This window comes from Paramisgurnus dabryanus, chromosome 7, assembly GCF_030506205.2.
Source record: "Paramisgurnus dabryanus chromosome 7, PD_genome_1.1, whole genome shotgun sequence".
Lineage (NCBI taxonomy): Eukaryota > Metazoa > Chordata > Actinopteri > Cypriniformes > Cobitidae > Paramisgurnus > Paramisgurnus dabryanus.
Genome location: NC_133343.1, coordinates 34,219,381 through 34,363,559, shown reverse-complemented (window position 1 = coordinate 34,363,559; position 144,179 = coordinate 34,219,381). Strand labels below are relative to the sequence as shown.

General features: G+C 36.5%; 8 protein-coding genes across 12 annotated transcripts; 4 read left to right on the top strand and 4 right to left on the bottom strand.

The window, feature by feature from the left end:
- Nucleotides 1–2,181: 2,181 nt before the first annotated feature.
- On the top strand, nucleotides 2,182–15,176 carry LOC135770041 (potassium voltage-gated channel subfamily A member 10). The gene is made up of 2 exons (XM_065279666.2): nucleotides 2,182–2,483; nucleotides 8,820–15,176. Exon 2 carries the CDS (start codon nucleotides 9,004–9,006, stop codon nucleotides 10,672–10,674), a length of 1,671 nt encoding a protein of 556 aa, XP_065135738.1. The 5' UTR covers nucleotides 2,182–2,483; nucleotides 8,820–9,003; the 3' UTR covers nucleotides 10,675–15,176.
- Nucleotides 15,177–21,222: 6,046 nt separating this feature from the next.
- On the top strand, nucleotides 21,223–26,215 carry LOC135770040 (uncharacterized). 2 transcript variants are annotated; one of them, XM_065279665.2, is made up of 5 exons: nucleotides 21,223–21,440; nucleotides 21,857–23,033; nucleotides 23,115–23,252; nucleotides 24,267–24,349; nucleotides 24,971–26,215. In XM_065279665.2, the coding sequence occupies exons 2-5, from the start codon at nucleotides 21,866–21,868 to the stop codon at nucleotides 25,304–25,306; spliced, it is 1,725 nt and encodes a 574-aa protein (XP_065135737.2). In that variant the 5' UTR covers nucleotides 21,223–21,440; nucleotides 21,857–21,865; the 3' UTR covers nucleotides 25,307–26,215. The 2 variants fall into 2 exon arrangements, with proteins under 2 accessions (XP_065135737.2, XP_065135736.2); XM_065279664.2 differs by having other exon boundaries at nucleotides 21,224–21,398.
- Nucleotides 26,216–28,912: 2,697 nt separating this feature from the next.
- Nucleotides 28,913–30,994, bottom strand: rplp2 (ribosomal protein, large P2). The gene is made up of 5 exons (XM_065279662.2): nucleotides 30,870–30,994; nucleotides 30,023–30,146; nucleotides 29,656–29,704; nucleotides 29,474–29,572; nucleotides 28,913–29,037 (listed from the first exon to the last, which is right to left on the bottom strand). The coding sequence occupies exons 2-5, from the start codon at nucleotides 30,143–30,145 to the stop codon at nucleotides 28,961–28,963; spliced, it is 348 nt and encodes a 115-aa protein (XP_065135734.1). The 5' UTR covers nucleotide 30,146; nucleotides 30,870–30,994; the 3' UTR covers nucleotides 28,913–28,960.
- A 7,237-nt stretch (nucleotides 30,995–38,231) lies between these two features.
- On the bottom strand, nucleotides 38,232–39,595 carry rps26l (ribosomal protein S26, like). The gene is made up of 4 exons (XM_065279661.2): nucleotides 39,522–39,595; nucleotides 38,899–39,076; nucleotides 38,488–38,618; nucleotides 38,232–38,329 (listed from the first exon to the last, which is right to left on the bottom strand). Exons 1-4 carry the CDS (start codon nucleotides 39,522–39,524, stop codon nucleotides 38,294–38,296), a joined length of 348 nt encoding a protein of 115 aa, XP_065135733.1. The 5' UTR covers nucleotides 39,525–39,595; the 3' UTR covers nucleotides 38,232–38,293.
- A 952-nt stretch (nucleotides 39,596–40,547) lies between these two features.
- ppp4r1l (protein phosphatase 4, regulatory subunit 1-like) lies at nucleotides 40,548–58,302 on the bottom strand. Of its 3 annotated transcripts, none has more exons than XM_065279658.2 (20): nucleotides 58,100–58,302; nucleotides 57,273–57,317; nucleotides 56,077–56,206; nucleotides 55,560–55,666; nucleotides 55,333–55,475; nucleotides 54,685–54,831; nucleotides 52,752–52,859; nucleotides 51,714–51,779; nucleotides 49,486–49,644; nucleotides 49,029–49,153; nucleotides 48,003–48,481; nucleotides 47,708–47,925; nucleotides 47,429–47,575; nucleotides 46,783–46,968; nucleotides 44,906–45,067; nucleotides 44,398–44,498; nucleotides 44,172–44,292; nucleotides 43,162–43,296; nucleotides 42,910–43,051; nucleotides 40,548–42,818 (listed from the first exon to the last, which is right to left on the bottom strand). In XM_065279658.2, exons 1-20 carry the CDS (start codon nucleotides 58,104–58,106, stop codon nucleotides 42,673–42,675), a joined length of 2,874 nt encoding a protein of 957 aa, XP_065135730.2. In that variant the 5' UTR covers nucleotides 58,107–58,302; the 3' UTR covers nucleotides 40,548–42,672. The 3 variants fall into 3 exon arrangements, with proteins under 3 accessions (XP_065135730.2, XP_065135729.2, XP_065135731.2); XM_065279657.2 differs by having other exon boundaries at nucleotides 47,429–47,581; nucleotides 58,100–58,301; XM_065279659.2 differs by having other exon boundaries at nucleotides 47,429–47,512; nucleotides 58,100–58,301.
- Nucleotides 58,303–58,314: 12 nt separating this feature from the next.
- On the top strand, nucleotides 58,315–73,624 carry rab22a (RAB22A, member RAS oncogene family). Its single transcript, XM_065279660.2, has 7 exons — nucleotides 58,315–58,648; nucleotides 59,956–60,035; nucleotides 61,531–61,612; nucleotides 65,449–65,520; nucleotides 68,909–69,015; nucleotides 70,081–70,190; nucleotides 70,765–73,624. The coding sequence occupies exons 1-7, from the start codon at nucleotides 58,613–58,615 to the stop codon at nucleotides 70,866–70,868; spliced, it is 591 nt and encodes a 196-aa protein (XP_065135732.1). The 5' UTR covers nucleotides 58,315–58,612; the 3' UTR covers nucleotides 70,869–73,624.
- A 3,444-nt stretch (nucleotides 73,625–77,068) lies between these two features.
- vapb (VAMP (vesicle-associated membrane protein)-associated protein B and C) lies at nucleotides 77,069–102,344 on the top strand. 2 transcript variants are annotated; one of them, XM_065279656.2, is made up of 6 exons: nucleotides 77,069–77,335; nucleotides 87,612–87,764; nucleotides 94,618–94,721; nucleotides 97,957–98,037; nucleotides 99,610–99,786; nucleotides 100,156–102,344. In XM_065279656.2, exons 1-6 carry the CDS (start codon nucleotides 77,278–77,280, stop codon nucleotides 100,312–100,314), a joined length of 732 nt encoding a protein of 243 aa, XP_065135728.2. In that variant the 5' UTR covers nucleotides 77,069–77,277; the 3' UTR covers nucleotides 100,315–102,344. The 2 variants fall into 2 exon arrangements, with proteins under 2 accessions (XP_065135728.2, XP_065135727.2); XM_065279655.2 differs by having other exon boundaries at nucleotides 77,071–77,335; nucleotides 100,153–102,344.
- Nucleotides 102,345–108,684: 6,340 nt separating this feature from the next.
- apcdd1l (adenomatosis polyposis coli down-regulated 1-like) lies at nucleotides 108,685–124,795 on the bottom strand. Its single transcript, XM_065279654.2, has 4 exons — nucleotides 124,445–124,795; nucleotides 112,852–113,035; nucleotides 110,199–110,721; nucleotides 108,685–110,070 (listed from the first exon to the last, which is right to left on the bottom strand). Exons 1-4 carry the CDS (start codon nucleotides 124,515–124,517, stop codon nucleotides 109,303–109,305), a joined length of 1,548 nt encoding a protein of 515 aa, XP_065135726.2. The 5' UTR covers nucleotides 124,518–124,795; the 3' UTR covers nucleotides 108,685–109,302.
- Between the last annotated feature and the right edge of the window lie 19,384 nt (nucleotides 124,796–144,179).

The following is a 144,179-nucleotide window of genomic DNA, read 5'->3' as shown; positions in this document are numbered from 1 at the left end:
GCATTTTGGAGTATTGCATAAAAAACACTGGATGGAAATGGCACGATGCGCATAAATTCATTTTGCATAAAAACGTATGCGCTCAATTGAGTCCGATACATTTCTTATCCGATAAGAAAACATGCGCATGGACTACGATGTAAACACTTTAACTGAATAAATTCCTAGATGAGCATTAAAAAGACTTTCCACATTGTAACCGAGGGGCAACCTTACGATCTCTCTGATGAAGCCAATACAGAAGTGATTTAAACTGCAATGCATCGACTGCCCACTAGAGGCTGGCTCCAAAAGGGAGTCGATTCCCATAGACCCCCCAAGTTAAAGTGCCCATCTTTTGTGCAGAAATAATGTTTATAGCCTGGTATAAAAAAAATGAGTGATACGCGGTGACGCACAGCCAAGATGGCGACGGCATGCACCGCGGCTCAAAAAATGATCTTCAGAAACCTATGGGTGACGTCACGGACACTACGTCCATATTTTTTTACAGTCTATGACTGTAACTGGACTAACCAGCTTACAGATCTCATTGGATTGGATCTCATAGGAAAAAGAGGCTATAATTTGCACAATCTCACCAAAATTGGACAGTTGAAGACTGGAAAAATGTTGCCTGGTCTGATGAGTCTCGATTTCTGTTGGGACATTCAGATGGTAGAGTCAGAATTTGGTGTAAACAGAATGAGAACATGGATCCATCATGCCTTGTTACCACTGTGCAGGCTGGTGGTGGTGTAATGGTGTGGGGATGTTTTCTTGGCACACTTTAGGCCCCTTAGTGCCAATTGGGCATCTTTTAAATGCCACGGCCTACCTGAGCATTGTTTCTGACCATGTCCACCCCTTTATGACCACCATGTGCCCATCCTCTGACGGCTACTTCCAGCAGGATAATGCACCATGTCACAAAGCTCAAATCATTTCAAATTGGTTTCTTGAACATGACAATAAGTTCACTGTACTAAAATGGCCTCCACAGTCACCAGATCTCAACCCAATAGAGCATCTTAGGGATGTGGTGGAAGGGGAGCTTAGTTCCCTGCAAAATGCTATCCAATCAATATGGGCCAACATTTCTAAAGAATACTTTTAGCACCTTGTTGAATCAATGCTACGTAGAATTAAGGCAGTTCTGGAGGCGAAAGGGGGTCAAACACAGTATTAGTATGGTGTTCCTAATAATCCTTTAGGTGAGTGTATATCAGTACCATTGTTTTGTCTCAAAATGCACACCTGTATTGTTTTTAGTAAGATACGTTTATAAAAAAAACTACTTAAATGCCCTAATATAGCTAAGGCCTAGTCCTGGATTAATCTAAACCCTGTCTGGGAAACCACCTCTAAAAAATGTAAATCAAATTAACATTTACATTCACATTTATGCATTTTGCAGACTCTTTTATCCAAAGCAACTTACAGTGCATTACAAGGTAAACATTTCTCTTATTAGTATGTGTGTTCACAAGGTTCGAACCCATTACCTTTTGCACTAACAAACGTATTGCTCTACCACCGAGTTGTACAGGAACAAATTAAATAAAAATGTCAGTCACAACAGCAGCTTAATTAAAGCTAATTGATTTGAGCGGGTCAGCTCATGGGGTCTGCCATACTGAGATCACGTGAATCCTACTCAGTTTATCTTAGTAAGTAACCACCTTGTTATTAAACTTAACAGACCAGCTACAAATAGCCAAGCACATTTATTTTACAGCATCATCATCCAAAAAGTAATGCTTTTGCATCATGCTGAACCAATGCCACTAAACGCCGGTGGAAGTCCCCAGATGACTTTAATATTGTCCAGCATAAACAAAAAATTACAAAGCGCACCTTTCAGCAGTCTATTCAAATAATGATGATTTTAGCAAATCTAGCAAAGTCTTCCAGGTTTTCTATGCATATAGATACATACTATACATAGCCTACTATAAATAATACTAGTATCATGAAAGTATGCTATTTTAAACATACCTTTGTTGTATGTTTTTCACATGGGACATGTGTTTGTATGTGTTCGAGTTTGAGTAATTGCGAGTCTGGGAGCGTGCGTGTGTGTGTGCTTGCGCTCTGGAGATGTTTGCTTACTCTGCAGGAGCTCCGTTCCCAGCGTCCTTTACTCAGCACAGCTCTCCTCGCAGAGCCTCAGAGCTCCCGCCGGCTCCAGTACCGTGGGGTTCCTCTCCGATACCCCAACACCTGAGGAGACAGACAGAAAGTGAGCGACACACGCACGGAACGGAGAACCTGGTGTAAAGTTTAAAACCGAGCCAGATGCAAAAGGTAAGGTGTGCGTGTACGATCATGCATGTGCGTCTCCCTGATGGCAGCCGCGGGTCTCAAGTTACTCAGGAGGCATAAGATTACTGAAAGAGAGGTTTAGACAGAACACAAGGGTGTGCAGAAATCTGGTTGTAACAGACTGAGAGAACAGAAGAGAGGGAAGACAGCGGATCATCCGGCCCCTGAATTTCTTCACGGTGGGTATTTCTTTAAGTTTGTTCTTGGCTATGTGTGTTTATAGATATGCAAGAGAGTGTGATGTCTTTTGAGCAATGTAATTGTGGTTCACTTGGATTAAATTAATTCACTGAATGTGGATTTAGTGCTCACATAAGTTTGAGATGATAAAACAAGGTGTTGTGTGTCATATAATGACTTAAATAAAAAAATAGTAAGCAACTTCTTGTTTTATATTATATTTTTGTTTCTTATTTTGAAAAGATTTTAAAATGTTTGTTGTAAAATTTGATATTAGATTTGTGCACAAAGACATAAAGACGGTGTGTGGAATGAAAACCTGTTTTTATCCCAAATGGGGTGGTTTCCCGGACAGGGATTAGACTAGTCCTAAAAATGTAAGAGCTGTTCAAACTGAAAACAACTTGAACTGACATGTCTTAAAATACATCACTGCCCTTTGTTTTGCCTCAAATGCACACAAGTTTTTAGTAAGGCATGTTTGTTAAAACTAGTTATATTTCCTAATTAAACTAAGGTCTAGTCCTGGCTTAAGTTAATCCCTGTCCGGGAAACCACCTCCATATGTTTATAATTTCTGATATTAATGTATCAATTCAATTGAATTCAATGTTAGCCCTACTTATGTAGCACTTTTCACAATTTTGCATTGTATCAAAAGCAGTTTTACAGTAAATGCCTGTGCTAGAAAATCTTTTAATTATCTTTTTGCGATTATCTATAACCTCTATGTCCTAAAAAACTTTTTTATTTAAAAGAGAAAACTTTTCAAAAGTACCTTTTTATACATTTTTGACAACATTAGATCTTTGTGCTGCCAGGTGATATTGGTCCGTGTTTAAGATTTTCCAAAAATTACAGAAAAAAGACAAAATATTGTCAATATTTTTATGATTTGAAGAGTCTCGTGATGGAGGAAGCTTGCAATGGTACGGATTTACAAAACCAAATAATGCATTGTTTTGCCTCATGTGCAGTCCATTGCATACAGATACGTCCTATAAAATGTCCCTTTACATGTTCGGTAAGGTCGGTGACTAGCCCCGGAGGTGTTTAATGTAATACGATGGGTTTCTAACCGTGACGCACCCAGGGAAACTTTCACACACGCTGGTGATCGATCTTTTAGACACGCGCCGCACGCACACACACAGCTGAAGGATACAGATGTCATCTCTGTCCGTGGTGCATTTTCACTTCTTCAGCAAAATTCCCAGATTTAGCCCTGCAGGATAGGCACAGAAGCTACAGTCACTTCTAACCTTTGTTCAAGCTGCCCTCTCTACACAACAGAAAATGTGGATCTCATATAAAAATTTAATCCTAGTGCTTTGCAGATGATAAAGATGGCTCTATATAAATATATACTGCATGTGCATTAAATATATAACTGCACTGTCAGCTATTGATATACCGAAATATGGAACTGAATACTAAAACGGACTAAAATGTTGATGGCCTTTGTGCAAATACACTATCAGAAAAAATGTCAAAGATGGTCCCAAGCTGTCACTAAGGCAGTACCCTTTAAAAAGGTCCAATTATGTGTATACATGGTACCAATATATACCTTTGAGGTACTAATATGTAACTTTTGATGTATTAAGAAGCACTCTTTGGTATCATTACACTATAAAAAAGTAACAAAAATGTTTTTTTTTACTTAACAAGTTAATCAATTTCAACTTGTTTTTATAAGTTATGTCAACTTATCACAAGTCAAAACTTAAAATAGTAGGTTGATGTACTACTGAGGTACTATATGGCCTCTTTAGGTACAACAGTGTAATTTTTTTAAAAGGGTACCGCCCCATTGACAGCTAGCGCTCATTTTCTGACATTTTTTTCTGACAGTGTCAACATTATCATGCAAGTCCAATACTTTATTGCACCAAGAGATTATCTTTCTGTGCACCTAGAGGGTCATTGCAGTAACAGTTGAATAATGTAAGAAATAAATAAACATGAAGTGCAATAAATAAATCATTAAAAAGCATCATGCTTGTGATAACATTAACAAGTAGCATTTAAAAATCTGTAAAATACAACATTATTGGCTGAGTTAAGTATACAAAGTAATGAGAGGCAGTTTAACAAAAATATAAAAAAAAAATGGCAAACGCTGAAACAAGTAGGGAGACGTTATTATAAATTGCAAAAAATGACTTTCTTAGTTAGAATTTGTGTCACAAATATCTAAAAATTCTCAAGTCAAGATGCATTTTCTTGATGAGCAAAATAACCTAAGAAAATAAAATATAAAATTGAAGTGAATTTGTGTATTAAACAAGCAAAAAAAATCTGCCAATGGGGTAAGCAAAAAAATCTTGAACTTTTTTCTTAAACAATTAATTCAAGAAAAATTCTTACCCGATTGGAAGATGTTTTTGCTTGATTTATCCACAAATGCGCTTAAATTTGATACATTTTGTCTAAAAATTAGACCTATTTTCTTAAGCCATATTGCTCATTAAGAAAAAACATCTTGATTTAAGAATTTTTTTTATATTTGTACTGAAAACAAGTAAGAAAGTCATTTTTTGCAGTGTTTGTGGATGAATCAGTTTTTGGTAACAAAGTTGAATATATAACAATAACTCAGGATGATACTGACATCACATCATGTTGCGATTAATATTGTAAATATTTAAATCTCTACTCCTCCACTTTTTATTTTTTATTATTAGTGACCATTTCTTTGGCATTTTTGAATTTATATAGTCTGTTTTGTTTAAAAAAATACACCAAATACTAGCATTAGACACATGCACGTATCCTTACTTTGTATTTTTGTCTTGTTTTTAGTACAAATATCTAAAAAGTCTTAAATCAAGATGCATGATACAGGAAATAAGTAGTTTTAGACAAAAAAAATCTAATTTAAGTAAATTTTTGCTTAAAACAAGAAACAAATCTGCCAATGGGGTAAGAAATTTTTCCATGATTTAAAAAAGTTAAGATTTTTTTCTTACCCCATTGGCAGATTTTTTTTTTTGCTTGTTTTAAGCACAAATTTGATATTTTTGTCTAAAAACTAGACTTATTTTCTTAGATGATTTTGCTAATGAAGAAAATACCTCTTGAGTTAGGAATATTTAGATATTTGTACAAGACCAAAACATTATTTAAGAAAATCAATTTTGCAGTGTAGCATGGTATAAACATGGTGCATTTTGGCCAAAGCTCTGAAAAAAATGTGGTGCCATGAAACGGGCGCTCGTGTAACCCACCCATCAAGCAATACTCCTCTGACCATGGAAAAGATAGGCCCTGCTGTATATTAATAGGGTCAATGGAATATAACACAGAGCGAAGGTGAGAGGTGTGCGTTACCTTCCAGTGTAGCCGTGCAAGTTGTCATTGAGCCAAAGGCTTTTCTCTTTGGCGGCTGTGGGTTCTGTGGTGTCAAGTGGGCTGCTGTTTAAGTCCTCTGTTCAGGTTATGGTTACCTGTCTGCATTCAACTCTCTGGAAAATAGAAGGCTGTAGATAAGAGGTCTGAACTCGACCTTTGACCCCGCACCTTTGACTTTGGCTGGGTTAAACCCAGAGAGAAGCCTGAGAAGAAGATTGCTTTAGGGCTTTGGCATTCTGAGTGTGTATTAAATGATGTTATGGGTTACATTTGCATTACTTTTATCCAAAGTGACATACAAAGTATACATTATTATCCGTATGTGTGTTCTCTGGGATCAAACCCACAACCTCCTGCGCTGGTAATGCTCTATCACTGAGCTATACTGCAAAAAATGATTTTCAAAAACAAAATCGTAGTATTTTTTTCTTGTTTTCAATAAAAATATCTAAAAATTCTTAAATTAAGATGCTTTTTCTTGAGGAGCAAAACGACCGAAGAATTTTTCTTGAATTTAGTGTTTAAGAAAAATGTTCAAGATTTTTTTCTCACCCCATTGGCAGATTTTTTTTGCATGTTTTATGCACAAAATCACTTAAATGTAATATTTTTGGACTAAAAACTAGGCTTATTTTCTTTGGTCGTTTTGCTCATCAAGAAAAAGCATCTTGATTTAAGAATTTTTAGATATTTTAACTGAAAACAAGACAAAAATACTAAGAATCTTTTTCTTGAAATTCATTTTTTGCAGTGCATCTAGTAATTAACATCATGTGACAGATTAAAGGTGCAGTGTGTAACTTTTAGAAGGATCTCTTGACAGAAATGCAATATAATATACAAAACTATATTATTAGTGGTGTATAAAGACCTTACATAATGAACGGTTTTGTTTTTATTAGCCTAGAATGAGCCATTTTTTTCTACATACACCACGAGTCTCCTTACGTGGAAATCGCCATCATGTTTCTACAGTAGCCCTAAACGGACAAACAGATCGCTCTACAGATTGCGTTTCATCACTATGTAGTCTCAGATGATGACATGTTTGTCCTGTAGCGGCTACCATAGCTTCTTAACGCGTTTCGAAAGTGATGGGCTGTGGACTGAGCCGTTGGTTGCAATTCACAATCTCACCGCTAGATGTAGCTAAAATTTACACACAGCACCTTTAATATAAACTTAATAGAGCTTATAAACCTTGAACATTTCTTTATCACATTATTTTGTTAGTTAAAACATTAGTTTTTGTTTCTAAAAATCTTAGAAGATAAGGCAGTTTCCCAGACAGGGGTTATCATAATGGATTTTAAGCCGTCTTAAGTTTTTTATCTTGCACTGACTTACCTTTATCTATATATCAGTGCCATTGTTTTGTCTCAAGACACACCAGTAATATTTTTTGTTAGGTATGTTTGTAAAAACTACTTAAAGGCGACATATCATGACAATCTGACGTTTTCCATGTTTAAGTCTTATAATTGGGTCCCCAGTGCTTCCATCAACCTAGAAAATGTGGAAAAAGATCAACCCAGTGACTTAGTCTTGAAAAACCATTCTCTGCAAGCATGTGAAAAAATAGGTTATTAAAATTTGGCTCCCCTTGTGATGTCAGAAGGGGATCTTATAATAATAATACCGTCCCTTAATCTGCACCATCCAACCATGGCACTGCCATTTAGTGCAGAGAGAAAGAGAGAAAAAATAATTTACAGGACAATTGAGTTTCAATTTCAACAAACCACCATTATGGTGATCAGTGTTTGCATCAGCTCATTTACATTTAAAAGGACACCCAAAACGGCAAATTTTTGCTCACACCTAAAGTGGCAATTTTAACATATTATAATAAATTATCTGTGGGGTATTTTGAGCTAAAACTTTACATATGTACTCTGGGGACACCAAAGATTTATTTGACATCTTAAAAAAATCTTGTGAAATGTCACCTTTAAATTTACTAATATAACTAAGGCCTAGTCCTGGATTAATCTAAAACCTGTCTGGGAAAACGCCCCAAAATTTTCTAACTTTCTTCCAAAAGTGAAATAAAACAAGCCTTCTATTCAAAGTTTGGACAAAATAACGAAAGCATGTGTGTTTGTAACTAAAAATTTGTGTGCGCTTGCATTTTCGTCTGAAGCTGTCTAAGACTTCCTTTGTTGAGAAATGATACTATTAAATCCATATGCTACGCAGCAATGCATGAACATCTTTACTGCTGTTTCAAACTCTTGTACTACTCTGCACTACAGTAGATGTGGATTAAAGTGTGTGTGTGTGTGTGTGCGAGATGTCCACCAGTGAGAGATGATGATAAAGTACAGCTATCACGAGCACACTTGGCAGCAAACACAAAGGACAAGAATATTTGTTCAGTTTTGATGCATTATTAATGTTTGCTTAGGCACATACAAGTTTTCAAGGAGAAACTATAGGGCAATCTGTTAATACTAACAAATACCCTTAAGCTGTAATATGTACTCTTTAATTGACTCTTAACTCTCCAAGGACTGCAGTTGTGGCTATGAGGTAAATTAAGATTTCAATGTGTGGCGTGCACCTGTGCACTGTACCTGTACTTGGAACATAAAATGACGAATTTACAGAGACAAAACATGGTAACCACAAGTTTAAGCTCCAGAATAGTATCTGTATGACATTGTATGACCTTACAAGACTTAAAATATACGGTAAAATGTAGCCATGTACTTTTAATGCAGTTAAATCATCATTGCCCTACACTAAAAACTGTGGTCAAACAGCTATATTATGACATTTCTAAACATTTAAATAAATAATTATAAAAATTTTGAGTGAATTATTGTTAAGACCTAACTATAAAATGTCTCTATTTGTTTGCTTGCTTACTGTGTTGTTGTCCAGTTTATATTACTTTAATTGTTGCCTTGCCTGACTAAGGTGCAACCTTACCTTCCATGCAGTAACAACTGTTTTGTTCTCTTTGTCTTTATCTTCAGATCAGGTGACAGCATCTTGGGACTCAGCATTCTGCTGCCGAACAAACCAGGGTAAGCCAGCATCTTTCTTCGCACTCTATAGTGCACGGTGGGCTGGCAGGCAGGCCTGTGCTTTTGGCCGCCCGTCAGGCATTTCATCCTGGGTTAGAAGCTTGAACTCAGCTCCAGGGAGGGGAGGGAGGCCATGGAGGTTCCACTTGTCAACTTTGAAAACCTGGACGACATTGGAATCAACTTGGGAGACCCGAGCGATTCGGGATATCCGACTTCACCCACCTCGGATACCCCGGAACCCAACCAGGGAACACATTCCCCTACACACTCACCCCAAAGAGGAAGACATACGAGGCACACGCCAAAGTCCCCGCCAATGCTCAGCAAGAAAGGAACGTCGAGCTGCAACAGTCTGATTTCCAACTGGAAGGTTTTAATGGGAAGCGAGGGAAGTCCAAACGAGGTTCTCTTGGGAAAGGTAGCAAAGGATTGTTGTGATGATTATTTCGCAGAAAAGGAGAAATTTGAGGAGGGCGAACAAAAAGTGGTCATTAACGTCTCGGGAATGATGTACGAGACTACAATGAAAACTCTAAATCAGTTTCCGGATACGCTGCTCGGGGACCCCATGTTACGGATTCATTATTTCGACCCCATGAGAAATGAATATTTCTTCGATCGTAACCGTCCCAGCTTCGATGGAATCCTGTATTTCTATCAGTCCGGAGGTAAGATCCGAAGGCCGGCGAATGTGCCATTGGATGTTTTTGCAGATGAGATAGTGTTTTACCGACTGGGACATGAAGTTATGGAACAGTTCAGGCAGGATGAAGGTTTCATCAAAGACCCCGAACCTCAACTACCGACCAGTGAGATTCATCGTCAATTCTGGCTCCTCTTCGAGTACCCAGAGAGCTCCAGTGCTGCCAGATCAGTGGCTCTAGTGTCTGTTTTTGTCATCACTATATCCATTTGTATCTTCTGCCTGGAGACACTCCCAGAATTTCGAGACGAACGGGAATACCTACCTGCGATCGTCAACCTAACCCGTGACGCTAATGGTACACTCCTCTCCCCTACAACTTCTCCAAAGGCCCACATCTCTGCCTTTAGTGACCCCTTCTTTTTGGTAGAGACTATCTGTATCATCTGGTTCTGCTTTGAGCTCGGAGTGCGCTTTGTGGTGTGTCCCAGCAAAAGTGAGTTTTTCGGTAACATCATGAATGTAATTGACATTGTGTCTATCATGCCCTACTTCATTACCGTCATAACGGAACTGATGGCCAACCATCAAGATCCCAGCGCCAACCAGAACATGTCTCTGGCCACTCTACGCGTCATTCGTTTAGTGAGGGTTTTCAGGATCTTTAAGCTTTCCCGACATTCCAAGGGGCTCCAGATTCTCGGCCAAACCCTAAAGGCCAGCATGAGGGAGCTGGGTTTGCTTATTTTTTTCCTCTTTATTGGCGTCATCCTCTTCTCCAGTGCCATTTACTTTGCTGAGGTTGACGAACCCGATACCCAGTTTGTGAGCATCCCAGAGGGATTCTGGTGGGCTGTGGTTACCATGACGACAGTCGGCTACGGCGATATGTGCCCTATCACGTTAGGGGGTAAGATGGTTGGGATCCTCTGTGCCATCGCCGGAGTGCTGACCATTGCACTTCCTGTTCCCGTCATCGTCTCCAACTTCAATTACTTCTACCATCGGGAAACGGAGCAGGCGGAGAAACAAGTGATGGATGCCGCAGCTGAAGCCGCAGCGAACCAGAAAAGTGGATCTGAGGAAAAATTTGAAAGCAGTTATTCACTGGACAAGAGCAATGGGAATTGGCAGACAGGGAAAAATGGCATTCCTTAAGGATTGTTATACTTAGCATGACTAGCAATAATGAGACTGTACAACGATGCACTTAGAGACTTGCAGTTTATGGTTTGACAATTTATTTGATTTTAAATACAAACCTGATGCTATACATACTCCAACGGTATCTATGCAGAAAGTGCCGTTTCACGGTACAACCTCAAACTGAAAGCTGTTTTAGCCAAAGGCTGCTAAAAACATCTTAGTAACACCTCAAAAGCACTACTTTAACCGACTACACGGAGTCAAAAAATGTGCGAGTATCCCTTTAAGGCCTGGCAGTAATACAGACTGAAATATACTTAAATAAAAAAGCTGCTTATCATTTCTGAGGCAAACGGCTGCATTTGACTGAGGTCAAATCAAGCATTTAATTTATTGCGATTAAGTGCCTGTGTTGCCAAGTCCCTCACATTAATGCAGAGGAATCACGATTCTGCACTCCAAGCGTCCACCCAGCACCATCTTTTGCTGATGTTGCCGTTCCTGTAGAGTTTTGCACTGACATCACCTTTTGTCTTTCCAGCTTGTGAGAGAAAAGCTTATGCCAAACTGTCAATGTCACCGAGCGACTCGTCTAACAGCTTTAGTTATCACACATTATCAGGCCTGTTTGGATTTTAACTACATCGTCTTAAGCATGCAAGTATGGATGACCCACAGTGCTTTGCAGCGTCCCCTTGATGTTTCACGTTTGTTCACTGCTGTTTCTGTTCTGAACAACATGACGCATAGTGAAAGAGACATTTATCAACACATAGAGAAAGCTTACGCTATATTTCCTTAGATATAGATTTTCTTTGCAACCAAAGTAGATTTGTTTTAAGGTAGCTTGGCAACTTCATTTTCTTATGCAACTTCGTATACTTTCTCTCATTTGACCGATGTACAGACATATCAAACACTTGTATACGAAAGCACTCATGTTAGAGATTATGATAGACTTATAAAGTTATAAATTGCATCCAGCAGAATACACAGCACTTACATGTATGTTATAAACTAAAAGGCTCTACCGGCCTAGATGCACATAGATAGGTGTGGCTGGAAAACGCACAAACGTTTTGAAGTTATGCACGAATTCGTCAAATAATACTTGTCGGTCAAATTGAGCACAGAAAAACTTGAATTTAAGTTGTTGTTGTTTTTATTGGTGGAGGCAATAAGTTTTATTTGGGAGATTGTATCAATTAAGTGATGACTTGACAAGCCATTAAAGCAGAAAGCATGGTTGCACAATGCATGTACAGTATAAGGAAACCATTAACGGTCAACTTATGGACTGTATCATCAAATTTTCTGTGAGCTTTAACAACATAATAAAAAAACTAGGATAATTCAAGCAATAGCAGCAATATTTAAAATAATATAACTACAAGATTTTCTTTTTGCAGGCACACAAATGAGCTCACATCTGTTTATGTTCATGATTGCTTTCATTTCTTTTTAATGCCATGCCAGTTTCTATGGCTATGTTCATAGCGAGAGTCGGATTTAATTATAAAGAATGAAACTACATTTTTTTTCCTAAAAAACGGTAAAACTACAGTAAAATTTGGATTTACTTGGTAAAAGACTTTTTTAAGTATCTGTAAATGATTGTTATAGAAAAATGGGTTTATATATAGATTACCTTCCATAACAGGACAACTTCTCTTTTTGGAGAAAGAATTAAATTATTTATTTTTTTGTGATTTCTCCATGTCTAAATGTTATATTTCCATTATGACATTTATGTTGAGAGATTATTCCCTGCTTTATTTGCATAAAATACAGTATATTGCACATATGAATGTTTTTTTGTTGTTGTAAAATGCAAAGTTATAAAAAAAGAGATGAAATATGTTTCCAAAGCAAATTGTAAATTGATTGTAGCATTTCAGCCCTGACTAAAGCAAAGCAATACAGCACTTTTCAGGGAAGCTGGAATAAGTTTTCCAATAAGCTTGAATGATCAATTATGCCAGCAGGTAACATTGCATTTTTTAGACAACAAATGCATAATTGCAAAATGCTTCCTATTTAAAAGTATGTTTTAAAGTATGCATGAAAATACTAACATTTATGAATCTGACAAAATGATCTTGACTTGAAGTAGAAATATTTAAAGATGTCCTCCATTGTGTCAATGGAAATTCTTAAGTATATTCCCTTATGCATGTGTATTTTATATTATAGTATAGTAAAATATCAATGTTAGAATATGAGAAAGTCATTGGGAAATATTCATAAGAGTTCGATTTCGATTTTATAAAATTGTCCCACCAACAAAGGTGATAATGCCAGTGTTATGATGAGCGAGGTCATGATGGCATTTAGCATCTCACGAATGTATGCTATGGCTGTATGATATATTTTGATTGTTTAAGCACTATATTTTATTCATGATTTTCTGAGTGCCTTTTATTAAATATATATTCCATTTATTGGCTCCATCTTAATGTGTTTTGACAAGAGCTCATAAACACACATTGGATTGTGTGTTACTTCATACAAAAGTAAAAAATGTCCTGAAATATATTATTTAAGCAACCTGTCGAGTTTTTCAGGGACGGAGACTAAACAGTGCGAGATCCTACAATAAGAGCACATGAATTTTTTAGTTCATTTTGTTTGTGTATGTCTGCATGCATTAATGTTTCAGGGATCACGGTCTGAACAGAGTTTTGTTGTGCGTGCGTGTGAATAGACACAAAGGTCACCCACACTGAAATCTACATTCAGCTTTGATTTATTGTTTATTTTGTCCAGAAATTTGTGTCTGTATGTCTTTGAATTTCCACTTGTAAGCATTGCTTCTCATAAGATACACGCCATGCTATTTCATGTTTTGTGAAAGGGGACATATTATGCCCATTTTTACAAGATAAAATATAAGTTTCAGGTGTGCCAAGAATGTGTCTGAAGTTTTAGCTCAAGATACCCCACTGATCATTTGTTATAGCATGTCCAAAATGCCCCTATTTGGGTGGGAGGAAAAAAGTGTGTACCTTTAAATGCAAATGAGTTACACCTCATCACTTCCTTACCAACAGACAGTGACACTTTTGGTTTAAATTAGACCTGATTCCTGTGAATACAGTCTGAGACAAAAGTTATTAGCACTAACAAACACATTTAATAAAGCTTTTGGGAAAAAATAACCAGTCAGTGGCCGTGGGCGGAGCTTTGTTTTTGTGACATCACATTAAGAAAATAATCAAAACAGCATGTCTAATGAGACTGCTTTGGTTTAATGGGGAATAAAATAAAAAGGGGAAGGTAGATTTTTTCATTGTATGGTTGTTGTGGACACATAGGTGATTCTCACGAAATCCAGATTTAGAAGGTATCCAGCATCAGATTTTTTTTTTAAAAGCCCTTGAAGCCAATTTTTTTTGCACATATAAGATTAAGGTCTGAACTTACTATAAACATTATTTTTAGAGGATTTAAAAAATATTTCCTATAGAATAATTTACCTTTTTAGATTATCATATCAAAAATTATCATTACCGCAACATGATATTACATTAAATATATGCATTTACAAACTCATGTTTCGGTAATGAGAACTAAAAAGTTGTCTAGGTACTATGACCAACAAAATTTCTACTTTTATCTGGAGAGAAAAAATAAGAACTGCTTACCTGGTAGCCATCTTGAGTGTCACAGTCAATTATGTCCCTTCCAACTATTTTTTTTTTTAAATGTTAGTTCCTTGAGGGCTGTAACAATGATTGAAAATTGTTGTGGAGGATGAGAAAATTTTTCTTGGACACATTTATATTCCTTATTATTGTCTCTGCATTTACCAATGATCACCAAATACCACATGTTTCTTTACTGTAAATGTTTATAGTGTAACATGCACTGAAGCTTTTTATTTTTTAGATTTTTTAATTATAAATATTTCCATGTCAAAGAACCCAAATCCGGTCATGGACACATTGCGGTATTGAAAATTTTCCCTTTAAATGTGGAAAAAACAACAAAATTGGTTTGTATGATATCATTTGAAATCATGTGCAAAATAGTTTATGAAGAGATGTTTGTAACGGTATGCTTCTTATTTTAATACTCTTACTTTGCATTTACTTTTTTATCAAAATGTTTCACAACACCTCATAAGTCTAATTTCGTGAGAATCGCCCATTTATGTCCAAACACCTTGTAAAAGTGGATTTTCCATAATATGTGCCCTTTAAAAGATAAATAATAGTTGAGAAGGTATAGAGAACATTGATTTTAAAGTTTACGGTAGTAAACGGTAGTTTTTTTTCTTTTTTGGGGTGTTTTGAATGTGTACATTTACTATTAGCATTCACCTAACACTGCGGCCGGCAGTCCATTAAAGTTTAAGTTTTAAGTGTTTTGGTTTGCATCCATGGCAGCTTTATAAGACAGCCTTTTTTAATGTTATATATCAAAACTTCTACATTAAAAACAAAAAAGCTGCTGTGTTTTTTGTAAAGAAACTGTATTTTTGTTTGCATCTAATACAATGCACTTTCATTTAACCAGCTGTTGGTTTATACTAGATCATTGGTTTTATACAGAGATGACTGATTTTAGTAATTTGACAGGTAGTCATACAAAGCAACCTTGTCTGGAGGCGAGAGTCCGGCTGAGACAATAAAATATTGAGCAGTGAGACTGCAAAGTAACCCAATACTGAACTATGTATATAGTATGCAAGAGAACCGTTAGTTTTGCGGTTATGTAAGAGGAATAGTTGGTATTGTATGACTGTCATTTGAGTGGTGTCATTTCTAAAGTATAATATTTCAATATTCGATTGTAATAAAATGTACTGTATATCTTTATTTTTAAAGTATGAACATGAACTGTATGAACAGGCCATGAGAAATCTTACGGTAAACTACTGTTAAGGTCGGAAATAACTAAGTGAAAATAAACTCATCCCCATACTTTGTAAAGCGACTCATGTATGAAATTGTAAACAGCGCTATACTAATAAAATGTAAATTGATGAAAACGCCAACGCTCGAAATGTTACACTGGTCACTTCGCAGGTGCCTAAAAGTGTCCTTAAATTTAATTTGCTTTTATCTCTCGAACCTGACACCGTGCTGATAACCCTAGTTACGGCCAATTAGGAGATTGGGGAAAGAAAAATCACCCGGAGGAGGCGGCAATCACCTTACTACCCTGGAGATACCCTCTCTCATATATACTTAACTGGTCAGGTGCACAGTGAGGTCAGACAGGATATGGAAAGAGAGAGAGATGTGGTTATCAACAATTAATGACCAGCCATTTTGTTCTAGTCTTGCACTGTTTAGACTGCACACATCTCTCTCCGTCTGCGGCTGGAACACATTCCTAGCAAGTTAAGGCTCGCTGCGACTGATTACATCTACAACAGGCAGAAAGTGAAAGAAACTGACCCCTATAACCCGAGCGTTGTTCGCTTTGTACTTTCACGCAATCCTGATTACTAAGGTAACTTTAGTATGCAGACCAGAAGATATTTAAGGTGATTGGAGTTCTAATCAAAGAAAGGTGACACCTGGTAATGTGGGATAACTGGCAACTTGTGGAATGAGTCTCCAGCGTTTACTCAGTAAATTGAAATTCATATGAAGTAATAAACTACTTCAAAACATACATATTAAGGAGTTTTTCATTTGCATTTTAAGGGTTGTTTCCATGCTGCGCATTGACCTACAAAATATTGTAAACAGATGACAAATGTCTCTGTAGCTCAACTAGAGCATCTCACAAGGTTATCCAACAACAAATGTTTGTCTTAAATGCACTCTCACGTTGAATAAAACTGTTAAATATAAATGTATGCATGTGCACTTTTTGTGAAATTTGTGAAAAAGTGGTGTTTTGGAGCTGACTGAATCAAAGACATGTTATTTTATTGCATTAGGTAATCTGTCAAAGTCACACTCCTCCATGTTGCTTGTGCCATTGTTGGTAGCTCGGACAGTATGTGTACCTATTCATGTCACGGACTGTGCTACTGTGATTCATGTGTATGTTTGGGAAGTCTTATGTGTCAAATATAAAAAAAAATGACTCAAAAACATGCAGGGTATTTTAGCAAGTAGAATGTAAATTTTATTTCAGCGGGCGGATAAAGTAATACCAAAGATACTGAATGTTAACAAGATGCATCACTGGTATTGATATGAATGGGGGAGATCGGAATGGTCAATATTCTGAGATAGGGACTTTGCGAATTTTTGTGGTAAAACCATAACACATTTACCATTGTCTGATAATCGGAACCATAGTTTAACATGATATTTGTACAAAAACTACACTCAAAAGGAAGTATACTTTTAGTGTAACAAATCGCTTAATTGTTTCCTAATCTTTGTACAGTAAGGGTACATTCACACGGGGCGTAAGCGTTAACGCTTAACGGAAGGCTTGTCTGAAGCATGGCCAACAGCCAATCACAGGGGCCGCAACACATGCTCCGGTCTTCCATAAACGTAATTGGCTGGCTCTGCCTAGGTTATTTGCATAAGGCAATCTGATTGGCTGACGCTCACGTTGCAACTTGAAAAGTTGAGAAATGTTCAACTTCTGCCACGAGTAACAGCAGTGAAGCAGCTCTGACGGATCCACAATTCAGTTCGCCAACGCTTGACATCACCCATTAAAAGTGAATGGGAAGCGTCAACGCTTATGCCACGTGTGAAGGCACCGTAACCCAGATAGCAAAAAATATCCGCAGGACTTCTGTTTGCTGCCAGCCCTAAGCTGTCGGCTATAGGTGCGTCCGGCTGGCGGGGATGAAACGTTTGCCGCCGAATACGTCACTCCCCTTTCTTGCGATTTGCCGCCGGCTGACCGACTGCTTAATTTATGTTAAAGCGGCTGCGGCCGCCGTCAGACCTGTTTGCGATTACGCCCTTATGACGCTTACTGCCTCCAGAGCACCGCCGGTGGTCCGCCGACTCATTGCTAACTGGGAAGTGGCTTTGGATAATAGTGTGTCGGCTAAATGCCTTAATGTAAAACAATGGTTACTTTTCATAAGGGAAGTCACTACAAAGTTGGGGCTGTGCAAATTTGTTGAATTTATATATTTACTTATCTCAGGTAGACATTTATATAAATTGACATTTTTAGGCATATAGAAATAGGCAGAAATAGGCATTTAGGCATAAAGAGATGGTTTGATTTGCAGCTTAATTCTGATCTGCAGTGGTGTTATGTTTATACAGCCATAGAAATATTAAGAGACCATTTTTAAGGCCTCTTTCGGTTTTTCTAGATTTACAGTACTATATTTATAAGTATGTGTTTAAAAAAAATATATTTTTGTTTCATTGTGTCAACTACCAACCACATTTCTGCCAAACTCTTTAAAAATTATGTTTTTATTTGCATTTAATTAATGAAAATTGAAATGTCGAAAACATGGTCAAAATAACAAAAAAGATGCAATCTTCAAAACTGCAGAGAAAACAAGTTCAAATTTATTCCTTAACAACAAAAAAAAACTAATGTTTTTACCTGTGTTTTAGGAAAAGTTCAAAAGTTATTTTGGGGGGGGGGGCCTGATTTTTTGTTACATTTAAGGTCTTGCCATGCCCTCAGTCTTTTAAATTTGTTGTTGCGTTGACTTTATGTCACTCTCGAGCTTTGCTGTTGTTGACATTCAACAGACATTGGACTGAAATGGTCACAATACATCTAGAAATGATGATAAAAGTCAAAGTTGGAGTGTTCTCTTATTTTTCCCGCTGCTGTATTTACTATTTTTAGAAAGAGAAGTTAAGCCGCGACATTACTTTGGAACGCGAAAATTGATTTGAACGCGATCAGATGTGGGCGTTAAATATAACTTTTCAGTAGGATTTGAACACAATATATGGTCAATGCAGTCTAAAAGATTCCTTTAAAACACCACAGGCGTGTCAATAAGCACGGGGTTATTTTTAATACAAAAGACCTTCACAAAGTTTACTTACCTCAGCTGCTGCGGGAATCACGCGATGTGCGCGTGCGCAGTTCGATTGGCACAAATAAAGTGTATTTTTGAAAAGTTACATTTCACATGTTGTTTATTGTCTTTTTAATATTCACAAATTTACCATGCGTCAATTGTTGTAAGAATTATGTCAGTTTTTAATTTTTAAAATGTCCTACCTGTGGTAGATAGATAGATAGATAGATAGATAGATAGATAGATAGATAGATAGATAGATAGATAGATAGATAGATAGATAGATAGATAGATAGATAGATAGATAGATAGATAGATAGATAGATAGATATTGTGTAATATTATGTTGTTGTAGGCTAGTGTTAATAGTAGTAGTGGTGGTGGTGGTAGGCTATTTCTCTATGCTTTAGGCTATTTATATTATGCTTTATAAGATCTGCAACCTTCATTGTCTTTTCCCGTCATCTCAGTTAGGTGTAAAAACAACTAAAGAATGTTTCCTTATAAGGGATTTCCCCTGTTGCGAATTCAGGCCTGTCTCTCCAATTCTCCATTACACAGCTTTGTTACGCCCTGTTCATTCATTATTTAGCTGATGTTTTGGTCTCACTCAATAATTTAAAATGGTCACAGGACGATCATAGTTAGAGGACAGTTCATAGTAAAATAACTAAAAAATATAAACACACTTTTCATTTGAAACGATGACAGCAATGATCTGCAGTGTGACTTAAAGACTTTTAAAACAGTTCAAACAGTTATTCTTAATCACAGGAACTACTGATGAAACAAAAACAGTACATCATCTGGTTTTGAAAAATATGTTGTTACTATAACAGGAAGGTTTGCACAATTAGGCATCTTCAGCCATTTGTATTCTTAGAGACAATATAGCAAAAACATTAATCATCTGGCCGAGAACATAAAGGTTAGCATCTAGCCAGCTGTGCATTGTAAGGAGATGCTTCTCCTCTGTATTTTGCCATATGTCCTTACTGATACCTCCAAATCATACATTTATGTAATATGAAGGATTGCATTAATAAGCATTTCTATTAATGATGTTGCTAGGTGTATACTAGCATGTTTTTCATATACAGAGATAAAAAGTCATAAATTAAATTTGAATCATCATATTAAAAGGTGAAAGGTAAACCTCATATCTAAAATAGGTTACTTCCTTATACATGGTTTGTACTGAGCAATGCTTATTTCCTATAAACCACGCAATGTTTATGACTGAGACTTTCATAAATACAAAGCCCAGAAATAAAACGTCAGGGAACACACCTGAGGATTCCTCATGTCTTCCATATAATATGTGTCATAAGTAATGTTGGACACACTCAGTGATATCAAGATCAAGTCAAACACTTACCTTACAGGAATGTGTCAGTAAAGGCATGCTGAGTCCTCACATTATATCCTTAAGATGACCTCTAGTGGCCATAACCTTGCATTGTTAGGCTTTAGCCAAAAATACTTATACTGTCATTATATATTCATATTTGAGTCATTATAAAGTGTAAATCTTTAGATCCAGCAGATACAGAAAACTTTACGAGATACCACTTAATATACTGTACATAAACACAATACAGGTCAATGCACTTATGGTTCGAAAGCATGATGTGCTATAATTACACAACTTTCCTTTCATGGCTCTATAATATCAGGTTACCATTTTAAAAGTATGAGATCCTAAAGTCCTTTTTAGGTGAAATGCATGTCACATTTGATGTTCAGTCAACATAAAGAGGACAATGCCAGCAAACTGGTTTGACTATACATGGTAACTCTTATTCTTTAAGTGCACAAACAACACATGATGTGAGGTAATGAAGCAAATCTACAAATGAATGACCAAATAAAGTCTTGACCAAGTGATGTGGGTACATTGATTTTTGTTTTAAAATACACTATAAGCAGATGCAATAGGCTTTATGCCCAGCTGCACTTCTTGTTTCCTGTCTGCCATTATTGGACAAACTACTGAGGTCAGGCACACCTAGATTAATCAGTTTGTCCAATAATGACAGACAGGAAACAATGAGCTGGCTGAATCAGGAAGTAGTGCAGCTGGGCATAAATCCTACTGAGCTTGCATTGAAAGCATTCCTTTCCCAAAATGACATGCTGTGTCACCTGTTTTCTTAAACCATATATCATTCATGGTTTTTTCTTGATTTCATTTTCACAGTGTGCCAGACTTTCACAGACTTATGCAAGATTTCACCAGGTTAGATGTTACTGGAAAGCACAGGGAGGGTTCAGGAATGTTTTAACCTTCATACACAGCTACTATTACCTGCTTTACAAGATCATTTACAGTAGCCTAACTGCCTGCATGTGACTGATCTCTAAATGAGGCAATCCTTGTGTCATTCTAAATTGCTGAATCTAATATTAAACGTTCAGTTCAGGTTAACTGAAGGCATGAAGTGAAAAAAAATTAATGTAAAACCTGAATCAGTACTTGGGAGATAGTATATGTTTATTCATAACGATCTTAATAACAGTTTAATAAAGTCGTTATTATTTCAAAACTAAGTTAAATCATGCTCCGTAAGCATTAGGTAAAAGTCATTTGTTAAATTGTGTATATTTCCTTATTCTGTACGTCAACCAGAGCTGTCGAAACTGTAAACATCACGTGACTTCACGTCTACCTGAATGACGTAACACGGTCTACCTGGATTTCGCCGTGGGCGTCTTGCCGCTAAGAAACCTTAAATGGGCTGATCGTAAACATTTGCTGTCGTTCACTACTGTACATAAGACGGACATTAAAGAGGGCGAGAATTCAGTAAGACAACATACATTGTTTATATTCACACGTTTCATTTGGGTTAGTAACTTACTGTATATCGTAATCTATATCACAACGTGTTTTCGGTAGTTAAATGTACGCGTACGGTTTTCATAATTGTTTAACCATTGCATTTAAATTCAGCAGTTATACGTTTAATGTGTTGTTATTTAATGCAACTTAATTTGCTATGTTAACTATAATATTTGTAGTTAAACTAAAACTGTAGCATACTATAGTATTTTCTGTATTAAATTCCTGTAGTGTTTTTGAACCTTACTATGGTAAACATTGAAGAATACTACTGCAGTTTATCTAGGTAATAGGCTACTACAGAATGCAATAGTACATAGTCTACTTTTACTATAATAACACTATGGTTTTGCACCAGTCATAAACAAACCCTTATCGCTTAACCATTTATCCAAATATTGATCTATGTTTGTTTTTTACAGTACGACAGTATGGCATCCATTTCATCCGAACAAAACACACAGCCTAGTCCTCAGCTGCTGTTCGTAGGAGAAAAAGATAGTAAGCGGCTTTTGGAAGTGTTTGTCAAACGAAGCCTAAGCCTAAATGAAGGATCGCCTAGGATACGTGAGCACCGGTCCAACAAATTGGTCACCATAGCAGAGAAGCAGAAGAGAGATCGCAAACATTCAAGTGATACGTCCCTCAACCTGACTTCACAAATCTCAGATGCAGAAGAGGATTTCAGAGAGGAGCTCTTCACCCAAACCGAATCAGAAAGAAAGGTCGATACGCCGTCCGAGAAAACGTTCATAAAGTGGAAAATTAAAGGAAGTGTGCGTCGCAAGAACGGCTCTGATGCGTCTCTAAAGTCCAATAGCAAACCTAAAAAATGGTTTCAACGAGAAAAAGGCAAGGAAGACGATGGACCAAACCATGAGGCTTCACCTTTTCAAACCCATGCGGTTGGAGATGGTCATTCAAAGACGGCAAACAAACTGGAGTCTTCTACCGAGGAAAGGAAGATCGATGGCTCTGATGCGTCTCAGAAGTTCAACAGCAAATCTAAGAAATGGTTTCTGCGAGAAAAAGGCAGTGAAGATGATAGACACAACCATGAGGCTTCACCTTTTCAAACATATGGGGTTGGAGATGGTCATTCAAAGACGTCAAACAAACTGGAGTCTTCTACTGAGGAAAGGAAGATCGATGGCTCTGACACGTCTCAAAAGTTCAACAGCAAACCTAAAAAATGGTTTCTGCGAGAAAAAGGCACTGAAGATGATAGACACAACCATGAGGCTTCACCTTTCCAAACATATGGGGTTGGAGATGGTCATTCAAAGACGTCAAACAAACTGGAGTCTTCTACAGAGGAAAGGAAAAGCAAAGAGAGCAAGAAGCAAAAGAAGCCCACAGTATGGAAGAGTATCTTGAATTGGTTTTCCAAAGGAAACCAGGAAAAGGAACAAGAAGTTCAAACGGCCGTAGAATCGCCCCCTTCTTCTGCACCCCCATCACCACAGATTTCATGTTTGCCTTTATATGAGAAAGGTGATATCGGTATGCGCCGCTCCAAAAGTATGAAAAAGAGACAATCTCGGGGTTCAATGAAATGGAGGCGAAGTGGAGATATGTCAAATTTGGAAAATGGAAAAGGTGCATTTCATTTTCTACTTGACTTCATTTTCAGATTTGTGTTAATTGATAGAATGATCTAATGAAGTTTCACTTTCACAGTTATTGAAATGGTGGAGCCAAACAACTGTTACTATGAGAAAGTATCGGCGGAACTGGAGAAAATCGTGCATGAAGTAAAAGACAGCCCAGCTGATGGGAACGCTGCTTTTCAACCTACGGGCCAGAATGGTGTAAAAGGTGAGTGTTTTTTTTATAATGGACTTTAATTTGAATGATGCAAAGAGGAGTCACTTGAGTTCAAAACCTCAGGTAAACAAGGAATCCCGAAAACACGCAATGTAGTCATAATACTTTTTTATAGTATGGGAATAGTTTACTATAAAGAAACCTGTGACCTTGCCTTTGAAATCCAGGCTTATGTCTCATTAGTGATAAGATTAAAGGAATCATATTTGATTTTACTCATTGATTTCAATCTTTGACTTACTCAGTCAATATTAAAGACATCAAGGTTATGTTTTCACTGAATGTTCTTTATGTCGGATGATTTTATGTAAATTACAAAAAAATGACTTTAGATGGGTTTCACAGGCAGGGTCACAATTTTTAAAGGGACACTCCACTTTTTTTTTTTTTTTTTTTAATAGCTTCACTATAGTCAAATATATGATTTTTATCATTTTGGAATCCATTAAGCTGATCTCTGGGTCTGGCGGTACAACTTTTAGCATAGCTTAGCATAATCCATTGAATCTGATTAGACCATTAGCATTTCACTAATAAAATAACCAAAGAGTGATATTACGCAGTGCCTGAAAATAGTCCCCTGGTATTGAGAGTAACCAAGGGGACTATTTTCGGGCACTGCGTGAGAAAATATTTCCTAGTCATATCGGCCTAGACAATCGCAACTTTTAATTTTTAAATAGGAAAAATATCTAAACTCTTTAGTTATTTATTAGCACAATGCTAATGGTCTAATCAGATTCAATGGATCAGCTGAATGGATTCCAAAACTGTAAAAATCTAATATTTAATTTAATGAAGCTGGAAAATGAGCATTTTTATTAAAAAAAAAAAAAAAAAGGGTGTTGTGTCTCTTTAATAGATATTTATGGGTGAACTTTTTCCCGGACATTAGTTTTAGGTTTTTCATAGGTAAATATTAGCCAGTGCATGTTTTGTGATCAATATCTTTAACCAAGAAATATTTTGCAGAATAGTTCCTAATTTTTGTCATATTTCTGCTAGCTCCTTGTTTAAGAGACTATGAGGATGTTATCTCGAGGATCACAGAACTGATAAAACAGGAAGGCGACTTCATAGATGACAAGGTGGGTGTCTGACGTGTCTTCTTAAATCACTTGCATCAAAGAAATGCTTTCGGATTTGCAGTTAAATGCGATGAAATTGAAAGCATGCAAGTGGAGCATTCCATTTAAACCTAGTTCAACCCTCACACATTTAAAAAAAAACTACTTGAAAATATTAGAAGCACATTCTTCTATGGATGTTTCATGTCAAAGTTACCAAATTTTGGGTTTCTGCACAGTTGCAATGCTTTCTGGAAATGCAACGAGGTATTTTATAAATTAAAATATGAAAAACTAAATACGAAAATGTCTAGGCAGGGCTAGTCAAAGACTAAAATACTTGTTTGAGCTGCATGCCTTAATTTAAAAACATCTTGCACTGACATATCTTAACGTATATCAGTGCATTGTTTTGTCTCAAGATCCAAAATTTTCATCAAATAAACTCAACGTGGATAATAATCTGGTTTGAGACTTTAAAGTTCTGACCGGACATCCTGTGGCCCTGTCAATTAATTCCAACCAGAGTTTCAGTAAAAAGGTTTTTTTTTGTCCTAATATAACTAAAGACTAGTCCTGGATTAATCTTAACCTTGTCTGGGAAACCGCCCCCTAATGTTTTTTCATCTCCTGTTCCCTCAGATTAAAGACAACACCGTTGTGAGTTCATTTCTGGAAGGCTTCTCCTACAGATCTTTCCAGCAAATGGCTGACCAGTATGTCCAGTCTGAAGTTCCAGATAAGGAAACCAAACGGCCCGTCGTTGCTCCAGAACTGGTGAAGTTTGCCTTCACCCTGGACTTCACAGCCAGGGTGGCAAATCTCCATCACCTATCTACGGGCCAAATCATGGGCTTCGGAAACCAGTATCTCCAAGATCGCTTTACACATATGAGTGAGAGTCATCCACATCTCAATGACACTAGAACAGATGGACTTAAATCAGAGAACCTTGACCAAGATTATCCGAGCATATGAAGTGCTTTCCTATTGGCGTGACTTGGCACTTTGAAACAGCAACACTGGGATAATGTGAACTTTTAAGCCTTATATCACCAACGTTTCAGACATGATAATGGAACTGAAAAAACAAGCATAGCTTTAAGTTGTGTAATAATTGTGTAATAACACATATATTATGTGAATGCACATTAGACTTTTTTAATGTGTCATAGACGCTGCATCCGAAATCGCCTACTTCCTATCAAGACGTATGTTCACTTTCGTAGTTTTTGATAAACAGTAGGCACAAAGTACCCGGATGACCTACTACTTCCGGCTAGATTTTTAAGTGTGCATTCGATGGACACCATGAGGCCACACGAGCCTCCCATTGAAAAAGTAAATATATAATAAAAATACCGGAAATCTATGAACGCCGCGAGAGGTGATTTAGGTAGCAAGAAATGTATTTCTCCTAGTACTTGTTAAGCAACGCATACATAATTTATGGTGGTGGGTGGTTGTTCTGATTACATCGTAGGTCAAAGGGCATGCGGGGTCACATGACAATGAAAACATGGCGGATGCAATACGTCCGAAATGTATTCATACTACACCCACACATACTATATAAAGTATACTGTTTTAACGATAAAGCAGTTCTTCATCTAATTCAGTGCATACTACCAAAGTACATGATTTCAGATGCAGCGAGAGTTTTATTACTAAATAGTGCGGTCTGATGCTGCAGAAAATGTTGGAAAGAACGTGTTTGAGAGTTTAAATAAAAAACTATTTCTGAAAAAGCCGCTAACAAGAGCTAGCAATCTTCTAAATGCATATTTGAAATGAAAGGTTCGCTATCAATAAGAAAACACCCTTTAAATTTGCAATATAAAGTTTTGTAACTTTTAAAATATATTTTTTAGATATGTAACTGTGTATGCTGGCATATGCAAAATATGTTCATAAAGAATAATTATGTAATTACTAATAAAATATTTTTTTATAAAGTGTTGTGTATTGACTTTATTTAAATGTGATTTTTTTATACTAGATAATGCTCAATGTAATGCACAACCAAGCATAAATGAATTTATTATGTAAATATTCTTATTCAGTCTTCCTCTTGTACATCCACATACACCTTCAGAAAAGAAGGTAAAAAATGTGTCACTGGTACCTTTAAAAAGATCCTAATATGTACTATTTTGGTACAGATGTGCCTTTGAGGTACCAATGTGTACCTCTTAGGTACAAACGTGTACTTTTTTGAAAAGGTACCGTTGTGTGAATAAACTTGTGTATGGATTAACCGGTTCTCGCCATGAATATAGCCATAGATGCTGGAATGGCGTAAAGAATAAATAAATAAAGAAAAGATACCGCCCGAGTGACAACTTTTGTACCTTCTTGAGATTTTCATCTCTTTTTGCATCCGTTGCATCTCTGAGTTTAATAAAAAAAAAACTTTCCCCAAAGTTGAGCTAGAGCGAGAAGATGGTGGCTTGGCATCTGCAGTGTCATCTGGGCATCTTTTTCCACACAAACCAGATGGCTGGAAGCAGAGTACCGATCATTTTCCAGCCCAGTGATGTGAGATCTGCTCTTTCTGGTTCTTTGAAGTGGCAACACAGCCTAACAGAAAATGTAAAGCAGGAGAGAGGAGAAGAAGAAGAGAGGAAGGACATATAATGGGGAGCAAAAAAGATTGCAGAAATCGAGCAAACGTGGAGACTAAAGATGGAAACTTTATTAGCAGGAATCTGAAAAATGTAAGGCTGTTAATGTATTAAGATCTTAGTTCACCCAAAAATGAAAATTCTGCAACTACTTTAGTAAATTTAAATCCCATGGCAAGTCTTCAAACCCATGATGATACTCTTGGTAATTCAGAATTTCTTTTTAAACTCCTTAAAATCACTACCTTGACCCCATCTTTGTGTTTCCTCTTTTCCATTGACGTACTGTATTCGCTTCATATTCAAATCCTCATCCAAATTCATCTGACTGATGTCATTGCAGCTACTGAATATTTATTGAATTTTAAATTTCACATTACAAGATTTAAAACTTATTTTCTCCTCTTTAGGATGAAAAATTTATATGGAATATAATAATAATATTTTTGTGGAAACCCAGCTAAAGACATTTTTTGTGATTTGTTGTTTTCTAAAATATCCTACGTAAAAATAATTCTTTAAAAATATAACCTTGATATCTTTAATAGTGATAGGTCATGTCAAAGTAAAAATCAATGATTGAAATCTTACTTTGATGGGCTAATCTCAAAATTAGATGAGAATGAAACTTCAGTCTGGATTTCACAGACAGGGTCGTATTTTTCTTTTTTACAAAATGTTTTCCAAATTAATCTGTGGTTAAGTTAACATTACCTTAATGAGTTTTCATGTGCAAAATGTTATATTATTAACAAAACAGTTATTCATCATTCAGCTCCAGGACAAACCAATACGGGCTTCATTTAAAAGCAGCTTTGCTGCGGACAAAAGGGAAAGCCTCAGCTCATTTTAGAAAGCATTTGTCCAGCATGCATTGTTTCTATATGATATTTTGCCACCTGGATCTAATTTTAGACATTTTGAGACAAGTGATTGATGACTGCAATAACACTGGACTTTTCTCCAGTGCATGCTCCAAGATTTTCACTACACACACACACACACACAGTGATATTCAAACCTTTTCCAAGCAACATATTTTACACATTTTATACAAATGTCAAACTTGTAATGAAAAAGTTTTTACCTATAATTATATCTCAGATGTCCATATTTGTTTGTTAAAATACCTACACAGTCTTTTAGAGCATTTTTTACAAATTACTTTTAAGTGCAGATTTCAGAATTGTAACATCCATAACGTTGCATCTTCCTCATAATTTTGCATGCAAAATAAAAAAATGAATTAAGTCTTCTTCATTTGTTGGGTGTTTTTGCATTTTATGTCACAGAACTCCTACAAAGTACATTGTCTCCTACAAACTTTGTTGTGTCCTTCATTTGTCACATCCATATCATATATATTTAAAATAGATACATGAGTATAGACTTATATTTATCTGATGTCTGGACACTATCATCAGGGGTGTAGGAAAAATAAACAGATGGTTCAATTTATCTGTAATTATATTTCAAGTTTGATGGCAAATGTTACATCCATAACGCCTAATTAAAGAAAGGTCTCTTACCTCAAACAGCTTAACTTTTTGTTGTAAAATGACAAATAAGTTGAAAAGAGTTTAAGTTACAAACAAGTAAATGGAAATTAAAGTTTTAGTGTTAGCTAAATGTATTGGTAACACTTTACAATAAGGTTGTATTAGCAAACATACGAAAATGCATTAACATAATATAGTTTTTCAACATGTATTAATTCTTGTTCATGTTAGTTAATGGCGATACAATTATTCATGATGAATTAATAAATTTGTATGTATTAGTAATTGAAAAATTTAACAAACTAAGATTAATAAATGCTGTAGAAGTATTGTTCATTGTTAGTTCATATTAACTAATGCATTAACTAATTGTTAACAAATTCAACCTTATTACCTCTTACCAACGTATTCAACACATCTGCAACTGCTTTTACGGATAAAAAAAAAGTAGGCACAAAATCTTAACACAAAATGTTTTCCTTTTTTATTGTCAGAAGTAAAAAGTAAGATTAATCAAAGAGGCCAAAGCCCATGTCTTCATCAGACTCCTCAGATTCTTCTTTCTTCTCTTCCTTTTTCTCTTCCGCTGAAAGGCAAAGCAAACATGCAAATGTGAACTTACAAATGTAATCACAAAGCTCCCATGTGAGTTTCGACCTGACACGCACAGTAAGAGAGTAGGAACTGCTACTGTCCAATAAGATTGAGGGAGGCAGGAATGTTGCTATCAGACAAGAGCCATTACAAACCCATCACAAAGTTCAAGGTTGAGCTATAACAGACAGACAACCTAGTGCAATGTGGACTGTAAACAGTGTTAAAAGCAACGTGACAATGTGTGAATTTTCCCCAGCATTTACTTGAATCTGAGTCATCGATGGAATCATACTTTCTGGCATCAAACACTTCCTTGAAAATTCTAGTTTACACCCATATGAGTCTCAAATATAATTACTAGCATGCTTTTATACAGCACACAAAAAAAAAATATTCAAATCTTGGTACATGAGCAAACTACTCACCTGCAGGTGCTTCCCCAGCAGGAGCGGCCCCACCACCAGCAGCTGCGGCAGAGACCGCCACTGCACCACCTGCTGGCACGGAGGCTAACTTAGAGAGGCCTGTAAAAAAAAAACAAATTAGCTCACAATTTCAACAGTATGTACAAAACAACCTTAAAACTATACACACAGCGCAACCTTACCGGCATTCATGACTTCATTGATGTCCTTGCCATTCAGCTCACTGATGACCTATAAAGCAATAACAAAAAACGCATGAGACATATATTGACTCAATTTAGAAATCGAAAATGCTGACTAAGACAAATAAAACAAGGGCAACAGAGAGCAGCTTGGATAAAAATAGCAGTGCAACCTTAAAGTGTACCTTTAATAAAGGAATATATACCCAAGAGATTTTTGTATTCAAGATGTATTATGTCACACACATGCATATCAATGAGCTCAATTCTCAACTGCAATATTTCACAGACTTTATAGAACAGAAAAGTCTTGAATCTTTCAATGAATCACTGTTGGGTTAACTCTTTTAAGAATACAAGAGCCCACCTTGTTAAGACGTTCATCATCGGCCTCAATTCCAACACTCCCAAGGATGTTTTTAATGTCTTTGGCGGATGGGTTGTTGTTGCCACCCAGAACAGCCAACAGGTAAGCGGCCACGTAACGCATTCTATGGGAGAAATTACACACACTTGTTTACACCTGCTTAAATGTCTGCATTACTATTTTTCTAGTTTATTTTCATAAAAAAAAAGAGTCAATTTCAAACAAATTCAAACACTTTCAAGTGGATCAGGTGTAAAACCTAATAAAAAGAGCCTAAAAATAAACGAATACAGAGATTAACAGTGAGCTAGTGGACAAGTCATAGTTGCTTATTGAAGCATCTTATTTTTGGAAACATGGTATTGCATTACAAACACACGAACATTTGTTTAAAAATACTATCAGATTAAAGTCGGTAAATAACTAAACATACTGTCACTTAATAAAAAAGTGTGTTTTAAATTAGCTTGACATGTTACAAAACGATTTCCTTTATGAAGGTCTACAAAACGTGCCCTGCATGCTTCATATAGGCATCAAAGAAATTTGTCTACAAAGCGGATTTCAAATAGCCAAAACATTTTCTGCCATTCACATAGCTCTTTATTTAAATCTTTAAGGTGTTATTTTCTATTCTCCTACGTTTTACATTATTTTCTGGACCTCGCTGATACAAAATGGAGCGTAGCTATAGCATTACCTAGCTAGCGACAGTTTTCGTGTTTATAAAGCAGAAAATACAGTTATATTTAACCAGACTGTGCATTAAAAACATTGTAAGGGTTTAAGTTTATAAATATATCATCGTGAAAATATCAAAATTAACTATATCTAATAAATAACATACTTTAAGTCTGCGAAAGACACGAAACGTCGGTCACGCTGCAATTTCCGGAAACGAGAGAACGAACGGAAGCAAATAGCCGAAGGACGTAGCAGTACTCGACAATCTGATTGGCTGCACGGAGCGTCCTGTCAAAATAACAGGCGTTGATTGGATGATGTGTTGTTTGATAAATGGCGCAGCTGAAGCGCTGTCATTTTCTGACAGCCATGAACTTTAGAAGCACTTGAAATGTCAGCTAGCTTTTTCATATTATTTCTTTACTTTTCAGTTGTATTCACATGGAAAAAACCTCCATAGATAGATGTGAATGTTTGTTTATTGATGATTTTATTGATGATGATTTTATTTATTTAAGTGTCATGCACACTCATAAGTGCCCAGCCCACATGGGCTTATATGATGTTTAAATATTTTATTGCCAGACTATTCAATGTATATATTGTATAATTAGTTCATTTCGTTGCTATAGGTAGTTAGGTACGTTAATTGTTCAACTTTTCTACTTTTCATTTAAATGTTTCAATAAAAACATTCAAATATTTAAAACAATTACGCAAGGTACAAGGTATAATACACAAACAAGTTTTTAATAATAATAATAGTCTTTAATAATAATAATTTTCTGCAGACCTCAAAGCGCTTTACATATGAATTAGGGAATCTCCTCAACCACCACCAATGAGCAGCATCCACCTGGATGATACGACGGCAGCCATATTGCGCCAGAACACCCACCACACCTGAAAGGTCCATCCACCTGGGACAGTTGTAGTCTAGAGGTTAGAGAGTTTTGGGCTTTTAACCCGAGAGTTGCCGGTTCGAGTCCCTCGGCCAGTGAGTTGTGGTGATCTTAAGCAAGGCACCTTGGCTTAATTGCTCCCTGGATTCTGGGGTAGCTGCCCACTGCTGTGTGTGTGTGTGTACCTGGTAATTATCACGTTGTGGGGACCAATTGAACAAATTTCTAAAAAAATTAATTAGATGTACGTGCCTCCTATTGTGTGACTATTGTATGACTTAAAATAATGGAGCTTTTACTCCAGGTAAAGAAAGAGTTCATAGGTACCTTAATGGGGGGGCCCTAGAGGTTCTGGATTATAGTACACTCAAAATTACATGGTTAATAATTTATGAAGAACATAACAGGTTTAGAAAGCATTTCCTAAATATATATTTAACTCTATAGGGGGCATACAGTTTTGTAACCTGAGAGGGAGTAAACTGCAACCATTTTTGGGTTAACAATCCCTTTAAGAATATTAATAACCTTGTAATTCCAACTGGCACACATTACAAACACAATGTGAGAATAATTTATGCTTACATCATAGCACAAATATGAAAATTGTGTGCATGTTTTGTTGCAATAAATTCTGATGGATATTTGTTGTCATACACTGAATTATGAATATTATAAGAAATACCTTTTTCAGTATGCAGCAATGTTTTTTGGTCTTCCTTATCTGTTAATATACTGGGATAAAACATGGAAAATACTGAACAAGTTTTGTGTCAGCAATAAAATTAAGGATGTGTCTTACAAAGTGTGAGAGAGATCATTTGGAAAGTAATGAATATATAGTTGTTAACTGTATTAGGAAAGCAAAATGGGCCCTTTGTAAACCAAATCGATTACATTTTATGAATGATTTCAAGTTATACTACTTCAAAAAGTTTAAAAAACAAAAAATATTTTAAAAGTACTCCATTTGTAATTTTTTTCGCTTTCTTCTCTGGTAGTCTATGTGACTAACACCTCTTGTTTATGTGGCAGTGAGCAAAATGTTTTTTATATTTGATGTCAATATCCAATAAAAAAAAATAGTTTGTGATTTTGTAAGAATGTACACATCGATTACCCACAGAAGACCTTAAACGACCTATTGGAACCATGTGGATTACTTCTGTGAATGTTGTATGCACTTTTTTGGGGGGGGGGGTTAAAGTTGTTCCCTGATCCCAGTTTTCTATCATTATAAGCTTGGCCAAGCAAGGGCATTTACTAAAAGAACTCCAAACGTGTTAATCTGAAAGAAACTGGCATGTATCTCTGATTGCTTAAGGGCGAGTAAATCATGGGGTAATTTTGTTATCTGGTTTAAGGGAAGGACTAGTTCACCCAAAAATGAAAATTGTCATTTACTCACTCCATGTTGTTACAAAAATGTTCAAGTTTTTGTTCTGATGAAAAATACCTCCCGGACAAATTTATACAGGTTTGTAACATGATAGCGAGTAAATTATGATCTTCATTTTTGGGTGAACTAACACTTTAAGAATTCCAGATAGAAGGCACGCACAAAAATAATCATGCACAATCCTTGTTTTTTATTTGCAGTGGAGTTACATACAATTTTAAATGGATCAAAATCCCATTGTGCTCACAATCAACCCATTACAACATTGACATTTGGTCCATTTTGTTGAATTGCAGCAAAGGAGATGTCAATTGCAACATCCCCGCTTCGCTTTCAACTGGTCCAGAACCCAAGCGCACTTGAAGGAAATCTTGCCATCTTAAGAAAAACACGACAAACTGTATAGGCTACTGCTAAATATAAAAATGTAATAAAAAAAGGATTTAAAATTCATCCAAACCTGGGATGCAGCCTTCTCATACTTCTCAAGTGTTCTGGGAACAACGCCTCCGCCACATTTGTAGACGAGGTGGGTTGTGGATTTGCCACTGTCTACGTGTCCAATGATGATCAAGTTCTGAAACCTCTGTGTAGGCATATTAAAAGTCGTTTAGTGTCAGTATCTTACACACAAACAAAGATTGTATTACACGTTCCCTGTACGGTATGAAACGATAATGACGTTAATAGTGATGGTGGCCACTTAAGTAGGCCTACCAATCATGATGATTGAGTCCTGGTGTGATCAATAATGAAGGCCACGCCCATAATGATCACGAATCCACTACTACACGTTCCATTTACTAACATGTTTTTCTTTCAAAATTACATAGATGTTAACCTAATGAAATTTTTTGCCAGAGCACACTTAACTCACCTGCTTCTGACGTATAATCCCAATTTGCACACATTACAAACACATTCTGAGAATAAATTATGCTTTCATCATAACACAAATATGAAATTGGTGTTCTGTTGAAATAAATTCTGATGGGTATTTGTTGTCGTAGACTGAATTTCTTGAAAATTCTAACCATGACAGTTTGTAATTGTTCTTGATGCAATTCCAAAGCGTGTTGTTTTTCTTCAAAAAAAATTATAGTTTATTGCAAATTAATATGGATGACTTTGTGGTAATGTTAATATTTTGAAACAAAAGTGTAGCAATAATATTATAAGAAATACCCTTTGTTTTGTTTCTTTTCCTGCAGCAAGGTTTTTTGGTCTTCCTTATCTGGTAAAATATATATACACACTGGGATAAAACATGGAAAATACTGAACAAGTTTTGTGACGGCAATACAATTTAGGAGGTGTCTTACAAAGTTATACATAGAATTTATCCTGTTAAACAGGTTTTGGAAAGATTTAAGCTTTACATTTCATATGCTTGTGAATTTTGTGGACAGTAAATAAATGTTTGCATCAGTTTTATCATTCTATCTACAAGACTTTTTTGGAAAGATGTTCAAAGTAAAATTGGGTTTTGTGTTAGAAATTGGTGTATTTGGTGTGATTTTGTTTTGAGAGAGATTTGGAAAGTAATGAACAATATATTTAAGGAAAGTATGCTACTACACACGCCACAAAATGGGCCCTTTGTAAACAAAATCTTTCACATTTTATGAATGATTTTAAGTTATACTGCATTCCTTCAGAAAAGTAAAAACCACAAAAACTAACATTTTAAAAGTAATAATTTTGACATTTTATTCACTTTCTTCTCTGTTAGCCTATGTGAACAATATACTTATTGTTCATGTGGCATTGAGCAAAAGGTTTTGTCGATATCCAATTAAAAAAAAAAAAAAAGTTTAAAATGTGGATAGTTTTACTAAATCAAATCGATTACCCACAGAAGACCTTCAACCCATTGGAATTTAAATCAAGTTTAAATTTATACAGGTTTGTAACATGCATGTAAATTACAAGCTTCATTTTTGGGTGAACTATCACTTTAAGAATTCCAGATAGAAGGCACGCACAAAAATCACCATGCACAATCCTTGTTTTTTATTATTTGCAGTGGAGTAACATACAAATTTTAAATGGATCTACATCCACACCAAAAATCCCATTGTGCTCACAATCAACCCATTACAACATTGAAATTTGGTCCATTTTGTTGGATTGCAGCAAGGAGATGTCCATTGTAAGCCATGTTCTCACCGCTTTCAATTGGTCCAGAACCCAAGCGTACTTGAAGGAAATCTTGCAATCTTAAGAAAAAAACATGACAAACTGTATAGGCTAAACAAATGTAATAAAAAAATGAAAAGGATTTAAATTCATCCAAACCTGGGATGCAGTCTTCTCATACTTCTCAAGTGATCTGGGAACAACGCCTCCGCCACATTGGTAGATGAGGTGAGTTGTAGACTTGCCACTGTCCACGTGTCCAATAATAACCAAGTTCTGAAAACTCTGTTTGGGCATATTGTCAGTCGTTTAGTTGCAGTATTTCCACACAAACAAAGATTATATTACACACTCGTTCCCTGTACGGTTTGAAACGATAATGACGTTAATAGTGATGGTGGCCACTTAAGTATCGATCATGATGATTGAGTCCTGGTGTGATCAATAATGAGTGCGCGCCATGCGGATGGAGTAATAATGACAACCACGCCCATAATAAACGCGAATCCATTATAACCATTACACGTACATTAACATTTACTAACATATTTTTCTGCCAAAATAACACAGATAATATTTTTTTAACCAGAGTCGTACAATTGCCTTCTTTTGACGTAAATAACCTTGTAATCCCAATTTGCACACATTACAAACACATTCTGAGAATAATTTAGGCTTACATCATAGCACATATATTGGTGTGCAAGTTTTGTTGCAATTGTTACAAGTTTCATTCAACAAAAGGGAGTGAATATTTGTTCACATTGAGCATCCTTTAAAAAAGAACAAATAAAGTCCCAGAGAAAACCACATGACAAGAGGAAACCAATAATAGATATTCAAACTTTTATTAACATTAATGAAAGGTCACAAACATGAATCACACACATAAACAAAGATTAAACAGATTTTTAAACATGATTAACTCAGTAGTTAAGTTATAGGACAGCTTGGATACCATGGAATTAGATTCAGTCCCACTTATCCTGATGATGAATCATTGAAGTTCATATGGCCCATCACAAAACTGGTATCCAGGTGGTGTTGTGGTGGGATGTAAACTTCACACCATTTCTACAGTTCTATTAGCTGTTCATCTTTCTCTTGCGTAAAGAGGTATGAAACGGATTCCAGGATGAATTCCAAGATTTTCCTCCAGCTGGTCACATACCAAATCTTATACAGGAATTCTCCAAACATAACCAATAGGAAGACAACAAGCAAGCCCATGAAGATTCGATCAATGTGGTGCAGCACCTTCTCTTTAAATGTACGCTGGTCCCATGGCACTGCTGCCCGAGCGTCACTGTAACGGCCAAAATGAAGGAGGGCATCTTCTTCGCTGTTTATCTCCTGAAGTCCATCATCTTCTGCCATTGTTCTTCTTTAAAAGTCAAATCCTTTAAAAACTTGCTGATAATGCAACTCTGGGCATGAATAAAGCTCTCAAGAATAAAGCGTAAAGTAATTGAACTTGAAAGGTTTTCAGTCTGTTTATTGAAATAAAATAAGAAAGTTGTATTTGAATCTAGTTAGTTATTATTCTTGGCATGGCTGGTTTGTCTCTGACTGAACAGAATAGATTGGGATTATTCAGAACTTGCACCTCACTAAGTAGATCACTGAGACTTAGTGACACTCAGCAGATTTTTAAAATCCTCTATATAAGTAGCAGATGGCAAGCACATAGAAAGGTACTAGTTCGGATCAGACAAAACTGCAATTAAACATCTATTGATTTATTTTAAGTCTTTTTGCAAAATAATTTATGTTAAAAGTAACGGTGGTAGTTTATGCAGAAATAAAAAGTTCATTTTATGACTAGAAATGTATTTATCTCCATCATTAATATTTTATGATACACAAATAAACATATTTATAAGCAGTAAAACTAGTTTAAGTTTTCATTATCTTTATACATCATAGTTTCATAAATGATTACATATTGATGAAAAACTAAGAGGCATTTTAAAGGGGACATATGAAAATCTGACTTTTTCCATGTTTAAGTGCTATAATTGGGTCCCCATTGCTTCTATCGACCTAGGAAACATAAAAAAGATCAACCCAGTAACTTAGTTTTGGTAAACCAATCTCTGCAAGCATGTGAAAACCTAGGTAATTGAAAACTGGCTCCCCTTGTGATGTCAAAAAAGGCGATTTTTATGATAATACCACCCATTAACATGCACTATCCAACCACAGCACTGCCATTTAGTGCAGAGAGAAAGAAAAAAATAATTGACAGCAGAACTAAGTTTTAATTTTAACAAACCACCATTATAGAGACAAGTGGTAAATATTTCATCCGTTCAATTGCATTTAAAAGGGACAAACCCAAAACACATTTTTGCGTACAGTGGAAATTTTAACATGTTATAATAAATTATCTATATGGTATTTTGAGATAAAACTTCACATATTTTCTGGGGACACCACATATTTATTTCATATCTTTAAAAAAAAATAATATCCCCTTTAATAGGGATGCACCGATACCGGTATCGGCCTTGATACCACATTTTCTAAAGTACTCGTACTCGTTAAAAGTCCCCCGACACCTGGAATCGATACCACGGTCTGAGAAATGTCTATGTTTGAGCGGCGTGTAAGGGGTTAATGCCTCTTGTGTTTTCCAAAGAGGCAGAGTTTACAACAAACTGGAAAACTAGTTCTTTGTTTTTTTGTTAAATTATATGACTAAAGCTGTTACCTGTCAATTTAAATCATGTTTTTTATTAAGTACTCGGTATCAGCAAGTACTGAAATGCAAGTACTCGTATTCCAAAAAAGTGGTATCGGTGCATCCCTACCCTTTAATGACAGGTTTTTAGTATGACAAAATATTCAGTAAAATGCATCTGTCCTAGATAACAATAGTAGAAATATTCAGTGGCTTTCAGTAGGCAACACTTTAATGTGCCCACCAAAATATGCTACCATATCCTAGTTTCCAACTTTGATGATTAATTTAGTTTGATTAATCTTTCCCAAAGTAATACTCCTAAAGCACAGTGCCTAAATATATCAAATGTAACAACCTCATACAGCTTTATCTTGGAAAAAACAAACACAGTAAACGATATCAGATTTTTTCTGATTTTATTTTCATGCATAAAATGCACAGGATGTCATAGGTGATTTGCTTCACATGGGCTTTGGAGGAGCTCTGGGAGCAGCACCCTGCAGAAAGAAACAACACAGTTAAATTTATATAACTAAATAAAAAAACAAAAGAGATCATTGTGTATTACTGTAGCTTTATTGGCAGAGCATTGCGTTATCAGCAGATAGGTCACAATAAAACATATACACTGCCATATGCATAAATCTGTACTTACGCTAGGCCTGAAGCGGGGAGGTGGTGTCCGGTCCTTACGAGCCTCCCTGGATCTGTTTCTCACCACCTTACTGTGGATGGCACAGCTTACACAGTAATGCAGCTTCACGTACAGCTTGGGCAATACGTATGCTACACACAAAGAAACAAAAGCGTTTTAGTTTTCAAGCTAAAATAAGAACCTCACAAGTATACTTTACATAAAAACTTGATCAGCATTAAAAAGATCAAGGTTATATTTTAACAGAATTTCCTATCCATGATGTAGGATGACTCCATGTAACAAGTTAATCACAAAAAGTGACTTATGCCGGGTTTTCACAGAATGGGACACGTATTCTTCCTAAACTTGTACAATTGGTAGTATTGAGTATTTGAAAACAATGCAATGCTTGTCATGGCAGTCACTTACAGTCAAACACACTGGCTTCAGAGATGTCTCTCACGGCCGCAGCCTCCACGATGTTCCTGATGACAAACTTCTTGATGGCTTTGTCCTTAGGAACGCATCGGGCACAGTTCGTGCAGCGGATGGGCTGGACATGTCCACGACCCTTCTTAGCACGTCCGTTGTTCCTTCTCTTCTTAGTCTGACATTAAATAAAAATCGGATAAGTTGTGTGCATACCACAATTCAATAAGCAGAACAGAGTAAAGACCAGAAGAAACTGTGGTCTTTTCATCGGGGGATTTAACTCGGGTTTAGCGCTAAGCACCAAAGTGTCTATTTATGCATTATCAAAAATGGTATGTAAACCAACCAAGGAATTAAAGGGAATTTTGTTGTTTTAATAATGAATGCGTGGCCTGCCAGTACCGCGTGCTTCTAAGTTACAGTAGCAAGCACATGCTTGGTTGCTAGCCGCACTAATTTCACACTTTTAACAGTGCAACGGTGCGAGAAAGTACCATATATTTGGGCAATTTGATGCCTAACTAATTCATTATTGTGGTCACGCGTTGACCTGACAACATAAAGACAATTTCACATAATAAAATACATTTTCAGATCATTCGCGATCGCTCGACACTCACCATCTTGAACGAGAGGCAGGAAAGAGGACCGGAAAAGGCGAACCGGAAGTAAAAAGCCTTCCTCCGCTAGAAAAAATAAATAATAAAAGTTCATATAGTCATTTCGTAAGTTATAGACTTTTTCGTGATTCGCTGAAATATATAAACATTTTCTGGAGATATGTTATGTACATGAATGTATTACACATGGGTAAGAAAGTTTATCTGTAATAAGGACATTACTTTTTCGCGGAAGGGTACGCATTAGTACGCGTAGACCTTCGGTCACAGAGATGATGTCAAATGTATCATGTATTAACATTTACAGTCATGAATGGGTAATTATTATGACCTACATTTCTATAACAACTTATCAAACATAAAAGTTAAAAATAAATAAATATATATGAATAGTACCCTTAGAACACTCTGGAATTTACAAGTAGCCAATAAGAGGCCGTTGTAAGCAATACGTCATAAGCGGTCGCAATTTTCGATGCAAAATAATAGATATTTTATACGTAAATGCAGATTATAAGTATAAACAATGTTTATTGAAATATTTTTATTTTCAATGGAAATGATTAAAATCCATGTATATCTTTTGTTTTCTGGTAGGATAGTTGTGTAAAAAATATTTTAAATTACAATTCTTTAAATTAATAATTAATAATTAAATTAATTAGCAACTTACTGACATACCTTACTATTTATAATTATATAATAATTTAATACTATGGCAGCAGAATTTCTTTCCATTTTATCTTATGCATCTTTTATCAATGTTAACATGCAGCCTTTAAATTAAGAAACTGTATATTACATGTAAAATAATGTGCTAAAAATAGGTACTATTGAGCATTGCATCATTTTAATTTTTTAATTGTAATAAAAAATTGTAACTAATGTCTACATCTTTAGAAATAATTATCGATATGACAGTTAACATTACATAAAATATTGCAATTGGTGTTGAACGTCAGCAAAATTATTAAGGCCAAAAATATTTTGCTGTGGAGCTTGAAGTGAAAAAAAAAAACTTTCAAATATCACAAATTGTAAATATCTGTATTAGCAAGACTGTAGAAAAGGGTATATTGAGGACGAAAGCTTTTAAATAAATTGAAATTGGACAAACAAATTACAATTTATATTATTTTAATTAATGAATTCTAAAAATAACAAACACATAAAATGTATTTAAGAGATACACAGAAAATTACAAAGTTTGTAACCTGAACAGGTTAGGATATAAAATCTTTGAGCATGATACATTAAAAAAGGAGAAATACAAACTCTTGCATCTTAATATTGTAACATTACAAGGAAATCTAGTGGATCAGCACATATGCAGACAGATGAAGTGGTTAATGACAGTAATGTCAGTGCCTCATTTAATCACATAGATCAGGGAAGATGTATTGGGCAAAGTTCATTGGCTTGCATCTAAAAACAAAAAAAATATAATCTACTATAAACATGGTCCATAAGGAAAAATTAAAAACACACAGGCGCATGCAGACACACAAGAACAACCGGAAAGTGACTTCCCCGTTATACGATTCCAAATCAAATATCTACAGGAGAGAATAAAGACTGGCCGTGACTCCTGTAGATATTATTATTAACATCTTATCAATTTAGTGCCAGCAATCACATCCTATAATCCACATCAAACAAAAACAATATTTTTTAACACTTACTGTGAGTAAAAGCACTAAATCCGAGCACCGTTTGGTCGAGATAACTGCTTAATCGAAAAGAAAAAGTCAGATTTTAAAGTAAAAATGGTAAAAAGCTTGCAGTTTTTTCTCAATCGAACCCTTAAAGTAAAGTGCTCTTGGCAAAGTTTGCGCTTATGTGCTGATGTGGGATCAGTTCCCTCTATTTAAATCTAAATCATAAAAGCAAACATACCAACTACCAATCAGCAGCTAGAGTTTAACAATGTCAAGAGCAGCACAACCATGCTTTATAAAAATGGTCCATCGTACTAACTTCACGTGTTTGACAGCTTATTTAGTTTAAAGCAAAATCTATTTTGCAAGATTCATGTGCTTTGACTAACTACTAGTGCAAATCCAACTAAACAGTGTGCTTGGTTCAGTGTTTCTCTGCAGACAACCGGCCAGCGCCCTCTGCAGGTCAGTTAAACTCACAACCAAATGAACATTTAAGTATAATTTTAAATGGACAATGTTTGATGTCCAGATTAAAAATTTTAAAGCACTGGTTCATCCTCTAAAATACTGGCCCTTAAATAGCGAGGTATAAAACTGCTCTCCACCAATCAGGGAAGACGAGATGGTTAGGTATGACAGGTTCACACACACAAGACACACACAGATAAAACATACGTTAAAGTTGATTTTAAAGTCGTCTGGTGTCCAACATAAAAAAGACTGAGCGGGGTTTTTTAAAATGATGATTCCTCCAATAATTCGAGTGAATCGTGAGTAAACAGAAGGATGATAAATGCAGCAAATGTTCCTGCAGCATTACTTGGGCACGGCTCGATACAGTCATTGCGGCTTTAAAAAAAAATCTGTCAGGTCTCCCTGAGTTAGTTGCACTTCATCGTGTAAGTCTGCTTATGTTTTCTTAGTCCTCGAAAAAATCCACAAGAAAAAGAAATGAAGAAAAATCTCACAAATGTACAGTTAGCTTTGGAGGGGCAGCTGAAAAGTTTTATGTCGAAAAGGATCCAAGGTTAAGATGCTTGATGTTTGTCTCGTCTCTCAAAATACTCGTGCTGCCGTAAGGTGCAAATTGAAATCTTGCCCAGTTCAGAGAGGAGTCAGAGGTGAGATGGTTATTGTGTTAACAGATGTCTGTGTGTGTGCGATAGATGCAAGGTTGTCTAAATGAGCTTCATTTATAAAACATGCAAACATTGCACTTTAGTTGCATTATTGTTTATATCTGATTGGCAGTGTTGTTCACATTTCAATCTAAGAAGAAACATCTTGCATTTGCAAAAAGTTTGATAAGTTTTATAAAAGAGGCCCATCATTTTGTGTATAAATGAGAATATGCATATATTCTATGGGATGAGTTTGCGAGTGTGTGCGTAGGTCAGTCAGTGATTCCTATTTTCAAACACTTGTCAGTGAGAACATCTTTAGTGTTGTTGTTGCTGGTGCTCGTTCATGTGTGCGGACAGCACAAGGTGCTAAATGAGCGCTGCCGTGTCCAGGACGTTCCTGCTGGGATCTAGGGTGGCGAAGAAGCGTACGTCGCGGTCTTTGTCCATCCTCAGTTCAGACAGAGCCTCCTCGAGCTCATCGGAGTATGCACTGCCTGGGTCCTTGAAGTACGCTGACAAACAAAGTTACACTTAATTTAAGTCTGTATTTATTGGAAAACTCCAACCAGCAGTATTTTTTTTTAAAGATGTCTGTACACTTACGTTTTTCCAACACGCTTTGTCTTAATGCCTTGGCCACCAGCACGCGTACATTGGGCACAGGATCTGACGAGAGGCTGAGCAGACTGGGCAGAAGGTGCTGTGCAAACTGGTCCATGGGCATACAGTCCTCCTCCACTACCGCCTTCACAAAAACATAGGAAGGCTTTACAAACGTTGCCAATTATTTTTTTTAAGGTTATTCAAAAGTTTGTGGAAGTCCACTTGGGTTATGTATGTGAAATTAAAATGCACCTGACAGATGAATGCAAACGCCTGGCGTCCAACCCACTTGGGAGAGTGGCAGAATCTCATAACGAGCTCATTGATGAAATTAAAACCCAGGTCATGAGCTCCACAGGAATACAGCTTCTGCAAGATTTCCACCACCTGAACAAACAGATGCAGATGGTTTCTTGATAAGCAGATATTGAAACATTATGGACTTGTTTAACACCTGGACAATGCTAAATACAGGATCCAGCATAACCCAAGGTGACGTAATTTCTAATAAAATCATATACAGTGGTTTGAATCCCCTGGAAAACTTTGTAATGGCTACTCAAACATCCTCTTAAGTCCGGAGTATAGTCTGTTTTTTTACATGTACGAAAACGTGACTTGTACGTGTATTTAGACGTTCAACGCAAGTGCATTGTGACAAAATGCAATGCATCTCCTGGGCTACATACAGGGTTCCCCCACCTTATTTAACATTAAATTCAAGGACGTTTTAAGGACTTTCCAGGTGCAAATCCCCCTCAAATTCAAGGACTAAATGTGGGGACACATTTCGAGTAAGAGCAAGGTCACATACCTTTTAAGATACATTGTTAAAGGGAACTCGCGCTGCGTCACTGTGGTGACACTTTGGGGACGCCTCAAGGGGTAAGTGCGTCTGAATGTGTATATCAAATTCAACCAATGGTGAGACTTAACAACAAAGACAGGGTGACGCGGGTGCCAGGAAGTATATCGCTATCTGAAATATTGCCAAAGATGGCGTTACAGGGACGCAGGAAGTATGGCAAGGGAGACGCAGCGTCTCGTTCCCTTCTCAGGGAACAACAGTTACATACGTAACAACACACCAATAATACCTCACATGTGACTTTTGTCAGTGTTAAAATACTACTTTTAAAAAACACATACTGTGGCCGAGAGAGATGCTAATACCAGGTGTGAACAGCTTCTAATCTGAGGACAGAAACAAATGGAGCCGCTAGAGGTACAAAGCAAGACGCCTAAAAACAGAAATGACTCACCAGCTTATACGAGATCCACCGCACTTCAGATACTTTGTCAGAGCAGAGATTAAAAGCGATCTGTCTGAGGTAGTCATAGATGTCGCTGTGGTTGTACAACTCAATGATCAGGATGAGCTGTCTGAATGCACAGACAAACACGCATATGAATACCAGAGGAGCCAGTTTACGCTCAAAGCTTTGTGTGCAAAAATGCTTTAAAAATTAAACTATGTTTAATACGTACTCTGCTAGCTCATAGCGAAATCTCCAGTTTCGACTGTTATCAGTCACCATGAACTCCTGGAGTTGATACAGATATTCCCGACGCTTCTCGGTATGGAGCAGCTGTAAAAGGATGCAAAAAGATCAAGCTGTTAATCACAGAGGGATATTCATCTTTTGATATAAAAAAAATAGATAAAGACAGACAGATTAAGTGTATATTGAGAACAGTAAAGATAAAAATGAATTACTTGCTTTTAAAACATTGGAACTTGATGCACAAGATACATGGTACATTTAAAAAGTTCTGTTATAAAGCTTGATTTACTCTACACTGACCCAGGAATATCAAGTGGCCAGATACAGATCTCCATTTCCCAAGAGTCTCTGAGCTTAAAATCTCTTAAAAATATATAAAAGGATCCTCTATTGATACACGGGAAAATTACATAAATATATTTAATTTTCTGTTGAACGTTGAAGATCCCCATATGCTCAGCTTTGCACAGGAAAATTCACATCATTTTTACCTTCAGGAAGTCATACAGGTGTTTGAGGACTCCTATCCGCACCTCGTCCAGATCCTTGAGGAAGCCATTAAATATAGGCACCAGGTCAGCAGCTGTCAGCTGATCCCCCAAAATCACAGCCAACTCATGGATGGAGAATGCGAGCGTCCGACGCACCTTCCACTGTCAACACATTCAATAAATGTAAGATTAAATATAATTCAAATTAATTAAAGGAGTATTCCTTTAAAGGCGGGGTGCATGATTTTTGTAAAAACATTTTGGAAAAGGAGTCGGGCCGAGTACCAAAACACACTTGTAGCCAATCAGCAGTAAGGGGCGTGTCTACTAACCGATATCGTTGCCTGGGTTGCATAGGGTAGCCCCACACATATCTCACGGCAAATTGTGTTACTGTGGGTTCACACCAGATGCGTTAGAGGCGTAAAATTTGTGTCTACCGCACATAGTTGGATGCTTGAACATTTTGAGTGAAATTCTAGTCATCGAGACATTCATGTGGAAATTTGCGTCATGGTAGGGGCTTCTGCGACTCACTTCCTGTAATCACGTCACTACTAGAGCAAGCCAAATTCAAATTTTTCAACTCGCACATTTCCTGTGGCAACACTCAATTCACGTAAATGAGGTGGAATCGCATCTACCGCCGTGGTAAGCACCTCATTCGCGCTTTACGCCTCTATCGTGGCTGGTGTGAACGCAAAATTATAGTCACAAAATTTTTGATTAATTTATTTGTGCTATTGACATGATTTTCTGCTGTTTTTCGTGCCCCTGGAGCACAAATGTCTTTTTCGTGGCACACAGCACGAATTTCTAAACAGAGTTTTTCATGCCTGTGGCACGACTTTCTGTATAGTGTCATTTTTTCCCTATTTTTAAATCATTGTCGCTTGGGTTAGATTTGGGGTTTGCATTATAATGTAATTTCATGCACATGTTTTTCGTCCGCTTTTAAAACTTTTCTCGCCTAGAATTGGGGTTAGAGTTAGGATGTTGCAGAAAGTGATTCTAACCCTAACCCCAAGTGACAATGGTAAAAAAAATAAGAAAAACATTGAGAAAACAAAATATTAATTTACACGATACAGAAAATCAAAAACTTCTAGAAATTCTTGCTGTGTGCCACGAAAAAGACATTTGTGCTCCAGGGGCATGAAAAACAGCGGAAATTCGTGTCAATAGCACAAATACAATAATCAAAAATTTTGTGACTAAAACACGAATTTCCGTAAGATTGGGATGGTGTTGGGCGGGTCTATCAAAAGAAGGTCCAGATTCTATTGGGCTAGGGGCATGTTTGTTTAGGTGATTTCAAATGTCAACATTGCCTTTCAGAGATCACGCATCCTGCCTTTAACTCTTTCCCCGCCATTGACGAGTTATCTCGTCAATTTGCAATACCGCTATTATCCACCAGGTGGCACACCTCCTCAACTTATTAAACCTGGAAGTATCACCCTAGGGCAAACAGCTGTATGGCCGTCTAAGTTTTGAGGATCGCTCTGCATCTGATCTCTATCTAAAATCCTTCACAAAAATGGAATTCTCTCAGCTTTTTGCTCAAAATTTGGCGTTTTTGAATAAACCTACCCATATTTGAGAGGTGATAAAAAGAGAACTGATGAAGGTAGGATGAAACTTTTTGTTGAAAGCAGAGGGTCTGTTCTTTCATTTAATATATTGTATGTTTATATACGAGCATTTTCTGGGAGGCATTAAACTTTTGTGAAAATAAAAAAATGCTGGCAGGGAAAGAGTTAAATGCCCTCAAGGCAGTGAAATCATTCATTTTCAGCTAATAATCAGTAATGCTAAAGGTGCCGTGATGAATATTATCTAGTTTTAAATATGAATTTATCTGGAGGAGGCTTCACCTGTACATCTGTAGCGAGTGTCTCATACGTGTCTTTCAGACAGTGCCAGTTTTGTCTGCCCAGCGTCAATGCAACACCTGGCAGACTGAAAGCACAGTGTTTGGCGATCTCAGTGTCCACGGTCTGTGCCCGAGCCGGGTCCGTCATGGACAGGTACTGATCTAATAACTGCTGTGGGACGACATTCTGAGATGGTGAAGGACAGAAAGAACGAAGGTTAAAAGACAGCAAGACATCATATAATCATGTAACTTTTTTTGTAATAAACTAAGGCTGCATAACAATTAATCACAATTAATCTATAGCAGAATAAAAGTTTGTTTACATCATGTGTGTATGTATATATATATAGATTTTTAAATAATTATACATGCATGTGTGATACGCATATATATATATATATATATATATATATATATATATATATATATATATATATATATATATATATATATATATATATATATATATATATATATATATATATATATATATATACACACTATACACAGTTCACACACACATATATGATGTAAACAAAACAAAAACTTTTATTCTGCTATAGATTAATCACGATTAATCGTTATGCATCCCTATAATAAACTGTATCGGTTTACTCATATTGTATATGAGAATGGTGCATTACCTGAACTTTAGACTTCTCTTCTTCAGACGTTTTTGTCATGTATGAGTCTTTATCTTCCTCCACATTTTCTATGAGGTCTGACTCCTGTTGAATGATATCTGAGCTGTATAGTTGTGCCAAGCATAAACTCACGTTTCTTTCTTTAAGCTGTTTCTGTGGCAAATGGTTCAATTGTTGAAGGTGCTATCACTTTAATTTGGATTTATTTTGTGTCATGTCATAGTGTCTAATGGCAAAAATTCATTACATTCAGTTAAAGCTAAAGACAAATTTTCTTACCTCACTGCTGGGTTCAGAATCATCTACCAGTACGGGTGAAGTCAAGGGCGAGTCTGAAATCTCTGCATTTGTCAACGAGAGCTCGCTCATGGCGCTGAGCTCATCAGACGTCGGAGAGTCTGCAGAACCGTTACTGTCCGATGAAGAATCGTCGCCATCTTCTGTCTGACTCTCTAACTGAGCCGCTTTTAGCGCAGCGGACAACACCTTCACTTGAGCTGCAATGGAGAAATGTTTTAATGCTTTCAAATAAAGCTTGAGCACACAGTACACCTGTTACTAATGCTCCATTTACCTTGTACATCAGGATCAGCTATGTGAGGCTGAAGGCAGTCCAAAACCTTCTGGATCTGTGAGCTGGCGGACGTGCCTTGAGCATCTAAACTAGGTGGCTTTTCCGTCTCCTCACCTTCTGTCTCCCTCAGTGGCTCTTCCTCCATCACCACATCTTCATCCTCCTTATCGTTTCTCTCATCACCTTGCAGAAGCTGGAGGTCTTGGGTGATGTCAGGCAGTGGGGATCTCCAGTAGTTGAAGGAGTTGTACATTGCACACTCATCTATCTGCTGGTTTGTGTGCTGTGTAGCGCTCTCTTCTCTGGGATTGGTGGATGAATGACTTGTGGGATTTTGTTGGACCTTTGGAGGTTGTGATGGTGGAGCGTTTGTTTCTAAGGTGGGTTGTGGCTGAGCTAAATGTGGCTGAATGAGATGTTTTGTGGGACTCCCACTTGAGGCGTTGCAAGAGTTGCTGGTATTTACTTTTTGCTGGTGGCTAGAAGATAAGAGACAGTTTGATGAGACTTAAAAATGGGAAAATTTGTTGAATATAGTTTCAATACAATGCAATGTGCAACCATACTAATTTACTAGTGATGCACCGATGTATCGGCCGCCGATATTTATCGGCCGATATTTGATGAATTTGAAACCATCGGCAATAGCACGAGAAAGGCCGATACCGATTGTTTATTAATTAACTGCATGAAGAAATCCATTATATGTAAAAAAAAAAATAAGTTAATGTCGTTAATAAAATAAATGCTGAATAGCAATAACCACCTTTGAAGGTTGTCATGCTGTCTTATTATATTTGTTTTAGCTTAATTTGTGCCTCTCTTATTATGTTGGTCAGTTGAATGTTAATTAGATCCAATCCGTGTTCAGGTAAAAATAATTTGATGCAGAAATAGACTAGCTAATAGACCAACTGTATAGTATTGTATACAAGTGTTTAATATCGGTATCGGCATCGGCCAGAAGTTGTCTGTTTAAATCGGTATCGGCCCAAAAAATCCTATCGGTGCATCCCTATAATTTACCTTCCCAAGGAGATCTTGGATATATCACAAAGGGTTCCGTCCTCACAAAAGTGCAGTCCTGTGATTGAAGGATTGGCGAATGTGGAGATGAAACGACCTAGGGACTGGAACGCAGCCTGCCTTACCTGTGCAATAAAACAATAGAAAATCAACAGGTGCACCCTGAACCTGTCTGTGAAAACCAGGCTAATGTCTCATAATCTAATAATGAGATGCTTATGAGCATCAAAGCCATGGCTGCCCAAACATTTGTTTTTAATCTTTGACATGGCCTTACTCAGTCAATCTTAAAGATATCAAAGTTATACTTTACATTACATAGGATGATATGTTAATTGCTCATTCTGAAGTCAATTTTTTACCACTGACCTGTATATTTGTCTAAATTGTGTTTTAAGAAACCAATTGCTAGTGCTAGTTGCATATCTATGTTGAATTGTGTGTATCGTGTTCTTACCCAGCGTGATTGATCACTGATGAGATTGATGAACAAGGGGGACAGTTTAGTGCGTCGCACCTCTGGAGACGTGCAATTTGAAACGACCATAAAGCACTCAGCGCAGGCTTTCCGAATACCCCACAAACTGTCTGAGCACAGGTCGAAAAATTTAGGCATCTGTATTGAGGAGGAAAAAAGTAGAATTTCAGCCAATCTCATACACGTGGATCTGGTTTCACAGAAAAGGCTTAGCAAAAGCTAGCACTGGGCCTTAGTTAAATTAAGATGTTTAAAGGAAAACACCACCGTTTTTCATTATTTTACTATGTTCTTACCTTAACTTAGACGAATTAATACATATCTATCTTTTTTCAATGCGCACACTTAATCTTTGTACAGTGCGTCATAGGGATGCTAAACAATTAATCGCGATTAATCATTAGCAGAATAAAAGTTTTTGTTTACATCACCTATTTGTGTAAACTGTGTACTATATGTGTACTATGTATATATATATATATGAACACATTCATGTATAATTTTAAGAAAAAAAATGTATATATAAAATATTTATATTTATATATAATATAAATTATACATAAATATACAAATGTATATACACATGTAAACATTTCTAAAACATATACATGCATGTGTGTACATTTATTTATACAAAGTTATTATACACAGTTCACACACATATATGATGTAAACAAAAACTTTTATTCTGCTAACAATTAATCACGATTAATCGTTAAGCATCCCTTAATGTGTTAGCATTTAGCCTAGCCCCATTCATTCCTTGGGATCCAAAGAGGGATGAATTTAGAAGCCACCAAACACTTCCCTTTTTTCTCTATTTAAAGACTTTTACATGAGTAGTTACACGAGTAAGTATGGTGGCACAAAACAAAACGTGGCGATTTTTTAAGCAGATAAAATATTGTATGGCGGAAGAGCACTTAGTTTGCAGCACTTCAACCTTGGGCGCAGTAATATTGATGGAAGTTTGAATGAGAGGAGTAGTAGTCAGACTCATTAGTGATGATGTTACTGAGCGGCGAGGTCGAAGTACAAAACTAACGGTACATTCAAACCAGGCGAAAGCGTTAACACTTCTCATTTACTTTTAATGGGTGACGTCATGCATTGCCAAATTGAATTGTGGATCCATCAACGTCGCCTCACTGCCATTGCTCGTGGCAGAAGTTGAACATTTCTCAACTTTTTAGATTGCCTTATGCAAATAACCTAGTGCGAGCCTGCCAATTACGTTTATGCAAGACTGGAGCATGTTTTGCGGCAATATAGTTCTCATTTTTATCTGCTTAAAAAAAATCTCCATGTTTAATTTGGGCAACTAAACTAACTTGTGTAACTACTCATGTCTTAAAATAGGGAAAACATGGAAGTGTTTGGTGGTTTCTAAATGCATCCCTGTTTGGATCCTAAGGAATGAATGGGGCTAGGCTAAATGCTAACACATTCACGACGCGCTGTACAAAGATTAAGTGCACGCATTGAAAAAAAAGATAGGTATGTAATTTGTCTAAGTTGAGGTAAGAACATAGTAAAATATTGAAAAACTGTGGTGTTTTCCTTTAAGATTTTCCTTAATTTGGCTGCTCAGTCTTTTAGGGCTCACCAACGCATTAGACTGCATCTAGTACATAAAATAATAAGCAGGTTCTTATGTAGCATAGTTCTTCAGGAGTGATGTTGTCGTATAAACCTTCTACATTCTTAACTTAAAGTTCATTCTCACAGACAGAACTTTATATATGATAACAAAAGGCCTACAAACAATAGAAACCTGTTAGGACCTCCTACAGGATATTGGTCTATCCCGAGGAATGGTGTTTCTTTGTTATTCACACTTATCAGTTTCTATAGGCCATCTGTATGTGGCATTTGGTTCACACCTTCACTGCAGACACATACTGTATTGTTGATTACATCAGGGCACAGTCGCAACGTAACACATCAGACATTGATTACGCATATAAAGAAATACACACAAAGCATCTTTTATAAACATGCATTACAAAAGACATTTCTGGTGTGTATCTTGAAACAAATCAATGGCACTGGCAAATAAGATCTGTCAGTGCAAGTTATTTTCAGTACAACTCAAATTAAATTTACTATTGAAATTTGTTTCATTAAATATAATGGGCAAATGTGTCCAATAAATTTAAACAGTAGCTCTTGAATTAAAAAACCATAAGCAGGGTAATGGTTCTCACCAGTAGTTTCTCTGTGGCTTCCTGGCCAACAGTAGAACAGAACTCGCCAAAGTTTGCGGCACAGACCTGGTGCACAGATAAAAAGTACAACAGAGGGTTAACATTTACAGGTCTCATGTTGTGTTGCAAACAGGGCGTGTTGCAACTTGTGAACTATTGCTTCTCGTGAACGCTGCTTCTTGTGAAAACTGCCAAAGCAGATTAACATTCTTAGCAACTTTTTTTATAACAACCCAGCAAGCAATAGCTGTCATTTCACAGTCTAGTTTAACTATAGACCCGTTGCAGTCTGGCTATGAGTAACCCACTTCCAGCCAAAATAAACTTGCATTTGGTAATATGTCATTTTACATGCCATCATGTAAGCAAAGTCAACAGTGATTATTACTACAAGGCGTTTGGTTTTATTTACTTTTCGGCTATGGTTACACGTCTAATACATTTTTAGACAGCCCAAATTTTCTCTTGTTTTATCCTAGACCTCTGTGCTGTTTTTGAACGGCTATTAGACATCTAAGCAAGCCTAAAGGGGACATATAATGAACATCTGACTTCTTTCATGTTTAAATGCTATGATTGGGTCCCCAGAGCTTCTATTAACCTAGAAAATGTGAAAAAGAACAACCCAGTAACTTATTTTTTCTGCAAGCGTGTGAAAAAATAGGTAATTGAAATTTAGCTCCCCTTGTGATGTCAGAAGGGGATCTTATTATAATAATACCGCCCCTTAATCTGCACCATCCAACCACAGCACTGCCATTTAGTGCAGATATCAGCTCATATGCATTTAAAAGGATACACCCCACAAAATTTTTATGACAAAACAGTGACACTGAAAACTAAATGTTTTGTGTAATATTTATCTATGCAATGGCATTTAAACATAACTGAAGACTCAAAATACCTTTTAGAACCACTAAACATTAAGCAATAGTCATCCGTTTGTGACTGCTTGGACCAAGACATCAATTCTCTAGTACGGTGTTTAAAGAGAACATATTTTGAACAATGCATCCTGAACAATGAACGTATTGTTACCTTGCGGACTTGAAACAGTCTGGTGTCACTGCATAGCTCACAGAACCGCAGCAACAGAAGTTGTTCCACCGTTTCTTTAGTCAACATAGTCACCAACTTGCACATGATCTACAATAAAGTAGACAGTTATCAATCCAGAGATCAAAACCAGTGAAACTCTGCAAACCCTACAAATGAAGAGTTTGGTTCCAAAACGCGATAAACGCCATGTAAAAAAAACCGAGTTACCGCCAAAAACAGTATTGTATTAGGTCAGTATTAAAAAGTCAATCCAATATCCAAAATCCGCCGAATGCAATAAATCCGCTCCACAAATTACGCGCACCATTCCACGCATTGTAAACAACAATGGCGGCGCGTTGAATACACACATAATCCTAGTTTTCCTCATCTACTTTGTACTTCGTGATCAACAAACAAACAAAAACAAAATAATACTTTAATAGCATTGATAAACCTGTGGTGGTTTTCTGTGACTGGAAAGAAACGTAAGCCATCAACATCTAATAATTTACGTGAGAGGCACCCGGGAGCTGGAAAAATGCCTGTCATGCTAACACATTGACCCCAAGGGATCTTATGAAAAACTTTCCATTATTTTACACGAAGTCAACGAAAATCGAGCAGGACCAAAACATTTTACAGCTGATCGCTGTCAAAAAGGTTCAGCGATGACGCCCCAAGGATGACAGCAGCAATGACAGTGTTCTTAATTTGACAAAGTAAGTGTTTTTTTTTTATCAGTGTATACCACTAGTCAACTTAATGAATATAACATGGCAAAGATGAATGCACATTTAGGGGCTGTTTACACTTGGTATTAAGATGTGTTTTCATCGATCGGATCACAAGTGGATGAGAGACACACATTACGTTTACACCTGGTATTTAAATCCATCTCTTTTGTCCACTTTTGTCCTGAATACTGTGAGGGGGTGGTCTGTGAGACGGTGGGCGAGTCTCTCTGCTGTCATTCAAACGCGAGCGGGAGTAATTATGAGTTTATATGGATGCAAACTAATATTATGTCGGAGTCCACTGCTTGTTTAGCAAGTAAACATGCTGCACAGAGTGTTGTACGTGTTTATGTTAGAGATTTCTCTGAATTTTCAGCGCATTTGATGAAATAGGATCGCGCAACTTTCACGCTTTCAAAACGAAACTACGGAGAACACCCGCAGTAGTTTTATCAATGAAAGGCTAAAATAAGCGCTGTTCACCGTATGTTCACGCCAGAAGTCAAAAAAAGACGTAAAATTTGTGTTAAATACCTCAGATTAGATAAATGGGCGGAGAGAAGGTGGTCGCGTGTGGCTGTTCAAACACATTCAACCACATTGCTTTCCGCAACTCCAAAGCGATCCGATCGAAAGTAGTTTCGACTACCTCTGGATGTGGTTAAAAGTGGACACGTTCAAAACGTTTTGAACACCGTTTACACCTGGCATTAACGTCGTCCACTTGTGATCCGATCGATGAAAACGCAGGTTAATGCCAAGTGTAAACAGCCTCTTATATATTGATTCAATAGATTTAGAGCATTTTGAAAAAAAAAAACGTGTCATGGATTTATTGCATTTTGTGGAAAAAATTATCAGTTTTTATAATAAATCTTTGAGAATCTAATTATAGATTAACATTTTTAATGTTTTTATAACCTAAAAATGCTATGTGAATGTTTGTAACAGAAAATAGTGTTTTACATCTTGTCACTTTCTTGGTATAGAAAACAAGTTTTTACCCAAATTATTCAAAATGGATTTATTGCGTTTTGGAACCAAACTCTTCAAACTTAAGCACTCTTATAAATACAAATGCATATTGTCTGCAATGTGCATTTTCAGGCACTGTTGTGTGCATTTTCACAACAAACATGGTTACCTTCAAATGCATGTATTCAAAAGCGTATTGTCTTTCACACAAATCCACTCACCGCTACAGCCTCGATCTTGTAGTCGTCATCACTGCTGGGTTCTGTGAGCTCCAGTAGCACAGGGCAAACCCGTCCCTCCATATCGGCCTTACTCATCAGACCCTGTTCAAGCAGGACCAGCAGAGCAGCCTGGCTTGTCTTTCGCACCTTATGTTGGGGAAAAAAGCGACAGTCAAATATTGTTTTTATGATCTGTTGGTATGGTTGCACAAAGAGGAATTATCCATTTTTAAAGTATGAATTAGTTTATAAATAAAATGAGGCATAATCTACTTATTGTCACATCAATCTCAGAAGGTTACAATAAAAGATGATGGTTCATCAAGCACAATGCATGTTTTCACCTCCCACATATACAACACAAGCACATAAGTTTTATCGGTTACTCTAAAGGTTAATTTATTGTATGCAGGAGAGAGAATGATTGACAGCACAAGACAACCGTATTCCCCTCCAATATAATTGTGCATGTAGTTTTATGATCAAATTAATCTTTACATTTAAGTTAAAATTGTTGTATAAATCATTTAAACATGCTTTTGTGGTTTGGGCAAACAATGCATTTAATGCAAAATTACTAAAAGTCACAGACAGACGTCAATAACATGCATTTTTTGGGTACACTATCCCTTTACATTGAAATGTTACCTGGTTATTAGGATCTGTCAGATAACGGACCACAATGGGTACTAGATACCGTGAGAAGGCTTCGGGAAAATTGGGCCGGTTTTCGTGGAGGAACATGGCAATGTTTGGTACCTGTTCCATCAATTCAGCTCTCACTGGTGGTTCTGTAACATAACCATAAATATACATTGTAAAACATGCATATGAACCACACAGACATGTGCTAAATACAGAAAAAGTCTTCACACCTCCATCCTCAGACATTCTGGCAACCGTTTCCATGATGCTGATGAAGTCATTTTCATTTTCCCCGAATTCCCTGAGAACATCTAGCAATCCTCGCGCCACAGCTTGCCTGAAATAAAAATATTTATACACAGGATCATATTAGATCGGACGACTTGCTCCTTTACAACATTTAACCACAAACCTTTGCAAAAAAATTCATATCACTTTCTAAATAGCTCAATAAATACTTTGAAGTACACAGACCAGAAACCAAGTACTTCTACAATGACAAGTTTGGCTCCTTTCTGGTCTTCCTGATCCAGCAGCGAGAAACCAAGTCATATCAGATTCTTCAAGCCCCTAAATTTTTAAATTATGTTCCACCATCTTGCCATAAAAGTGAAATATTTTCGGTATCAAATCTCGCTTATTTTCTGGAGATTCACGCATAACGGAAATTTAAACTATGAAAACACTGACCATTGCAAGACGCATTAGTCACACACATATACTTAAACCTTCACATTCATGTCTCACCTGTTGAAGGCATTTTCACTGAATGCATATTTCTCTAGTCGACCCAAAGGGGTAAGGTTATCCTGGCCTGCGTCCAGGAACGCTGTAATCCGAATCCCTTCGCATTCTGAACCGTAGTCATCGAATCCAACTGCGAGACAAATTAATAGAGACATTTAATGACGAGGTATAATTTAATGTTAAGTCTTTTAGTACAGCCCCATGGTGGTATTAAATCCAAGTTCTTCACATTCAAACCAGGAATCCCTCTAAATGATGGAGTAGTATAGTGTAACCATACACAATTAGATCATCAGTTTACAGACTAATCCATTTATAAAAAAAAGTCTGCTTTAACATTCTCCAATCTAAACACTTTTAAAGCTAATAGCATGGAATATCGATCCAGGTGTAATGTTATTGCACCGGCTCTATGATACAGCAAGAGCAGGGTTTCCATTACACGTGGTTTGGTTCTGTCATCAAAGACTATATTTCAAGTATATCATGTACCACAGCCAGCTTGAGGGAACAGACACACATACTATAGCTTAAAGGAGTAGTCCACTTTAAAGATGGGGTCCATTGACTTTTTATAGTAGGAAAAAAATACTATGGTAAGTCAATGGGCCCCATCTATAAAGTAACTCCTTTAAAGGGATAGCTCACCCAAAAATAAAAATTATGTCATTATTTACTCACCTCAAGTTGTTGCAAATATAAAATACATTTCTTTGTTTTGCTGAACACAAATGAGGATATTTTGAAAAGATTCAGGGAAGTCAATGGGGCCCCAGATCATTATTTGAAAATATCTTTATTTGTGTTAAGCAAAACAAAAAAATTTATACAGGTTTGAAACAATTTGAGGGTAAGTAAATAATGACAGAATTTTCATTTTTGGGTGAACTGTCCCTTTAAAATTTAGGATAAATAATTTTTTTGTGCGGATAAATTACTGTCACAAAGTGTCCCTCCATATTAAAAAATGAACCATGGTATTATTGGAGTACAATAAAGGAAAAAAATCCAAAACAAATAGTTGCTGTAGTTGGTTACCACAAATTAACTATGGTTTTGCTGTAGTAACCATAGTTCAAATCCATGGTTAATTTGTGGTAACCAACTATGGCAACTGTTTGTTTTGGATTTTTTTTTGAGAGGGCCAATTTACCTAAATGTACTTCTAAATTTGTGATGTTTTTTGTTATACTTACAGTCGTCCAAATCATCATGGCCATCTTCAAAATATAAAGCCATACCTGGGGAAGCATGAGGATAAAAATAAAATATATGATTGACAACTGTGTCCACAGCATGTTTCAAACCATGCTGCTGTCAGATATAAGTTAAGCTTTGTCTTAAAACCAATAGTATTACAAACCAATGGGATCATTTTGAGGACCTAAAATGAAAACGAGTCTATAATACCCAACATAATGATCATTATACTACAACACTGACTTTTTGACAGATGGCTGTGGCGTATGTCCTGCTAATATAGCGCACTAAATTATGGTGACTAAGTTACTGTCAAGTCACTCTTGCTAGGCAAAGTCAAGCCTCTGAAACGACGTTTACCAAAACCTCATTGTGTAAACACAATGACACTCACATTAAATATATATTTTAAATACTGACCAGCCCAGCAAACGCGTTATCCGGTGTAGTTAGCAGGAATCAACAGTAAACCGGCTGGCTAACAAACTAACTGACTGTCATTGCCCTGTCAACTCAACCATGACATCTTTACAATTTTGGTTAGATTTAGCAAATAAATGATATTGTAGATTATGTATTCTGACACATTTAGTCCAGAAATAGCCGTTTATAACAACACTTCTGTCATTTATCACCATATGTCCTGCTAGCTCTACTAACTCGCAACTAGTGTTGATACACTTACAATTTCACCCACTCGTGACCTTTGTTCTACAATACATCATAAATGTTAACATGCTAAAACAAACTCGTGTGCGACAATGAAGCCGACTGACTTTAAACCGCTTTGAAGCTTTAAATAAACGCATTTTAAGCACGTTACCTGCCATCTTGATTTAGAGCGAGGCTGTCACTCCACTTCCTCAAAAGATTTCCTGCCGTTATTTAAACCCCCGCATCCGTATGTCGACTAAACATTAACAAACACAAATAAACTTGTTAAAAGTAATCAATATATCGCGTAAATGACTCGCGATGAACCGAATCGCTCAACCGAACGGTCGGCGACCAAAAAAGAAGACAATGTCGATCACGTGACTCGTCAGCCGGAGTTCAAGATGGCGACGGGCGAGCAGCTCGCGTCGCGACTAATCGATCACTAATTTAACATCTAAACCATTTAACTGTCTTAAAAAATAACTCTAGTTGTGTTACTTTATCACACAACCGCGTTATATTGCGCGTTTCGCTAAAGAGCAATTATTTGATACTATTGTGTGGATACACGATCCGTGTTTGTGTTTTTTTAAGCTTACGTCAAATAGAAATTGTTGTCGATCGGGTTTATGAACGTAACTGGAATGTTCGGCAAGTTTTTATTAGTTTGGAGGTGAACATGTCTCTAAGAGAGTTGAAAGTATGCCTGCTTGGGGTAAGATAACCGTTCACTTTTTATTAGTTGACTTGAGGGCGGTGGATTGCATTTTTTGTGCGTGTTGTCTTTTGATCGCTTTTTATACTTGATCATTAATGTGTAATCGCAAGTTATGACTTGCAAAAAAGTGCTCGGTGGTTTTACCTGTTGTGCAAGCTTTGGTCATCACTGAGGTACTATGGTAATATTTAAGAGCTGGTGACGTCATTGACCCAATTCAAGTGGGGATGTGAAATGCCTTGGGTTGTGTTACTCTTTCACGCTAGCATGCATTTCACACCTTGATGTTTTTAGACTCAGCCTGCTTTTAACAGCAATATTTTTAAACCCACCCACATGAAAAAAAATAATGTGATATACTTTAGTATTTCCTTTAGTATGCAGTAGTAAAGTATAGTAATAATTACTACAATTTGTTAAAGTATACTCTGTAACATTCAGCAGTATTATGGTATTAGCTACAGTATATACTGTAATTTTTACTATGTTAAAGGGATAGTTCACCCCGAAATGAAATGTCTGTCATCGTTTTCTCATCCTCGTGTTATTCTAAATCTGTATTAATTTCTTTTTTCTGATGAACACAAAATAAGATATTTTAATAAACAATGGGCACACAGCCGATTGTAACCATTGACTCCCATAGTAGGAAAAACAAATCATTGGAATTTAATGGGTACTAACCATCATTTATCAAAATATTGACATAATCATTTATCACAATACTTCCATAATATTTGTTTTCCTACTATGGAAGTCAATGGTTACAGCAGCTGTATGCTAACCATTATTTATCTAAATATCTTCTTTTGTGTTTATCAAAAAAAAAAAAAAACTCCTACAAGTTTAGGACAACATGAGAGTGAGTAAATGATAGAATTTTCATTTTTGGGTGAACTATCCCTTTAAGGTTAAAAAACACTTGTTTCTAGGAATTTTACTAAGGCTGCTATAGAAATTACTTAAGGATACTAAAATACTTTTTCTTTCGGTTATTGAAAACTTATTTAGATTATCTTCCTCATTTTTCTCAGAGCTGACATGAGCTAATGCAACAGCTAGTATCTAAATTAATGAAAGTTGGTAATCACATGATGTGTACTTGTTAATTAATTTCAATTTGAAAACAGATCAGATTAGGCTTAGTCAATATATACAAAAGATGATATACAAAAACAATTTTCATACATTTAACTAATACTTATCCACAAGATGTGGACAAATATGTATTGTTGCAATATATAAATATGAGTTGATCTAAAATGCTGTGTGTATTGTCTACAAATTTCCATCTTGTTTTATAGGAAACGGGGGTTGGAAAGTCAAGTATCGTGTGGAGGTTTGTGGAGGATAGTTTTGACCCTAACATTAATCCCACGATTGGGTAAGATCATTGCGAAACACGCTTTCAGTGTTTTTTTACTGTAATGTAGGGCTACCTAATGATTAGTCACGACTATTTGTTTGCAGAATAAAAGTTTTTGTTTACATAATTATTATACACAGTACATCAACAGATATTATGTATATATAAATACAAACACATGTATGTATAATTTTAAGGAAAAAATATATTGATATAATAAATAATTATATTTATAAATGATATGTAAATACAAATGTTTATACACATGCAAATATTTCTTAAATATATACATGCATGTGTGTGCATTTATATATACATAATTATTATACTCATTACACACACATTTTTAATATGTAAGCAAAAACTTTTATTCTGCAAACGATTAATCGTGACTAATCGTTAGGCAGCTCTACTGTAATGTCGTTTTTGCCATATTCTAAAGTGTACATTTTGAAAACTGGCACACTGCAAACACCACAAGTCTTGGCTTGGAAGCAGTTTCAAGCAAATAAAATTTGATATTTATTATATTGAAAAGGAGTATGTGTTGGAAGGCGCTGTTTTAAAGAAAACAACCTGCTGGGTTATTTGTTTTAATGATGTAATAATAATATCTTTCTTTATATGTACTTTTAACATCATTCTAGCTAAATCTATAGATCGTTGTGGGCGCAATCCAAACAGCAATATTTAAAAAAATTTCCATTAGAGTTTGATATGTTACTTGGCATATTGTTTAATCGTCTGAGTCTAAATTTGATAGCGTTTTCTTTTCAGTAAGCCTTTAGGTAATTCAATATACCAAGTGGATTGTTAAATGCAGGATACGCTTTACACTTATGTAGTGTGTGACTGATTTTAAGTGTGACCTCATGTAGTTGAATTACACGAATCAAAATTGAATAGGATTGAGTGTTGATATAGGACAGCGCTGGGATACTTTACAGTTTTAAATTACTCCCCAACAGTAAACTAAAGCAATATCACACGAGGAACACACAGACGTACAGTCATAATAACACACTTAGTGGTCGACCGATATGGGGTTTTTATTGGTTGAGGCAGATAATCCATTTGTAATCACACATGTATTTTATTCATTAGATAAAAGATATTAATTGATCAATAAAAATGTATGCTGTTTTTGCTCATCTGTCTCTATGTAAAAAAAAATTGTGAGATACAATGTTCAGTTTTGTTTAGATAGGGTTACTGCTGGGCTGCAAATCTGACACCTCACGATACTGTTTGAATAAGATTGCATGTCGGTGTTGTTATGCGTATTATGCGTAACAGCGTAATATCACAATAATTGGTCGTTTTACCATCTGGCTTTACATATGAGTGGCTTTTCTTCAGGAAAAATTAATTTTAGGAGCAGAAAGATTTACTGGCCGAACGTAAAAGGTTTATCAGACGATACCTCAAATAAAGGCCAATGTATAGGCATCAACATAAGATACTTGCATGTGTTTTAAAATGATTTTGACTTGTCATATGGTTTTGTTTTCAGAGCATCGTTTATGACCAAGACTGTGCAGTACCAAAATGAGCTTCACAAATACCTCATTTGGGACACAGCAGGACAAGAAAGGGTAAATACAACAAAAACTACAAACACATGTGCAAGTACCTTATTTCTAATATGTTTATATTCCAACAGAGGGCAGTATTGCAGTGCTTATTTCACTTGTTGATTTGTGTGTATGAATATATCTTTACACACCAGAAGAGATAAAATGTATATATTTCACATATCAAAAATGCTCATAAGTGGCATTTGAAGTTAAGTCAAATTGTGGCAGATATTTATCGCTACTTACAATTTGACAGCAGTCTTGTGCTTATTTGCAATCTGATCTCCTCTCATGTTTGTCTACGATGTTATGTGATGCTAAATGTTGAATGCCAAGCGGCCCACACAAGCTGCTAGAAAAACAGAATCATTCCAATGTTATTCCAGTGTTAAGGAATTTCTTCTTAAAGACAGATCCAAAAATCTGAGACCACACTGAAATTATGAAACTTTGTTTATTTAAACCTTAAAATAAAAAAATAATATAATACAAAGAACATTTTGGTGATACCGTATTTCATTATTACAGACCACAATCAGGCAATGTTGTGTCTTTGTCCAGCTGCACTACATTTTGCAAAAGGTCAGATTTCACACAGAAAATATTTACAAAGTATGCTGAGATTGTACAAATAATGAGTTTTTGACATCATAAATAATATAAAGAATTCATGTATGCAATTTACACTGCTTTTAGAAAAACCCAAAAATAAAAAGCATATTTTTTAACCATAACAAGCGTATGGGGACCGCGCAATGGTGAAGCCCTTGATTTCTGGCCTGCCTCTCCTCATCTCCTCATCTGGTAGTGTTTAATGCTTTGATATTTTCCCAGTGGTGAGGATGGTGCGAGTTCATCATCATCATCATCGCATTGGTAGAAGGGGTCATGTCTGCTTTGCTTTGCCCCAGAGGCTGATGGGATGAAACGCTAGGCCTTGTCAGAGATAAAAGTTATAGAAGGGAAACTGAAGCCAGAACCTCTTTGTCTCTTTCTCTCTCTCTCTTTCTCTGTCTCTCTTTCTCTCTCTGTCTCCTATTGTTATGTCAGACAGTTTTATTCACAGATTCGTGTACCCTGGCAGAAGCTGTAGCTGGCTTTTCTAATGCTGTCAGACTACTGATTGAATAATTATCTGGCACATTGCTTTTCAGAACAACACTGGAGAGATTGTGAATGGCTTTGCGCCATGTCTTTAGTTTGTGGGTGTTTTTTAATACGAATGGGATGAGATATAAATCAACCGGTTATCTAGATTTTTTCTTTAGCATTTCTTATGTTTATAATAAAAAAACCTATTCAGAAGAGTAGACTTACATTTGTGGTGAAAACTATGATAGTTTGAAATCAAATTATTACGCATTTTTTAAAAGATTGGTTCGTAAACGTGACCCTAAACCTATAAGTAAGGAATAACTGTTGAATTATTAAAAAATAATGCACACCCAAGACGGTAATGCGACACGACGATCATATAATGATTTATACCACATGGTTGTTGAATGCTTTATTCTGATCGGTTAAAAAATGTTAAACGGGTGTTGATTATTTTTCTGTAAAACGCACGCCTAACTTGTTAAATGACTTAAAATAACCATGCACGCAAATAAGAGCAAGTCTGTGGTAACAATGGTATAAGCAGAATAATTGACTCCAGTCCGTTGAATTGTTTAAAAATAATGCACACCTTCGGTGTAAAAGCATTGCCGCCTTGGGGTGTGCATTTTTTCCAAATAATTCAACAGCCTGTCTTAATTTATTCCCCACATATTTGACAGGTTAGGTGTGCATTTTACAGAAATAACATCCATTGATTATGAACCAATCACAGGGTTCCCAGGGGTCCCAGAAATCCTTGAAAGTTTGTGAATCTGGGGAAAAAAATTCAAGGCCCTGGAAGGTTTTGAAAATATATAGATACAGGTCATTGAAAGTGCTTGAATCTAAGTTTTCTGGAAAAAAATCCATATTATTCCCTGTGTAGTGTACTGTAGGATAATATCATAAAAATTCTAGACTTATACTTCATACCAAAATTTGCATAGTTGTGTTTGACAAATGAAAACGTCTCGGGTTACGTAACTGTTGTTCCTTGAGAAGGGAACGAGACGCTGCGTCTCCCTTGCCATACTTCCTGCATCCCTGTAATGCCGTCTTTGGCAATATTTCAGATAGCGATATACTTCCTGGCTCTCGCGTCACCTTGTCTTTGTCGTTCAGCCTCACTATTGGTTGAATTTGATATACACATTCAGACGCACTTACCCCTGGAGGCGTCCCCAAAGTGTCACCGCAGTGACGCAGCGTGAGTTCCCTTGAAAGGGAACTGTAACAATGTATCTTTAAAGGCAACACGATGTAACCTTGCTTTCACTTGATATGTGTCCCCACATTTAGTCCTTGAATTTGAGAGTATTGGACCTGGAAAGTCCTTGAAAGGTCCTTGAATTTTAAGTTAACTAAGGTGTGGGAACTCTGCAATCAGAATTAAGCATTCAACACCTCCACTGTATAAATCATTATATAGGGTTCAATGTACTAGTTATGCAACCCACATACTAGTCAGTTTTAAAAATGTGTGGTCTTGGACATTACCGTATCTGCAACTAAGTCGAAACATTTCCTCTTCCTTTTTGTAATGATTTCAAGGGCCAAAATCAGCTACAAAGTGTGTCCGTCAAGGGGATTTATTTATTTTATTGGCAACAAGGAGATCTTTTCTGGCTCTCTTTTTTGGCTGTAGCCGGTATATAAATTCGAATCCAATTCAAATTCAGATTTTTTTAAAATAAAATAATATACTTTGAATTGTTTAAAGAGATTAATTGTTATTCGTATATGTTATCTTAGCTGAGCCCATGTATTACTGGTGCATTGATCACAGCTAACTTTGGCTTAAATTAAATGAATTTATGTTATTGCAACATTGCTACAAATTCTACATTCTTAAAACACGTTTATAATTGGGTTTTGTGCATTGAACGAAGATTTTTCATTAAATATTCTGTTAATAAGCACAAATAAGCATTAAATTTACTGTGCAAACATTCACAGCTCTTGGCACTCATTTAAAACCGCAGTCATTTGTAAACCTGTAAGATCCCAATCATGTGCCAAAACTTACAAATTAATTTTTTTTAATAGCATCTATTTGAGTTTGAGGGTTATAGTGACGCGCATCGGCTAATTGCAGTATTATTTTTCAGACCTAAACTTCAGAAATTAAGTTCTTCTCGAAAAACAAGGTTTCTTCTCATGTTTTCTTACTTGGTCTCTTTTCTACCATCTCTCTCTAAATCACTCTCTCTCTCTACTGCACTTTTACCCTCTTTTTGCTCCCCCCAGTGTAATGGCATACTCGATCCAGCTTGTTTTTATTAATCTGCGTCTTATTTTTTTATTTCTGATGACCGGCTGTTGAAAAACCCAAATATGCTATTTCATAATGATTAAAACACTAACTCGGTCTGACACATCATGCTCATCTTTCCTCTGATGGGTCCCACATGTGTTGATGTGCCTTTTCTACAGCTCCTAACTCAAGCCCCTTTGGCACGACTTTCCGAAACACAAGTTCTCCTTTAGGCTTTAACGGTGACTCCGAGTTCTGTGTGAAATCTGTAAGGAACACACTGGAATAACACGCGTTTGTTTGTTTTTGGGTTGTCCGTTTAATTGGTGCGAAACTCAAAAGGGGACCTCTGCCAAAATGTACAAATTCTTTCAAAGTTGTGATAATAAGCACATGTAAGTTGAGATCGGTCGCCAGGATGTTATCAGTGATGATGGGGTCTTGCACCTTTTGTAAATACTGGTGTAACTTTTCTTTCCTTTCATGTGCACGCTCCATCCAGTTTCGCGCCCTTGCTCCTATGTACTACAGAGGCTCTGCGGCAGCGATCATAGTGTATGACATCACTAAAGAGGTACTGAAATGTCTCTTCATTTTTACAACACAAATCTTACTACTGTTAAAGTTATTAAGGATAGTTCATCCCACAATGAATTCTGTCATCATCTACTCACTCTCAAGTCACTCGAAACTTTTTTGTGCGTGTGTGTAAGGAACACAAAATGAGTTATGGGCTGAAAGCATGAATTGCAATGAGTCGTCACTTAATTTTCGGTACACACAAAGCCATTAGAAGTAGTTTTCTGGTCTGCGTCTACTGTGCAGTTTTTTTCTGGTTACATTCACTGATCATCAAAAAATATCTATATTACTTGACTTGTATGACTGAAATTTAAGTTCATATAAACTAACTGTGAGCGTACGATACATAATTGACACCAAATGCCACAGGGTTTTGAATCAAAATGTTTAATCATGTGAAACCGTGCAATAAGATTTGAGTCATTCCAAGATGTTCAGTGCGTAATGATGTACATTTTTGTTTGTGCTTGTATGGATAAAAGCCAGGATCACACTACAGGATTTTCGGCCTGATTTTCCCCTCTTGAGAATCCCGAGAGAAAATCGAAAATCTGTTCCAATGTTCGGGTTCAGATTATCATGTAACGTGACGTTTACAAATCAAATTTTACACCTCCTGATCTGCTCACAAGCAAATCGGAGACCACCCCATCATATCAAACATGATTGATATTGTAATTTTAAATCAGTTTTTACGTCAATTCTTTTGCAATAGCCAATGAGCGATAGGGTGAACGACAAATATTTTGAAACAGCAACCAAATAAACAAGCTGCTGTACGCATCTGGTAGTCAGTGGAGAAGGAGAAACAGCTTACAGAAGTGTGGAGGCAAGACAGCTGCACTGTAAAAAGTTTTTTCTCACTTTAAATGAAAATTTTAGGTTGAAAAAACTTAAATGTTTTAGGTGTTTTAAGTTTTTTCCTCATAAAATGTCTAATTAAAGGTGCCAAAGAATGCATTGAAATAATATGTTAAATTGTTCTCTGATATCTACATAGAAGGTATGTGACTTTATTAAGTGCAAAAATGATCCAGAAACGTCCAATATTACCTTATTTGAAAAGGTCATGAATAATAATGTTGAGCTCTGCTCTCATTGGCTGTTGCACAGAACCGTTTAGTTCAGTAGCTCTGTGACTAAATGTTTGAGCCTGTATCGGACCAAAATACAGATTTTGAGGAATAATCAATTATTCGTAGATTGGAGATGAACGTTCCTGTGTGTTTTTTTTTTACATGGACCTGCAAAACGCAACTTTAACGTCAATAGTAGAACTAGGCAGCCTAAACATTAGCATATAGCATTAACTAGCATATAGTGTTAGCTTGGCAGTCATAACTTTGTTTTAGCATTGTAACAACATTGTAATTAATTTAATGTGAAATTTAATATTGGGGCGTACATTACGATTTTAATGTCACAGTCGGTGCACAAGGTTTTCATTAACTCTTTCCCCGCCAGCGTTTTTAAAAAAAAAAGTTGCCAGTCAGCACCAACATTTTTCATGTTTTTCTCAAAAGTTTAATGGCTTTCCGAAAATGTTCTTCTTTAAATATTTAAACATACAATATATCAAATGAAAGAACAGACCCTTTGCTTTCAAACAAAAAAACCTTTCATTTTTATCACCTCTCAAATATGGGTAGGTTCCAGTTCAAAAACACAAAATTTTGAGCAAAAAGCTGAGATAAATTTTTGTGAAGGACTTTTGTTAGAGATCAAATCCAGAGTGATCTTTAAAACACACACAGAGTTCTTTCTCTTTCATGTGAGGCGTTACTTCCGGGGTTGTAAACGTTGCGATAATTGCGGTATTGCAGAAAGCCGGAAATTCTCGTCATTGGCAAGGAAGCGTTTTCTCTTAATTGACGAGATCACTCGTCAATGAGTTAAAAGGAGGAAACATTATGTTTGAAGCTCACAATATGTCATTACCATGTACAGAAATAGTATTACTCATCTATGCCTAGGTAAATACAGTTTTACATTCTAAGGCACCTTTAAAGGATTATTCCATTTTCTTAAAAAAAATCCAGATAATTTACTCACCACCATGTCATCCAAAATGTTGATGTCTGTCTTTGTTCAGTCGAGAAGAAATTATGTTTTTTGAGGAAAACATTCCAGGATTTTTCACATTTAAATGGACTTTAATGGACCCCAACACTTAACAGTTTTAATGCAGTTTAAAATTGCAGTTTCAAAGGACTCTAAACGATCTCAAACGAGCCATAAGGGTCTTATCTAGCGAAACGATTGTCTTTTTTGGCAAGACAAAAAAATGCACTTTTAAACCACAACTTCTCGTCTTCCTCTGGTTGTGTGATGCGCCAGCACGACCTCACATTATACATCAACACGTCAAGAGGTCACGGATGACGTATGCAAAACTACGCCCCAGTGTTTACAAGTGTGTTGAAAGAGGACCGTTCAGACGTTGTTGTATGTGGAATGATACTAATTAATGTCTTTGTGTCAGTTTATTGTTTAAAATGGTCTGCAAAAGTGAGTTTCATATATGTAACACGTGACCTTTCCACTTCATTACGCAATTACGTGAGGTCGCGCTAACGCGTCACATGACCGGAGGAAGACGAGAAGTTGTGGTTTAAAAGTGCTTATTTTTTATTTTTCTTGCCAAAAATATTTCGCTAGATAAAACCCTTATGCCTCGTTTGGGATCATTTAGAGTCCTTTGAAACTGCCATTTTTAAACTGCATTAAAACTGTTAAGTGTTGGGGTCCATTAAAATTAGAAAAATTCTGGAATGTTTTCCTCAAAAAACATAATTTCTTCTAGACTGAAGAAAGAAAGACATCAACATTTTGGATGACATGGTGGTGAGTAAATTATCTAGATTTTTTTTTTTTTAAAGAAAATTGACTAATCCTTTAAATTAAAATTTTAAGTTGAAAAAGCTTAAATGTTTTTGGTGTTACTGGAACGATAATCTTAATAATATCCTGTAGTGTGTGATGCACCATGCTACTCAAATCTTGTAGTGTGAGCATGTTAAAGATTTAAGAGATGTCTAGATTCTCTTAATGTGTGCATGCTGCAACCAGATTTCATAATAATTAATAAAAAATCTGCAGTGTCAGCCTGGCCTTAGAAGGTATAAAATATAATTTTTAAGCACGTTTTGTAGCCACTGATCACCATTCACTTTCAGTGTTTAAAAATAATATAAGTTGGAGATTGCATGTATTAAAATACCTAATCTCAATACATATATATTTAATGTATGTAACATGAGGGTGAATAGATTATGACAGTTTTTTAATTTTTCAACTATAAAGTCTCATCATATTCCCAAGCAGTTGATGCACCAACCTTTGACATTTTAAGCTTGAATATCTCTTTCTCTCACACACAGGAATCATTTCAGACTTTAAAGAACTGGGTGAAGGAACTTCGCCAGCACGGACCACCCAACATAGTGGTTGCCATTGCTGGCAACAAATGCGATCTCTCAGATGCCAGGTGAATTTCATCGTCTACCCCACAAAAGACACCACATCCCGTCATATCCATTCAGATTGAAGGGATGCGCCCACAGTGGCTGTCAACTCAATTTGACGACGGCAAAAGAAGCACACGCACACCGTGTTACCATTTGCACGACTTGTGTGAAAAATCCACCCTGTCTGCAATTTATCTTTCCAGTTGAAATTGCTTCATTCTTCCCACAGGTCCAATGATACGTCTTGGTTCACCATTGCTTTTTTTGGCAGCACAAGTCGGCTGTCAATGCGGTGGTAATTTACATCTCAAGACTGTAAAGACCAAGACGTTGAATCTGAGGAATAGCGATTGTGCCGCAAGCATTCGGGCAATAAATATCTGGGAAAATTCTTTCGATTGTTCAGTCGGGCACAGGAGGCTTAAAAACTGATGCCAATCTCGGTGTTTCACCGCCATCATTTATAAGTTGATGTTCCCTAGATACTGCTTGAGATTCCAATTGTCAAAATAACTGTGATGTTTTGTCCCTTTATTCGTCCACGAGGAAGAATTGTATGTCAAACAGGGCTGTGCTTGAAAGTGTATTAGCAGCTGGGTGTCCTGTTATATAAAAATCCCAACAACCACCCAGAAAACCACATAAGGATTCACTAAAATCTACTCGGCGTACTGTATAGCAATACTCTTAAAGCCACTCAAAACATCTTTGCGTCATAGCAATGCAGCCAAACACTATTTGTATTTTCTTTAAAAAGCATGAAATCTAGTTTTCAAAATGAAGAAAAGCTTACAGGCTAGGTGGTTCATCCAAATGAAAACTGATATGTTGTCAATGTGACCGGGCCGATAGGTGTAGCACAGGTGCAATCCGATCATCACCTGTGATCAGGTGACAGGTGCAACAGCTTGCACACAATAGTTTACCGTTTGTGTGGCATACACCGCCATCACAAAAAGATAGACGAGTTTAAAAATGCTCATGTAGTCTCACACATTAAAATCAAAATATAATGCAAACATGCCAGAATGGTTTTAAATGCTTCATGTTTATTCATTTTGCACTGCTTTATTTCATGTTTCCAGAGAGGTGACAGAGAAAGACGCCAAGGACTACGCTGACTCTATTCATGCCATATTTGTTGAAACCAGTGCCAAAAATTCCATTAACATCAATGAGATCTTTATTCAGATAAGTGAGTCAATTCTTCACTAGTAGTTATTGTTCATTTCGAGACTTGAAAAATCTAGCCTTGCCGATAACTCAACACAGAAGTTTTATTTGACCTGACTGTGCTTGATTTTATTTTGTCTGTCCTTGATTGAGCTTTTAAAAAGCATAGTTGTAATAAATGCTGTACGTTGCATTATTAAAGTCCTAATGAAATGCATGATCTATAATTGATTCTGACGGTGGTGAGAATGGTGCTTAGGTGGATATTTGTTCCCACCACTTGGACCCAAGACACTGGATGGGTTTCACGATGTGTATCTTTTACTATGGGCTTTGGCTCTTACCCCTTTCAGACACGGGCATTCCTGCGGGAGCCTGAAACCATGCTTATGACTTTTGTACAAGCTGCAATCAGGCTTTACATTTTACAGACATGTTTCTAATTGCCGCCACATGTTTAAAGCGTGGATGTAAAAAATGATACGCTGACTGATCAAATAAATGTGTAATTATTCCCTGTGCACCTTATAGAAAATGTGTAATTCAATTAAAATAATTACAATAATTGGTGCATTTATTTTATTTTTTCATTCCAGGTCAAAGGATCCCGGTTATAGAAGGCGAAGGTCCTTCTGCGGTCAAGGGCTTCAAACTAAGACGCCAACCAGCAGAGTCGACCAGAGAGCGCTTTTGTTGCTGACGTGGTCGTAAACGATCCGGCCAAACCTTCATCGACCCCTCATTTTCCATTATTAACAAAGAAAGTAGCAAAGGATGAATGTGATGTCATGGAGGAAGTTACGTAATGTCCCTTTGAAGCCAACAAAAGAAGTTTGGTTAGGATATGCAGTTAGATTTATTCTCCCAGATGCAGAGAAGGAAAAGGCCTTCCTACACTTGTTGAACCTTATCTTATTCCTCTGCCCTGTTCAGATGTCCCAAGGGACCAATTTCGGTTGTAGATCGCTGCCCAGAATGAGATGGCAACAAAAACACCTGCTGAACGGATCAGATACTGTGCTGTCTTGCTTTCGCGCTCTCTCTATCTCTTGTTCTTGTGCAAATATTCTGAAATGTGTGTCCTGCAAAGCCACTGTCTGCCGATCTGCATATTTACATTTTTAGCATTTTGTCCAAATGTAAGCATTCTTGTCTTCATATTTTTGCACTTCATCAGTAATATATTGTATTTTTATACATATATAAAATTGGTGACTCTCACAAAACCTGGTCACTTTCAAATACCCCAAAATCAAAGAAAAAGTGTTCTTTAGTTACAATATTACTATAATTTACCTTCATTTGGTGTCCTCTTTAAAAGTGGAAAAAATGAAGATTAGTGTTAATACTCAAATACATATGATAAATATGCATTAGCAGGAAAGCCTAAAATGACTAATCATAAATGAAATGTGTAAATATTAGGCATATTTAAAGTTAAACATAACAGTTTAACCTCAAGCCCTATTTCTTAGTAAAGGATTGGTGGGACAGGTGTGAAGTCACTTAACATTTATATTTATATACTAACTTGTTTCCACGTCATTATAACAAAAGTGACAATTTTACTTCAGTTTTAGATGCCATATTACAGCCTGTTACTGGACTATGTAGTTGGAAAAGACTTTTATGTTTGCACTTAAATGCATTACATTGGCTCACCATTGTTACTGTTTGAATTGCATATATTAAGGTCATTAAAGGGACATTCCATTTTTTTTTAAAGTTTGCTCATTTTCCAGCTCCCCTAGAGTTATACATTTGATTCTTACCTTTTTGATATTATGCACTGCCCGAAAATAGTCCCCTGCTATTGAAAGTAACCAAGGGCACTATTTTTTAGGGCAATGCGTAATATCACCACAATTCATTTCAGATTCAATGAATTGTGCTAAGCTATGCTAAAAGTGCTAGCGCCAGACCCGGAGATCAACTAAATGGATTCCAAAATGGTAAAAACCAAATGCTTAACTCTAGGGGAGCTGGAAAATTAGCATATTTTCAAAAAAAGGTGGAATGTCCCTTTAACCTCCCCAGACCTGGATGTCCACAAATGTGGACATTAAATTTTTTTGATGTTTGCACCATAATACTTAATTCTGTGTAGCTGGACCAAAAACCAAAACCAGAGTCTTAGGAGGTTAAGTTCAACACTAGCACTTCGTGAAAGTTGCCCAAACTTCATGAACGTTGAAACGTAGAGGTTTCAAAGTGTTAGATATGATAACTTTTCCAACTGCTTGCATGTTTTCTGCTTCAGTAGTTTAAGGGAGTTGAATGCCAGACATTTGGTAACACATTTTCTACGTCTGAATGTTTCTGAGATTACCGTTTAACCATTTGTGGTAGTTGGCAACAGGTCCGTTCAGATCCCTTGCCATTCCAATATATGACATTTTTACTGGATCATGTGATTTTGCAATGTCTTGCCAAATGGCCTAATGATCTCATAAACTTTTTACGCCAAATAAGTTTTGGCCATCACATCCACCACGATTTAATATCTGATCAAGGGAAACTGGAAACTAGGAAAACAAGACTCTGAACCTCCATATTTTCCCTTTAAACTTAGAGTAGTTATGCTATTCCAAATATTCTGCTTTTTACTGACCCCAAAATGACTCTTTACTGGCTAAACTAAAGTACACTAACCTCAAGTTTTTAACCTGAATGTTTATTTTAGTCCTCTAATTTTGTTGAAGGGGGGGGGCTTATTTGAATTGCTCATTTATAAAGCATTATTCACAAATGTTAACTTATGTTGGTAGAAATGTTAATTGAAAACATTTACGAAGTTTGTTGCAATTTGTCTGCTGCATAACCACAATGATGAAGTTTAAAATGTGCAATGTACAGTACTCAATGTAAAATGTACTACATAACACGTCAAACCACCTCTTTATTGTGTGGATTCTTACGTTTATTGCATTACATGACATGTTGTTTTGGCATAAAGAAGTGGGAGCGTGTGGTTCGCAAGCATGTCAAAATAGAGTTTCATTTATCCTATAAAACTATATGCAGTGTTGCCAATGATTTTTAGGATTCACAAGTGCAATAACAATAGAAATTTTCCCTGAAAAATGTTCCCCCCGCATTTTTTTAAATGAATTTTTATCTTTTCAATATTTTCATTTGGTTCTTGTTAAATAAAAAGAATGAAACTTGCAGTACTTGGCGGGGGGAGTGCACTTTTAAACATTGCTTTGTAGTTTTGATCTTTTTGAAATAGCTTGCTTTGCAACTTTATATTCCAAAGCAGTCTTTATTAATGTTTATACAGAAAACCGCATAATTGCCAATGGATTGTCCACTTACTCATACCTGTGCTTAGTTTTTCACTCCTAAACGTCACCTTTTAATGTGCTTTATGTTGTGTAAAACTATCTTGAGAAGGAAAACAGTCCAACTAATGTCACGTTTTTATTATACTTATTAAAGGACCTTTACAACACATGGAAATGCATTAGACTAGATGTCTAATTCAGTGTATGTCTCGTACAAAGCCTGTGATCCACACTAATGCCACATGGCCAGGTTCTCGAATTGTTGGCCAGCTGAAAAGCACTTGCAGAGTTTTTCTGTCCTCTTGCGTGGGAGCACAGGTTTTGCTTTTGAGCGAAACTACATGCTACACTTAAGCTGGACAGTATGCTGTCTGGTTTTGGTTTATGTGGTCTTTAGATTGAAGAACAATGCCAACAGTCTTGGGCTGGCCCTAAGGAAGTTGTGAAATGTACTTGTAGATACCACACATTGTGTAAATTAAATAATATGTAGTCTTTCAGACCTTTCTGACAAACAATATACACAAAAGTAGTATATTACTTTTATAAGTATAATTTAACCTGATCATTTAATTTTTTGTTGTTTACCATTTAGCTTTTCTCTTTCGTTATTTTGTCATGCAATGAAGGCTTGAAAGTAGCCATTTGTGAATGTGCAAAATGGAAATGTCTTTATTAATAATAAAATTATGCAAAATCCATTTTTATTTGTCATTAATGAAATTGAATGGATACATTGAGCGGCTTCAATCATTCTTATTTGAAACAAGAAGCTGCGGATAATTACAATCAAAGGGTGTAAGTGCTTCGAGTGAAGAGGGTCTGAGAGTCTATTAACAGCAGGAGTCGTTCCTGCTGTACTGGCCAGTGGGCTATATATATAAATATGACACTTGTGGTATGTGAGTATCTTTGGCAGGAGTCAAGTAAAACCGTCACCCATGAGCTTGTGTTCAACTGTAAAATAACCCATCTAAACAAAACTGCTGGTAGTGTGATAATGCAGTTCATGTTTGTTGCTCAATTAATTAATGGTGAGCAATCAATCTTAATACATATTAGATCAGTTTATTTGATTAGTGCATTCTAGAAAACAGGTACCAAAGAGTCTATATGTGTACCATTGGTAGCAAATGTATACATCTGTAACGGTTACATATTAGGACCTTTTCAAAGGGTACTGCTCCAGTGACAGCATTGAAAAAAGTAAAAAGTTAAATAAACTTCAGTTTTAGCATTTTTTATATCATAAATCCTTTCGACACGTGTGCAGCAGGCACCTATTTTGACATGACGCATGATGCACATGGGTTCACATGACGCACTGGACATACATTTTGGCATATGACAATCCAAACACATATTTTGTATTCCCACCTTTTGGAAGAGAAGTTGCCACCCGCCACTGCGGAAAGTAAAGGCTTTGCCATTGATTATTGAGAAAGAGAATAAATAATTTTGTGACATTTTGTCAAAAAGTAAATAAAAGAAAAAATTGCTTATATGTTTCATTAAAATCTCTATCACAATGTATTACAGTCTTTGCCCACTTTCTTGTGCCATTTCTGCAGAAGATGCCGTTTATTTGTAAAAAAAATTATATATAATATATGTACCCTTTCCTAAAGGATTATTAGGAACACCTGTTCAATTTCTCATTAATGCAATTATTTAATCAACCAATCACATGGCAGTTGCTTCAATGCATTTAGGGGTTTGGTCCTGGTCAAGACAATCTCCTGAACTCCAAACTGAATGTCAGAATGGGAAAGAAACGTGATTTAAGCAATTTTGAGCATGGCATGGTTGTTGGTGCCAGACAGGCCGGTCTGAGTATTTCACAATCTGCTCATTTTCACGCACAACCATTTCTAAGCTACAACAGCAGAAGACCCCACCAGGTACCACTCATCTCCACTACAAATAGGAAAAAGATTGTGCAGGCTGCTGCTGGTGGTGTAATAGTGTGGGGGATGTTTTCTTGGCACACTTTAGGCCCCTTAGTGCCAATTGGGCATTGCTTAAATGCCACGGCCTACCTGAGCATTGTTTCTGACCATGTCCATCCCTTTATGAGCACCATGTACCCATCCTCTGATGGCTACTTCCAGCAGGATAGTGCACCATGTCACAAAGCTCGAATCATTTAAAATTGGTTTCTTGAACATGACAATGAAATCACTTTACTAAAATGGCCCCCACAGTCACCAGATCTCAACCCAATGGAGCATCTTTGGGATGTACTGGAACGGGAGCTTCGTGCCCTGGATGTGCATCCCACAAATCTCCATTAATGGCAAGATGCTATCCTATCAATATAGGCCAATGTTTCTAAAGAATGCTTTCAGCACCTTGTTGAATCAATGCCACATAGAATTAAGGCAGTTCTGAAGGCGAAAGGGGGTCAAACACAAAATTAGTAATTTTCAGTAGTTCCTAATAATCCTTTAGGTGAGTGTATAATCGTAATGGTCTGAAAAATAGGCTTTATTTTTCTTAGTCAAAATATTATTAATATTATAATTAGATTTTTGGGGTGAAACACACACTATCAGACAAATTATCAGAAAAAATGGTCCAGAAATGGTTCCAAGTTGTCGGCAGTACCCTTTTTAAAAAGGTCCACCCATTTATGTATAGATTTATGTATACATTATGTTATAATATGTAGTGCATTTGAGGTATTAATATATGGTCTTTATGGGCAAAGGTGTACGTTTTGAAAGGGTACCACCCCACTAACTCTGTTAGTTATAAAGATGGTCTCTAAGGGGTGGTTTCCCGAACAGGGATTAGCTTAAGCCAGAACTAGGCCTGAACTGAACATGCCTTAACCCATTTGCGCCTGATGCATGCGCGAAAACATTACATCTACCACCCGTGCGTGCAGCATCAGGCGCAAAAAACATTACTTGTGTGCATTTTGAGGCAAAACAAAGGGCACTGCTGTATTTAAGATATGTCAGTGCAAGTTGTTTTCAGTTTGGACAGCTCTTACATTTATTTTAGTCTTGGACTATTCTAATCCCTGCCCAGGGGCTCAGCTATAATAAACATTATTCTATATTTATATTTTGTTGTAATAGCTGTTGCAATAGCAAATGTTTGTGGTGTATTACCTTTCATTAGCTGCTAATTAATACAATACAAAGCAGAGAATCATGCCAGCACCTGTCAGGTCACATGCCTAGGTTGCATATTACTGTAGCTTACACTCTTAAAAAATACGGTGCTTCAGAAGAACCTTGCATTTCTTTCATCCAGAAATAACCTAAAAGCTTCACAGAGAGGTATTTTGCTTTGCTATTTTTAAACCAATATTAGCATTATTATGACAATATAAATTTCTACTTTAAAATTACCCAATTTTACTTTGGTCCTCACTACAGAATGCATGGTCTACTGCAGGGGCAGTGACGTCACGGATCTCTCTTTTCTCTCTCTCGCTAGGTGTGTTCGACTTCGTGCAACGCTGCGAAGACTAATGCCCGTATGATATCAGAGTATCGCGAGAGCGACTCTAGAGTAGAGCTTTAAAATAGCTCTCGCGGTACCTGACGTCATTGTCAGGTAGATGTGCGCAGCGTCGCATGAAGTCGAACACACCTCTCTCTCCCCTTCTCTGACACAGTCTCTTCCTGCTGCATCACAACAGTCGGGTGGATCGGGTAACGCCGTGGCTATTTCCACCGCCTCGTGGAGTTTTTATTTCAATAAATGTAACAGAATTCCTCCGCGACAGCTTCAGCCCTCGAGCCCGTTGCCGTCAGCCCGAGCGGACGTCCGCGTCAGCAGCACTTCGCGTTTAAAGCACGGTGGGAAATGGCGAGGCCGGAGCAGGTCCTGCTTTTGGAACCGCAGCACGAGCTGAGATTTCGAGGTGAGTGAGTGACACGGTCACGGTCGAACGGCTGTGACATCGAGCGAACGAAGGAATCGGGTTTTTGTTGCCGTAGTGGAAGCGGGAGGTGACATGGCGTTTATTACGAGGCCTCGGTCCTCATAATGACCATTTAAGTGGGATACTTCAATAAACCTCTCGTTTAAATGTCATGAAATGCCCTTCGCGCGAAAGAACAGGGTGGAAAAATCGGTCGCCATAGAGATCTGCACAAGAATTAGCGAGAGAATGACTGACTAGCAGGATAGCTCGAGCTAACCTGGTTTAGGCCTTTACGTGCAGGCTGCGCTTGATGGGCTGGTCAACATTAATTCGGTTTGTATTTAGCATTTCATACTTGGTACTTCATACTTGGTTTTTAGTCAGGAACACTACTGGTGGTTTTTATGTAATACTGTAGGTTACAAGCAGCACGGTTGTTGACACTTGAATGATTAGTTAGTTCACCCATAAACAACCATTCATTCACCCTAAGGTCGTTTCAGACCCATTTGACTGTGTTGTCCTGTATAATGAAAGCGAATTGGGACTGAGACTGTCAATGTCTGGTTGTGGGAAGTTAGTGACATGGTTGACAGGTTTACAGTTTAATTTGACCTTAGCCCCTATAACTAACAATTGTGGATCCTCTTCGAAGGATGATTTATGGCTGATATTTCAGAAACATCCATATGTCCAAGTCATAGTAAAAGGGCTGACAAGTTTACAGTTTGATTTGACATGACTAGCCGCCCCTATAACTACATAACTCGCTACTGATATTTCTAGAAACATCCAGCTGTCAATTATCCGTTGTTTACTAATCGTGATAACGGGGTTGATAGGTTTACAGTTTATTTGACATGACTAGCTCATATAACTATAGGAGATATCAGTTCTGATATTTCCACAAACATCCACTTGTCAGTTTTCAGTTCTTTACTAAACCAAACCTTGGTAACAGAGTTGACCGATTAAATCAAGTAATTTAATACAGTTTTTGCAAGGTTTTACTTCAGGTTAAGATTCAAGGTATAGTAGATAGATAGATAGATAGATAGATAGATAGATAGATAGATAGATAGATAGATAGAGATATAGATAGTTATTTTTTGCCAATAAAAATAGAAAAAAGGGTGTAAAAAGTTGCAGTCCTGAAAACAACATAATCAAAATTGGGGATGCATAACTATTAATCGCCATAAATTTATTGAAGAATAAAAGTTTTTGTTTACATCGTATATGTGTGTGAACTGTGAGTGATAATTATAAATATGCACGCATGCATAATTTTAAGAAAAAAAAAATATTTTTAGGGGTGGGAAAAGATTAATCGTGATTAATCGCATACAAAATAAAAGGTTTTTTTTGCATAATATATGTGTGTGTACTGTGTGTAATTATTGTGTATATTTAACCACACACCTACATATATAAATAAAAAAAATCTGACACGATATATAATTTTTTAAAAATATATATAGAATATATACAAATATAAATAAATATATATACATATGTAAATGTTTTTAAATACATACATGAATGTGTGTGTATTTATATGTGCTTAATTAAACACAGCACACACTCATATATTATGCCAAAATCACTTTAATTTTGTATGCGATTAATCGCGATTAATCTTTTCCCATAATACACATGTAAACATTTCTTATATATAGATGCACATGTGTGTGTGTGTGTGTGTGTGTGTGTATGTTTATCTATACAAAGTTATTATACATAGTTGACAAACATATATATGATGTAAACAAAAACTTTTATTCTGCAATAGATTAATCGCGATTAATCGTTATGAATCCCTAAAATAAGTCTTTTATTTGTAATTTTTACTATTGGTGTTTATGATTAAGCAAACGAAGTAGGTGTTCATAAATATAGGACGTAGGGCTGCACGATAAATCGCATGTGTTTGTCAAGCGCATCTCGTCAGTAATGCCGGTTCCTTGATTAGTAGTAAATCACCATCAGCTGTTTTCAGATGGAGCAGCTTTAACTGCACAGAGCCGTAGTTTACTGACAATCGGGGCAATTTCGCATTAATTATCGCGGACGCATCGCCTGCGATATGTATGCGATATGGCCCAGCTTGTCAGGGAACTACGGCTCAGTGCAGTTAATGTCCCGCCATCTGAAAGCAGGTGTTGGCGATTTAATACTAATCAAGGAACCGGCATTACTGACGTGATGCGCGTGGTATCGCATGCGATTAATCGTGCAGCCCTAATAGGACGCTTCTTTTGTGTAATGCTTGTTTATGGCCACACCAGCAGCGTGTTAAAGGACATTTAAACATGCATTTGGCTCTAGGAGGTTTTTTTTTGGTGCCAAATGACACTGAATGCCTTTTGGTATTCCTACTGTATAGTCAAAATACTTGCCTGTATTGGAGGACTGGGCTACTTTGGTTAGTGTGAACCATGTCAGCATACCATCTCTCACTTACAAAGTTGTAGACACTAATGAGAGTTTTATTTAGCACTTGTAATACTATTCCTAAGCCAGGGTCCTTGATGCTTGAAGTCTTTTGTGTCGACTGTAGAGACAATCACAACAGTTGTAGACTGCAGCAGCAGCTGTGTTTTTGATGCAAGTCCTTTTCATTTACCCCATAGAGAAATTGAATTAAAGTAATGTATAGGCCAATACATGTGATGATAATATACTGGATGCTTCTATAGGGATCACATATAATGCAATTTCAACTTTTAACCTTTTGAAAGATAAAGTTCAATAGCCATATCGCAACCTTCTTATCTTATCACTACCTATAATGTTTAGTCCTTTCTTCTTGATAGTTTTCCCACTAACTTCCTCATTTCAAAGTTTGTAATGTGATTCATATCAAACCTGGTTACTCTTTGTTGTCTGTTATTAATTGTATTGGCTTTTGTCTATGGTTCACAGTCTATGGTTCATTGTTCATTTAGCAAACCAAGATGTGTTTTAATAAAAGCTTTTTTATTGGACAGGCCAGGGCTTGATATGTGGACACCAGCACACTGTGATGGGACATTAGATATACTTTTGGCTCTAAGGGCGCACTCACATTATCCCAACCAAACCAAACCATGCCTGGGCGCGATTGCCACCCCTCCCTACTCCCCCAGGTGCACGCACTCACACTGTACTTCTTATTGATCCGAGTCCGGGCGCGCTTTCGTCATTAAGATGCGATTGTTTTGAAAAAGCAGGAAGTAAAGCGCTCTCTTAACACTGGAACCCACCGTAATGATAAGTCTGTGTTTTTTTATTCGGAGTCGTTTGGTACGCGATTACAGACAGCCCTCTCACATGTCATCATATTGCTTAGTTCATCTGTCACGTGCGCAGCTCGGACATTCACGTAACCCCGCTGCGCGCATCAAAAGGTTTTTACGGAGGCAGATGAAGGTGAGTGGTCGCGCAACTGACGTCTTCACCTTTTGAATCGCGCTCAGGCGCGATTGCGCTCACACCACAGCCTTCCGCGCCTGAGCCCAAGTGAACCGCGCTCCGGCCCACCTCTGCAACCCGGCCGCGGCGCGATTAAACAATCCGCGCCCGGGCGCGGAACGAAGCGATCACACTAGTCAAACAAACCAGGCTTTGGGGGTCAAACGCGCCCGAGCGCGGTTTGGTTTGGATAATGTGAGTGCGCCCTAAACGTTATATTCTTTGCCAAATAACACTGGGTTTCTTTCAGTTCTCCTAATGTATTTAAGCTATTTTGTGGTCAAATTAATTGCTTGTAACGTATAAAAAGCCTGTCTTATGTTACAAGCTATATGTAACTAAAAATGTTTTGCAGAATTTATGCTCTCCAGGACTTATATATATACAACCCATACCTTTTCAACTCTGTACTATGATACTTTTTTGAAAAAGTCAGACCATAGTGACAACCGTATGTCTAGCCCTGTCCTGACTTACTAAAAGCTATGGATGAACCGAATGTACTGCAACCAAAATTGTTCAGACGAAAATAGCAAAACAGACCAAATACATTTTACCGAAGGTACAAAAGCCCAAAAATGTTTCCTGCTATGTTAAAAAAATTGTTAAATGATATGAAATAAATAAAGTAAAAGCACATTCTGAAAATGAAACTTATGCAGTGGTGAAAAATTGGCAAAGTAATTGGGAAAATAAAAAACATGTTCAGCCTCAGATGAGTGTTTTATTATTTTCGACTTCAACCAAGAATTTTTCTTTTTGGTGCATCCATATCAATAGCTAAACTTTTTTTGGCGTTAATATAGTTATATATGTGCAATATATCATGAAATGATCTTTTGCATTTGTTTATTGCCTGTTTTTCTTGTTGCCTGTTTTTCTTGTTCGGTAAAATCTTGAGCAATGCTATTTTGTGCCATAGCCTAACTGTTTAAAGGTGCCGCAGAATGTAAAATTGTTTTTACCATGTACAGAGCTCTTATTATCTATGTCACCCTACCATCTATGTCTTGGTAATGACATATTGTGAGCCTCAAACACTATTGTTTCCTCCTCCTTATGTAAACCTTTCGCATGCAAAAGTCCACTAACAAAAGGCCAATCTTACCGTAACACCAACTGTGATATTACAGTTGTGTGTAACATTAAATTACACATTAAATTTAGTACAATGTTGTTACAATAATACGGGATTTAACTTCATGTCATTAGAATTTTTCGCTTGTTGTATATTTTCAACTTGGACAAAGACGCATTTGAGCCGAATAGCGCGTGTTTTTGCAGCAAACGCGTCACCCATATTCCATCATTCGCATCGCCCTGCGCGAGGATGCGTCTGATTGTGCATTTGCATTGACTTTGTATGTAATCTACTCGCACAAATCGTTGAACTCGCGTTTGGTGTTTATGCCCGATTAGGCTGAAGTTCTACTATTGACATTAACTTAAAGTAACGTTTTGTAGATCCACACTGAAAAAAACACAAATAAACTTTTCACTAATGAACAATCTCCTAACAATTGTTTGTTCTTCAGAAATCTGTATCTTCGTCTGATACAGGCTCAAACATTTAAGGTCTTTTTGCTTTGAGAGCTACCAGCTACTGATTGACATAAGCCGTGCTGTGAAACAGCCAATCAGAGCAGGTCTCTCAACGTTATTATTCATGACCCTTCCAAATAAAGCAATAACAGCACTTGTCAATATAGAGAGAAATCCGGGGGTTGTAAATGGACATGTAAAACTGTTTCTGGATAATTTTGGCACTTAATAAAGTTAAGTACCTTCTATGTAGATATGAGAGAAAATTTTTAAATACTGTATCAATGCATTCTTTGGCACCTTTAAACAAATGTATCATTGTCGAAGAAGTGTGTCTTTGTTGTGCAGGTGTTGCATTGTAGATGCTGTGGCTACATACTTTGAAAGAAAAAGTAAAAAGCAAAACTATCGGTATAATTTTAAGTAATTGAATATCGTATCTAGTGATGCACCGATGTATCGGCCGCCGTTATTTATCGGCCGATTTTTGATGAATTTGAAACCATCGGCATATCGGCAATAGCACGAGAAAGGCCGATACTGATTGTTTATTAATTAACTGCATATAGAAATCCATTATATGTAAAAAATGAGTTATTGTTGTTAATAAAATAAATGCTAAATAGTAAAAACCACCTTTGAAGGTTGTCATGTTGTCTTATTATATTTGTTTTAGCTTAATTTGTGTCTCTCTTATTATGTTGGTCAGTTGAATGTTAATTAGATCCAATCCATGTTCAGTAAAAATAATTTGATGCAGAAATAAACCAGCTAATAGACCAACTGTATACTATTGTACACGAGTGTTTAATATCGGTATTGGCATCGGTATCGGCCAGAAGTTGTCTGTTTAAATCGGTATCGGCCCAAAAAAATCCTATCGGTGCATCCCTAATCGTATCTGCACAGAAATTTTGCAATGGTGCATCCCTATCTAGTAAAATACACTTTTCTAAAATTGGCCTAATTCAGAGATCCAGTGCATTGTTGCTTGACATTTACCTTGTTTCGCTTTAATATTTATAAGCAAGGCTTTCGTTTCACTACGGCATTTGTACTATTGCCCATAAATCCAGGTTTAGCTATTGGAACAAAACCCTAACTATGTCTATATTCTGTTCAGACGAAGCTTAATGTTACACAAGAATAATCAAATATAGAAAACATTTGAAACAGTAATGTCCAATTTTCTACATCTAATGTCCGAAAGCAGTTAGTGCTACTGCACAATGGATGATTGTATCTCACTAATGGAGCTGCTTTCTGCTACCAAGACTTAGCCAACATCCACAAACTCCGATTGAATTGTGAATTAAATTTAAACCTTTAATCATCATTATGTTTATACAATCCAGATCCATGTTGTGCATTACACCAGATCCAGGTGCATCACGTGCAGTCTGTTTTATAATAATATAACAAAGCTAAAGAGATCTGGAATCCACTGCATGGTTGTTGGAAGTAGTCCAAAGCCCGGTATGAGCTTATATTTTATGAATGAGGTACTACACATTTTTTAGTACTGGGATTGGCTGTGTTTTTAGATTGTAAAATTTTACGTTCAGCTCATAAAGAGGGATTATGAGCAAGATGCGGTGCTCCTTATTAAGGTTACATCATTTCTTTTAAGCATTTATGCAATTGACCTGTCCTACTGAATCCGACTGTCATGCCACGCCTCAAACTCCGCCCACACAATGCAATTCAATGATACTTCCCTAATGCTTTCTGGTAACATTAACCCGACCGCCCCGGCCATGCCATTTCATAGTTAAAACGTCTGTAGCCGAGGCTAGTCTGAGGCATTCAGGAAGTAAGACTAGCCAATAATAGGTGCATATTTTTCAACAATTATATGTGATGATCACATATGGGAAGTATAAAAGGCTTTTTGATCCCTCTGTGATCCGAACGGTTGTAATGAGGTAAAGCTGTCAAAATACGGCGACGTCTCCTTGATCTACGTGGAAAAATTACATAAGTGCTCATTGGTTCAGACCTTGGACAACTGAATTATTATAATGATCACGAAACATTCCTGTAATAAATATGTTTTAGGACTATAAAACAGGGTGTAAATGAAAGACAGATGTTGAAATACATAGCTGGAAAGACATCTGCACGCATGGATGCCAAGTGTCTCTCCGTACAGATGAGAATTGCATTACTGCAGACGGATTCGTCGGGTATTTCCGAGCTGGTCGGAGGGCACGCATCATATTTTCATTGTACTAGTACCATTTTTGGCAATATGTACAGTGTTTTACATCTGCAAAATATTCTCGAACGTTCCTTGACATTAATCTTAAACTGTGACATCGATTTAAATGTATGCATATCTAAGCATTACAGTATATTAGGGATGCTCCGATCAGGATTTTTGCAGCCGATACCGATCACTGATTTGTAATCTTCGTGATCGGCCGATTCCGATACCGATTTTTTTTAAAGCTGATATGCCAGCTCTTTGATGACTAACTGTTACAATCTTTCTAAATAAAATAATAACACGGATGTTGCCTTTGTTATATTACTTGCAGTAATTAGGTATATTATTGTTTTAATAGAGACTCAAATAAATAAGCACAACAAATATTTATTCTGCAAAGAGAAATTTAATATGGCTTTACAAAGGCTTATGTCTCCTAAAATTACTGAAAATAAAACACTTCACAGACTTTACTGTATTAATTAAATATACACGCATTCGTATGAAGTATAAAAAATCTTTAGTCAAGAGCAGAGAGTGATTTTATTGAGAGATGAATTAGGTTACTGCAGCTTTAAGACGTGAGAGAGAGATCGCTCTGTTCACGTGCACTGATGACAGGCTGCTGTGTGTGGGCGGCGGCTGAACGCAGACAAGCAGCTGTGAGGAAAATAAAAGTTTAAACGCTCAAAACTTTAAGACGCATGCAAATAAGAAACTTTTGGCATGAGGATGCAATTGTCCGTGATAGATATGTGTTGTATACGCTGTTTGATGGGGATGTGAAGACGCCTCGCGCTGTTTACCGGAGCGCGTCCTCATACGCATATCTCTGTAAAGGCAAAGAGAGACATACAAATCTGCACGCTGCACATGAGCAACAGGTTGTAAAAATGCTCGCGCTACGTAAAAAATGTCTTTAATTGCAACCGCATTCAGGATCCTTTTGATGACAAAAGTAAACAGAAAGATCGGTTTATGAGATCGGCAGATTTAGCGAGCACCGATCGAGTCATTTAATGCCATTATCGGCCGATACCGATCGGCGGTCGATCGATCGGAGCATCCCTACAGTATATGCCTGTATTTGTTTTGTTTTTTATGTCCTTAGTTTAAATCAGTGATTGTTGCTACATAATAAAAATAATACTGAAAAAAGAATATCTTTGTGCATGACACATGGTTTGCAATAACGTCGATCACCTTTTATTGCATCAGTTGCTCTGTGCACTTATGTCAGTTGCGTAGGAAGTCCTTTTTACCACTATGGTCAATTATTGGCCCTCTTTATCTCTCTGTCAGGGGCTTAAAGGGCTTTCGTTCTGCGTCTTTACTTCCGCAACGTAAGCGACATAATGGCTCAAACAACATAAGGCTTACGATGCGTTTCATGTGTCGCACCCTCTCAATAATTGAACCAGTTTAATAGCATGAACCCTGATGAGGTGTTGCATACTTGATGCCCATCACAAAAGCTGAGATGTTTAAGACAGCACAAAAACGTAATGTGGTTGATGTTTTAAGTTAAGTTAACATGGTATAAAATCGACCTTGTTGATGTTTCTGGACTTTATTGTCAGTACAAGTGATTGTAAAGAAAAAAATAGTTTGTCTTTGTAGTAAATTGAGTAATTTCAGATAGACTAAATAGACTAAAATTTCATCAGCACTATTTAGTTGATACTGCGTATATGAAATATAAAAGGCACAAAACACCTTTCGAACTTTCGTTGTGTCTGTTTGACCTTGGATCACTTCAACACGAATCTAAATAATGTACCATTCAAAACCTTTAATATATAGCGTTGAACCATATGTTACCCATTTACTCTGATAAAATCAGTTTACCCACAGCTAACTCCCGTGTTTTTTTCTTGGACTTCAAGCTTTATAGTGTTGCTCAAACATATGTGTAGTATTATACAATTGGTTTGTTTCTTTTTACAGAGAAAACATGTTTCCAACTGTTACAACACATCAGTGTTTTGATCTTCAGCTTATTGATTGGAAATGTTGAGCACTGATTCAAAGTCAACGCTCGTGTGAGATACTTCAGATTTTGATGGGGAAAAATAATGTAGAGATTGCGTTTTGAATAGTAGACGTTCCCTCCTAAAGCACTAACCGACGCGATCGTGATCGTCTAAAATGCCAATGATATTAATTTTTTGTAAACAATCACATGTGAATACTATGGTAATTTATCGCCCCTACCGACGTCTTGTTCTCCTATCGCTCGATAATAAGTCGATATAGTCGTTATCACGATACTTATTGGTTGAAACTAAAGTGGCCTTGGTGACATCATCAGAAAAGTTGTAATATCATGCACCAATTAATAAATCAAATTTTACCAGAAACGTGCATTAGGAAAGTATATAGTAGACATCCTATCCTTAAATCCATGTAGGGACAAAAAAACGTCACTTTATGTGCTGCAATTCCAGGTTTCCATCTCTTTTGTCTGTTGTCCTGGTCTTCCTGATGTCTCCGTATTGTTATCAGATCCACATGCTCCGTTCATCACCACAAACGTTTTAATTGTCTGATGGTGTGACACAGAGCGATTAGCATCGGCCTGTGGCAGAACAAACTTGGATTATTCCGTCTTCCTGAAAACATCCATTATTCCTGTTGGAGCGTTTAATGAATGTCATGCTTGAGAGACCGCTCTGTGTTTTTTGGATCGTGATGCATCACTCTTTTTGTAATGTGCCACTGATTTGATTTGTGTCGACTCATTTAGTCTAGGTGGTGTGAAATTGGTTTAAAGACCGTAAACTAGTCTGCATTCTGTAATTGCTTATGATCAGTGTGGGTTGTTTTTGCCTATTAGGATCATTTTGATTTTACGGATGTTCTCATCTTTTTGCATAGATTGTGAAGTAGAGTTGGGGTGCATTGCTTTATTATTAAAAACATCTGCTGAAGAGAGGACTACATTGAGGAAAGCATCAATGTTACTTTTACACATCTTTAGGGATGGCGGTTTAATAAAGTCTAGAAAATCAAGCTGTGATTGTTGTTTACCTGAATCTCATGTCAACGTCTCTTTCCCTTTCTCTATAGGTCCATTTACAGATGTGGTGACCACCACCCTCAAGCTTGCTAATCCCACTGAAAGAAATGTGTGCTTTAAAGTGAAGACGACTGCACCGCGCCGATACTGCGTGCGGCCAAACAGCGGAGTGATTGATGCTGGAACTTCGATCAATGTCTCGGGTAACTCGCCTCATTTGTCTTTTTGAAGTTCTTGCATTTTTTATTTATTTATGCCTCACATGTATCAATACCAGGGCTAAAATGAATATTCAGTTATAGGACAGTTCAGATTTGAGAGTTGATCTCTGTTTGTCTTTTATTGTTTTATGTCAAATTACCATTTTGATAAATGGTTTATAAAGAACAGACAGATCTTATAGATAAGGGCTTTAAGCCCGGATACACTGCACGATTATTGGCTGTCCCAGACGAAAGATTGCCATCGTGAAACAATAGTCGTGATTTCTGTGATCGTGGCTCTTCATCGGTGATCCTATGTCGTACAATGAGAGAGGTTCAAAGACGGCCGTTTTCCCGGTCTTGCGTCCAAAGATAGCCTACGATAGTTTTCTGACAGTGTCAGAAATTCAGCATGATCAACGCACAGTGTGTTTGCTGCTACGACCTGCGCGCCAGTATTTGTTTACCACGAGCGCATGCTGGTGACGTTGCGCAACGTGTGACGCTGCCGCCGAAGCTTCCGTGTCATCATCGTACAGTCTACATGCCTCTCGTACCCGAGTTTAAACGAGCCATGTCGCACAGTGTGATAAGGGAATGATCTTATAGGAGGGCAAAAATCGTGCAGTGTATTCCGGGCTTTAAAGGGATAGTTCACCCAAAAGTGAAAATAATGTCATTATCTTCGGAACACAGTTTAAAATGTTTTATATTTAGTCCGAGAGCTTGTTCATTGACCATTCATTGAAAATCTACGTACGGTACGCTGTCCATGTCCAGAAAGGTAATAAAAACATAAAAGTAGTCCATTTGACATCAGTGGGTCAGTTAGAATGTGTTGAAGCATCAAAAATACATTTTGGTCCAAAAATAACAAAAATTACGACTTTATTCAGCATAGTCTTCTCTTCTACATCTATTGTGAAGTGCATGCGCACCAGATAACACGTCAGCCGCGTCATACGTCATCCGCATGCGTTACTGCAGTCACGTGACTTTTGTCTCGCGCATGCGCTTCACAACAGACGCGGAAGAGAAGACAATGCTGAATAAAGTCGTAATTTTTGTTATTTTTGGACCATTTTTTCGATGCTTCAACACATTCTAACTGACCCACTGATGTCACCTGGACTACTTTAATTATGTTTTATTACCTTTATGGACATAGACAGTGTACCGTACGTAGATTTTCAATGAAGGGTCACTAAGCTCTCAAACTAAATATTAAACATCTTAAACTGTGTTCCGATGATGAACGGAGGTCTTACGAGTTTGGAATGACATGAGGGTCATTAATGACATTATTTTCATTTTTGGGTGAACTATCCTTTTAAATCCCAAATACAAGACTAATTTACGTTTATGCATGTAGCAGACGTTTTTATCTGAAGCGATTTGTGATTTATTTTTTATTAGTATGTGTATTTACCACTGATCTATATAAATGACTGGATTGCGCATGACGTCACACTTGTGAAGCCACCGCGCCGCCATGTTGGTATACCCAAACGTTCTATTAAATCAATGGACGTTATCAGATTTTAATGATAAAACATCACTTTACTCGTCTTCGTTTTTATATGTGAACTTACCCTGTACATTATTACAACACAAACGTCCAAAGCATGTAAATAGTTATTTACTGAAAGTTGTACATTTTGCGTTTTAATCAGTTATTATACATTCATCTTTATTACAGTATCAGATCAGCAGACAGACCGCAGCATATTTAGTATTAATGACAATAAACGTGCTCATTCTGAAATCTATATAAATAATCATGCTTTGTACCGTATGTGCATGCAATAATTTGCTAGTTTTAAATGATGTTATCTAAACTTACAAGTTACCTAAACTTATTTAGAGAAATAACGCTGACCGTCACAGTGTAGCTGAATGTCAAAAAAAACTTTATTTATACCCGTGTCATTAACAAATGCAACAGACACACTCACCTTAACGGTTTTTTATAAATCCATTATCCTGCCCGATTAAAACATAAACATTGCAAATAACACCAGAATTAACAAATAATTAACGTACACATATCCTAAAAATTAACCTTGTGTAACTGATACGCTGTAAAGGGGGTAAATTTTGATCATGATTTTGAATGGAAGTCAATGACGCTCTCTGCCGGTTGGGTATACCAAGATGGCGGCTCGAACTCTGCGCTGGCTTCACGTCACGCAGTTACGTCAAGCGTTCTATGCGCAATCCAGTCATTTATATAGATCAGTGGTATTTACTGAGAATCAAAACTATAACCTTTTGCTAATGCAGGTGTCTTTCAGCTGAGCTGCAGGACTCATTTGTTAATCTGCCCCAAATCTTTACCTTTGGTTAAACCAGAAGTTTACTACCAAATAGCAATGTTGTATGGTGTTTACACACTTTGAGGAATTACAAATTTATCACTTATGGGAAGTTCTTGCGAACTGGAACAAGAGAAAGTATTTTTTGTAGTTTTATTTACACCAGGGACGTTCATGTAGGATGGAAGCTTTTACGTAGCCTCAAGATATTTTTATAGCAACAGTTGTTGGTCTCTTAGACCTCTGAGAGTTTCCTTAATAACTCTGCTATTTTGAAATCTCAAAGCTTCTTGGAATCCCAATGACGTTCGTAAATTGCGGTCATTATTTCGTGTTTAGTCCAATATTTAGAGATTTTTCTCCATGGTGAATAGCCTGGTGCTTGTCAATATGCACAATAGCTTTCACTCACTCTGCTTTTTAGTATTTAAAATGAATGACAGGCCTGTTTTTTTTTTGGAATTTTGGTCCCTGGTGTCTTTGTTGATGTGGATACACCACGGATTTTACTTAATGGGGTTTTGACGTTCATCCAGACCTATGAGGCAATGTCCATGTTTCCACCCATCTCGCACATCACTGCGGTTCAGAGTTGTGAAGTTGTCTGTATACAATTCAAAAGCAACAACTTACAGCTGGGTATGTTCTGGCTTAAGGTCTCTCTGCTCTGTCATCTCTAACAAAAACAGTAATTCCGGTAATGCACTTACCATGGACGTCTATGGTGCAATCACTCCAAAGTGAGTTAAAAGCAGAAATGTAAAGCTTGTATCTGTGCTAAAGCACTAGCATGAATTATTCAGCAGGAAATGTTTATTATTAGTAGCGCTTTGTAGTTTACGAGTCCCTGACCCGGAGTATTCAAATTTAATGCATAACTAATCTTTTGGCCTACAGAAATTAATACTTGAAAATGTCCTACTTTTTGAGGATAGGTGTGCTATTAGTTTTCTTTTGTATTAGTAAATCGCCATCACCTGCTTTCAGATGGAGCGCCATTTACTACACAGAGCCATAGTTCAACAAGAAACTAGGCAAAATCGCATAGATTATCGGAGTCAATTTTCCTTGATTATGAATGCGATTTTGCCTAACTTCTCTGTGTAATATGGATCTGTATAGTAAATGCCGCTCCATCTGAAAGCAGGTGATGCAATTTACTACTGATCATGGAACCGGCTTTATTGATGAAACACGCAAGAGAATCGTAGCCGTTTTTTTTTGCACAGCCCTACCACTGCAGTAACTTATCGTCAAACTAGCGTGGTTTCAGCAACCAGCCACCTCAGCTTCACCGATGTCCCGCCTCTTTACCCATTTTCGGAATGATGCGTGATGACGCGTTGCCAAGATGGCGATGACAGGCTCCGCCAACTATTGGTTTAAAAAAATCTTCTTTACAAACGTATGGGTGATGTCACAGACACTACGTCCATATTTTTTACAGTCTATGGACAATGCAATCCATCTCGTGGGCTATATACTACATTTTTCTGTATGCACATGTGCAACCTACGCATACAAAGTCTACCGAGTTAGTGCACTTTCAGTGTGTGCGAACTACTCTAATGATGAAATTTAACGTCACACGCACTGTACGCAGACACTTGCGTAAGCGTAAATATTAGGGGAGTAACGATACATCAATATGGATCGATACATCGATTTTATTTCTTAACCATCCGATGCATCAATGCCAGACGTAAAAAAACGATTTGAGGTACCTTTATTTTAACACTTCCTCGATGTAACGTCCATCTTTGCATTTCCGCCGAAGCTTGCATTTTTGTTTTTCATCTGCTAGCGTCAGCAAGTGCGGTGCACGTACAGTGTGTAATGAAATGTATGGTGCATGCACTGTACGCAGACCCTTGCGTATGTGTAAATATGGGACAATACTACTTGCTTTAGGGTGTGCTCTTAAATACTCAGTGTGGTGCTGGTATGTTTTACACCGGCAAGCATCCCTTATTCACACACACAGTTCTCTAGACTCTTCATTTGTGATGGGACTACTTTTCCAGACCAACAGGGTGAACTTGGTTGGGTGGAATTTGCTCCTTGTAAACAGTGGTTTACGAATAGTTGCATTACGTAACCATAATATTTTCACTGCTTCCGATGTTCTTGCCTAATTGTGTACGTTTTCACAAACTGAGGATGTGGAAATGATTTTCTGATTTTTTTAACAGAATTCCAGAATATTTCTTTAACTGCTGGTCACATCGAGACTCCACTAAAATCCAAGATTAATACGGTATTATTATGGTTTACTGTTATTATCATGTCATGATAATATCATATTGCGACTTGATTTTACTTTTAACTCGACCCTGACTCTGAACATTTGCTTTGGAACTCGGCAGGTCAAGTACGTGTTTCCAAACCACGGGGGCTGTCTGGATTTCCTCACATTTTTTCCCTCTATTTAGGCTTGTAGATTTTGGCCAAAAAGGTTTTTGAGGTCACATTTTGTAATTAATGAAGTTGTTAACAGGGTTATCTCCAGGGGATCCGGTTAATTATGCAGAGGAATTTTTTTGTAGTTTTGTCTACTGTCAGGTGTTGCATTTTGGTTTAAGACAACGCTGAAGATGTGACCACACAGACTCGCTGTGATTAAAACGGCTCTCTTTTAATGTGTACATAATAAAAAATACAAGAACAGACGAGGAACAGCCTGTGCAAATAGCTCGTAAAATCTGTGCAAAAGAAAGAGGTCGTGCCAAACGCGGTTGCTTTCGAATGTCTGAAGACATTCAGTATGACCATAATAATCCTCCACACAGTTTTTTTATTTATCAAGATACATTATAAAAGAGAGCTTTGCGATTCAATTTCAATTCATCTGCTACAATATCAAATCAAATTATATAATATCTATTATATTTAGGACTGTCAAAAGATTAAACACGATTAATTGTGTGTGTGTGTGTGCGTGCGTGCGTGCGTGCGTGCGTGCGTGCGTGCGTGCGTGCAATTAATCGCGATTAATCTTTTGACAGTCCTATATATAATTTAATATATATATATATATATATATATATATATAAATAAAAATATAATTTTTTTTAATAAGATTTTGATATTCTATATTATATATAGATAATAAAATATATTATATCTAAAATAAATAAAAAAATCTATATTATATATAGATAATAAAAAATACATAAAACATTTTTCTTAATATATATATACAAAATAATTACATACAATAAACACACAAATATATTATGCAAATATATGCAACTTTTATTTGTATGCGATTAATTGCGATTAATCTTTTGACAGCCCTAATTATATTATCTTGATCTGTCTTTATTTAGTAATTTTTCATCGCAAATATTGGTATGTATGATTAAAAGTGACAAATTTGTTTAGTTGTTATGCGTATTTTCGTAAGCACATAATTAATTTGATGAAACTTGAAAAAAGTGATCAAATATACTAGACTTCCTCTCCCCTAAGTTCAAGGTTTTGTGCCAAAAATATTTGCACAGTACACGTCACTTGTCACATATTACCGGTAGGAATTGCACAAATAAAGGCTTGTCTGAAAAATCCTCCTCTTAGCTGCACAAACGGATACTCCTTACTGATAGTGAAATACCTTTCATTCAAATCATTGAAAAGTAGTTGGAACTGACAAAACAGGACATTCCCAATCTACTCCTGCCGTCTGTTTTTAGTTTAAAACACTGAAGCTGCTTGATTGCCGTGATGGCGCCCAAAACACGAGCGAAGTTTTAACTCGCCGCACACCTTCGGCCACATCTGAGAAAACCTTCTCAGCCTTTGAAATTAAATGATCATTTGTTTTTAATGAAACTTAGCAGCAGTTTTCCAAAATCACGCACACGTTCAGGCCTGATGTCAAAAAGGCTCCTTGAATCAGAATTTTGTGTCTTATAAAAGGGCGACGGGAGGTGAAATCACCCATCAATACTGATTTTCACTTTTGGGCCTCGTGCGGCAGACATAAGAAAGTCATCATTGTAAATCATGGTAACAGCTCGAAATTAGCTTTTGCTCATTGGAATGACATCAAATAACATGGCCTTCTTTGGATAGAGATGATGGGGTTGCAGACCTGAACTTCCTCGCACAACTAACACCTGGTTTGAGTTACAGGCTGAATGTGTTATTATCATGAAAAATGTTGTTTGGAAACTGTGAGAAAAAATTACCCTTGTGGGGTCATTGACATTTTATCAGCAACAACGTTTGCAGTGGGATTACACGAAATAAATGGATAAATCTCTTTGTTTAACGTAGTAATGTAAAGTAATTTCTTTCTATGAAAGATTAATGCTGTTATTCCAAGCATGTCATCACATTAGGACTTTAGTGAACACTTATTTTTTCCCCTATTATTTAACAATAAAAAAAATCGTATATTGGAACCGTGGCTTGGCGCAAAGTTTGAACCTGACTCGCAAAATTTTCTGTTTTCTTTTCACTGTCCTGACAATAAAAAGTCTAACAGATTGCTATGCATGTACGATTGATGTTATCCTATTTGTTTGTGTTTACAGTGATGTTGCAGCCGTTCGATTATGATCCGAACGAGAAAAGCAAACACAAGTTCATGGTTCAGTCTTTGCTGGCCCCGCCCGATATGACCGACACGGAGGGAGTGGTGAGTAATGTAAATTTTATTTAGTACTGTAATTCTTACCGTACCACCTGGTTGGATGTTTATACTTTAGTGCTCAGTGCAGATGTTTTGTTAACACTTTCTATTACGAGCTAACCAAAAGAGGGGGAGACATAGGCGAAAACATTGCATACAGATCCTGTTACCGTGTTTTAAAGTGTAACAATTCCCATTTAACATTGTGAGAGATGGCGTAAGTGATAATATTATGACAACCTCCAGCACCGAGCAAGTAGGTATGAAACAAATGCTGTGGGTTTGAAGTAATATAAACAAATGTCAGATAACCCCAGCGGCGTTCGACAGGGCCAAGAGCAAGATTCAAATCTCTCGCTCGCAACTCTGTGCTACAGATCTGCTCAGATTTCTGAACGGAGTGTGAATGTAATGATAAATAGGTTATGAAAATGTCAGAAAGTGGAAGGGAAAAGAAAATACAGAGCAGAGATTTAGCCATTTATTCACTGTCAAAAGCCATCTACAAAACACGATATTAGATGATCAACCTCGTTTTCTACTGTTTACATAGGCAGCTAACTTCTAAGGCTGCTTGCTATCTGATATGAGACGATAGATGTTTTAAGATTTCATGAGGTTGCTCATTAGCTTGTTAATAAGTTACCTGCTTGAAAAAACAAATATCACACACCCAAATGTTAGGGTACAGTTCTTTTTTTTACTTGAATGGGACTTTTCACTTTTAATAGGCCTAGTTTTAATACTCAATTTACTTCTGTAAACGGCAATTTGCGTCAATCCTGGCCATTATTATCAATGAAAATTTGTCGCAGTGCATTTTCAGATTGTCTCGTCTATAAAGGATAAGGGTGTCACGATTTCGATTTTAAATCGAAATCGATTGAAATTAAGTCACACCCTTGAACTTCGAAATAAAAAATGGGATCGTCGATCCTGCCACGCCCCCATGTCACGTCCGGTCGCCTTGCCAAGCGGGGGAAAAAAACCTCAGAGATTTATATTTTAAACACGAGGGATGTATTGCTACAACTCCTTCCTTGAAATGCATATCATAAACAGGATTACTACCTAGTGATCTGACTTCGGACAGAGCGCAGCTCTCTGCACGTGCACGAGAGTGAGAGAGGCGCCAAGATGCAGCGGGTTATATTTTAAACAAAAGGGATAGTTTGCCATAGCTCGAATGAAACGCATAAAACTGAACAAATACGTAATGATTACTACTTTAGTTTATGTTTAGACTTCGAACAGATGCGAGAGCGCATGCACGTGAGACAGAGAGAAGCGCAGCTGCTTATGACGCGCTGGATTTATTTCAGATGTAAGGAGTCCAAGACGCGCGCATTAAAGCAACACTATGTAGTTTCCGTGTAAAAATGACTTAACAGCTCCCCATGTGGTTGAAAAGCGCAACAGTGCCTGGTATCAGACACTCTTCTGAAGGCAGGGGGAGGGGCAGGGCTGTGTGCTCTACCCTCCACCGCCACTTTCAGAGTGTGCTTGTAGCAGCTAGGAGGTTGCTCAGGTTGCAGCAACAGTACAATTTGTCCAGTTAAAAGTTGTTCTATCACTGAAATAATTTTAGAGAAATTATTTAAAGGTAAAAAAACTACATAGTGTTGCTTTAAGTCCATGTGCGTGCAAGAAGGAATCCTACAAGCTTTCTTGCGTAAAGTGAAGCCCACAAAACCCCCATGCGAGGAAAAGCACGTTATGTGCATGTTAATGTGAAACTATAATAATAATAATAATAAATAAAGCATTTTTATATTTTTAAAAAAGGGAAAAAAAACATCAAGAATCAAATCGAATCGTGACCTTAGAATCGAAAATTTAATCGAATCGAGGATTTGGAGAATCGTGACACCCATAATAAAGGATGTATCTTATAATAATAAAAAGTTTCGATTTTTATATAAAACTATAAGTTGCTAAATTTGCTGCAGTGCCTCGGTTTTAAAGGGTTAGTTTACCCCAAAACACCCTCATGTTGTTCTAAACCTGTATGAGTTTTTTTATTCTGTTGAACACAAAAGACGACATTTTACTAAATGATGGTAACACTGTTGCCAGTACCCACTGATTTCCATAGTATTTGTTTTTCCTACTATGGAAGTTCAACAGACGAAATTGAAGAGTTTGGTTCCAAAATGCATCAATCCATTTTGACTAATTTCTCTAAAAACGTGTTTTCTACAAGATGAAGACCAATATTTCCTGTTACAAAATTTCACATAGCATCTTTAGGTTATAATAACATTAAAAAAAATACATAATTTGATTTTCAAAGATTTATTATAAAAATTGATTATTTTTTTGGAAAAATGCAATAAATCCACGGCAAGTTTTTTTTTTATCAAAATGCTATAAATCTATTGAATTGATATATAAATGTGCATTCATCTTTGCCTTGTTATATTAATTTAGTTGACTAGTGTTAGAAAAATGATTAAAAAAAACATTAATGGCATTAATCAAAACACTTACTTTGTCATATGAAGAACACTGTCATTGCACTGTTATACTTGGGATATCATCGCTGAACTTTTTTGACAGCGATCAGCTGTAAAACGTTTTGGTCTTGCTTGATTTTCGTTGACTTTGCGTAAAATAATTGAAAGTTTTTCATAAGATCGCCTGGGGTCAATGTGTTAGCATGACAGAAGTTTGATGCTGTCGTGTGAGAACAAGCAACCACCAGCATATTTTTTTCCTCCCGAGTGCTTCTCACAAAAGTTATTCGATTTCAATGCTTTACATTTTTTTCCCCACAGAAAACCACCACAAGTTCATCAATGCCATCAAAATTACTAGTTAGTTTTTTTTAGATGAGGAAAACTAGGATTTCGTGATCTTCAGAGTGCCGCCATCCAATGCGTGTAATGGTGTGCTTTGATTGGTTAAGCAGATTTATTGCGTCTGCAGAGAAGGAGGAGTGCCGTTTGTCACAGTTTGTAAAAAAGGGAGAAAAGATGACAGAATAACATGGCGGATATCGGATTTCACGTAAAATAAAGAATAGATTTTTTTTATGCTGACCTGATACAATAGTGATTTTGGCGGTAACTAATTTTTTTAATGGCTCTTCAAATACTCATACAGGTATTAACGTGAGGGTGGGTAAATGATCACAGAAATTTCATTTTTGGATGAACTTTCCCTTTAAATTGTAGTTCAAATCTTTTTGTGTAAACTTGTGTAAGATGTGAAATTTGTATATATTCTTCTCTTACTCCAGTGGAAAGAAGCCAAGCCTGAAGATCTGATGGACTCCAAGCTGAGATGTGTCTTTGACATGCCCACTGAAAATGAGAAAACGGTAAGTGGATGTGTTTCCTCTGTTATTTGTCGTGTTGTCTTTAAGCGAGAGTTTTACACCTGTCAGATTGCCTCATACCTTTAACAGTGATGTGAGTCATGAGTACCTTTTATAACAGCGTTTAAGATGTATTCATTTTTATTTACATCTGCTGAATAAATCAGCTTTCCATTGAATTTGTTAGGATATGACAATATTTGGCTGAGAACTATTTAAAAATCTGGAATCTGAGGGTGCAAAAAAAAAATGATATTAAGAAAAATCCCCTTTAAGATGTCCAAATGAAGTCATAAGCAACTGCATCCACTCACAAAAATATATATTTTTTTATATATTTATGGCAGAAAAATTACAAAACATCTTCATGGAACATGATCTTTACTTAAAGGAATATTCAATTTTCTTAAAAGAAAAATCCAGATAATTTACTCACCACCATTTCATCCAAAATGTTGTTGTCTTTCTTTGTTCAGTCGAGAAGAAATTATGTTTTTTGAGGAAAACATTCCAGGATTTTTCTCATTTTAATGGACTTTAAAAGACACCAACAATTAACACTTAACTCAACACTAAACATTTTTTTTCAACAGAGTTTCAAAGAACTATAAACGATCCCAAATGAGGCATAAGGGTCTTATCTAGCGAAACGATTGTCATTTTTGACTAGAAAAATAACAAATATACACTTTTAAAGCACAACTTCTCGTCTAGATCCGGTCCAGGGCGACCTAACGTAAATGCGTAGTGACGTAGGGAGGTCACGTGTTACATATATAAAATGCACATTTGCAGACCATTGTAAACAATAAACTGACACAAAGACATTAATTTAGTATCAGTTGACATAAAACAACGTAGGAACGGTCCTCTTGTAAACACTGGGGCGGAGTTTCGCGTTCGTCCTCTGTGACCTCTTGATGTCATGACATATTGCGTAGGGTCACGCTGACGCATCACGACTGAACGAGAAGTTGTGCTTTAAAAGTGTATATTTGTTATTTTTATTGTCAAAAATGACAATCGTTTTGCTAGATAAGACCCTTACGCCTCATTTGGGATCGTTTAGAGTCCTTTGAAACTCTGTTGAAAAAAACTGTTAAGTGTTGAGTTAAGTGTTAATTGTTGGTGTCTATTAAAGTCCATTAAAATGAGAAAAATCCTGCAATGTTTTCCTCAAAAAACATAATTTCTTCTCGACTGAACAAAGAAAGACAACAACATTTTGAATGACATGGTGGTGAGTAAATTATCTGGATTTTTCTTTTAAGAAAATGGAATATTCCTTTAATGATTTTAGGCATAAAAGAAAAATCGATAATTTTGAACCTTCCAATGTTTTTTTTTTTTTTTTTTTTACTTTTGCTGCAAACTACTTTTTTGGTCCAGGGTTTTGTGGTCCAGGGTCACATATGTGAAAAGCTCTCTAAAATGTCACATGCAGCGCTGCTTAAAAACACTCCCAAATTGACCGAAAAACGAGATTTTCAATCTTATAGTTATTTTCATAAATGATGTCTTATTCTTAATTCATTTCAATTTATATGTACTTGTCTGTATTATGTGTGGTGGCAGCATGACATGGACAGCAATAAGATCGCCTCCAGTCTTTCTAAATCTGAATCGTCTACGTTGTCTATGAAGTCTATGGCCTCTAGTTTGGATGATGGAGAGGTGAAGAAGATCATGGAGGAGTGCAAAAGGCTTCAGATGGAGGTTCAGCGACTACGAGAGGAGAACAAACAGATTAGGGTAAGTGTGTGTTAGTTTTGTGGTTTACCAATATGTTGTTGGTCACTTCTTATATGGTAGCTATTTAGTACTTGCACAAATGTGATAAACCCGTAACGGTCTACTTATTATGTTTGTAACCCTCGCTATATTAAACAAACCAGAAGCAGCCCTTGATCTTGTTTTAATCAATAGCGGCCTCAGGGCGGTAACCATATTTGGAGACCGAATCAAAGATAACTCGCCTTTACTCATCTAAGCAGATGAACCTACAGCTGGGACGCATTATGGCTCCAGTAGAAAATCAAATTGTGTTTATTATCATAGATAGAAGTGTGTTTATTAAAAAGGGCACAGGGTCAAAAGTGATTTTTCTCCCACCCCCAGCAGGAAGACGACGGCCTGCGGATGAGGAAGAGCACAATAATGCCCTCTCAGCACTCTTCCCCGGCCGTCCGAGTCAAAGAGGAGGGGCTCAGCAGCAGGATCATCGCTCTCATCGTGCTGTTTTTCGTGGTGGGCGTCATCGTAGGCAAGTTGGCCTTGTAAAATCCAAGAGGCGAGCGCTACAAGCATGCATCGTGGACGAATCGAAATCAACACAGACAAGTAACCAACGCAGAATTCGTTTAATCTGAATGACATATCATTTGGGTAGCTTTGGATTAGAGAGGTGTGTAAAATTTAAAGCGATCAAGGAATTTCATCATGTAATGTGCATTGTAAAAAAATTATCCGACACGGCTCCTGGCTCGAAATTGTGAAATCGTTCCTTCCTGTACCATTTCTGATGCAAGTTCAAATGGATAACAAACGTCACCGATTTTAACCACTAAAAGTGTCGTGGGGATTTTCTAACACCAGATGTGTGATTGAATGAATGTTGTTTTATCACTTTTCTTATGGAGGTCTGCAAATGTAATCTGTATAGAAATGCTATAAGTCTTTGGAAAGTGTCACATGTGTGTTTAATTTATGCATACCAAAACATCCAGCAGTATATAGCCTAGATATTTTGATGAGTTTGCATCTCCAAGAGCAAGTAAATGATATACTACTATCTTCCTCATAGCATAACATGCGTTTTGTTGACGTTTCATGCATATGTCTTGAATACCAAAAGGTATATATACGTTCGATCTGATTAGCAAATAAAAATGGCTTGCGCAGATCGGCCAATCCTTATAAGCAAATACAGTAAGTGTGCTGCTTTCAAGGCAAAACTACACCACAAACTGGCTTTCAAGTGATAACTTAATGGTTATTATTTTTAGACATTTTTAAATGGAAATCGACTGTTAAAAGCCGCTGTTACTGGGGACGTGTTGGTGAAGCCATTTGATTTCCATTCACCTGCTCAATATTTCAAATATATTTCTTTGTAGTAACTGCTGTTTATGTTGGTAAGGCACAATGCTGATGGCTCCCAATTCCTTGTATTCAAAATCAAATAGATGATTCACCTTTCTTTGTCTTTATTCTTTTGGGAGGGGATATCTGCTTGAATGCATGGCTCTGTCGAGAGCAAAATCAACATTTTCTTTTATTAAGCTGCTCCATAGGTCTCCTGAGCCCGCCTAGCGCACACAAGTTTCCATCTCGCTGCCCGTAGACCTGAATGAACTTTTGATCCTTTTATGATCGCGCAGCTGCTTATTCGTCATGTTATGACTTTGTCATACACGCAAGTCGAGCTTCATCTGGCCCGTAAACACTGTTACCCTCGGAAAGCGAACAAAGTAAAGCGCTCGTGGCCTTCAGGTCTTTTGTGAGTATTACATCGCCTGTATTCTAGCCATGCCAATCTACACTAATTTCCAGACAAATGCATGGCTTCGATATGCCTTGTCGGCGGTCTGAAACGCACACGCAAGCGTACGGCTTTTAAAACACTCCTGAATATTCTGCACCGTTTTCCTCGGCCCTCTGCGTTCTCGGATGTTTCGATTTAAGTTAAAGCTTTTATTGCACAGAACTGTTTATGCACTACATTATAAAGATTGGCATCTTCCCATTCAACGCTATGACCTTTTTATTTTCATCACATCAGACTCTTCCTTCAAGGGGCCATTTTGTGACCTGATATGTATTTGCGTCATAGTTTGGTGTTGTGGGGGTATGTCTTTTACTTTAACGTTTCTCCCCCCTCCCCATTGAAAAGCTTTGTTTTCAGATCATCTTATTGCAGATTTTTAAGAACTGAGGAGCTTACGATGTTGACAAATTTTGCTTTGTAAGTAACTTAAGATGTTCAGGGTATAGTGGTTTCGGACTGCTGTTTATGATGTATATTTCATAGAGGAATGCGATTGCCATTGAGGGGGGAGGGCTTTGGGGCCTGTCAGCCAATCGGCTGGCTCATTAAAATACTTATAGCGCCCCAAACCCTCATATGTGATGGAAACATGAAGGTGACAGTTTTGTATGTATATAAATAAATAAATAAATAAATGAGTCTAGGATGAACATTAAGGTTGATATTCCTAGTCAAGTAGTCTATAATGGTATATAAAGAAACCCCAACTTTGTTGGACTATGTAGCATCTTAATAAATTAAATCAATAAAGCCCCAGACCAAACTTCTTGTGGTCGTCTTGTCTATTTTTCTGTCCAGTCAATGTTTTGTGTGTTTGTACTTGATGTTTGTGCTGACAAAAATATGGCAATGCATTATTTCATTTTACCTCATAATTCTTTTGCAGTCTGGTATTTCTTTTATTCAGACTGCTCTGCTGTGTTAATGACTAAATGATTGTTTAGTTTAGTTTAGTTACTAAATGTTAAGGTTCGTATAATCTTCTGATCTTTTATTGTTAGTAAACTATGAATCAAATGTTGTTGTTGTTTTAAGTTATTGATTTATTTCGGTAACGGGATCTAAGAAGTGCATAGCAAAAAAATAACCTAATGAAAAAAACAAATACTGATGTCGCCACACAATCTCATAGCCATGATTCGTACACATTTTACGAAGGTGGATTAAGCCCATACATACTACACTCTCCTGTACGCGCATGTGCAACATACGCATACAATGTATGCAAGGTTTCAAAAATTCGGCGCTGCACGTACGGTAAATGCGCACTCTTCTGATGACGTAAAGTGCGTCACACACACTGTATGCGGACCCACGAGTACGATTAAAAAAGTGGTGCATACTTCGGCATTAATTAATACGAATACAATTAAATTCGAATGTTTTTCTACAATCCACTATCAGCCTGCAGTGTTGGGTTTGGGAGGGAGGGTTAGGGGTGGGTTTTCATTACTGTATTTTTTCCAATAATCGTACGTTTTTGACCTTCGTTAGAATTCACACCAAGTAGCCACCTCCTAAAATACGTACAAATTCCCCTGAGATCAGATTGGAAATCACAATACAAGGTTGGTTGTTTCATTTAAGTCCATCTCTGTGGGATTGGATTTTGTTTACCACATCCTACAAAACGAACAATAAAGATCCATAGTTGGTAACATTAGATAAAAACTACATTAACAAAGACATCCCATGTATGAAAGATAAGCAAAAAATAAACTAAAAATAAAACTAATGCTGAAATTACAACACATTCTCATGGCGATTCGTACGTATTTTATGAGGTGGCTAATTCGTCTGAATTTGTATGATCAAATTTGAATGTTTTTCTTCAGTCTGCTATCGCTCCATGACATCGGGTTTAGAGGTGGGATTTCATTACTGTATTTTTTTCTAATAAGGGTACGTTTTTGACCATTGTTACAATTCATGCGAATTAGCCACCTGCTAAAATTAGTACAAATTTCCCAGAGATCAAAATTACAATACAAGGTTGTTTGTTTTATTTAAGTCCATCTCAGTTTCTGTGGGATTGGATTTAGTTTACTACATCCTACAAAACTGAACAATAAAGATCCATATTAGGACACATGTTGGTAACATTAGACAAATCTACATCAACAAAGACCCATGTACAAAGTAATAAAGATTGGCAAAAAATAAACTATTAAAAAAAACTAATGCTGAAATCCCAACACAATCTCATGGCGGTTCGTACGTATTTTACGAGGTGGCTAATTCGTATGAATTTGTATAATCAAATTCAAATGGTTTTCTTCATTCTGGCATCGGGATCAGAGGTTGGTTTTTTATTACTGTATTTATTTATTTTTTTGGATAATTCTACGTTTTTGACCTTCGTTAAAATTCACACCAATTAGCCACCTCCTAAAATACGTACAAATTCCCTCAAGATCACATTGGAAATCGCAATGCGAGGAAAGGATACAAATACAAATTGAAAGGATGATTACAAAAATATACATTTTTAATGATACAAATATATCTTTTTTTTTGTTTACTACCTATCTATACATTAATGCTGTGTTTTGGGAGATATGAAGTACTTTTTTACTTGTTTACCACTAAATTCCTCAACTACACCGTTAGCTTGCATGTAAAATATCAATTTTTATGAAAAAATCACATAAATTATTATCTAAATTTGATTTAAATAGTTTTTAGATATTGATCTTGATGTTATGTGTTGAATTCGGATATCTGCTGGTTAGAAAAAAAACATAAAAGAATTACACTTTAGGAAATAAATAATTTGACCATTCATTTCAATAGATGTGGCCAACTGCTCACATCACTACTTTAGTAATACATTTTGTGAATTGTTGTATATATAAACATTAGAAAGGACATTAAAAATAAATATTATTTCAAATAGTAGAATTGTTTTGTAGTTTTTGATGCATTTTGAAATGTCTGTTTTTCCCAAATGCCACAGAAATTTGACTCTGTGTGTGAGATTGAGCATCTCTTTTCTATAATGCATGTGTGCTCTAGTACCAAACCTTCCTTTCTGTGTTAAAATTTTCAGATTTATTCTGGATGCTTTGATTTTTTACAAATACATTTTCAATTGGGGTCATTTTGACCCCCAAGGACCTCTTTGTTAAAATATTTTGTACACATATTATTTAGAATGACCAAATCAAGACCAGTTGTTTTTTTTATATGAATATTGACCGATAATCTAGAAAAATCACAAAATCTTATTCCACTGAGATGATTTGGATGAAGGGATGATTGTTTTTTTCTTAAGAAAAGTGGCTTGGGGGTCAAAATATCAGGGTTAAGCCCCTCTCGGACTCTATGGGTTTGTATTTTGCTTACTACATCATACAAAACCGGACAATAAAAAATCCATAGTTGGACACATGTTGGTAACATTGGATAAAAACTACATCAACGAAGATTTATAGAAGAAAACATGGAATAACATCAATCGTATGAATCGTTTCTCTGTTTTTTCAAGGAAACAAGGGACGTTGTTTCATCCATTGTAAGACCCCACATTTTGAAAACATGTATTGTTGAAGAGACCTCATGGACATGATATTTCCTCTCTTTAGCGGTTGAGCCACATGCTCTCTTGTAGCTTATGTTGAGTTTTATTTGACAGCTGTAGCCCATATATCGAACCGCTTTGTAATGAATGTTTCCAATGGAGCTCTATAGAAGTCAAGGGTAAGAGTGCAAATATGGCACTGACGTAACTCTTTCAACAATGATACTTTACCGTGCCAGAAAAGAGAGTATTAATGTATTGTACATAACGACGAATGCGGATAAAGCAACTTGGTGTCACGATGCTGTGTCGTTCTGTGCCACGTTTTTTTTTTTTTAATGATAGCTTGGAAGACTTTTAACATCAAATAATAGCACGTATAAATCATACAAATGCTTACCATGTGTTCAGAAACATTTTCGAAAAAGATACAATAACATTATTGCTCATATCTGCTATGTCTTTAGAGATAATGCCAGTTTGTCTGGGTCAATGATCGGATTTTTGCAGTTATGAGACTGGAATGTTATCTTTGTGCTTTTATAATTTTTATATTCAAGGGCTGGATTTCATCAATGTGCTCAAAGTTCACATTGTTTCCTTACTAGGGAATTATTATGACAAACCCACAAAGAAATCTGAGGTTTGGATGCTTTGATTTGTTGAAGGAAAACTTTCTGTTTTGGCATTGTTTTGTTTTATTTTATCTAGTTTTGTTGCCAGCCGTTTATCCTCTGTATATTTGATGGGTCTGGGTTGTATTTTTATTTATTTCACATAGGTTCGTTTCAATGATGGCACGCAACGTTTTTATGTGGGCGTCGGTAGTGACTGAATTTGTGTCAAAATACCGTTTCAAAAAGCATTTTATTTTCATTTGCTTATATTGTAACCCAAGTTTCAATAAATTGTATGGTTAAAAGCATTTCTTTCCAAAACATTCAGAAACGGGATCAGTTTTTGGGTGGCAGCTCACCAACGCAGAACCACGGTAGTGTGTCACGGGATCAAATGATCAAAGCCATCAGCAGTAATAACCGAAGCAGTGAAGCGTAACTTAAAGACATCGTAACTAGGACACACTGTTATGCTTCACAACTTTACACTGACTGAACGGTGTAAAATAAACCTTGTGTTAATCTTTTTATAGCTGTGTTTGACAAGCAAGAAGCGTGATTATAAGCCAAAGGCTTTTTTGCGATCTCGTGAAAGTTTAATTAGTTTAGCCGTAACCACAAACAGACCTCCAAAATATTGTCATTGATTTTTAATAAGCTTTGCCAAGGCTCCTAGAGTTAACTTGCATTCATCTGTTTTAATTGGCGAGTTACAGACTTATATAATAAGCTATGACTGCTTTTAAGTGTTGGTTTGAGGAGAAATGTGACATATTTTTATTGATGCCAAATTTCTATCTTTGGATCTATTGTTATGATCTGAAAGCATTATGAAAAGTGTGTTGTCTCTTGGATGTGACGCAGGGACATTTTTCTTTCTTCTGTTGCTGCCCTCGGCCAACAATCTTAAAAAAAATTTTACAGACAAACCACAAACTCAATTTTGTTTTTCCAAAAGAGATATTTAAATATGTTAGCTATTATTTAAACTATTAAGTATGTACTTTAAATATTGTTATTTAACATAGTAAGGAATTAAACCTTCAGATGTTGTAATGACACAGTTATAATCTCTGCTGTGATTGAAATTGAATAATGTGACACATTGGATTTTGAGAGATGATTGGTTATATGAAATGTATGAGGTTGTATAACATCACCTAAAGGCCTGAACTGATTCTAAATTTGAATCTCCATCATTCACAACATTTTGCACATGACCCACCTCTTGCGTGTTCATTTATTAAAGAGGATATATCATGACAATCTGACTTTAAGTGGAATAATTGGGGTGCTTTTATTAACCTAGAAAATATGAAAAAGATCAACCCAGTAACTTAGTTTTGGTAAACCATTCTCTGCAAGCATGTGAAAAAATAAGTCATAAAAAATTTGGCTCCCCTTGTGATGTCATAAGGGGATAATATCGCCCCTTAATCTGCACCATTAACCACGACACTGCCATTTAGTGCACAGATCAGCTCATTTGCATTTTAAAGGACGCACTCAAAACGGCACATTTTTGCTCACACCTACAAAGTGGCATTTTTTAACTGTACGGCTCAAGTGGTTAAAGGCGGGGTGCATGATCTCTGAAAGCCAATGTTGATATTTGAAATCATCTAAACAAACACACCCCTACTCCAATAGAATCTGGACCTTCTTTTGAACGACCCCACCACACATAGTCAACTCAGCAACGATGTCGGTTAGTAGACACGCCCCTTACTGCTGATTGGCTACAAGTGTGTTTTGGTACTCGGCACGACTCCCTTTTCCAAAGTGTTTTTTTTTTTAAATCATACACCCCGCATTTAAACAAGCCTCTGTAATTGGCGGAATGAAACTGGTGGAATCTTGCAAGGCCGGAAAAGCCTCTCAGCCAATCAGGTTCGAGAACCAGAAAATAACTATTTGATATATTTTTGATGACAAAGTTCTCACAGTTTGATTGTAGAAACAATGGGTCTCATTCACTAAACATGCGTACGCACAAATTGGTTTGTGAAATGTGCGTATGGACGTTTTAACTAACAAATCATGATTCAACAAAAACTTTTTTACTAAATTTTTTTTTAAATGTATGCAAAAAACGTAAGAACAACTTAGACAACACGTACACAATAATCATGAACAAGAAAAAAATATATAAAATATATAACACACATGTTTTAATTTAATTTAAAAAATTTTGTTTAATAAAAAATGTTAAATAAATTTTAGTATGAACGTTTTTGTTGACGTGCATACTAAAGAGTGTAAGAGTTGACGTGAGCGCGCAATCGAAACTTAAAAAAAATTGTGCACACGAAAGTTTCACGTTAGCACATGAAACTAAATTTTTGATTTTTTAAACTCCAATGTCACCTTAGGGGCTCTGTATGAATGAGACCCAATAACTGTGGCATTTTGGCTAAAACTAGGGTTTACAATAATAATTTATTGTAGAGGTTGTCAGGATCATGACAATCTCTGCATGCCCTTTCATGTTCGACAAGTTCATTTGTTCTGCTAACGTATTTTACTTCCAAAATATGCTTTTAGAATTTTTCAAAGGATCACTACAGTCTGTAAAAACAGAAATCACACGCGCCGCTGAGCTAAAACCGAATGACTTGAAAACTTCCTGTTCTTCCAAATAAACATCAGGGAGAACCATATGCAGAGTTCCAAGATATTGGCGCCAGACAGCGTTCTAATTTTGAGGCCATATGATGAGTTTCATTCAAATGTTTTGCACATGTATTCAACATTGGATGTGAATTGATCTATTGTGCTTTTATGATTTTAAAGTGTAAATGTGTAATTTGCAGTGTTTTTGTAGCTCAGTGGTAGAGCATTGGGTTAGTACAAAAGTTGTGGGTTCGATCTGCCAAATGTGTAAATATAAATGCATGTAAAAATACACTCGTCACTTCAAAGTTTGATTTAAAACTTATATCTGCTGAGTAAGAAGAACATCAACATTTCTTATCAAAATTACTTTAATAATAGCAATAAATATGTCCAAGGAGGCACCCTCACCATTTAATAAGAATACATCTACATAACATTTTTAGATTGTAACATAGCTACATTGCCTTGCTTTAAAGACAACAGTCCAATGTTGAAACTATACAGGGTAATTTATGAGCCATACCATCATGCTTAATGTAGTCCATATCCAAAGTCCATGTACTTATATACAACCAGGACAAGGTCTGAAACAGGCATTCGACCACCAACACGTTTCTCAGAAAGTTTCTGTATTTATTTCCACTCACTTTTAAACTGTTCGTCTTTGTTAATGCTGGAATGTCGTTGAATGAATTTCGACCAAAAGTTCAGGCTTTGGATAGTCATAGAGTCCTCTGTAGTTTTTTATCAAAGTACCAAACAAGACATTTTATTTGAATGTATGTATACCATACGATTAGAAAAAAAATCTATATACATTGATAAAAAGTGTCATATTTCAGAGCAAGCGTTTTGTAACCGCACTGAACTGAATGGGCCGGATTGTGCCATAATTATCCCATAGCGTACTGTAAAGGTCAATATTTGAAAATGGCACCATTGTCCATTTCGGCAAAGATGAATCAGTTTTAGACAGCCGTAGCCCAAAACAATACGTTTATAATAAAAAGAAGAATCATTGAGGAACCCAGCGCATTTGCAGAGCTCATCTTTGGTCCCGTTAAACGTTGACTACGTGAACCGTGCCGTAGCTCCACCCCGGTTGCTGTGCTGCACCTCACCATTGGTGTCTGAAATGACGTTGGTCTTTTACCAAGTCGATCCGGGCTGGATCCATCCGTGGGCCTTTCCCCGATAAACAACAGGGGTTGGCCCTTATGATCCAGCTCCATTTTAAACAACTCATACTCTTTGTGAGGAAGCCGAATCGCCAGTGCTTCACAACCATCCGTCAAGGTTATATCTTGCTCGACGCCCAATTCCCATCCACCCGCCAGGCCACAGCTTCCGTTCTGTGCCGAATTCAATTCCCGCAGCAGTCCTCGTTCAAACACGGCCACTTTTGCTCGTGTCACTTTGAAAACTAGTTCAGTGGCACCACGTACTTTAATAGACTGGCCTGCTTTGACGTAATGTCCTGATGCAGATAGTGTAAAACTAGGTTGCCGGCACACTGGGTCGGAGTAATGTTGATAGGTTCCCTCCCATGTGCGATGCTCCTCGCCGAAGGTAAAAAGACGTGTGAGAAAGAGGACGGATGGACGAGACTCGCAGCGTTGGCTCACCCAGCGTCCGTCAAGGTTTAGGGGTGTAGATGCTGATGAGGGCAGAATGGGTGGATGCTGTTCAGAGCTTCGGTATACCAATGCACACACTGGACATGGATGAATATGATGCTAAAATTGAAAAAAAAAAGTATTTTATTAGTTTTGTAACAGTAAGCTGCCCTAAAGTAACAGGATTGACAAATACAATTTCTAACAAAAAATTTTAAGATTAACACTAAGCTCATTTAAACCCTCACCATAGCGTTCTGTAGAGGCTCCTGGTAACCAGTGGGTCTATGATAAATCCTTTCATTCCAGTCTGTGTGTATATCCCCTAAGAAAAGCTCCTTCACCGGCCTGCTGTGAGGATAATGATGGGTCTCCACCCTCAGTAACTCCAGCTCCATCATGGAGAATCCAAGAGCACCCAAGCAGTCTTTCTCTTCTTTGGCATTAAAGAGTTCATAAAGCCGATGACGCGCCATGTGTCCACCAGCTTCCAGACAGGATGAGGGCAGACGGGTGGAGAGTTGATGGATGGCCTTTTGACTGTGAATGACCATTCCTACTTTATGGAGCTGGTGCTCCGCTTCAGTCGCGCCGCGGGTGATCCATGATGCCTGGCGTAGTTTCAGTTTACCTTTGATTACAAGGGAGTAGGCAGGCGTGAGACACTCGCTATCGGAGTAATAGTGCTGGAGAGCCTTGAAGAGACGGGTCGGGCTTTGGTGAAATGTGTAGGATCGAGTGAGGAATTCTGCACCGGGTCGCACCTCACATCTGAGGAAAAAAATGATACAGTGAGCTGTCCACTGTAAAAAAAAAAAGCTAGGTTATTTTCAACCCAGCATTGGCTCAGAAAGAGATGAACCAAACCTGTTGGTTTGTAATTTAACCAGTGATGGGATGTTTCAACCCATTGTTCAAATGTTAACACTTTCTGGTTTAATTTAACCCAATGGCTGCATGGGTTTTTCCCTCTTTCACCCAATGCTGGAGTGAAAAGAACCCAGCATTTGTTAGAGCGTGTCTAATTAAAGTCAAGATAAGTACACTCCTAAAAAATGAAGGTGCTATAAATGGTTCTTTACAGTAGAGAACCAATTTGGTTCCCCAAAGGATAATTCATAAGAATTATCTTTCTTACCTTTTACAGTCTAATCTTTTTCCACTAAAAAAAATCCTTTTGTGAAACAGATACGTTTTTCATATGTTAAACGTTCCTTATAACCCAATGCTATCTCACGAAAATTCTTACATATTTTACAAGTTGGCTAATTTGTATTAATTCATACCACCACATTTGTAAGTTTGGTACGATTTGCCTTGACCCCTGTGACGTTGGGGTTAAGTGCAGGGTTAGGGGTTCGGTTTCGTTGTTGTTTTTTTAATGAGAATTTTACGGTTTTGCACGATTAACTTCATATGAAATTATACACTCTCAGAAATAAAGGTACAAAAGTTGTCACTGGGACAGTACCCTTTCAAAAAGGTACACCTTTATACCCAAAGAGTGCATATTAGTACTTTAAAGGTACATATTGGCAGTTCAAAGATACATATTTGTACCTGCATGGTACATATTACGACCTTTTTAAAAGGGTACTGCCCCAGTGACATCTTTGTACCTTTATTTTTGACATATGTACGATGTCTCATGATGTTTGACTGTGTAACCATACACATTATGATGGTGTGAATTATATTTTATGGTGAAAATCTCTACAATATTTAACTGGATTATACATGTACTTTTACGGTAACATATTGTTAAAATTATGGTTTCTTTCTCTGAAATAAAAAATACAAGTCACCGTAAAATGTACGGTAAAAAAACCGTAAAAGGACATTCCCACGATTCCCTTTTGATCTTATTTCATTTAAATAATGATGTTATCAAGTACAAAGTAGATTTACATTAACAGACAGTTAATTAAATACAGTTATAAATTGTAACGTTTACAAAACTTTGCCTTGAAAAATACAGTTAAAAATTGTGAAATATACAAAACTTTGCTATAATGAAATAAAAATTGCCACTGAATTTTTTTTTACAGTTTTTCAAAGGAAAACACCACAGGTTTTCAATATTTTACTATGTTTTTACCTCAACTTAGACAAATTAATACATACCTATCTTTTTTTAAAGATTCAGGAGTGATGATGTTACTGCGCGCTAAGGTCGAAGTGCTTCAAAGTAAGTGCTCTTCCGCTATACAATATAGTTCACATTTTTTATCCGCTACGAAAATTGCCATGTTTTATTTTGTTCCACCATACTAACTCGTGTAACTACTCATGTAACAGTCTTTAAATAGGGAAACATGGAAGTGTTTGGTGGCTTCTAAATTCATCCATGTTTGGATCCTAAGGAATGAATGGCGCTAGGCTAAATGCTAACACATTCACGATGTGCTGTACAAAGATTAAGTCCAAAATTCAATAAAGATAGGTATGTATTAATTTGTCTAAGCTGAGGTAAGGACACAGTAAAATATTGAAAAACGGTGATGTTTTCCTTTAACTGTAAACTTGTTTACATGTTTCCTGTATTTTTACAGAGGTTTTCTGGCAACCACAGCTGCCAGTTTTTCACTGTAAAAACTACAGATTTTTTACAGTAATCATTTAGCACCTTTTTTTAAGAGTGTACAACCTATTGTACTTTGTTATGAAAAGTATAAAGTCATGTATTTTTTTTCATAAAATAATGTGCACAGATTAATTGAGAATACGTCCAAGAGCATGTTTTATGGTTTTTCAAGGAAGCTTAATACGTTTTTCTATAATCTGTATACCATTGGTCTAACAGAAAGCTTCTGAGGATGATAAAGGTTCTTTATGGAGCCATACAACCTGACAAAGAACCTTTTAGAAATATTTATTCATAATAAAGAAGAGGTTTTCTACCTGCTTGACACCCAGTGGCCATCCAGTTTGGGTGGTATAGTGGCTGTGATTCTTGCCTCGTTCTGCAGGTGGCGTAACTGAGCCTGGCACTGGGGTTCCCAAAACAACCTTGTGCTGAGGTTGCCGTGTGGTACGAGGGGAGCCGTCGGCACGTCCCACAACTTACTGCCCTTCACACACAAAACTGAAGAGAAACAGACGAAAATTATCATTTGACCATAAAGTTGACACTGCGTGAGAAAGATTTCCAGTAAAATTCCGGTTAATTCAGTTTTGAATTACATCGGCTTGCATATCCTTTACCAGTATTTCATCAAGTTGTCCTTAAACATGTGGAAACTATTTTATATTAAGCTGAGGTTAAGACTTTGACAGGAAAACCATCTTTTTAATAATATTAACTATTTGTTTTCTTCGTATTATTGAAGTTGTGAAGCACATGGTAGCTACATTGCATTTGATGTGGCTTGGAATTCTTTTTTAATGTAAGGCAATGGAATTTTTTTTTTCAATTGAATCATACACCAGGTGATGACTAAATCAGAAAAGTTGCATGCCTCTGCTCCAAATGGTTAACAAAAAAAAAAATGATGCATTGATGTCAAATCAATATTTATTTTTGTGTTACTCTAACTCAGTCAAAACTTAAAATAGTAGGTTGAATTGATTTGCAAAACCAAGTTGTTTTACCTTCAGTTTATGCTGCATGTTTTGTGTATCATTCATCACAAATAGTAACTAATGTAAGACTTAACAACATTATTACCGATAAAGACACTAATACTGAAGAAGTTTAGCTCATTCAATTATTTAAAACTACTATAATTTAACATTTAAAGGAAAACACCACCATTTTTTATATTTTATTATTTAAAGGAAAACACCACAATTTTTCAATATTTTATTATGTTCTTACCTTAACTTAAAAAAATTAATACATACCTATCTTTTTTCATGCATGCATTTAATCTTTGTACTGCGCCTTGTGAATTTGTTAGCATTTAGCCTAGCGCCATTCATTCATATGGCTCCAAACAAAGTTTTATTTTGTGCCACCATACTTACTCGTGTAACTACTCATGTAACAGTCTTTAATTTGGGAAAACATGGAAGTGTTTGGTGGCTTATAAATTCATCCTTGTTTGGATCCTAAGGAATGAATGGGGCTAGGCTAAATGCTAACATATTCACAACGCGCTGTACCAAGATTAGGTGCATGCATTGAAAAAATATAGATATGTATTAATTTGTCCAAGTTGAGGTAAAAACACAGTTAAACATTGAAAAACAGTGGTGTTTTCCTTTAAATTCTTTATAAAACTTATATATATAGGTGGTGATAAGTTTTAAGCTAAAGTGCTCCTGTTGCTCAATTGAGCATCGTGTTAACAATGCAAAGGTCATGGGTTCGGTCCCAGGAAACTCATGAGTCCCTTTGAATAGAAGCATCTGCCAAATGCATCAATGTAAATATAATGAAAGGAGATTAAATAATAATGTGGGTTGTCATTGCTTGTAAAAGTTGCCAATGTATTCAATTCAAAAGCCTTCAGTGAAATCATTCCAAAGCGTCTCAGTTTGCAATAATACTCTTGATCTCTTCTCGTGATTCTTGAGCCACATTTCCAAATAAATGAAGGCTGTAAAAAACCTCACACACTTCAAAAAGCTTCAGTTTCTCTGTGCACCATCAGCCATAAAAAAACAACCCTTGCAGAAGAAGAACATTTCACTTCTTGTTTCTTTATGGTCCAGAAACAGGATTCTGTTGAAGTGGAAGTGGTTGAAGGATTTTGCATTTCTGTAATTTTCCATGTAATGAAACGTGATGAGGTCGATTAGAGCCATATATAGATCCAAATCCTGCTCCCACCACCGTCTGTGGTAAAGGGGGTGAGGGGCTTAGAGGTTTGGCACGTCACTTCAATCAAGTCACATCTTCTAGGGGACGGGAAGGGATGCTTACTGCCGGCCAATGAAAACAACAATTTTTGACAATTTTTTTAAATGCAAACACGCTCCCAGCGTGCGAAGAGTGAGGTTTAGCAAACACCATACTGGGCATCTTTGTTTGAGATGTAAATCTCTTTCCAGTAGGCCTGACCACAGACCTGTCCTTGAGTAAGATCTTTTAGATATATGGTGTGGTAAACCTGATGAGCAGAATTGGATTCAGACAGAGGTTACACTGGGGTGATTTGTTGCATAGGACGAATGCATGCGGAGGAGTCTTTTAATTTGCTTTTATCAAATTGCATTTGAAGAGCTATGGTGGGATGGGGATAAACTGTGTAATGGGGTTATTTTAGGGACGTCTCAAACAAGAAAAGAAATCTACAGCAGATCACATTACAACCCAAATTCAAATAAAAATGTCAATATGAAAGGTATTATAATATGCATAAGTTATGCGCAAAGACATTTTACTTAAAGCACTGTGAAAAATAAATGTCTTAGTTTTGTTGTCTTGATTTCCACACTGTAAAAAGTGAAAGTTAGATTAATTACTTTAAAGGGATAGTTCGGCCAAAAACGATATTAAACCCATGATTTACTCACCCCCAAGCTGTCCGAGTTGCATATGTCCATCGTTTTTCAGACAAACACATTTTCGGATATTTTAGAAAATATTTTAGATCTTTCAGTTGATTAAATGTAAAGTTACGGGGTCCAGCCATAGTCCACGACCTTCAAGTCCAAAAAAGTGCGTCCATCCTTCACAAATTAAATTCAAACGGCTCCAGGATGATAAACAAAGGTCTTCTGCGGGTAATCCGTGCGGTGTTGTTGTAGAAATATCCATATTTAAAATTTTATTAACGTAATTGACTACCTTCCGGTAGCGCCGCCATCTTAGTCTCATCCGCATTCAGGATGAGCGCTTACGCAGCGTACAGAAGTTTCTCTGCTGCTGCTCTGTCCCCCGCCCTCCGAATTTGTCATACGTCACTAAGAAAAGTGCGTACAGTACGCTAATACTCTCTCCTGAGTCTAAGATGGCGGCACTACCGGAAGGTAGTCAATTACGTTAATAAAATTTTAAATATGGATATTTCTACAACAACACCGCACGGATTACCCTCAGAAGACCTTTGTTTATCATCCTGAAGCCGTATAGGCCAATATATTTTTCTTTTTTCCGATGAACACAAAAGAAGACATTTAAATAAATTGTGAAAAGCACAAAGCTGGTGGAAACCAACCTGATCTCATGAATTTCCGTAGCATTGTCACGGATCTCCGAATTTTTCCGTGGCCGTACCACGGACTTTCTTTTCCGTGTCATTGTCACGGATTGGTTACTCAACTGTTTTTCCTATTTTCTTACCATTGTCGCTACGGTTTAGGGTTGGATTTACACAAAATGACATCCTTACCCAAACCCAACTCTAACCCTAACGCCAGGCGATAATGGTTTAAAATGTAGAAAATATAAAAGAATACATCAGAAAAAAATTGTATAAACATACTTAAAGTGACATCCTAAAGCAAACACCAAATCTAACCCTAATCCGAAGCGACAATGGTTTGAAAATAGAAAAAAGCAGTTGGATAACCAATCTGTGACAATGACACGTGGTACGGCCACGGAAAAATTCGGAGATCGGAAAAATGAGCAAAATATTCTGTGACTACACCACGGAACTTTGTGAGATCAGGTTGCGGAAACCATTGACTTCCATAGTAGGAAAAACAAAACCTATGGAATTGAATGGGTACCGTCAACTGTGTGCTTACTATATTTTATCAAAATATCTTCATCATCATTTATCACAATACTTCCATAATATTTATTTATCCTACTATGGAAGTCAATGGGCCCACCAGCTGCATGCTTATCATCTTTTCTCAAAATTTATTTTTTGTGTTCATCAGAAAAAAATTCATACAGGTCTAAAACAACATAAGGGTAAGTAAATGATGACAGAATTTTCATTTTGGGGTGAATAAGTGTTACCGATTCAATAGTGGCGGCTCGTGACTGCTCATCCAATTCAAAATATGTGTTTGTTGCGTCATGTGAACCATGTGCATCACGTGTTTTGTCAAAATAAGTGCCTGCTGCACACGCTTCAAAACCGTTTATGATAAAAGAGACGCTCACGTTCACAAAATACACCCAAGACACTCCCTTAACAGTAAACTCTGATTACACATGAGATTATGAGAGTATCTGGCAAACGCGAGCGTCTCTTTTATCATAATCCCCTTTAGACGCGTCTGCAGCAGGCACTTATTTTGACAAGACACAAGATGCACATCGAATAACTTGAAGCGCAGAAAACAGATTTTGGAATTACGAACCACTCACATGATGGGCTACATACATGTTGTGACGAACTTCACATCGAGCGCCCGACCGCCACTGCGATTGAAGTAATGAAAAAAATTATCCTTAAATTTTTCACTTAAAATTAGAAAATTAAAGTTGATAAATCTTACATTTTTAAATGTTACCAATTGAAGTCATTTTTTAAAGTAGATTCAACATTTCTAAAAATTCTTAAACTTAGATACATTTACTTGATCAGCAAGATGACCCAATATATTAAAACTTGTTTCCTGAAAAACAATGAAAAGCAGGTGAAATTATGCTTAAAACAGATTAAAATATCTGGGTTAAGAAACATTAACATGAATGATGTTTTTAAAATAGGTTGAAAATTGTATACATTTTTCTTACCCCATTTGCAGATATTGCAATAAATATATCTGAATTTAAGAATTTTAAGAAATGTATTACTAAACGAGAAATCATCAGACATTCATTTTTTTGCAATAAGTGATTTGCATAAATTTGATCATTTTTATAGTGAAATTCAACAAGCAGCTCTCACACAACATCAAAAGTGATGTTTACATTAAAGACTGCATGTTTCATGAATCACCTACACTGCAAAAAATGATTTTCAAGAAAAAAAATTCTTAGTATTTTTGTCTTGTTTTCAGTAAAAATATCAAAAAATTCTTAAATTAAGATTTAAGAAAATAAGTCTAGTTTTTAGACGAAAAATATCAAATTTAAGTGATTTTGTGCTTAAAACAAGCAAAAACATCTTGAAAATATTTTTAAACACTAAATTCAAGAAAAGTTCAAGAATTATTTGCTTACCCCATTGTCAGATTTTTTTTACTTGAATCTGATCTTATTTTCTTAATTTCTTCGTTTTGCTCATCAAGAAAATGCATCTTAATTTAATAATTTTTAGATATTTTTACAGGACAAAAATACGAATAATTTTTTTCTTGAAAATCATTTTTTGCAGTGTAAGTGGACATTAAATAGTTGATCCATTGGCAATAATGCAACTCTTTTCAAAGAATTGTATGTTGAGTTATCTATAACAGTATAAACATCTCAATTCATACTGTCATTTTATTAGTGTCTTGATCAGCCAAATGAGCAGAACTAAACAGAAAAGGCTTTACAAATAAAGGAAAACACAAGACTTTCATTTCCATTTGTTAGCTGCGCTAAAACTCATCTGATTGCATTTATTGAGAATGTCAGAGGTTGTTTGTGGCCTAAATGAAGGAATTATTTCCTTATGCTGTTTGGAAAGGATCCACGCTCTTCTGTGCTAAGAGATTTGTTCAATATGAAGCCAACATTTTGAAACAGATTTGCTGCTTGCAATCATAACAATATGACTGAGTGTTAAATGCAGTTTATTATATGGTTAAGCATTATCTTTAATCAAGCAGATTTTCTCCTTTGTTTCATTTTTCCAGATGATTGTTTCATATTACTTGCATTTAGATGACTTCGATAAAGCTTGTCCTGGTGGTTTTGTGAATGATTCATATAATCATAATCATCAAAATGTTATTTGTTCGGCCTTTTGTCAGATCAAACATTTCTGAATCATATTATCCGACAATTTTATCCAAAGCGACTTACAGTGCAGTATAAGAAGATACTTTTTTATCAGGGTGTGTGTTCCCTGGGTTTGAACCCATGATATTTTGCGTTGCTACAGTATGACATCACCAAGACTCCTATCACATAAAATGCTTTTTTATAATCAAATCAATGATTTTGTTTCACAACAGGTTTTTCAGTTTATAAATGTAAGAAAGAAATGTTTTTTAAAGAACCTTTGACTGAAAGGTTCCTTGTGGAACCAAAATGGTTCTTTATGGCATTGCTCTGAAGAACCTATATAAGGTCTGAATCGTATAAACAAATCAATTCATTCAAACAGTCTTAATAAACCTGCTCGGAAAATGTTCTTTACTAAGGGTACAGAAGAAGTGACCCATGTCCATAGAGACCCAGGTAGATTGGCAGTGCATCATATTTACCAGCAGAGGGGGCTGTGGTTGATGTGTGTGTGGTCTTGGGTTTACAGGCATTTTCCTTTAGTGTAGAGCCAAAGTAAAGTTACCTGTCCTAATGTTTCCAGCCTTCAACACCCGCAGACACGTACACACACTGGAGATTTATTGAGATGGGGTTTAATTTGTTTGTTTTTATTTGTCATTTCAATTTTAGCTCTTTCTTCCCACTAATGCGTCATTTCTGTCCAGTTACCATATATAAAAAAAAAGTGTTCCTACCTACCCGTATTTCTGCCTCAGGTTTTTTCTTACCTAACTAACACGTGCACATACACGTGATTTATGGGCATGTTTAAATATTTATTGATCGGTTTGCTGGACAGGGCATGCATGTTGGAGTTGCCTTAAAGGGGACATATCATGAAAATCTGACTTTTTTCATGTTTAAGTGCTATAATTGGGTCCAGAGTGCTTCTATCAACCTAGAAAATTTGAAAAAGGTCAACCCATGTAAACCATTCTCTGCAAGCATGTGAAAAATTGGTCATTGACATGTGGCTCTCTTTGTGATGTCAGAAGGGGATTATCCCGCCCCTTAATCTGCACTATGCAATCACAGCACTGCCATTTAGTACAGAGATCAGGACACACCCAAAAACAGCACATTTTTGCTCACACCTACAAAGTGTCAATTTTGACATGCTATAATAAATTATCTATATGATAAACCCAAGCTGGGAAACCGCCCCAATATGTTTGGATTGTACCGTTGTAAATCGCAAAAACTTTACTACTTAAACTTAATATGGAATACCATGTAAATACTGTGGTGCCTATGGTATAACAATATGGTAGTCATATCATATGTGGGTCAGTGTAGTTGAAAAGTTTTTTTCTCACTTAAACCTGAACATGATTTTGAAAAATGTAAAACAAAGAACAGCTATGATGTAAAATGAAGAAGTAAAATCTAAGATTTCGCACTATATGTAAGCAAATCTGCTTTCGCTGAAGAATATAAGATGCTCTCAGAAACATTCTTCAAATCATGCTGTGATCGCATGGGTCATCGAGTTTTGCACAAACTTTATGCCAGCTTCAGTTCACGCTGTCATGAAAGTGTAAAGGAGGAATGCACCAAACCCTAACACATTCATTTTCATTTCAACTTTTCACTGGTGGTCTCAAACATTTGGATCCCACTGGATAATACCGATATTGTATCAAGCATTTTGTGCGTGGTTCTTTCATCAAACCTGTGTGTCTTCTGTGCTTTCTCTCAATATTTAACTGCCTTTGTGCAACCCACCCCTGCTTTGATAGCGTTCCCTGATGAAAAAATCCCATTTACACCCCATTTACTTTAGAGAGAGCTCAGATTCCATGCTCTCTCTCTCTCTCTCTCTCTCTCTCTCTCTCCCTCTCTCTGTCACTTTATCTTTGTCTGATGAAGTACAGTCACAGAAGAGATATAAGTTACAGACAGAGGAGAATCTGTGCATGTATAGGGGCAGTTTGGGTGTACAAATACGTTTGTAAAACGTTTGCTAGAACATGTGCATAGGTATATTATTACGGGCCAGTAGAATAAGATTTGTTACTGAGCAGTTCAAGGGTCATGTGTGGAAAAGCGTTTCTGTATTTTTTTCCTAAATCCTCTGTTAGTTTATCATTTAGCAGTTCTGTTGTCTTTTCATGAAAGTTAAACCGGCTTAATCCAGCAGTCGTGTTTATTTAGAAAAGGGATTAGGAGAGATTTTTCCTACAAACAAACAGTTACCCCTAGGGTAATTTGGGTTTGGTGAATGGACAAACAGCAGTACGACACAAAAATGAGTTATTTTCAACCTTTTTTCAACCCAAAACCAATGTGTAATAAATGAACATTTGCTGGGTTATTTCAGCCTATAGTTGGGTCAAGTATAAACATTTTCTTGGTTAATTTAACCCAACCTGAGTTTGTCCCTTTTGACCCAACCATGAGTTTTAAATAACCCAGCATAGGTTAATTTATTTCCCAGTGGTTTGGGTTAAAAATTGATTGAAAAAAGGTTGAAAATAACCCAGCATAGGTTTGTTTATTTCCCAGTGGTTTGGGTTGAAAATTGGTTGAAAAAAGGTTGAAAATAACCCAGCATAGGTTCATTTATTTCCCAGTGGTTTGGGTTGACAATTGGTTGAAAAAAAGGTTGAAAATAACCCAGCATAGGTTCATTTATTTTCCAGTGATTTGGGTTGAAAATTGGTTGAAAAAAGGTTGAAAAAAACCCAGCATAGGTTAATTTATTTCCCAGTGGTTTGGGTTGAAAATTGGTTGAAAAAAGGTTGAAAATAACTTAGCATAGGTTCCTTTATTTCCCAGGGGTTTGGGTTGACAATTGGTTGAAAAAAGTTTGGAAATAACCCAGCATAGGTTCATTTATTACCTTACCTTAACCTTTAACTAGATTTTCTTTATGGTCTGCAATCAGTAAAATTTTAATACAAGTACAATCATGCAATCTGTAATCACGAAAAATAATTTTAATGTTGTTTATATTTATTACATATTTATTATTTGCAATTACATTATTATATATGTTTTTTATAATAAAAAACAATAAAAGTAAATATGATCTTGCATACAGTAACTTTCCTACAGTAAGTTTTAAAGTAGATATTCAAACCTCATATTTTTTGTTTAAGAGGCGTCATTAGTTTCAATTTATATGACGATAGACATAATTCTGTTTGTTAAATACAAAATTGAGACATTCAGTATTAATTTCCTACAACTTTAATCTATCATAGACACAATTATCTAAGCCAGAGGCAACCACACACCACAACAGTTAACATGACAGTCGCTTAGTTGATGGTCCGATCTTTTACTTCTAAACTTGATTGATGGTGTTCAAGCGCCATGCATCCGGTTTTTATGTTTGCGCCTGCTTTTATCCACAAATGCCTGACAGTCATTCTCTCAACTCCTTTGTTTATGAATATTATTCATGCTTTTATTGCGCACCGGCTGAAACTCAGAGCAGATGCATAAAAAATCATAATGATGGAACGGAGAAGAAGACCAGACGTGGCCAAGCAGTTGCTTGGCGCTGTAAACGGTGACCGAGGAAGAGTTATGCTTGAATTTCTGCGTTAATACTGGAATGCATTCATGCTTTAGTATACTGTTTAATCAAATTATTAAAGCATATGGGCATGACATTTCTCACATTCTAGTGTTTTCGGATTTTTTTTAATAAAAGAGAGAACATCCGTGTTCTCCATAAAGGCGCACACGGGTCATGGGTAATTTCGTCAGCCTGTCTCTGTAGTCCGGTGGGCGGCCTGATAGCGAGAACAGAAGCCTATTGCTTTCTTCATCACCCTAATCATCCCTGACTGAAAGGAAGGATAAAAACGGGGGCCGTCGAAGAAAAACAGCCACTAAATGGCACTGGAACAGAGGGGGTCATTAATGCTATTGGGCTGTTACTCTGATCATTATTTTAATGGAGGCATTAGTTCCAGGGCTACGATTCGCTTTCAGACGAAACAATGTCCTTCTTTTCACCCCTGCTAACTTTAAAAGAGTTCGAGACAAAAACGGGGGTCTGGGGCCCGTGGAGAAGACTGACAGCTGAAAAGAGCAAAACGCAGGGAAAGGTGAGAATGAAAACACAGTCAAGCCGAACTGTCTGTCTCTATGCTAAGGCATTTATACGAGGATCTCTTAAAAACCCAAGAGAGCTGTTTAGACCCACATGAAGGGAGAATTTTAAATGGTTTTGACAAGTGTAGTTTAGTTCAAGTTTGAAAACGCGCACAGATGCCTAAAAGAAATCAGAGACCAAAAAACACTACATTAAATGTTTTTAAGGGTTGTGTAAAATATTAACAAACTTAACCTTAACTTAGTGATTTGTGTTTGTATATTTGTGCTATGTCACAAATGATATCAACATATATTTTTATGTTACTTAAACTTAACATATTAAGTTAAACAATTTCAAATTGTTTTTCTAAGTTAAAAAGTCTTAAACTTAAAATAGTAGGTTGAATTAACTTGCATAACCAAGTTGGCTAAACTTCAGTGTATAAAGCATTCTGCTAGCAACGCAAAAGGTTGTAGGTTAAATCCCAGGAAACACACATACTGATAAAAACGTATATCTTGTAATGCACTTTAAGTCGCTTTGAATAAAAGACCCTAAAAAATGCAGGCAATTTAAGGACGCTTTAGAAATGTTATATATAAAGGTTGCATTTATTAAATAACCCATAAGCTATTGTCAGATTATTTTGACAGCTGTCACCTTAATCATTTTAATTACATTTGTGCAGTGCCAAGAATAAAGATGCAAAAAGAAAACGCTCAGACTTGTTGGTCTCTAATGAATGTGCTTTGTCCTCAGTTTATCACAAAGTAACAATCTTTTCTATATTAAAACATCAAAGATTTTCAAAATTCATTATACACATTTTGCACATAAACAAGTGTTGGCTCTGCTTTGTGATAAGACCGAGTGGAAATAGTCGTGTCTTTTTAATCCTAAAAACGTTAATAAAGCTATTCAGATAATTCACACTGTAAAAAATACTTTGCGGCCTTAACATTTTTTTGTTAAATCAACTCAGATTTACAAGTCATGTCAAACTATTATTATTTATCTTGACTATGTGTTGTTATAACTACAGGTGAGTTGTTTTAACTTATAAAATATATTTGAAAAAGTCAACTTAATTGTATAAGTCGTAACAACTCATCTATTCTTAAGATAAATAATTGTAAGTTGACATGAGTTGATTTAACAAATTTTTTAAAGTATTGCAAAGTGTTTGTATAATGCATTTAAATTTTTAAGTTTAATCAACTTAGTTTTACACGTATTGTAAAACACTGTATTGACTTGTATGAGTTGCTGTAACTTATAAAATAAAGTTGACACACTGTAACTAAAGGAAATTTATCTTGATTTAATAAGTTACAGCAACTCATCACTTGTCAAGATAGTTGAAATGACTTGTAAATCCTAGTTGATTAAACTTAAAAACATAAGTGCTCAAGTATAAATGTTCATTTACAGAAACTAACTGGAGAATCAAAACACTTTGTGGAACAAATTTTTCTGTAAAATTACTTTAGTTTTGCAACTTTTATGTTTTATGTACAATATTAAATCTTAATTGATTGAAGATGTTTAATCAAACAATGTCAAAAACCTTCATTTTGCTCACATAAAATCACTATTAGTACTAAAATTGCTAAAACCATTGAAGAACATCTGAGCAGCCAGAGAACAAAAAAGTTTAAATAAACACATTTACTAACCTTGCACCAGGTACATCATCCAAAATCTCTTCAGCAGGTGAATAAGTTTCTCCCCAGCCATGATCAAACGCATATGTAGAGAGTAAAAATACAAAAACGTCCTCCGCCGGTTGGTCGAGATGGATATCAGCAGTTATGCAGGAAAATATAATCCACTGTCAAAAAGTTATATCACAAGTGTTTCATCTTTCAGTGTGAAGTTTTCCATTCATGTTTGGTCTCTTTTAATTTGCAGAATTTAGCTCGCTATAACCGTATATATTTGAATGTGTGTCACTTGTGTGCTGTCTCTGGCGATGTTAAACCTCTGCCGGGCTTGTGTGCTGTCTGTCTGTGATCTTAGCTAAGCGAGTGAGAGTATGTCCGAGAGAGGGAGGGGAGAGAGAGAGAGAGAGAGAGAGAGAGAGAGAGAGAGAAGAGGAGGTGGGAACTTATAACCTCTCAATGTTAACCCTCTGGGGAAAACTAAAAGCAAGGTGCAGGACACAGAGGCTTAAGAAACCTGACCACAACATTAGATGAAACATCAGTGTGTTCATTTTCCTCACACACACTCGTACAGATGTTTGACAGATGCAAATTAAGCAGAACGTTTCTTCTATAAACTTTATTTTTTCACACACACAGACAGCAGGATGAGAGATGAAAAAGCCCTAGCATCATTCGAGAATAAAGATTTATTGATGGTTATTGAGACTTTACAATATTTATTAACTTATAAACAGGGTTCCCACGGTCTTTTTTATAAGTTTGTGAATCTGGGGGGAAATTCAAGGTCCTGGGAAGTTTTTGAAAAATATATAAATAGATAAAGGTCATTGAAAGTGCTTGAATCTATTTTATGCAAGAAGTTTTCTGGAAAAAAAACCATATTATTCCCTGTGTAGTGTAGGATAATATCATAAAAATTTTAGACTTTTTAAGCACACGTGCCAAACTGTTCGCTTTAAATGCTTATATCTTCTGTATGCGAATGTTGATTCATACCAAAATGCTTTTTTGCATAGTTGTGTTTGACACATGAAAACGTCTCGGGTTACGTATGTAACTGCTGTTTCCTGAGAAGGGAACGAGACGCTGCGTCTCCCTTGTCATACTTCCTGCGTTCCTGTAACGCCGTCTTTGGCAATATTTCAGATAGCGATATACTTCCTGTCTTTTTCGTTAAGCCACACCATTGGTTGAATTTGATATACACACTCAAACGCACTTACCCCTGGAGGCGTCCCCAAAATGTCACTGCAGTGACGCAGCGCAAGTTCCCTCAAAAGGGAACTGTAACAATGTATCTTAAAAGGTAACACAATGTAACCTTGCTCTCACTTGAAATGTGTCCCCACATTTAGTCTTTGAATTTGAGGGTATTAGACCTGGAAAGTCCTTGAAAGGTCCTTGAATGTAAAATAAACGGTGTGGGAACCCTGTATAAAAGGTGTGGGAACCCTGTATAAAGGAAACTCATATGAGAAATTCGCCTTCATATGTTGTTTAAACATAATTGTGTGGCATCTGTGTGTGTACACGACCTTGTAATGATAAAAATCCCACAACTTTCTTTTAACCCTCTTTTAATTTTTATTTTATTTTAAAGGAACAGTATGTAAGAAATGTATATCAATGAATCATAAAATGGCCCTGATATGTCACTAGACATTAAGAAATTATTTTCATTTCAAATACTTATATCACTGGCAACAGTGGTCTGGCCAGGATATTGCCATTTAAAAAGTGGAGTTACAGCCCTCAACTGATGTTTATGTTGTCATTTTGTGTATTGGCCACCAGTTGTGTGATTGCAGTACCAGTTTTCGCCACAAGTTTTGTGATTGCAATACCAGTTTTGGCCACAATCCTACATACTGTTCCTTTAAATCTTCTTTACATAATTCATTACCTCACTTTCATAATAAACAATGAAGTAAAGTGCTTATTAAGAAATGCTTGGTTGTTTCAACAAATTGTTGGGTCAAATATAGATCAAACCCAACTGTTGGATTATAAATAACTCTTATTACCCATCTATGGATTGAAACAACCAAGCAATTGGGTTAAAATTATAACCCAACTGTTGGGTTTGTCCATATTTGACCCAACTATTCCCTACGACTCCAGGCCGGATCCACACCGACTACGCACAGGTCAACAGCTCCGGTGTGATTTATGTTTTAGACTTGAAACTTTAGACCTAAAACTTATATAAAATACATCTTGAAAAATTGCCATATTAGGTGACATTTATTGCATTAGCTAACATTAACAAACAATACTTTTTGTTATATTATTTTAACCCAATTCTTTCAGTTTTCTCCCCAATGAATCAGGAAAAGAATTACAAAATAATCTAGAAGAACAATATGCATTGTCTGGGGTGCTTAGTGTTTGGTCCCTGGGACAAAGTCGAAATAATTGTACAAATAATTTGTGAGAGCTGTCTAAAAAATTAATAAAACCAATCTTCAACACACTGAAGCCAATGTGTCGAAAGGTTTATAATGTGTGTGGGTTGTTTTTATGTTTTATATTTTAAAGTGTTTGTTTACGCACATCCATAGAAATCTCTAGCTCTATAGAAACAGAAGCTTGGATGTGTTGGGGTTTTTTATAAGCCAGGTATTAAATCTGAAACAGTCAGTAGCTCATTTTATCTCTAGTCTCTTGACTCTCTATGACTGTTGTTTCATTCAGTGATGTCGGCCATTGTAGTCAGTTCAGTAATGCGTTTGTTTCAGTCAGAAGTGATGAGTGAGAACAGATTTGGACAGCCGATGTAACCCTGAACAGCGCCAGAATCTGTTGCTGAATTTCACCGCTTGTGGTTTTGTATAATGAGAAAATCCAGGATCCAGTAACCAGTGCAGCTGCACAAAATCGGCCGCACACATTTACTGAGTTTATAAGAGGAAATAATAGCTGAAGTGCACAACTAAAGGTAACGGTCAGCACAGGTCAGGTTTTATAGGGAGAAAACAGGGTTTGTGCCAGGACTTGGAGATGGCACCTCCTACTGTACAGACTGAAGGCACAGCTGCATCTCAGTCGTTTGGGAAATTCTAACACAACCATTGTATGTAGGGTAAGGTGGTATTGGGTTTTGGTAATACCTATATCAATATTTTTCCCCAGTGGGATACGGGATGAGACAATACCATCGATATCAGGATTAAAGAGGAATATTTGACTTTCATGTAAACATTTATTCCACTTTGTAGAAAATACAGAGATGTTAATATATTGCCATTTACACCCAAATTACAAAGAAAATAAATTTTGTTCAATATCACCCAACCCTGTATGGCAGGCATGTAAATTCATATGTATTTTATGAGGTGGCTAAATTGTTTTAATTCGTACAACCAAATTCACACTTTTGTGCAATTAACTTTTGCCCTATGCCATTGGGTTTAGGGGCGGGGTTTGGGGTATCATTATAATTATTTTCTAACAATCGTAAGTTTCTGTACAATTACATTTGTTTGAACCAACTCATAATTTTTTTCCAGTGAAATCAGGTTGTGAGATTTATCATATTTTTATTATATTTATCATATTTTAATCATAGTTTAATTTAATTTAATAAATTTAATTACCGTTTATTATATTTTTATCATTGTTTATTACATTTTTTTTACTTGATCAAATTTGTATCATAGTTTTATCATAGCTTTTATTATATATCATAGTTATAATATTTTTTATCATAGTTTATCATTTTTATTATTGTTTATACATTTTTCTATCACAGTGTATTGTTTTTATCATTGTTGATTATCGTTTTATCATAGTTTATCATATGTGGTCATGGTTTATCATAGTTTTATCATAGTTTATTATAGTTTTTATCATAAATGTATTATTGTTTATAATCTTTTAATAATTTTTTACCATATTTTTACAATCATTTTATCATAGTTTATTATAGTTTTATTATAGTTTATCATATTTTTATCATAGGTTATCTTTTTTATCATAGTTTATCATCGTTTATCATATTTTTATCATAGTTTTTATTATATTTTTATTATTGTTTATTATCGTTATCATTGCTTTTCATATTTTTACAATAATTTTATCATAGTTTATTATATTTGTATCCTATTTTTTTTATAGTTTATCAAATTTCTATTATAGTTTTTTTTATATTTTTATCATAGTTCCTGATATTTTTATCATTGATTATCATATTTTAGTTTATCTTAGTTTTATCATAGTTTATCATCATTTTTATCATATTTTTATCATAGTTTATCAAATTTGTATAATAGTTTATAAAATATCTATCATAGTTTTTCATATTTTTATCATAGTTTATCTTAGTTTTATTATAGTTTATCATTGTTTTATCATATTTTTATCATAGTTTAATCATAGTTTATCATATTTTTACAATAATTTTATCATAGTTTTAATTTTTTATCATATTTTAATCATTTTTTATAAAAAATTTATTATAGTTTATCAATTTTTTATGATAGTTTTTCATATTTTTTTATCATAATTTCTTATATTTGTATCATTGATTATCATATTTTAGTTTATCTTAGTTTTATCATAGTTTATCAGTTTTTATTATATTTTTTATCATAGTTTATCATAGTTTTTATCATATTTTTATTATTGTTTATAATTTTTTTATTATTGTTGTTTTTATCATTGCTTATCATATTTTTACAATAATTGTATCATAGTTTATCATATTTTTATTAAAGTTTATCACATTTTTATCATAGTATATCACATTTTTATCATAGTTTATCATATTTTTACTTTTTTTTTTTTTTTTTGTATTTAGTCAAAGCAAACAGGTATGATAAAGATTTTATTTTATTTTGGTGTGCAATATTTTGATAGTTAAAATCAAATCCTATCCAACATTTCGCGTTTAACTCAAAAATGTCCACTAGAAGTAAAATGGTGAAAATTCAGTTGTTGTTCAGTGTGTTGTTCTGTACCTACACTGGTAAGGCATTAAATTAGCAGTGCAAAGGTCATGGTTTTGATCCTCGGGGAACACAATGATAAAAAAGTGAATGCATTGAATGCACTTTGGATGAAAGTGTCTGCCAAATGCATAAATGTAAAATGTATGTAAAAGTATCTGACTTCCAAAATGTGTCTGTAGCTCCCCCCACAGGTCCTGTTCAATTTCTGCGTACATTTATGGCCAGGGGCGTCATGCACCAATTTTTTTTAAGGGGGCACAGTGTCAACAGCTCACAGAAATTTGTGCATACACAGACATCAAACGAAATATTATAGAGCTTTCAGTCTTTTCCATGGCACTTACATTTCTAACAATCTGAAAACCCCTGCTTTCATGCAAAAACCTCCAAAATAAAAGTGATGACTACTTTCATATCATATACTATTCAATCGGAATAATGACACATTTGCATCATATTCACATCTGAAACGGCATGTTTTATTTAAGTCTTAATGGCTTGTTTAATTGTGTCATTAATGCATTTTGCACAACAACTACATTATCATATAAAATTAATGTAATTTTAAATCCATAAAGTATATAAACAACGAAAATGACATAAGCTATAGCCACGTGATTGATTTTAATGTTCAATAATGATTTTAAAAAATATGTTTAGATAAAATTATTAGAGGAACGGATTTTTGCATTAAATTTTACCTCATGTGAGCATGTGAGATTCCGCGCCCGCGTGAACTTTGGCGAACTTTGGCGTTGTGCCAAGAAGATGAATCTCTGCTAATATAACGTTGAGACGGTCACATTTAAAACCATACATTTTCTACACAGAGAAGGTTAACTGCACATTACCGTACTGGGGTTTGGAAATGTTGTGAGCGTTTCTAACACGTTTTAATTCCTCAGATAGCCAAATGCAGCAGCAAGCCAGCAACTTCAGAGAGCTCGTGAGCGCGCCCAGACACTGATGACGTCTGCGACTGCGCTCTGACTGCAGCGCCAGCTGCCGCCAGAATAAAAGTAATGTAACATGATCAAAACACTATCAAAACGGCGAAAATCTCCGAAAAGTGACAAGGATGCAGCACAGAATGTATAATATTGTGCATATTAACAGATTAAAAGTCAAATAACAGATTAATGGACGCTTATTTGATTTTGAGGTTGGATGAAAAATCCATTGGCTCAAAAAAACCAAGGGGGCAGGTGCCCCCTCAGTTTGAATGGGCATGACGCCTCTGTTTATGGCTGCATTTTCCTTTTGCTACTTCATCTCTTTTTCTCTGTGTTCGGTCTACTCTCCATATAATGGCGTCAGTTTCTGTTCCAACACGCTCTCATGCACCCAAAACCACAAACAGCTCTCTAATCAAAACCTTTCTCAGTCATTGCCATCTCTGTCAAACACTCATACACACAGATCTGATGACATAAAGGTGCAAAGCCCCTTTGGTAAACCACCATCCTCCCTGTTCTCTCTCTCGCTCACTCGGTCATAATCATGCAGAGATCTGGCTGGTGTAAGCCGCGTTACTCTATCGTGAGATATGAAAGAGTGTATTTTCCTCGCTCGCTTCCTTAGAGATGCCGCAGCCGTTCCAAACCAGTGAAGACTAACATGTGGCACTGATCCAAGCTTCAAGAGGTCGAGGCCGCCCCGACACGAGTGCCAACTCCGGCGGGTGGAGAGGAGGTCTGCCACAGAACAAAAGCAGAGCCGTACCCGTGTGTCTAAGATAAGATCCAGTCTCTTTAATCATCACACGTTTGCATCCCTGCGTGTTATCTTACAGCTGCGTGGTTGCAAATGCATACCCAAACACACATATACTTTAAACATCTACATACACACTTGCACTATATCACGAACGGGACATTTTCGCTATATTTAGCCTGCATATTTAATGCTACATTAAATGACATGTTGCATCGGACCTTTAAAAATTCAATAGACGGTCTATAAAGGTTTTTTAGCAGTACTGCATTTAATTTAGTCAGGATTTCTGTCAAAAGGCCAGAAAGCAATGTCATGTTAAGAACCTGCTTCTTTGGGAACCCAAAAATGGCTCATCTGTGCCATCACCGGCACATTTATTTTTTAGGAGTGCATATAGGAGAACCATTTTTTGGTTCCCCAGGAACCTTTCGATCAAAGATTGTTAAAGAAACATTACTTTTACTCTTTTTTTATAAAATTTTCCACCAGTGTACACTTAGTGTTTCACAAAGTATTGGTAAATAATAGTTAGTTACTGCTTAACAGTCACTGTGGTTAAGGAATGTTTGCTCATCGGTTGTTAACTCAAACACTCGCATCAACAGTTTGCTCCTCTGTATATTTACATTTAATAGTGGCTATTTCTAGAAGAAAGTCACTCTGTGGGAATGCGGACCTCCTGTATGGATGCCTTCAGTGGAGGTCCGGGATGCAGGAGATTTTGCCTTTGCTCTTCTGATACTCTATCTGCGCTGATGTTTATCTGTTTCTTTTTGCATAATCGCAGTGCAACAGATGCCCAAACAAGTCAGAGCACAACTTGGGAGGCATCCAGGCAATGTCGTCCCTCTTTTATCCGGAATTCCGCATAGACGTAGCCTGGAATATTTCAATTCCCATTCCGATGCCACATGGAAGACGCATTAGCCAATTGACCTCTAACCCGCCGTGTGTTTCTCGGACTCGGTGTGTGTGCTAGGCACGAAAATAAACATTTGTATGCGTAAACATGCAGAGTTGCAGGCATTTAGATGCACACATGTGCATTAGGGTCATTAGTACAGTACTGCAAGGCCCGGTTGTTCTTACAGGGGTTAAAATAACTTGAGTTGTACTTATTAATTGATCCAACAACTCTAATGCAATCATATTTATACATTTGGCAGATGCTTTTATACAAAGTGACTTTCATTTATTTATTTTAATTCATTTATTTTTGGGCTACGACTGTACAAAATTTTGCCTTGTTTTAAAATTGCTTGCTGGGATTTCTTAGGTAAATTTTAACCTAAATGTTGTTCATTTCTTGAGTAAGCACCATAGCTTGCAAACGAATGATTTATGATTTAGAATCAAAAAGCTGTGGCTTTACAAGCTGCGCTTTTATTACCCTTAAAATTGCGCAAATTGAAATAGTGAATTGAAAATGCGGCTAACGGAAACACAACAATTTTGCATAAACTCTAGTTTAGTTTAGAGTTTTCCCTGGTGAGGTGTTATTTAGGCAATTCAAACAAGGAATATATCGCAAAATTGCAATGGAAACAGTTTTCGCATTTATAGGTAACCTGATATGCATAAAAGTCACATGTTGTTTCTTTAAATATGGCGCTGTATGTTCGATTAGAGGACAAGACAGAAGAGGTGTGTTCGACTTCATGTGGTGTCACGCAACCGCCAACCGCATGACATCAAAATACAGCGAGAGCTATCTGGGAGTCGACTGCTCTTTATGCTTTCGAGATGCTCTTGAGGTATTTTGATGTCATCTGCATGTCGGTCTGCGCAGCGCCGTACGAAGGTGAACACACCCTTCACCATGGTTCATGTGGCGCTGCGCAGACTGATCGGCAAGGTTTGCTGCCTGCAGTCGAGGGGAGGAGTTGAAGACAGAGCCGTCAAGTCGGACACATGCTGCTTGCCGTAGTGACGCAGTAATAAAAATTCAGACTGATCTCACAGAAAGTCGCGTTATAGACGGTTTCATCGGACGCCCGTGCGGTGACGCAATTGCGCCCCTGGTCCGAACTTTACTTCCGGTTTCGTTTTTTTATGGTCTGACTGAGTACCTAATTGAAATAACAAATGTTTTGGTTTCCTAGGTAATCTATGTGTTGTTTTTTTGCTTGTTAAATAAACTACTTTAAAAGGACTTTTTGTTATTTATTCCCTGCTACAAAAACAATAGACACCATCACAGAAATTCTATTGGTTTTATTGGGAATTTTATTGGTTCTAATGGAATATGGCCCAAAACACACTACAGTGTATTGGTCTTTGTTGGTCTGTATTGGTTCTATTGGTTCTATGTATTGGTTCTAATGGAATATGGCCCAAAACACACTACAGTGTAGTGGTTTTAATGGTAAAAGCTAATGGTTCCTATTGGTATTTTAAAGGAAACCATTAGAATTTTCTGTAATGGTTTTATTGTTTTTTTTTCAGCAGGGTTCTTAACGGAGTTTACCAGAAGTTACGTGTTGACGACGAAAGCCGCTTGTTTATGTTGTTACTGCTGAAACCGACTATAGTCACGAAATTTTTATTTATTCATGTCCATGGCACAAAATTCTGATTTGTTTCGTGCCTTGAGCACAAATGTCTTTTACGTGTCATTTTATTTATCGTTTTCTCATAGTTTTTTCCCCTATTTTATTACCATTGTGGGTGTCAGGATCCTGCCAGATCCTTGTTTTGTATTTAGATCTAGTTCAGCATGGCAGGGTTCTGACAGTACAATGTTTTATGTGGGAGATGCATGGCTTTTGTATTGGTTTATTCTGACCACGCATTTCCCGGGTCTCGTCACTTTTTACCCGATCCCTTACTTGTGATTCTTTTCAGCTGTGTCTCATTAATTTCTCCCAATTTAAAGTACTTGTGTTTATGATGATACTATTATTTCTCGACTCCGAATTGGACACTGTGGATTAAATCAATATTTACATAGAATAGGGAAACATCAAACAGGTTTATGTGAATTTTGTGATGAAGAAGAGCCTGAGACTTTTGAGCATGTAATAATGAAATGTGGGAAATATAATAGAGAGAGAGAAGAATTATTAAATAAAATGAGAAACTTTGGAAACAACAATGTAATCCTTTCAGATTTACTCAATTGTACAAGAAAATCCATAGTGCAAATGGAATTAATTAGGTACCTTAAAAGCACAAGATTAGATTGTAGAATATAACAATTGACAAAGGTTTAATGTTTAAGTAAAATTAGTGTATTTAAAAATTTTTTTGTTTTTTTTCTTTCTTTCTTTCTTTCTTTCTTTCTTTTTTTCTCTAATAAATGTCCTCCTCTCTATATAATGCTCCACACTCCAGTCCAGTTGGTGGCGGTAATACACCATAAGTTGGCTTGTCAACCGCCAATAAACAGTACAAGAAGAAGAAGAAGAAGAAGAAGAAGAAGGTTTGGGCTGCGTCCGAAACCGCATACTGTATAGTAGGTACTGAATTAGATGAAGTACCTACTTACTTGGCGTTGAAACAGTAGGTACTGTATAGTATGAATCCTGGTAGTATGAATAAGATTCGGACGTACTACATCCGCCATCTTGCTACATCACGTGACATACGTCGTCATCACGTCGTGTCATTTCAGCGCGAAAACAGCCGCGTGCCTCTTCTTCTTCATTGGATAACTTCTCGTCCGGGGCATCATGGGATAGTGAAGCGTCCATCGTATGCACACTGCAAAATCTAACCGGAAGTAGTAGGTCATCCGGGTACTTTTCGCATACTGTTTTTCGAATACTATGTATTCGGACATACTACTCGCCTCGCCTACTGCTTTTCGCGTCCTATATAGTATGTAGTAGGCGGTTTCGGACGCAGAATTGGTGTCCTGTACGGGTTTCGTTTTGTGCTGTTTCCCTGTGAGTACGGAGTCAAGTTTATGTCTAGTTAAAGCCTAGCCTAGCCTAGCCTAGAGTTCTTTGTTACCTGTCATTAGTTTATATTTTGTTTTGTCATGTTTACCCCATCGTAGGTTTTTGTTTTTCTGTTATTTAATAAAGTTTTTAGTGTTATTGTATCCTTGTCTGCATTTGGGTTCATCCTCCGTCCAAATCCCTGACAGTGGGTTGGTGTTAGAATCACTTTCTGTTACATTTTTAGACATCCTAACCCAAACCCCAGTTCTAACCCCAACTCCAGGCAAGACTAGTTTTAAAGCGGAAGATAAACATGTAGAAACCAATAAATTAAAGTACATAACCCAAATCCCAAATCTAACCCCCCAAAAATGAGAAAAAAAGACACAAAAAAGAAAGTCGTGCCACGGACACGAAAAACATGAAAAAGACATTTGTGCTCAAGACACAAAAAAATCAGAATTTCATGCTATGGACACAAATAAATAAATCAAATTTTTCGTAACTATAACACGACTTGCCGTGAGATCATGTAGAATCCCTTTAAATTGAATATTTTAGTTGCTATTTATATAATATGCACGAAAAAAAACAGGAAAAATTGATTATTAAAATACCAATAGAGTTTCATCTTTCGCTTCTTTTAATTTTTTTAAAACACAAAAAAAAAAATTTTTCCCCACAATATAACATATTCAGTTATATTACCGAGTTTTACCAGTCATAAAAAACTAATTTAAAATGTTTATAATTGAAACTGAAGGTTGGATTAAACGCACGTGATCATTTTCATCAGTGAGGCGACCAATCACGAAAAGCGGTGTCGTCATCAGAACTCCGTGCAGCCATTCTGGAGATGCTGCTCTTGAAACACTCTTGCTGTACTTTGATACCATACGTCACAGTCACATGCCTTCAGCGCCAGCTCAAGTCCGACAAAATTTCTAACCGGCATGCACTGTTCAAGTCAGCCGCTGATCAATCTGCGAAGCGCTGCATGAAGTCGAACACACCTAACGACTTCACAAGATCACATAATTACGTTTTAGTCACATAACATCGCTTAATGGAAATGCCATCATTACGCAATCGTTTTTTTGTCGACATAAAGAAAATAACGCTAAAGTTTTGCACAAATCTTTAATGGAAATGCAGCTAGATTATGTCTTCAGAATTGTAACATATCCAACACAATCTCACTGCAATTCGTAACTATTTTACATGGTAGCTCATTCGTATGATTCGTATGATCTCACTTGTACGTTTAAGTAAGATCTGCTTTCACCCCAGTGACTTCGGATAAGGTATTTGCTTGTTGGTGTGGCTTCATTATTGCTTTATCTTGCTAAAAATCATACGTTTCACGTCATATGCATTTATACGAGCCACCTCGTAAAATAGTTTAACATTCCTATGAGATCACTATCACAAATGAGATTACAAATGATGGAAGTGTTTTTGCATAAACAAAGGGTTTCTGTAATGATGTGGGTTTAGCAGACTGAACAATGGAAATCTTTTTGAAAGGTCTACTCACAACACATTTTTGTTTTTCATTGGAGTTCCTTCACTTTGGCTCAAAGACATTCCCCATGTGAGCACACAAAGACTAGATCCTTGACTTTATCATTAATCTCTGTAGATATGCGAGTAAACGCCTGGAACATACAAACCCCTTTGGCACGTTTGCGAGCTTCGACTCTCTTAACTTTGCCCATTACTCTCTTGCTTTAACATTCGCTGTCTAGTTTGGGAGATAAGGCTTGTTGATGGGAGCTGAGAAGATTAGGCGGCTCTGAAGTTCGCATCTCTCGTCTGGTAACGGATCGTGACATGAGTGTGGCTTGATACCCAAAGCGTCTCACTTTCAACACTTCACTGTGCGCTGATCTGTGACCAGCTCTTCCAACCTTAACCTAGATTGTTGTGTTAAAAATACCTCCAAACCGTCCTCAAATCTGCAAAAGAACCTGCACATCTCTTCACACACTGCATCTATAAAGCTTGAGATACTGCACAGATACATTAACATACCACTGACTGACCAATTAACTTCCCTCTCTGAAACTTTTTATCTAAACTTGAATCGCTCTTCCAAGAACAAGCTTTTGTCATGTTCATATTTATAGTATGAAGACATTTCATGATAAACAATATATGAGATTTTAAGGATTATGTTTTGTGAAGGATTAGGTGCAAATATGTAATCTTGGTGTTAACCAGAGCTAGGATGATATCCAAAGCCAAGAATATGTCTTATTACCTACAAATGTCACTAATCTGGCATATAAATGCAGTAGCATAAATTTAGATGTGACTTTTAGAAGCCATACATTCACAAATAGCATATTTCAAGAGTTAGATTGTTTTTATAGTTGGAATCAGAAATGCTTATTTTAGATTAGGCATGTCTAAGACAAATCATATCTAAGACAATCTTGACAATATAAGAATGTTTATTAAGTCCTTTAATTGCTTTGTATATTTTTATATTTATATTTAAAACTTCTGAGGCGAATTTGGTTTCACTTTACCTCAAAAAATCGAACATGAAATATGACAGATACCTCTTCTGTTATGCAAGAGACAGTGGTTATATTCAGCCTGATCATACGTGAATTCATACGTATTTTATGAGTTGGCTAATTCATAGGAAGTGAATAAAAAAAGCATAACCCCAACGTCACAAGGGTTTATAAATGTGGTTGTACGAATGAATACGAATTAGCCACCTTGTAAAATACGCATTGCCATGGGATTGTGGTGGTATATAAATGTACTTAAAATTAGAAAATTTTGTTCACAATGTCTCGTTCCAGCAATATATCCTTGTTAGATTAACAAAACATTTGTTAAACAAAAATGGTCAGTTAACAATATGAGAAACTTTATTTCACAAATCTTATTTTAACATAGTTTTATTTCTTTGCCTTTAAAAAAGAGGACACATTGCAAAGCAAAGGTAACATCAAATAAAGCAAATGTTTTTGCTTTTCCTCAACGCTTAACACACAAGTCTCAATAATGCTGACAGTAATCAAATCTCATGAAGTGAAAAGATGAGCTCTTAACTTCACCACAAAAATAATAAGCCACAATGATAACAAAAAAGAACTGCAGTACTAGAAATAAAGACAACAAACAGCAAAACAACACTCATATAACAGTAGCAGTTAATGTATGCATGCTGCAATGCATGATGGGTAAAATTTTCAAAGCCAGATATTTAAATAAGCTAAAATCAATTGATTCTACTCAAAATTTCTTGTTGTTTGGGAGAAATCATGCAATTAAACTAATGCACTTTTTAGGGTTAACGTTAAAGGCGGGGTGCATGATCTCTGAAAGCCAGTGTTGACATTTGAAATCACCTAAACAAACACGCCCCTACCCCAACAGAATCTGGACCTTCTTTGATAGACCCGCCCCACACATATGCAACCCCGACAACAATGTTGGTTAGTAGACACGCCCCTTACTGCTGATTGGCTACAAGTGTGTTTTGGAACTCGACCCAACTGTCTTTTCCAAAGTGTTTTTTAAAAATCATACACTCTGCCTTTAAGTGTACTTATTTATTTGTGTTAAAACAACATGAAAGTTAACCGTATATTTACCACTATTTGTTCAGTAAAAGTTTTTTTTATTGTCATATGCTGTCTCTCCTTTGTCCTCCACCACATACAGTAACACCAATATAGTAAAGTTTCAAAAAGCACATGCCTTTAATTTATTGAAATGACTTTATTGGGTTTCTAAAATGAAACGATACGTTTGTGAAAGAAATTTTATATTTAACATGAACTCACGGAAAGTCGTGTTATAGTCACAAATAATTTGATTAATTATTTATTAAAATTCAGCTTTTTTCGTGCCTTGAGCACAAATTTTTTTTTCGTAACGAATTTCTATAAATAGTTTTCATGTCCGTAGCACGACTTTCTTTTTCGTGTCATTTTATGTATTGTTTTCTCTTTTTTTTCTATTTTTAAATCATTGTCGCTTGGGGTTGGGGTTAGATTTGGGGTTTGGGTTAGATTTGGGGTTTGGGTTAGGATGTACTTTTATGTATTGGCTTCTACATGTTTTTCTTCCGCTTTTAAAAAACTATTCTCGCCTGGAGTTGGGATTTAGGTTAGGATGTCTAAAAATGTAACAGAAAGTGATTCTAACCCCAACCCTAAGCGACAATGGTAAAATAGAAAAAAAAACATTGAGAAAACAATACATAAAATAAAACGAAAAAGAAAGTTGTGCAATGGACATGAAAAACTATTTATAGAAATGTGTGCGAGTGACACAAAAAAAACATTCGTGCTCAAGGCACGATAAAAAGCCAAATTTCGTGCAATGGACACGAATAAATTAATCCAATTTTGCATGACTATAACACGACTTTCCGTTAGATTAGTCTGTTTATATCTGTGTAAACCATTTCTTTAACAAAAGCCTGTTGTTGACATAAACCGGATTATTTGTCGAGCTCTTCTTCTAAGACATGAGATGAAGCGTGAGTTCTTTATGACCTGTAACGTGAGCCCTGAAGATCCTGATGCCATAGATATCACTGTACATGTGTGTAATAGTAGTGACGGTACAATAACAGTTTTACAGGACCAGTTGTAGAAAGATTATCAGACTGTAAATAGACTGTAGCCTACTATACATGCTTGTGAAAAATCTCAGATACTTCGAACAGCTGTTTCAAAGCTGGGAGACATTTCGAAAGAAAAGGTCAACCCACAAACAGAATGTTAGATCGATATTTATGCATTTGGCAAATGCTTTAATCCAAAGCGACTTACAAGCCTACACATTTATGTCAGTATGTGTGTTTTGTGGGATGTAAACCCCCAATCTTTGCACTCCTATTGCATTACTTTCCCAGCTGAGCTACAGGAACGCTCAATATAATGCATGTTATTGTAGAACTGTTAGCAAGAAAGTATAGACTTCTTACAGTAGTTTGCACTTGACTATATTCCAAAAGACAAAACTTATGAAGCACAGAGACTGATAATGTGCTTACAGGAATTTGTTTACATGCAATGGGTAAACACATTGAGTATAGGAGGTTTTGCTTGGCTAAATGATGCGTAATTTTGTAAAGGACAGCTGATCATAATCGACTGCTGTTTATGTTGCCTGTAGAGAATGTTTCTTCAACTATTTATTACACATTAAATGAATTACAATGTTGTTACAATGCTAAAAACAAAGACTGCTGTGACTGCTGAGTTAGCGCTATATGCTATTTAATGCTATATGCTAAAGTTTAGGCCATAGACTGTAAAAAAAGATGGACGACCTGACGTCGCTTCCTTTCATTGTAATGAACTGAATGTAAAATGTCCGACGATGGGTGCTGACATAGATATGTACTGTATAAAGGCTAGATGTGTTACGGCGGAGTCTCTAACGTCATCACCTGGCGGCCATCTTACCACAGGCAGCTCGCTCACTCGTAGCATTGAGTTTAATGATGCAGGTAGTTTTAAATGACCATAACTTGCTCAATTTTCAAACGGTTTGGTTTCTTACAAACGTTATTAGCGTGGATATAATTCTGGATGCTTTTACATGTTTCATGAAAAAAACTTTTTTTTAGTATAAGTATTCAATTCAATTCAATTCAATTTTATTTATATAGCGCTTTTCACAAAAGTCAATTGTTTCAAAGCAGCTTTACATAAATAGAAGCAGTGAAAAGCACAGAAAACGACAGATAGCACAACAGAATACATGATAGCATGAGCAGTTAAATTTGCTGCGGCTATGACTCAATATTATAATTGCACGTATTACTAAAGCAACGTATAGAAGAGGAAGCTAGGTAAAGCCCAAAAAGGCTGCCTATGTATGCAGTGTCATAGGTACATCTTTGACGATTATAACAAACCAAACCGTTTGAAAAGCAAGTTATGGTCATTTAAAAGTACCTGCATCATTAAAACTCAATGCTACGAGTGAGCGAGCTGCCTGTGGTAAGATGGCCGCCAAATGCGGACGTTCCACTCAATTGGCCAGCAGGGCGGGCGAGACATCTAGCCTTTATACATATCTATGGGTGCTGATGTTACGAAAAAACGTCAATTTGGAGCCAAGGCATGGACAAAAGGAATCGTCTGTGGAGCCCGGAAGTGAAACCGCGGAATCAAACTTCCGCCCAAACGATTGCGCACCCAATTTAACCACGCCCCTTGAACGTCTCATTTGACTGGCTTGCTAAAATAAGGTAAGTTAAACACAGTGGTAACCATGCAGCATGATAAAGTCAATTTATGGAAACTTTATTGTTAAAAGTGAGCATTATAGCTGCATGCACTTTTTTTTACAAATGCACGTCTAACCCTGGCTTGCATACTTCTTCTAAGGAAAATTTGTTCACTAAAAATTGTTGTTTGATTCATGCTAAAGAAAAGAAAACATGGGAGGTGGATGAAAAGTTTTAGTGGTCACGGTAGTTAGACGGGCTGTTTTGTAGTCCTGCAGTAACAGGTATAAAGTCACTCTCATCTCATACCCGCCAACAGGTGCTTGGCAGAATATGAAGGGGATGACTGTCCCCACACCCATGCTTTTAAAACATCCTAGTTTCAAAGAAGGATATTATTATGTGCCATTAAGCATGAAGCCTTTATAAAAGAGGTGTTGACACCCTGTTCATTTATTGTGTTTTTTAGGTCTGCATGAACTTCTTCAAATACAAATTTGAAGGGTCTGAACATCACAATATTTTGGTTGCATTACAGCAATGATATTTTTTTTTTATCTGGGCATACCTCCATGGTTTTGAAAGGGTGAGACTCAACTATACAGATCACTGAGGACACTGACTGCTGGTTACCCTGACCAAATATCCAGTAGCTGTTGACAGAGTCATCTACTGCATATGGGTCATGGTGTTATTTTATCTTGATAGTAATTGATCCAACATGCACACCGGCGTGCATCCCTACCTCATTAAACGGTCTCTGTGCTACCATTCAGAACAATACACATTCTGTTTCCATCCCTTTATGATGTTTGATTCATAGAAAAAACAGTCCCTCGTCGCAAGATCGTGAAGTTCCATCTGTATCGGTTATATCTCGCTCCTTGCTAAATTTACGACACCGTGCGCTTTACGATTCTCAGTGCTGTACAGTAATAACAACTGGGTGTAGCAGCGTGTGACACGTTATTATTTACAATCGTGGCTTTACCAAGGGAACGTTCTGCAATGATACGAGATGGAGAGTTTGTGGGAATAGAATTACGTTCAAGATTTAGGTATCCTTTAAAAGAAAGGCTTCCCTTGTTGGATTGGTTTACCTCTTCTGTGCGGAGTTCCCCTTCTGGAAATGGTTGAAGGAATAATCATAAAAACAGCATTGCAAGAAGAGTTGCTCATGTTGGGTCATGCATGTAGCCACAAAATACCTTAAGATGGAGGGAGGAGCTGGGTGAAACCGGAACAGTGTGATTGACAGTTAACTCATCTGTCTGTCTGTCTCTGTCTAGTCTCTCTTTCTACCTGTCTTTCTGTCCAACTATCTATTTATCTGACGTTTTGTACCTTTATCTGCATAATAGCGAGACTGTCTGTTTATCTGAATGATAGATAGACATACATACATACAGACAGACACATAGACAGATGACTAGACAAACAGATAAAGAGAGTAGACAGACAGACAGATAGATAGATAGACAGACATGCAAACAGATGCAGAGAAAGATGAATAGACGAACGGACAGACAGACAGACCGACAGACAGGTAGATAGATAGATACATCCTTCTGTCTGTCTGTTCTAATCTTTCTTTCTTGTCTATCTGTGTGTCTGTCTTTCTAGTCTCTCTATCTGTCTGTCTATACATCTGACTGTCGGTCTAGTCTCTCTTCCTGTCTGTCTGTCCATTTGTCTGTCTAATCTCTCTATCCTTCTGTCTATCCATGTATCTGTCTAGTCTCTCTGTCTGTCTGTCTCTCCATCTGACTGTCTATCTAGTCTATTGTTCCGTCTGTCCATGTGTATATCTGTCTGTTTATCCATGTGACTGTCTGTCTATTCTCTCTATCTGTCTATCTGGTTGTCTGTCTGTCTATCTATCTGTCTGTCTAGTTTCTCTTTCTGTCTGTTTGTTAATATGTCTGTCTAGTCTTCTATCTATCTGTCCATCTATCCATGTGACATTTGTCTAGTCTCTCTATCTGTCTGTCTATCTGGTTGTCTGTCTATCCATGTGTCTGTTTGTCCATCTGTGTGCCTGTCAAGTCTCTCTTTCTGTGTGTGTGTGTGTGTGTGTGTGTGTGTGTGTGTGTGTGTGTGTGTGTGTGTGTGTGTGTGTGTGTGTGTGTGTGTGTGTGTGTGTGTGTGTGTGTGTGTGTGTGTGTGTGTGTGTGTGTGTATCTGTCTGTCTGCCCACCTGACTGTCTTTCTGTCGATCTGTATGTTTATCCATGTGTCTGTCTGTCTGTTCTCTTTGTCTGTTTGTCTTGTCTCTCTCTCTCTCTCTCTCTCTCTCTCTCTCTCTCTCTCTCTCTCTCTCTCTGTCTGTCTGTCTGTCTGTCTGTCTGTCTGTCTGTCTGCCTATCCATGTGTCTGTATGACTAGTCTATATCTGTCTGCCTATCCATTTGACTGTCTGTCAAGTCTCTCTTTCTGTCTGTTTGTCTAATTGTCTGTCTAGTATATGCAGCTGTCTGTCTGTCTGTCTGTCTGTCTATCCATCTATCTGTCTGTCTAGTCTCTCTATCTGTCTGTCTGTCTATCTAGTCTCTCTTTCTGTCTGTCTAGATCCTTTATCTTTCTGTCTATCTATCTGTCTGTCTATCCATTTGACTGTCTATCTAGTCTCTCTATCAGTCTGTCTATCCATATCTAGTCTCTCGTTCTGTCTGGCTGTCTGCCTATCCATGTGTCTGTCTGTCTAGTCCCTCTTTCTGTCTGTTTGTTCATATGTCTGTTTAGTCTTTCTATCTATCTGTCTGTCTGTCTGTCTGTCAATCCATGTGTCTGTCTATCTATCTGAGTGTCTGTCAAGTTTCTCTTTCTGTGTGTCTGTGTGTCTGTCTGTCTGTCTGTCTGTCTATTTATCTGAGTGTCTGTTAAGTCTCTCTTTCTGTCTGTCTAGTCTCTCAATCTTTCTGTCTATCCATCTGTCTGGCTGTCTATCCAGCTGTCTATACATGTGTCTCTCTGTCTGTCTA

Bases quoted from the DNA above. Each gene is read 5' to 3' on its own strand.
- LOC135770041 (XM_065279666.2), top strand. From the start codon at position 9,004: ATGGAGGTTCCACTTGTCAACTTTGAAAACCTGGACGACATTGGAATC.
- rplp2 (XM_065279662.2), bottom strand. From the start codon at position 30,145: ATGCGTTACGTGGCCGCTTACCTGTTGGCTGTTCTGGGTGGCAACAAC. The intron at 29,573-29,655 runs GTAAGGTTGCGC...TTTTTTTTACAG, and splicing joins CAATGAAGTCATGAATGCCG to GCCTCTCTAAGTTAGCCTCC. The intron at 29,038-29,473 runs GTGAGTAGTTTG...TTTGCCTTTCAG, and splicing joins TGCTGGGGAAGCACCTGCAG to CGGAAGAGAAAAAGGAAGAG.
- ppp4r1l (XM_065279657.2), bottom strand. The intron at 55,476-55,559 runs GTGTGAAGACTT...GTTATGTTACAG, and splicing joins CAGAATGTCTGAGGATGGAG to AACCACCAGTGAGAGCTGAA. The intron at 51,780-52,751 runs GTAACAATACGT...TCTGTGCACCAG, and splicing joins GACTGTTTCAAGTCCGCAAG to GTCTGTGCCGCAAACTTTGG.
- rps26l (XM_065279661.2), bottom strand. The intron at 38,619-38,898 runs GTAAGTGACTGC...CTTTGTGTGTAG, and splicing joins TGAAGCCAGTGTGTTTGACT to CATACGTATTGCCCAAGCTG. The intron at 38,330-38,487 runs GTAAGTACAGAT...TTCTTTCTGCAG, and splicing joins CTCCCCGCTTCAGGCCTAGC to GGTGCTGCTCCCAGAGCTCC.
- LOC135770040 (XM_065279665.2), top strand. From the start codon at position 21,866: ATGGCATCCATTTCATCCGAACAAAACACACAGCCTAGTCCTCAGCTG. The intron at 23,034-23,114 runs GTGCATTTCATT...TCACTTTCACAG, and splicing joins AAATTTGGAAAATGGAAAAG to TTATTGAAATGGTGGAGCCA. The intron at 23,253-24,266 runs GTGAGTGTTTTT...TATTTCTGCTAG, and splicing joins GGGCCAGAATGGTGTAAAAG to CTCCTTGTTTAAGAGACTAT.
- rab22a (XM_065279660.2), top strand. From the start codon at position 58,613: ATGTCTCTAAGAGAGTTGAAAGTATGCCTGCTTGGG. The intron at 58,649-59,955 runs GTAAGATAACCG...CTTGTTTTATAG, and splicing joins TGAAAGTATGCCTGCTTGGG to GAAACGGGGGTTGGAAAGTC. The intron at 65,521-68,908 runs GTACTGAAATGT...TCTCACACACAG, and splicing joins TGTATGACATCACTAAAGAG to GAATCATTTCAGACTTTAAA.
- vapb (XM_065279655.2), top strand. From the start codon at position 77,278: ATGGCGAGGCCGGAGCAGGTCCTGCTTTTGGAACCGCAGCACGAGCTG. The intron at 87,765-94,617 runs GTAACTCGCCTC...TTGTGTTTACAG, and splicing joins AACTTCGATCAATGTCTCGG to TGATGTTGCAGCCGTTCGAT. The intron at 98,038-99,609 runs GTAAGTGGATGT...GTGTGGTGGCAG, and splicing joins CCACTGAAAATGAGAAAACG to CATGACATGGACAGCAATAA.
- apcdd1l (XM_065279654.2), bottom strand. From the start codon at position 124,517: ATGCGTTTGATCATGGCTGGGGAGAAACTTATTCACCTGCTGAAGAGA. The intron at 113,036-124,444 runs GTTAGTAAATGT...GTTTCTCTTCAG, and splicing joins GATGATGTACCTGGTGCAAG to TTTTGTGTGTGAAGGGCAGT. The intron at 110,722-112,851 runs GTAGAAAACCTC...TTTTTTCCTCAG, and splicing joins GGCCACTGGGTGTCAAGCAG to ATGTGAGGTGCGACCCGGTG.